The sequence below is a fragment of the Protopterus annectens genome, chromosome 11.part0, assembly GCF_019279795.1.
Source record: "Protopterus annectens isolate FY-2018-M chromosome 11.part0, PAN1.0, whole genome shotgun sequence".
Taxonomy (NCBI): Eukaryota; Metazoa; Chordata; order Ceratodontiformes; family Protopteridae; genus Protopterus; species Protopterus annectens.
This window is the reverse complement of record NC_056745.1, coordinates 6787517-6931695: the sequence shown is the minus strand read 5'-3', so window position 1 is coordinate 6931695 and position 144179 is coordinate 6787517. Positions and strand designations below refer to the sequence as shown.

Below are 144179 nucleotides of genomic sequence, written 5' to 3'. Positions count from 1 at the left end.
CTGAGGGATGCCCGTGGGACAGACAGAAACAGAGTGTAGTCAGGGAGTTTTAGAAAGGGACACTCAGTAAGTGCACACTACTGAGGGATGTCCGTGGGACAGACAGAAACAGAGTGTAGTCAGGGAGTTTTAGAAAGGGACATGCAGTAAGTGCACACTACTGAGGGATGCCCGTGGGACACACAGAAACAGAGTGTAGTGAGGGGGTTTTAGAAAGGGACATGCAGTAAGTGCACACTACTTACGGATGCCTGTGGGACAGACAGAAACAGAGTGTAATCAGGGGGTTTTAGAAAGGGGCATGCAGAAAGTGCCCACTACTGAGGGATGCCCGTGGGACCCACAGAAACAGAGTGTAGTCGTATAGTCAGGGGGTTTTAGAAAGGGACATGCAGTAAGCGCACACTACTGAGGGATGCCCGTGGGACAGACAGAAACAGTGTGTAGTCAAGGGTTTTAGAAAGGGACATGCAGTAAGTGCACACTACTGAGGGATACCCATTGGACAGACAGAAACATATTGCAGTCAGGGAGTTTTAGAAAGGGACATGCAGTAAGTGCACACTACTTACGGATGCCTGTGGGACAGACAGAAACAGAGTGTAATCAGGGGGTTTTAGAAAGGGGCATGCAGAAAGTGCCCACTACTGAGGGATGCCCGTGGGACCCACAGAAACAGAGTGTAGTCGTATAGTCAGGGGGTTTTAGAAAGGGACATGCAGTAAGCGCACACTACTGATGGATGCCCGTGGGACAGACAGAAACAGTGTGTAGTCAAGGGTTTTAGAAAGGGACATGCAGTAAGTGCACACTACTGAGGGATGCCCGTGGGATAGACAGAAACAGAGTGTAGTCAAGGGTTTTAGAAAGGGACATGCAGTAAGTGGACACTACTGAGGGATGCCCGTGGGCCGACAGAAACAGGGTGTAGTCAGGGGGTTTTAGAAAGGGACATGCAGTAAGTGCACACTACTGAGGGATGTCCATGGGGCAGACAGAAACAGAGTGTATTCAGGGGGTTTTAGAAAGGGGCATGCAGTAAGTTCACAGTACTGAGGGATGCCCGTGGGCAGACAGAAACAGGGTGTAGTCATGGTGTTTTAGAAAGGGGCATGCAGTAAGTGCACACTACTGAGTGATGCCCGTGGGACAGACAGAAACAGAGTGTAGTCAGGGGGTTTTAGAAAGGGACATGCAGTAAGTGCACACTACTGAGGGATTCCCGTGGGATAGACAGAAACAGTGTGTAGTCAAGGGTTTTAGAAAGGGACATGCAGTAAGTGCACACTACTGAGGGATGCCCATGGGACAGAGTGTAGTCAGGGGGTTTTATAAAGGGACATGCAGTAAGTGCACACTACTGAGGAATGCCCGTGGGACAGACAGAAACAGAGTGTAGTCAGAAACTAAGTGTAGTCAGGCAGAGGTTTTTAGTATTTAAAGATGGTGCCACAACTCAGGGGAGGAATCAGTAAACTCTCAAGAGGAAGCGGGAGGGAAAATATAGGGTTGACAGGGCTGGGAGGCTTACAATACGATTATGTTAGGAGAACAAGAAAAAGGGGGGAGGCTATGGACCAGGACTTGGAGAAAGCTGTGAGAAGAGAAAAACCCATCAACCGGCCTCCCCAGGTCTCTACCTAAAGGTGTCTGTTTATCTGTGTGAATTCAAAAGCAGATTTAGTAGAGCATCGGGGAAGTAGAATATAAAATAAATGTAAAGCTTTGGGAAATTGTACATATTTGTTACAATAAACGGGAGAATACAATATAAGAATATAATAGAAATGTGATATACAAGATAAATAAAATATAAGAATATAAAAGAAATGTAATGTACAAGATAAATAAAATAGAAGAATACAAAATAAATGTGAAGCTTTGCAAAAATGTATATATTTGTTACAGTAAATGCGAGGAAAAAGGGGGGGGTCCAGTAGTGAGCACAGCAGAAGAATCAGTAGGAGTATTACAGAGAGAAGATTATAATAGACCTGCACTGCGTACAGTCTGTTGATAAAAGTAGAACTTGCAGTGGCTTTTACTGTTTTTACGGGATTCTGCTCTCCATGTTCTTGTATGCAGGCAGTTGCTTCAGGTTTATTATTTTTTTCTTTTCATTTAATTCTTGCATGTTGAGTGGCTGTGGATAATTTATTTGTGAATATGGAGAATAGTAGTGGACCAAGTATTCACCCTTGGGGTTCGGCGACTGAGACAGTTAGCAGAAACGCAAGCAACCTCCATCCCCCAACACAACCCATATGACATATAGCCTACAGACTCAGTGTGCCACTCAACCACAGCCAATAAGGCAAAACAACGTACCCAACACACTAGTCACAGGTGACTCTATGGTCAGGCACACTGATGTCCCACTCACCAGGCTAGACAAGGAGAAGGTTACTGTCATCTGCCTGTTGGGTGCCAGGATCCGCCACATAACTCACACACTCAGGTCACTCCACACCAAGTACAAATATGACTCTGTCATTGTCCATGTTGGTGAGAATGACCTGAGACATACCTCCCTGGACTACATGAAAAGAGACATGGAAGAGCTCTCCGATCTTGTAGCCCAGGCAGGTATGACCCTAGCCCTGAGTAGCATTCTGCCATCACCCAGAATGATACCGCAGTACAAGGACAAAATGATTGACTTCAACAATTGGTTAAGCTTCTGGTGTCATTCTAATGGGATCCAGTATCTGTCTGCTTGGGATGACATGGTCGACAGACTACGATGCTTTGCTACAGATGGCCTGCACCTGTCACCCCTGGGATTCCGGATACTGGCTAAGTCTGTTGCTGCCCCTATAGTGTCTTTTTTAGGCAGGGTTCAAATAACAAATTCACCATCATAACAGGAACAGGCAAAAAAAAAAACTGAAGGTAGTGCTACTCAATGCTAGAAGTCTAAATCTCAAAATGCACTCACTCGAGGCACTCCTTAAAATGGAGAACATCGATATCTGTGCAGTGACTGAGACCTGGTTCAAGGCTCCAGAGAGCACCCCTGCACTACCAGGCTATAACTCATACCACAGTTTTCGGCCATGTAACCTGGACCGAAACACCAAAGGCAGAGGAGTGTCCATATTCATTAAGGATATCCACACCTCCAGGCTAGTTGCTCAGCATAATGCATCCGAGGTTATCCAAGTGCAACTAACTCTGGGCAAAACTGCAATCCAAATTGTAGCTTGCTACAGATCCCCCACCATGCCCCAGAATTTTCACTTCTCTTTTCTTGATGTACTGGAATATATTAGGGTTCAACCAAACACCCTAATAATGGGCAACTTCAACTACCCCACCATTAACTGGGAAAACTACTCGTGTACCAACTCCTTAGCTCAACACTTTCTGGAATTCACAAACTCCAATGCCTTAGATCAACTTATCCACAACCCTACCAGGGGCAACAGTATCCTAGACCTAGTCATTACCAACATGAGTGACCTGTGTTCCACACCTGAAGTCAACTCCTCGTTGGTCCAATCCGACCATAAGCTTATCACCCTTGATATCCACATCCCACCCCCACCCCCCATTAAGGAAACCACAGCAAAAGATTTCTCCAAAGCCAACTTCATGCTTCTTAAGACAGAAGTGGTGAACTTCATGACACCCATGCAGATGGACAATACAGTTACAACTGCTGAATTCTACACAAATGCACTCTATAAGTACTTACACGAGTGCATGGATCGTGCTATCCCAAAAGAAGGAAGCCAATCTGGTGGTCCCCTGCCATAAACAAACTCTACAACAGAAGGAAGAAACTGTTGCAAAAGAGAGTAAAATCCCATGAGTGGAGGAGCTCCCTGGTCAGCCTCAGTAAGAAGCTGAGATCCCTTATAAGATCCTCCAAAGCTAGCTATGAAAACAAAATCACCACTAAATCCAAGGACAACCACAAGTAATTCTATAGCTATGTCAAGAGTCTAGATGGCAACACCCAGATCTGCTCTGAGTTACAGCACAAAGGCATGAAAATTACAGAACCAACTGATATTGCCAACATCCTGGCAGATCGGTTCAGTGCTAACTTTACCCCCCTCTCACCCCCAAAAGGGCCCATATCTATACAGGAAGAATGCAGAGTCCCTGTAATCACAACTACGCAGGTAAAAGCTGCACTCTGTAAAGCCAAAAACACAGCATCCATTGGACCGGACAACATCCCAGGCTGCGTTTTACACAAACTTCAGAACAATCTGGCTCCCCACTTAAGCACCATGTTCAATAATAACCTCACATTAGGCTTTGTGCCCTCTGAATGGTGCGCAGCAACAGTTATCCCACTCCACAAAGGGGGTGCCACCACTGATCCCGGGAACTATTGACCTATTAGCCTGACTAGCCTGGTCTGCAAGGCCATGGAATGTAAAATCATGGAACTCATAAACAAAGACATTGGTAACCTCCAAACTCTGGATCCCACTCAGTTCGGGTTTGTGAAAGGCAGATCATGCCTCCTGAACCTGATCGACTTCTTTGAGGCAGTCACCAAAGCCTTGGATGAGGGTAAGGAGGTTCACACAGCCTTTCTTGACCTCGCCAAGGCTTTCGACACCATCCCCTATTCTGGAATTATAGCTAAACTCACTAAACTAGGTATAAATCCCTACATCACAAGATGGGTTGCCAACTGGCTCACTGACAGAACCCACACTGTAAAAGTTGCAGACTCCAAATTTGACCTCAAGGCAGTGACAAGTGGAGTGCCACAGGGTTTTGTCCTGGGACCTCTCCTGTTTGGTATCTACTTCTCTGAAGTACAGGCTAACACAGAAGGCCTCTGGCTGATGAAGTTCGCAGATGACTGCAAACTAGGAGCCATTGTCAAGTCCCCAAATGACGTGGACATCCTACAGAAGGGCCTCACTGAGACAGATGCCTGGTGTCAGAGCCATGACTTCAAGCTCAATGCCAAAAAGGGCAGTGTCATCCCCTTTGTTAAAAACTCTGTACCCATGAACTACCACATAGGCAGCAATCTACTTAACACCAAATGCGTGATAAGAGACCTTGGGACCTAGGTGGACAGTAATCTCTCCTTTGATAGTCACATTACCACAGTAGTCAGGAAGTCCTTCTACATGGCACACCTCATCATAAAAGGGTTCTCATCCAGGAAAAAAGAGGTCATTATTCCCCTCTACTCATCACTCATTAGACCCATTATAGAGTACAACGCCCCTTTTGGAATGTACCTCACAAGACATCTGCAGCAGCTGGAAAGGCCAAACAAATACCTCACAAAGAGGATTACTGGCCTCAAACAAATGCCCTACACTGACCGCCTCAAAAAACTCCAGCTTTACTCCGTAGCATTTCGCCTACTCCGAGGTAATCTCTGCCTAACATATAAAGCTATGTCAAACCCAGAGCTGTTGGACATGCTACATCTAAAGAAATCCCAATCCCTCCAAGCGACACTCTCTAGGGACCTAAACCTTGTCACCATAATAAACAGGACCCACTGGAGGGATAGATTCCTGTCCCAGAGACTTCCTATACTCTGGAACAAGCTACCCATCTATGTCAAGCAAAGTTCTTCATTAGCACTCTTCAAGAAAAATCTTGATGAGTGGATGGGAAATAGGAAATACACCCGGGGATCACTTCTGTGTCTCTGCTGGACAGTGGCACAGGAAAATAACTTTCTTGGGTGGTGTAAGCTATGGTACCTTGCTGGCTAGGCTTACGTAGACCCTTGGGCCGACAGCCTAGTACCTACCTATGAACCTATGGTTCATTATTCCATTTGACTACTTGTTGGTAGTCTGATAAATAGTTAAGGAACTATAACAGGGTGGAGTTATATAGATTTAGGGAGGCTAGTTTATTGAGAAGTGTCTTGTGGGAAACTGTGTCAAAATCTTTTCACATATCCAAAAAGATAGAGGAGACATGGTGACCATTGTTTCTGAGCTGGTTAATTGAATTAATGAAGTTAACAAGGGCTGTAGTGGTGCTGTGTTTAGGCCTAAACCCTTGTTGGGAAGGGGATAGTAGGTTATTATATAGGATTTAAAGGATCTTAGCAAAAGGAGTGAGAACAGCTATGGGCCTATAGTTGCTGAGTTCAGTGGATGTCCCACCTTTGTGTGGTGGGATTATATGACAGGTTTTCCAGAGTTTTAGGATGTATTGTTCTTTAATGGACTGGTTAATAAGGATAGAAACTGGGAAGGAAGTCATGTCTGATGTAATTTTTAGATAGTCACAGGGAAGCTGATCTGCAGCGAGGGGTGTGAGTTTAAGTTTAGAAAGTTTTTTTTATGGTGCTGGCTTGTATGGGTTTAATTGAGAAGCTGTTGAGCGAATCTAAAGTGTGAATATGTAATAATAGAGGGGTATTAATGTTGTTTTTTACGAGTGATAGGACAGAGTTGATAAAGTAGGAGTTGATCTGTGAAATAATATTATCAGTGGTATTGGTAGAGGTTGGAGAAGGAGTTGTGGTGTGTCTAAGCTTCAGTAGGCCAGACAGTTAATGGCATGCCAGAATTTCTGTGGGTTATTCTGATGTTTAATTGGAGTGGTAGTGTAGTATACTTGTTGTCATGTTTAATTTGTGTTTTATTTAGATTACAGAGCTGTCAGTAGTTGTGCAGTGACGTTTCATTTATCATTGTAAAGATACCAGGCTGGACTCTTTGTTTAAGGAATGTTTTGGTTTCTTTTGTGAACCAAGGAGTAGGTTTAGATTTAATATGAATGTTTTCTAAGGGGTGCTAGGTAATTTAGGATACTGATAAATGTATCAGTAAAATATTGGACAGCCATGTCAAGATGGGGGTGTTTGAGTGGAGACCAGTCACATGTTTGCAAAAGGGTTTTAAATGTTTCTGTGAAGAAACTACTGCCACATTAGAGCGATGTGTTCACAAGCTGATGAGAAGAAGGATCATGAGTGATGATGGAGACATTTTCAAACATCACAGTTTCTCCCTTGGCACTGATGATGGTAGTTTTACAATCATAGGTGCAGTAGGACTGGGAGGAGGTAGAGGCAGATGGGGGGGGTGGAGGGTGAAAGAAGTGGCGTCAGTCCCTCCAGCACTGGGAAGCCCCGATGAAAAAAAGGTGACGTGCTTTTTATGTAAGAAACTTGGACATGTCAAGGAAGAGTATCCTCGTTATAAGAAATGGAAAAATAAAGAGACAGAGAAGGAACTACATGCTAAGGAAGCAGAGAATAAAAAATGGAACAGGAAAGCAAAAGTCACAAGATGATGGTAGTGAGAATCCAACATTTTTCAATAAGGCAAGGAGAAATTATAAAAAACAACAATATGATAATGAAGGTCATGTATACGCAGTGGAATATGGGGAAAATCCTCTGCATAATCCAGACCACAAGAAAAGACAGGCTGTGTCTCAGGAATAACAACATCCTTTGTATGCAGTGGATGAGGATGATACCTGTCAGGAGCAAAAACACAATATTTATATCATTAGAGATGCCCCTAGAAATATAGGGAATGTTGAAGATTCACAATAGGGGTGTGCTCTCTGTCCAAATAGTTCATTTAATGTCTTTTATGTTGTTTGGGCGGAGGGGATGTTGTGGAAAAATGTCCTAATAGACACAGGATCAGTGGTCTGTGTTACAAACAGAAGGTTAAGGATGGATCTGAGAAAGAAAACTTTAATTTTGGGTTTTAGTGGTAGTGCATGTATTGCAGTAGGCAGTGAACCTGTACAAATTAAATTTGATCAGGACAAGGATCCCGTAACGGGAACATTTTTGATGTATCCCAGTTGTGGGACCACCATAATAGGGATGGATATTATGAACAAGTTCGGAATAGTAATAGATTTCTCTAACTGCATTTTGTGGAAGACAAAAGATGAAGTGGGCAGTGACTGTAAGTCTATGACAGTACAAGTTAACTTGATAAAGAGTAAATGAAAGAGGGCAGTGCCCCTGACAGATGAACAGAAGGACATACGGGACACCATAGAAGAAGAAGAATTTCAGACCCTATGGGCAAAATCAAAAACAGGTTGTAGAAAATTAGAAGTACCAGTCATGGTAGGAAGCTCAAAAGACTTCATCCGTCCTTTCCAAAAACAGTATCCAATTCTGTCTGTAGTGGCAGCTGATATGAATAAATGCATTTTAGAATGGGAACAGGCAGGCATAATTCAAAAGGGACATAGTCCAAGAAATTCACCAATTTGGTCAGGTACAAAGAAAGATGGAAGTTATCATTTGGTAATAGATCCCCAAAAGGTGAATCAGTACACACAACCAAGAGCACATCTAATACTGGGAGTTCCGGAATTAGCAGCTCGGACAAAACCAGAGAGGTAGTGCTTTACTGTGATAGACCTGGCAAATTAATTTGCCTTTACCTTTGAAAATCAGCAGTATGTTATGAATAGATTACCACAGGGTTTTCAAAACAGTCCTGTCATTTTCCATCAGATAGCGGGGACAGTCAAACTACACATACAACAGTTAAAAAAGGTTCTACATGTACTTCAAGATGCAAGGTTTAAAGTAAACAAAGACAAAATTCAGTTCATGTCACAAAAAGTTAAATTTCTAGGTCCTATTATCAGACCACCAGGGAGGGCTCCCTGTAAAGAAATGGTGAGAGGAATTCTGGAGCTGCCAAAACCTTTGACAATTCCAGACTTGCACAAATTCATGGGAATGATGAACTACAACAGAGAAGTTATAGAGGATCATACAACAGCTGCAACTCACTTCTATAAAATGTCCGAACAAAAAGATGATTCTAAAGTGGAGTCGCACTAAAGTAGAGGCACTAAAGATGTTGAAGCAGAAGTTAGCAGAGACAAGAGACCCGATAGCTGCCACCAATAAACTACCTTTTATTTTACAAGCAGCAGCAGGAAAAGAGACACTGTTAGTAGTGCTATTACAATCAAGGCCTCGTCAGATATATCCAGGAATGGAGACACAGCAGCAGGAAAAGAGACACTGTTAGTAGTGCTATTACAATCAAGGCCTCGTCAGATATATCCAGGAATGGAGACGCAGCAGCAGGAAAAGAGACACTGTTAGTAGTGCTATTACAATCAAGGCCTCGTCAGATATATCCAGGAATGGAGACACAGCAGGAAAAGAGACACTGTTAGTAGTGCTATTACAATCAAGGCCTCGTCAGATATATCCAGGAATGGAGACACAGCAGGAAAAGAGACACTGTTAGTAGTGCTATTACAATCAAGGCCTCATGAGATATATCCACGAATGGAGACGCAGCAGCAGGAAAAGAGAAACTGTTAGTAGTGCTATTACAATCAAGGCCTCATCAGATATATCCAGGAATGGAGACGCAGCAGCAGGAAAAGAGACACTGTTAGTAGTGCTATTACAATCAAGGCCTCGTCAGATATATCCAGGAATGGAGACACAGCAGCAGGAAAAGAGACACTGTTAGTAGTGCTATTACAATCAAGGCCTCATCAGATATATCCAGGAATGGAGACACAGCAGCAGGAAAAGAGACACTGTTAGTAGTGCTATTACAATCAAGGCCTCGTCAGATATATCCAGGAATGGAGACGCAGCAGGAAAAGAGACACTGTTAGTAGTGCTATTACAATCAAGGCCTCGTCAGATATATCCAGGAATGGAGACGTAGCAGCAGGAAAAGATACACTGTTAGTAGTGCTATTACAGTCAAGGCCCGTCAGATATATCCAGGAATGGAGACACAGCAGGAAAAGAGACACTGTTAGTAGTGCTATTACAATCAAGGCCTCGTCAGATATATCCAGGAATGGAGACGCAGCAGCAGGAAAAGAGACACTGTTAGTAGTGCTATTACAATCAAGGCCTCATGAGATATATCCAGGAATGGAGACGCAGCAGCAGGAAAAGAGACACTGTTAGTAGTGCTATTACAATCAAGGCCTCGTCAGATATATCCAGGAATGGAGACACAGCAGGAAAAGAGACACTGTTAGTAGTGTTATTACAATCAAGGCCTCGTCAGATATATCCAGGAATGGAGACGCAGCAGCAGGAAAAGAGACACTGTTAGTAGTGCTATTACAATCAAGGCCTCGTCAGATATATCCAGGAATGGAGACGCAGCAGCAGGAAAAGAGACACTGTTAGTAGTGCTATTACAATCAAGGCCTCGTCAGATATATCCAGGAATGGAGACACAGCAAGAAAAGAGACACTGTTAGTAGTGCTATTACAATCAAGGCCTCGTCAGATATATCCAGGAATGGAGACACAGCAGCAGGAAAAGAGACACTGTAAGTAGTGCTATTACAATCAAGGCCTCGTCAGATATATCCAGGAATGGAGACACAGCAGGAAAAGAGACACTGTTAGTAGTGCTATTACAATCAAGGCCTCGTCAGATATATCAAGGAATGGAGACGCAGCAGCAGGAAAAGAGACACTGTTAGTAGTGCTATTACAATCAAGGCCTCGTCAGATATATCCGGGAATGGAGACGCAGCAGCAGGAAAAGAGACACTGTTAGTAGTGCTATTACAATCAAGGCCTCATCAGATATATCCAGGAATGGAGACACAGCAGCAGGAAAAGAGACACTGTTAGTAGTGCTATTACAATCAAGGCCTTGTCAGATATATCAAGGAATGGAGACGCAGCAGCAGAAAAAGAGACACTGTTAGTAGTGCTATTACAATCAAGGCCTCGTCAGATATATCCAGGAATGGAGACACAGCAGCAGGAAAAGAGACACTGTTAGTAGTGCTATTACAATCAAGGCCTCGTCAGATATATCCAGGAATGGAGACACAGCAGGAAAAGAGACACTGTTAGTAGTGCTATTACAATCAAGGCCTCGTCAGATATATCCAGGAATGGAGACACAGCAGGAAAAGAGACACTGTTAGTAGTGCTATTACAATCAAGGCCTCGTCAGATATATCCAGGAATGGAGACGCAGCAGGAAAAGAGACACTGTTAGTAGTGCTATTACAATCAAGGCCTCGTCAGATATATCCAGGAATGGAGACACAGCAGCAGGAAAAGAGACACTGTTAGTAGTGCTATTACAATCAAGGCCTCGTCAGATATATCCAGGAATGGAAACACAGCAGGAAAAGAGACACTGTTAGTAGTGCTATTACAATCAAGGCCTCGTCAGATATATCCAGGAATGGAGACACAGCAGCAGGAAAAGAGACACTGTTAGTAGTGCTATTACAATCAAGGCCTCGTCAGATATATCCAGGAATGGAGACACAGCAGCAGGAAAAGAGACACTGTTAGTAGTGCTATTACAATCAAGGCCTCGTCAGATATATCCAGGAATGGAGACGCAGCAGCAGGAAAAGAGACACTGTTAGTAGTGCTATTACAATCAAGGCCTCGTCAGATATATCCAGGAATGGAGACACAGCAGCAGGAAAAGAGACACTGTTAGTAGTGCTATTACAATCAAGGCCTCGTCAGATATATCCAGGAATGGAGACACAGCAGCAGGAAAAGAGACACTGTTAGTAGTGCTATTACAATCAAGGCCTCGTCAGATATATCCAGGAATGGAGATGCAGCAGCAGGAAAAGAGACACTGTTAGTAGTGCTATTACAATCAAGGCCTCGTCAGATATATCCAGGAATGGAGATGCAGCAGCAGGAAAAGAGACACTGTTAGTAGTGCTATTACAATCAAGGCCTCGTCAGATATATCCAGGAATGGAGACACAGCAGCAGGAAAAGAGACACTGTTAGTAGTGCTATTACAATCAAGGCCTCGTCAGATATATCCAGGAATGGAGACACAGCAGCAGGAAAAGAGACACTGTTAGTAGTGCTATTACAATCAAGGCCTCGTCAGATATATCCAGGAATGGAGACACAGCAGCAGGAAAAGAGACACTGTTAGTGGTGCTATTACAATCAAGGCCTCGTCAGATATATCCAGGAATGGAGACACAGCAGCAGGAAAAGAGACACTGTTAGTAGTGCTATTACAATCAAGGCCTCGTCAGATATATCCAGGAATGGAGACACAGCAGCAGGAAAAGAGACACTGTTAGTAGTGCTATTACAATCAAGGCCTCGTCAGATATATCCAGGAATGGAGACACAGCAGCAGGAAAAGAGACACTGTTAGTAGTGCTATTACAATCAAGGCCTCGTCAGATATATCCAGGAATGGAGACACAGCAGCAGGAAAAGAGACACTGTTAGTAGTGCTATTACAATCAAGGCCTCGTCAGATATATCCAGGAATGGAGACACAGCAGCAGGAAAAGAGACACTGTTAGTAGTGCTATTACAATCAAGGCCTCGTCAGATATATCCAGGAATGGAGACACAGCAGGAAAAGAGACACTGTTAGTAGTGCTATTACAATCAAGGCCTCATCAGATATATCCAGGAATGGAGACACAGCAGCAGGAAAAGAGACACTGTTAGTAGTGCTATTACAATCAAGGCCTCATCAGATATATCCAGGAATGGAGACACAGCAGCAGGAAAAGAGACACTGTTAGTAGTGCTATTACAATCAAGGCCTCATCAGATATATCCAGGAATGGAGACGCAGCAGGAAAAGAGACACTGTTAGTAGTGCTATTACAATCAAGGCCTCGTCAGATATATCCAGGAATGGAGACGCAGCAGGAAAAGAGACACTGTTAGTAGTGCTATTACAATCAAGGCCTCGTCAGATATATCCAGGAATGGAGATGCAGCAGGAAAAGAGACACTGTTAGTAGTGCTATTACAATCAAGGCCTCGTCAGATATATCCAGGAATGGAGATGCAGCAGGAAAAGAGACACTGTTAGTAGTGCTATTACAATCAAGGCCTCGTCAGATATATCCAGGAATGGAGACACAGCAGCAGGAAAAGAGACACTGTTAGTAGTGCTATTACAATCAAGGCCTCGTCAGATATATCCAGGAATGGAGACACAGCAGCAGGAAAAGAGACACTGTTAGTAGTGCTATTACAATCAAGGCCTCGTCAGATATATCCAGGAATGGAGACACAGCAGCAGGAAAAGAGACACTGTTAGTAGTGCTATTACAATCAAGGCCTCGTCAGATATATCCAGGAATGGAGACAGCAGCAGGAAAAGAGACACTGTTAGTAGTGCTATTACAATCAAGGCCACGTCAGATATATCCAGGAATGGAGACAGCAGCAGGAAAAGAGACACTGTTAGTAGTGCTATTACAATCAAGGCCTCGTCAGATATATCCAGGAATGGAGACACAGCAGCAGGAAAAGAGACACTGTTAGTAGTGCTATTACAATCAAGGCCTCGTCAGATATATCCAGGAATGGAGACACAGCAGCAGGAAAAGAGACACTGTTAGTAGTGCTATTACAATCAAGGCCTCGTCAGATATATCCAGGAATGGAGACACAGCAGGAAAAGAGACACTGTTAGTAGTGCTATTACAATCAAGGCCTCGTCAGATATATCCAGGAATGGAGACACAGCAGGAAAAGAGACACTGTTAGTAGTGCTATTACAATCAAGGCCTCGTCAGATATATCCAGGAATGGAGACACAGCAGCAGGAAAAGAGACACTGTTAGTAGTGCTATTACAATCAAGGCCTCGTCAGATATATCCAGGAATGGAGACGCAGCAGCAGGAAAAGAGACACTGTTAGTAGTGCTATTACAATCAAGGCCTCATCAGATATATCCAGGAATGGAGACGCAGCAGGAAAAGAGACACTGTTAGTAGTGCTATTACATTCAAGGCCTCATCAGATATATCCAGGAATGGAGACACAGCAGGAAAAGAGACACTGTTAGTAGTGCTATTACAATCAAGGCCTCATCAGATATATCCAGGAATGGAGACACAGCAGCAGGAAAAGAGACACTGTTAGTAGTGCTATTACAATCAAGGCCTCATCAGATATATCCAGGAATGGAGACGCAGCAGCAGGAAAAGAGACACTGTTAGTAGTGCTATTACAATCAAGGCCTCATCAGATATATCCAGGAATGGAGACGCAGCAGCAGGAAAAGAGACACTGTTAGTAGTGCTATTACAATCAAGGCCTCGTCAGATATATCCAGGAATGGAGATGCAGCAGCAAGAAAAGAGACACTGTTAGTAGTGCTATTACAATCAAGGCCTCGTCAGATATATCCAGGAATGGAGACGCAGCAGGAAAAGAGACACTGTTAGTAGTGCTATTACAATCAAGGCCTCGTCAGATATATCCAGGAATGGAGACACAGCAGGAAAAGAGACACTGTTAGTAGTGCTATTACAATCAAGGCCTCGTCAGATATATCCAGGAATGGAGATGCAGCAGCAGGAAAAGAGACACTGTTAGTAGTGCTATTACAATCAAGGCCTCATCAGATATATCCAGGAATGGAGACACAGCAGCAGGAAAAGAGACACTGTTAGTAGTGCTATTACAATCAAGGCCTCGTCAGATATATCCAGGAATGGAGACACAGCAGGAAAAGAGACACTGTTAGTAGTGCTATTACAATCAAGGCCTCGTCAGATATATCCAGGAATGGAGACACAGCAGGAAAAGAGACACTGTTAGTAGTGCTATTACAATCAAGGCCTCGTCAGATATATCCAGGAATGGAGACGCAGCAGGAAAAGAGACACTGTTAGTAGTGCTATTACAATCAAGGCCTCATCAGATATATCCAGGAATGGAGACACAGCAGCAGGAAAAGAGACACTGTTAGTAGTGCTATTACAATCAAGGCCTCGTCAGATATATCCAGGAATGGAGACACAGCAGGAAAAGAGACACTGTTAGTAGTGCTATTACAATCAAGGCCTCGTCAGATATATCCAGGAATGGAGACAGAGCAGGAAAAGAGACACTGTTAGTAGTGCTATTACAATCAAGGCCTCGTCAGATATATCCAGGAATGGAGACACAGCAGCAGGAAAAGAGACACTGTTAGTAGTGCTATTACAATCAAGGCCTCGTCAGATATATCCAGGAATGGAGACACAGCAGCAGGAAAAGAGACACTGTTAGTAGTGCTATTACAATCAAGGCCTCGTCAGATATATCCAGGAATGGAGACACAGCAGCAGGAAAAGAGACACTGTTAGTAGTGCTATTACAATCAAGGCCTCGTCAGATATATCCAGGAATGGAGACACAGCAGCAGGAAAAGAGACACTGTTAGTAGTGCTATTACAATCAAGGCCTCGTCAGATATATCCAGGAATGGAGACACAGCAGCAGGAAAAGAGACACTGTTAGTAGTGCTATTACAATCAAGGCCTCGTCAGATATATCCAGGAATGGAGACAGCAGCAGGAAAAGAGACACTGTTAGTAGTGCTATTACAATCAAGGCCTCGTCAGATATATCCAGGAATGGAGACACAGCAGGAAAAGAGACACTGTTAGTAGTGCTATTACAATCAAGGCCTCGTCAGATATATCCAGGAATGGAGACACAGCAGCAGGAAAAGAGACACTGTTAGTAGTGCTATTACAATCAAGGCCTCGTCAGATATATCCAGGAATGGAGACACAGCAGGAAAAGAGACACTGTTAGTAGTGCTATTACAATCAAGGCCTCGTCAGATATATCCAGGAATGGAGACACAGCAGCAGGAAAAGAGACACTGTTAGTAGTGCTATTACAATCAAGGCCTCGTCAGATATATCCAGGAATGGAGACACAGCAGGAAAAGAGACACTGTTAGTAGTGCTATTACAATCAAGGCCTCGTCAGATATATCCAGGAATGGAGACGCAGCAGGAAAAGAGACACTGTTAGTAGTGCTATTACAATCAAGGCCTCGTCAGATATATCCAGGAATGGAGACACAGCAGGAAAAGAGACACTGTTAGTAGTGCTATTACAATCAAGGCCTCGTCAGATATATCCAGGAATGGAGACAGAGCAGCAGGAAAAGAGACACTGTTAGTAGTGCTATTACAATCAAGGCCTCGTCAGATATATCCAGGAATGGAGACGCAGCAGCAGGAAAAGAGACACTGTTAGTAGTGCTATTACAATCAAGGCCTCGTCAGATATATCCAGGAATGGAGACACAGCAGGAAAAGAGACACTGTTAGTAGTGCTATTACAATCAAGGCCTCGTCAGATATATCCAGGAATGGAGACGCAGCAGGAAAAGAGACACTGTTAGTAGTGCTATTACAATCAAGGCCTCGTCAGATATATCCAGGAATGGAGACACAGCAGCAGGAAAAGAGACACTGTTAGTAGTGCTATTACAATCAAGGCCTCGTCAGATATATCCAGGAATGGAGATGCAGCAGCAGGAAAAGAGACACTGTTAGTAGTGCTATTACAATCAAGGCCTCATCAGATATATCCAGGAATGGAGATGCAGCAGGAAAAGAGACACTGTTAGTAGTGCTATTACAATCAAGGCCTCATCAGATATATCCAGGAATGGAGACGCAGCAGCAGGAAAACAGACACTTTTTGTAGTGCTATTACAATCAAGGCCTCGTCAGATATATCCAGGAATGGAGACACAGCAGCAGGAAAAGAGACACTGTTAGTAGTGCTATTACAATCAAGGCCTCGTCAGATATATCCAGGAATGGAGACGCAGCAGGAAAAGAGACACTGTTAGTAGTGCTATTACAATCAAGGCCTCGTCAGATATATCCAGGAATGGAGACACAGCAGGAAAAGAGACACTGTTAGTAGTGCTATTACAATCAAGGCCTCGTCAGATATATCCAGGAATGGAGACACAGCAGCAGGAAAAGAGACACTGTTAGTAGTGCTATTACAATCAAGGCCTCGTCAGATATATCCAGGAATGGAGACGCAGCAGGAAAAGAGACACTGTTAGTAGTGCTATTACAATCAAGGCCTCGTCAGATATATCCAGGAATGGAGATGCAGCAGGAAAAGAGACACTGTTAGTAGTGCTATTACAATCAAGGCCTCATCAGATATATCCAGGAATGGAGACACAGCAGCAGGAAAAGAGACACTGTTAGTAGTGCTATTACAATCAAGGCCTCATCAGATATATCCAGGAATGGAGACGCAGCAGGAAAAGAGACACTGTTAGTAGTGCTATTACAATCAAGGCCTCGTCAGATATATCCAGGAATGGAGACACAGCAGCAGGAAAAGAGACACTGTTAGTAGTGCTATTACAATCAAGGCCTCGTCAGATATATCCAGGAATGGAGATGCAGCAGCAGGAAAAGAGACACTGTTAGTAGTGCTATTACAATCAAGGCCTCGTCAGATATATCCAGGAATGGAGACGCAGCAGGAAAAGAGACACTGTTAGTAGTGCTATTACAATCAAGGCCTCGTCAGATATATCCAGGAATGGAGACACAGCAGCAGGAAAAGAGACACTGCTAGTAGTGCTATTACAATCAAGGCCTCGTCAGATATATCCAGGAATGGAGACGCAGCAGCAGGAAAAGAGACACTGTTAGTAGTGCTATTACAATCAAGGCCTCGTCAGATATATCCAGGAATGGAGACACAGCAGGAAAAGAGACACTGTTAGTAGTGCTATTACAATCAAGGCCTCGTCAGATATATCCAGGAATGGAGACACAGCAGGAAAAGAGACACTGTTAGTAGTGGTATTACAATCAAGGCCTCGTCAGATATATCCAGGAATGGAGACGCAGCAGCAGGAAAAGAGACACTGTTAGTAGTGCTATTACAATCAAGGCCTCGTCAGATATATCCAGGAATGGAGACACAGCAGCAGGAAAAGAGACACTGTTAGTAGTGCTATTACAATCAAGGCCTCGTCAGATATATCCAGGAATGGAGATGCAGCAGCAGGAAAAGAGACACTGTTAGTAGTGCTATTACAATCAAGGCCTCGTCAGATATATCCGGGAATGGAGATGCAGCAGCAGGAAAATAGACACTGTTAGTAGTGCTATTACAATCAAGGCCTCGTCAGATATATCCAGGAATGGAGACACAGCAGGAAAAGAGACACTGTTAGTAGTGCTATTACAATCAAGGCCTCGTCAGATATATCCAGGAATGGAGACACAGCAGGAAAAGACACTGTTAGTAGTGCTATTACAATCAAGGCCTCGTCAGATATATCCAGGAATGGAGACACAGCAGCAGGAAAAGAGACACTGTTAGTAGTGCTATTACAATCAAGGCCTCGTCAGATATATCCAGGAATGGAGACACAGCAGCAGGAAAAGAGACACTGTTAGTAGTGCTATTACAATCAAGGCCTCGTCAGATATATCCAGGAATGGAGACGCAGCAGCAGGAAAAGAGGCACTGTTAGTAGTGCTATTACAATCAAGGCCTCGTCAGATATATCCAGGAATGGAGACGCAGCAGCAGGAAAAGAGACACTGTTAGTAGTGCTATTACAATCAAGGCCTCGTCAGATATATCCAGGAATGGAGAGGCAGCAGCAGGAAAAGAGACACTGTTAGTAGTGCTATTACAATCAAGGCCTCGTCAGATATATCCAGGAATGGAGACACAGCAGCAGGAAAAGAGGCACTGTTAGTAGTGCTATTACAATCAAGGCCTCATCAGATATTTCCAGGAATGGAGATGCAGCAGGAAAAGAGACACTGTTAGTAGTGCTATTACAATCAAGGCCTCGTCAGATATATCCAGGAATGGAGACGCAGCAGGAAAAGAGACACTGTTAGTAGTGCTATTACAATCAAGGCCTCGTCAGATATATCCAGGAATGGAGACGCAGCAGCAGGAAAAGAGACACTGTTAGTAATGCTATTACAATCAAGGCCTCATCAGATATATCCAGGAATGGAGACACAGCAGCAGGAAAAGAGACACTGTTAGTAGTGCTATTACAATCAAGGCCTCGTCAGATATATCCAGGAATGGAGATGCAGCAGCAGGAAAAGAGACACTGTTAGTAGTGCTATTACAATCAAGGCCTCGTCACATATATATCCAGGAATGGAGACACAGCAGCAGGAAAAGATACACTGTTAGTAGTGCTATTACAATCAAGGCCTTGTCAGATATATCCAGGAATGGAGATGCAGCAGCAGGAAAAGAGACACTGTTAGTAGTGCTATTACAATCAAGGCCTCGTCAGATATATCCAGGAATGGAGACACAGCAGCAGGAAAAGATACACTGTTAGTAGTGCTATTACAATCAAGGCCTTGTCAGATATATCCAGGAATGGAGAGGCAGTTTGGACCAATCACCTTTTGCAGTAAAAAAAATGACTCCAGTGGAAAAAGGCCATTATACCTGCATTCAGTAGCTTTTGGGCCATTTATTGGGGAATAAAACAGACAGAATACTTAGCAATGTTTTCAGGGGCCATCGTACAAACTCTGCATCAAACAATAAAAACTCTAAGTAACAGTGAGATGAACAAAATCACTGAGATGGTTAGTCAATCTGTCTTTTTGAAATGACTGGTACATTCAGTACAAAAGATGTATACGGAGAGACAGGGGACAAGTATTACCCATCCAGTTTTACTGACTATGAAGGAAAGCCACATGATTGCATGGCAGATCTGGAAAAGCCAGATAGGACACCATTAAAAGCAGATCATGACCACCACATTCCGACTGTTATGTGGATGGAGCCCAGTTCTGGAAATATGGGACATATTACATTGGATTTACAATAGTGACACTAAAAGAAGGAAAGAAACCAATTCTGATCAAACTACCAGCACAGAGGGCAGAATTGGAAGAATTGGAAATATGTTTTGCAGCATTTCCATTTGATAAAGACGTACAATAACCATGCCTATGTGGTAAATTCATTAAGACTACATATGGCAACATGGGCATGGAGAGGGTTTGTTGATACTGCAGGAAAGTCTTTAAAGCATGCTCCCATCTTACAGGACATATGGAAAGTGATGCAAAAGTATCAGATGTGGGGGCAATTCTGTATTTTAAAATCTAGACCCCACCAAAAGACAACCAACAAAGATGCAAGACGAATTGCTTTAGCTGATGCCAAAGCAAAGGAAGCCACTAAAAAGGACAGCCTTTATACCCTGAAGAAACTGACAGGGAATTCCAGGTCTCCAAAGTACAGTCACTAGAGGTGGGGAAACAAATAGGTACAGATTTGGAAAAGCTCCAGAAGGAGAAGGGAATACCGGGATGATTGGAACGATGTGAGTTAGACGGCAATGGGGTGGACTGGCAGTTTTACATTTTTCATATACAAAAAGGGCTACACTTACCATACATTCCATATCAACTAGAAAAACACTAGTGAGATTTAACCACCAAATTTTGGGACATATAGGGATGGAAAACTTATGGTCAGTTGTTGTTGTTGTTGGTCTTTCGGCTTTTCCCAGTTAGGGGTCGCCACAGCGGAACTCCGGTCCGCTAATGATTGGCAGTTAGTTTTTATGGTGTCGAGTTGCTAGCCCAACACCCAACCTTCAACGAAGGAACGCCCATTCAACGCATGTCTTTTGAACACCCACTCGACCGCAGGGAGGACATACAGACTCCACACAGAAGACACTCCCAACCCAAGCCGAGAATCGAACGGGAGAACCTCTTGCTGTGAGGCAACAATGTTACCACTGCACCACCATGGAAGGATAGTAATAACAGAAAAGCATTGGAATCCAAGTCTGAATAAAATGTATAAAGTAGTGCAGGATGAATGTCTGACATGTCTTCAGACAAATGCTAAATGTAAAAAGCTGCAGTTGCACAGGGGACCTGTGGTGGATGGGGCATGGTATGCTGTACAAACTGACTAAGCAGCTCCACTGCCTCCGGCAAAAGGTGGACATTGCTATTTGCTGGTAGCAGTAGATGTATTTTCAAAACGTGACATGTTAGGAATTCAAGAAAGATTCCATATAGTGCAATCTTACATCATAAGACTATGATTTCCTTAGAGAAATTTAAATTCCTAGCCTTTTCAATAAACCCGAAAAATTTAACTAATCTTACAAATAAAACAAAAAGAATCAACAAACATAATCATATTAAAGAAATATATTTGTCAAGAAAAAAGAAACGTTTATAATATACATGACATAACTGATGAATTTAGCATCATTTTCACATGATAAATCAAACATCTCAGATCATTCAACCATTAGATAAGATAAAACAATACATTAAATAAAACCCTGTATGTCACACAACAAACAACAGTCAGAAATCATAGATAAACAGATATCTTTACCAGACATACAAACTCAAATTAACAAACTTAAACAGAACAAAGCACCAGGTAATGATGGCATCATACCTGAATTGGATAAAATCATGCCTAAAACAGCTATTTCTTTACTACATAATGTATTCCATAAAGCCCAGAATTACATTATTTTGCCCCCATCATGGAAATATACTTTTATTTTGCCCATTCTTAAATCTAGTAAGCACCCTAAATTATGTACGTCGTATAGGCCCATAACTCTTTTAAATATTGATTACAAAATGTTTATGAATGTCTATGCTGATAGACTAAAAAAATTCTACCCCATTTAATTAATGATGACCAAACAGGTTTTGTAACTAATAGAAGTACATGAGATAACATCAAACAGTCTCTTATTTTAATTGATCATTCACAGAAAGAAAAAAAAAAAAAAAATGGTCTCTGGTTAGTCTTGACATTAACTCAGCATTCGATTCAATACATTGGTATTATCTATTCACATTATTACAATGTTTAAACTTTTCAGATAATTTTATTAATTTACTATTACACCTTTATAAAGGCACTCTGGCTTATATCAAAATTGCATCATACACATCGACTCAAATACCCATCACTAAAGGAACAAAACAAGGCTGTCCCTTACCTGCCTTATTGTTTATTCTCATAGTAGAACCATGGGCTAACGATATACAAGGAAATAAAAACATAGAAGGTTTGGAAATTAGTGACAAAATAACTTGTAAAATTCAGTTATTTGCTGCTGATGTGCTCATCACTACTAAGGGAGATACTTCCTCCATAACAGCCTTATTTGAAACTGTTAACACATTTCAATTTATATCTGGACTGGCATTCAATGATAATAAAACTAAGATCCTCCCTATTTAAACAATAAGAGAAACTAACAAATGTATCACAGATCAAATTACATATTTAGGCATCATTCTTGCTAAAGATATTAAATTAATCACAAAACTAAATTATAATAGATGTTATGTAAATATTCAAACTTTGTTAACAAAATGGAATACAATTATAATTATAACTGAGGAAAGGTTAACTATCATTAAAATGATAATCCTTCCTAAAATTCTCTATATTATACAATCTATTTTAATACTTCCCAGTAAAGTTTTCATTAATAAGATCAATTCTCTGTTACTAAAGTTTTTTTGGTTTCCCAGGAAACCTAGAATAGCACTCAAACATCACCTTCATAGTTGGAACAAAGGGGGCATAGCCTTTCCTGATTTGAACCTTTATTCTAATCCAGTTATTATTAGATCCATAGCACAACTTTTAGATACATCATATCAGGCCAAATGGAAAATATTCTGGGAATCCTCAGCTATGCTATTAATATCAAAACCACAGCCATACAAATTAGAATTAATAAATAACCCAATATTATGGCTACTTAAAGGTTACTTCATGTCACACAGCATACCCAAACATTCATTTAGCTACTTACACAACATAATAATACATTTTAGAAACTTTATATTTAAACACACTAAGTACAAGGAACATTTTTTTACAATTTTCCTGATAGCCTTTACTCAAGAATCCTCAGATATAGATAAAATTACCTTGCGTAAACAAAAAGGTCTTTTGTATTGGTTTCAACTTATTACAGATGACAGAGTGAAGGATGTAGATCAGATAATAAGTTAATTTCAGTTAGACAACTCCCTATGGCTTAACATACAATACCTCAGACTATTCTTACAAAATAAGATGAACCTGATCACTTCTGCTAATAAACAGGCCACTAGTATACTGATAGATTTCTTTAATTCATGTATTCAACATAAACAAACTTATTCAGACAACATGGCATTTATATACAGACTTATCAGAGAAGAAACATATTGTTGTCCTGCTAATTTCTGGAACCATTGTTATACAGTTAATAACACACTTCCAAGGGCTCTAGATAAAACAAATATATTAGAATCTGCAGGGAAAACAACACTTTCACTTAAATGGAAACTATATTCCTGGAGATTTTTATATAGATCTTTCTACAGTCCTCAACTAATGTACAAAATTAATGGTAAACTAAATATTTGCAACAGATGTAAGTCTGACACAAACATTGACTGGAACCATATGTTTTATGTCTGCCCTGCTTTACGTCTATTGTGGGAAAACATTAAAGAACTCCTACAAGCAATACTCACAGATAATTTTATTTTGACCAGTTCATTAGTACTCTTCAATACACCCATGCCTGGTTGTGTAAAACAGTTAAACATTCCTTACTTTGGGAATATTCACAGATAATTTTATTTTGACCAGTTCATTAGTACTCTTCAATACACCCATGCCTGGTTGTGTAAAACAGTTAAACATTCCTTACTTTGGGAATATTCACAGATAATTTTATTTTGACCAGTTCATTAGTACTCTTCAATACACCCATGCCTGGTTGTGTAAAACAGTTAAACATTCCTTACTTTGGGAATATTCACAGATAATTTTATTTTGACCAGTTCATTAGTACTCTTCAATACACCCATGCCTGGTTGTGTAAAACAGTTAAACATTCCTTACTTTGGGAATATTCACAGATAATTTTATTTTGACCAGTTCATTAGTACTCTTCAATACACCCATGCCTGGTTGTGTAAAACAGTTAAACATTCCTTACTTTGGGAATATTCACAGATAATTTTATTTTGACCAGTTCATTAGTACTCTTCAATACACCCATGCCTGGTTGTGTAAAACAGTTAAACATTCCTTACTTTGGGAATATTCACAGATAATTTTATTTTGACCAGTTCATTAGTACTCTTCAATACACCCATGCCTGGTTGTGTAAAACAGTTAAACATTCCTTACTTTGGGAATATTCACAGATAATTTTATTTTGACCAGTTCATTAGTACTCTTCAATACACCCATGCCTGGTTGTGTAAAACAGTTAAACATTCCTTACTTTGGGAATATTCACAGATAATTTTATTTTGACCAGTTCATTAGTACTCTTCAATACACCCATACCTGGTTGTGTAAAAAAAGTTAAACATTCCTTACTTTGGGCAATACTGGCAGGAGCCAGGAAAACTATAACAAGAAACTGGACATCTGAATCCCCTCCTTCCTATAATGATTTTAAGAAAATTCTAATGGAAGTTTGTCAATTGCAGATTGCAACTATGACATCTAGAACATCTAGAAAAACTTATAATTATCATATATGGGTTAATCTACAGAATTTTTTGAAACGAGATTGACAATATCATCATATAAATCAAATTTCAACCTCTCTACGTGTTATATATATGGAATAACCAAATGCTAGGCAACGTAATGATATTCAACGGATATCTTTGTATATAGTTTTAGTAATTTCACTTTATTTGTTAAACATTGTTATGTGAATGCTTATGTGAACACTTTTTGAATTGTAAATATCCTTATGTTAAAAGAACATGTAATTGTTTATATTTACTTCTTTAAAATCAATAAAATTGTTTAAAAAAAAAAGAAAGATTCCATATACCATGTGACAAAAGGAAATGTTGCCAGCACAGCTATTTGGAATTGCATAAATAATTATGTCATTTGTGAATATTAACATGATTTATATAAGATGCTTGTGGTACAACTGTATCAGAACTGTAGGTCATGTGTATATCAAACTGGTTTGTACAGATGTGTGTTAAAAACGTATTTTATAAAGTATTTGTGTTTGAAATGCATTTGCAGTGTGCTCTACTGGACAAAAATGTAAATGCACAATTGTAACTTTAAATGTATATGTTAACAAAGGAAACCAGAGGGTTAACCTCATTCCAGCAAACTTCAGAAAATATCTAAAATTGAATTACTTTATAGGCTAGGCCAGAGACTTAAAGTCTGTACTTGGGAGCTTTCTGCATTGTCTTTAGGGTGGACTAATTACTAGTCTTGAAATGTGGAGGAATGTAATTGTTTTATGATTTCCAGCATCTGACAAAGATCTAAGCAGAGCGCTTATCTATGTATTTTTACAGGCAGATGCTGAATGCTACCATCTGCCATCAATGGTTGGTTTGGCCTTGGGAACTAGAAGTCAGATGACAAGAAATGATGTCATTCTGAAAGCTTTCCCAGCAGTAATATTTGAGCTATTAATTTGAGAAGTCTCTTAGTGAAACAGAACATTCTACATTCTGTCTTGGACCTGACAACAAGAAGATCCATTCACTACATCTGCCTTGCTCTATTAGTAAGTTCTTAGGTTATAGTAATTCTCTTAGATTGAGTCAGGAATATAGTGAAGCTTAGTTTAAAAATGTTTCTTTATTTATTTGAGACTATCCTGCAATGTTGTTTTAAATATTTCCTATGGTTTTGAACTCTGATGTCACTGTGACTATATATTTAGTATTGTTTTGTTCTTTTATTATTTATTATTAAATATATTTAAACCTTTCATTGTGGCTGATCTATGTAGAGGTATTTACGTTTTGAGAGTACTTCCTTATTTATTTGGTGACACTGTGTGTACCACTCCTAATAGCTTTGCTCTTGGTCAAACTACCATTTGTATTAGTATTAATGTTACATGGTAAGATTGGACACCCTTTGTTAAGGGCCTTAAAGTAGATAAGGAGTGACTGGTGGCAGTGAAAACTAACCTTATAATTTGGGCAGAAGGGAGCATAGCTACCAAACCTGTGCCAGCCTTTCCCAGGTGTGTGTGTGTGTGTGTGTGTGTGTGTGTGTGTGTGTGTGTGTGTGTGTGTGTGTGTGTGTATAACTCAAACCTCAAAGAGTGAGTGTATCAGCTACTTGGGTAGGGACACGAAGCACAGGTTGGACAGAGATGGTGCTGGAGGTCTTAGCTTTGTCACTCAGCTGAGATCTCAACTCTATACCTGTGCCAGTGGGGAGTCTTATTGGGAATCTGAAGGAAGAGTTTGAAACCAGTCCCAGACTGACTGTGGTCTCTGTGTGCTCTTAAGGGAAATTGTACTTGATGCAGAGAGCTGCATCTGGAAATACTGTGTGTGTACTTGTCATCCTCTCAGTGAATGTCCCCCACTTGTGCCAGTGGTGAGGAATGAGGCACCTTGATTACTGGTCCAGTGATGGGATGTCACATACCATTACATCCACAATCAAATGGGGTAGTGGAAAGAATGAACAGAACTTTAAATGACTGGATAAAAAATATGCATTGAAAAAGGAAATGATTGGGTAAAACATTTACCTAACATTCTGATGGAAATCAGATCAACACCCATTAGTATAATGGGCAGAAAAATCCTCCTACAGTTTCCTTTTGATCCAAAGATCCACAGTGAGAGGCCACTGTTGGAGTCAGCAACAGTGGCAGCAAAACATCAACAATGGACGAAAGACCTGCAAGAAATATGCCAAGGCATAGCTGGAGAGCAAGGATTACATTTATGGAAAAAGGTTCCAGTATTGTCAGAAAAAGAAAACATTCAAATTGGAAGTAAAGATATGGTAAAAAAAAATCAGTAAAACTGGTCCATGGAACAGTAACTGGCAAGGACCTTTTGAAGTAAAGAAGATAACTGGGCCTTTGGTACCAAAAGTAAAACATGTAAAAAAAGCCTAAGAAAACCATGTTGGTACATAAGGATCAATGAAAATAATACGACAGGGAAAGGCAGACAAATGAGTTCTTATCTGTTTTTCATAGGTTCATAGGTAGGTACTAGGCTATCAGCCCTGGGGCCTATACAAGCCCAGCCAAAAAGGTACCCTGGCTTTTGCCACCCAAGAAAATTATTTTCCTGTGCCACTGTCGAGCAAAGCCACAGAGGTGATCCCCGGGGTGAGATTCCTATTTCTCATCCAATCATCAAGATTTTTCTTGAAGAGTGCTAATGAGGAGCTCTGTGTGACATAGATAGGTAGTCTGTTCCAGAGTATGGGAAGTCTCTGGGACAGGAATCTATCCCCCCAGCATGTTCTGTTTATTGTGGTGACAAGGTTTAGGTCCCTAGAGCATGTAGCTCGGAGGGATTGGGATTTCTTTAAGTGGAGCATGTCCAACAGCTCTGGGTTTGACATAGCTTTGTATGTTAGGCAGAGATCGCCTCTGAGTAGGCGATTTTAGGGGTCTATATTATAAGACTGAAAGTGCATTTGTGCGACTACATAAAAGTCGACAGATAATGCACAAAACCTGAAAATAGCGAACGGCCACATAAGCAAATTTTTCCCTAGGGAAAAAACTTATGCGGCCGTTCATTAAAAATAAATAATTTAACATCATAAACAGGTGGGGGGCTTCAGCCCCCATGCCCCCCTAACTAAATATACCAACTCTGAGATCGCATTATAGGGAAGAAAAGGCCAACTCCGTGAAGTTGGCCAACTATCTCCTTGCCCTATGACATATTCATCGAATCACTTAAATGCGATTCGATAAATATGTGTCGCTGTTTCCGTATTCACTTAGAAGCATTTTTGTGCATCTAATATAGACCCGTTTTTCATTTGCAAAACACAGGAAAGATGGAATAAGAGGAGAAATGTTTAAAAAAATGAGTTTTTTGTTTTTGATGTTAATAATATATGTGCAAACAAGTGATGCATTTCTGGTGAGGAAAACAGTTTTCATTATAAATAAATGGACATTGGACTTTAACGTTTTTACAACAATGCAAAATAGTGTATGCAGCTTCTTTTAATAAGACAAATTGTTGGGTATGTGAAATAATACCTATGTCAGGTGATGAGACAGGGTTCATTGTAGAACCATTAACAGAAAATGAGACAATGCAAATTTTAAACAGAACTAAACCATGTAAAGTAGTTAAGAAACAGGTAGAAAGCAAAAACAGTAGTATTGGTAGAAAGCAAAAACAGTAGTATTTGTTTAAGCCGTACGGGGTCAGTCCCAGTAGGAAATAGCAGATGTAGCATTACATTGGTGAAACAATGCAGGACATGGAATATTACAGCATGAAAATTATGGGGAGAAAGTTAAAAGAAAATGCCAGCAAAGTAGGCAACCATACATTGGCAAATTAAATTCTAAACAGAATGCAAATAACACAGATTGGTTTAAGTGTAATGAAAAGTTTGACAAGAAGATGGAGACATGATACATTACGTTTAAAGTAATAGGAGAGGCATGGGGAAAGATAAACCTTACAGGGCATTTTGCAAATAACATCACTGATAAGACAAGCAACCCTTAGACACACTATGTGAAGGTGAATATTACATATGTGGGAGAAATGCGAACAAGTGGTGAACATAGAGCTGGACAGGAACATGTTATGCAGGGTATGTACTACCATTAATGAAGATCACTGAGACATTGCCAAAAAGTCTAGTAAGAAATTATAGGAAGAAGTGAAGTCAAAATTTAGATTTCGAGGGATTACATCTATGGGAGTGATAACAGGGGCAGATATCTTCCCTTAGTATGCAGCACCTAAAGCAATATGGGAATTAAGAAACTAGCTAAGTTGTTAGAAAATCTGGCTAATGCCACTTATGGGGCAATAACTAACAATACGGAAGAAATTATGGCAATGTGAACAGTCGTGTTGCAGAATTGAATGGCACTTGATTTTGTGCTTGCGTCATGGGGGAGGGTGTATGTGCCCTGGTAGAAGCTGAATGCTGTACATATATTCCAGATAAGTCAGAAGCCATACAGGAACATTTAAAATCAAATCCAGGAAGACCTGGAACAGTGACTGGAGTGATTGGTTAAATGGATTATTTTCTGGATGGTGGGGACCATCATCATAGTCTTAATAGCAATTATAGCAATTATTTTTTCTGCTTATAATAACATGTATGTGCATTAAAATCTGTACCAATAAAACTCTTTATCAGGTTTCTACTACAAGTAACGCAACTGGTGAGGAAATCCGCATAAAGAATGTAGAAATGCTTTTGTTTGAAGAAATGCTTTGAATGCTTTTGTTGTAAAAATTTTAATTTTTGATTTTTTAAATAAAAAGAGGGAAATTATAGATATTATAGGAAAATAAAGTTGTCTTCCCTCATAGTAACAGTGTGATATTGTTAGAAATAGTATGTGCTACTAAGCCAGCTAAGTATGCAAAAAGAAACACATACCAAACAAATGTGACCATCCTAGAAAATGTGTTTGCATGACAGCAAAGATCTGCTGTAGGCTTAGAAAATATTGGTAACAGCTGGTTATGGTAATAGAGGCTTGCTGAAATACCAAGAGAAGCTAAATACATACAAAGATTCAATTGTCAGAACTTATCTAACCAAGAGAAATGGCTGATAGTGCAAAAAAAGAAATGGCTATAATGTCACAAGACTTCGCCCTGGTCTTTAGAAACTGATAAGGAATCAGAAAAAACTGGTGAGGACCACAACATTCTTAGCTGGTATGGTCTACACTAAAGCCACAGATATGTCAAAAATGTTTCAGGAGGATTTATCATAAGAAGCAAACCATAAACATAGACAATATAAAAACAACTGTTTAACTGGACACTTGACTGTGAACTGACAGATGTTTGTGGAAGTGCAGTGAATCTGTCAGTAATCCATGTTATAATGAAAATGTTACTATCTCAGCAGTAGTGTTTGGTTGGTTATTTTAATAAATATCACACCAAGTATGAATATGTTGTACAGTGTTGTAGTCTGTTTGCTATTTAACACCTTTTAACTTCTTTGCTCAAGAATATTGTGAAAGCCAAAAATTATGAGGGGAGAAGGGGACAAATCTATTTTCCTTCATCTATTTTATAACCAGGTAAACTCACTACATAAAGTATCCCATTTTAGGGATGAACTAGGAATATTGTCTGAGCGATTTGCTCAGAGGCATATGACAGACAAATGGAAATGGAAGGATTCATATCTTGTACCTATGATTACAGCATGCAGTTTTTAATAGCTCAGAGCCTTAAGAGTCTGACAGCTCTAATTAACTTGATATGCATTTTCTGAACAACAATAATAAAACTCTAATGACCAGCATTATTTACTGATTATTATCCTCTGTGATTTATCAGAAAATTAAGAGGTTAAAGAAGGTCTTGTAGTCAGTGCAGTGGTTTAAGGTTTTAAGCTTTTAATAAGTTGCTTTCTGTAGTAAAGGGTACAGGGTTTGACACTTTCTAGCTTAATTTGCCTACTGTGTGACTCTGAGCAAATCACTTAAGATTAGGTTCATAGGTTGGTACTAGGCTATCGGCCCTAGGGCCTATACAAGCCTAGCCATAACAATTCCCTGGCTATTTCTTCCCACAGTATTTACTTCCCCTGGTCTCCTGTCTAGCAGGTGACTGATGTGATCCCCAAGGTGAATTTCCTATCTCCCATCCAATCATCAAGGTTCCTTTTGAAGAGGGCCAAGGAGGCACTCTACTTCACATGTATGGGCAGTCTATTCCAGAGTCTGGGGAGTCTTTGGATCAGGAACCTATCCCTCCAACATGTTTTGCTCATTGTGATGACAAGGTTTAGATCCCTGGAGTGTGTGGCTCTGAGGGATTGGGATTTCTTTAAGTGGAGCATGTCCAACAGCTCTGGGTTTGACATGGCCTTGTATGTTAAGCAGAGATCGCCTCTGAGTAGGCGATATGTGACGGAGTATCGCTGGAGTGAGAGCATATGATAAGCATGACAATTTAACGACTGCTATTATTGACTAATTGTAATTTCCAAAATAGTGTTTTCATTATTTTGCAGGCAGAATTTTTGGATGGACAAGTCCTGGAGCATATCCTTGGATGGCTGGGATGAGGGGGGCAGACGTGGAACATAATCCATATTATCCATCCTAGATTATAATGCAACCATTCTCTCCTGGAGTGCATCTTCACACACCCACACAATATCCATCACAGAGTTTAATGCATAATCCATTTTATGCTGGAGTGCAGCTACACACACACACACACACACACACACACACACACACACACACACACACACACACACATACAGACAATTAGAAAATCTCTCCCACTGAAAAAAAAAATCACACACGAGTTCTGAATGAAGCAATCAAATCTCTCCCTCGAGTCCCATGAATCTCCTGCTGAAACAAATCTGCTGCATCCACAAAGGTAAGTCACACAGGGTTTATGGTGAAATTCATGAGGGACAGGTGAAAATCTGCACTGTAGAGCAGCAAAAAGCTAAAATAGATGAAATGCTGAAAGAAATCTCCAGAGCCTACAAAAAGCAAGCCATTTAGTCCTGATGAAACTCCTGTGAAACATAGTTATAGGTTGCTCTGCACAGCACTGGGCTGGATAGAGTGTTTTTTTTTAACCAAGTAATCAAATCAATCAGCAATCAAATTTCTCTTTCAAGTTCCAAAAATCTCTCCCTTTGAAATATATTTCCCACACCTATGAAAGCAAACAAAAGCAAGTCAGTCAGTGTTGATGCAGAAACTTCCACAAGGCAGAGTGGAAGGTTGTTTTACAAGACATGTAATCATATTTTTTTCTTTAAGACCAAGCAAGACCTCCACCCCTCCTGGCAGCTCTGGGCCCTATGTAGCTACCTAGGTCCCCATGCACTAGATAGTACAGTTGTGTACCTACCATAAATGTAGATGTTCGAGTGTATTCACTGTTGCAGTCATTACACTAGGGTTATCCTACTGGCAGGCTACCCGCAGTCGGCCTGCATTCCAAAGTCTTGGTCCAGCATCGGTTGCTGTTGCCTCTTCCCTGACGTCAGTGCGCCAGGGGTATAAAAGATGCAGCCAATGCCATTTTCTTCAGTTTTTCTTGCCCCAGATGTCAGGTGTCCCCAAAAGGGTAAGCTAAAAAACATTGCTAATAAATGCATGCACTAAAATAATACCTTCATCTACAAGCAAATACACCACATAGGTTGTATAGGTTAGAGAAGTACAGATAAGTCCCAGCAAAGAAAGGGGGATGGTGGGTGGGTAACCTGGACTGCAACAGTGAATACACTCGAACATCTACATTTATGGCAGGTACACAACTGTACTATGTTAATCATGTTTCACTGTTTCAGTCATTACACTTGGGTTGAATCCCAAAGCTGAGGTTGGGCGGCTGGGTCTAAATAGAATTAGGTGTGGCTATAAGGCCCTGCAAGACTGCATGGTAAAGCCTGCTCTGGATTTAGAGTAAAGAGGCAAGTGGTAGTGCTTAGTAAAAGTGTGCACTGAAGTCCAAGTTGCAGCCTCCAAAATATCCTTGGTTGGTACTCCTCTGAGGAAGGCTGCTGAGGTGGCTGCTACCCTGGTAGAATGTGGTCTAATGCCCTTAGGCACTGATTTACCATGTTGTGAATAGCAGAAATGAATGCAGTGTCCTATCCATTTTGAAATAGTCTGCTTTGAGATAGCCTTTCCTTGTGATCCTGCAGCATATGCCACTAAAAGTTGTTCAGTCTTTTCTGAAAGCTTTAGTTTTGTCCAAGTAGAAGCATAGCTGTCTGTGTATGTCCAAAGAATGCAGAAGTCTCTCCCCTTTATTCTGCGAGTTTGGGTAAAAAGTAGGCAAATTAATGGTTTGGTTAAGAGCCACACTGGACACTACCTTAGGCATAAATGTTGGGTTTGTCCTTAGAGAAACCCTGTCCGGATGGAAGATAATAAAAGGTTCCACAGCTATTAATGCCTGTAACTCTGGGACTCCTTGCTGAAGTTATTGCTAGGAGCAGAGCTGTTTTCCATGATAAGAATTTTATCTCAGCTGTATTGGCTGGCTCAAAAGGAGGCAGTGTGAGTTTTTCCAAGACAAAATTGAGGTCCCATGCAGATATTGGTGCTCTCCTTGGAGGTCTTATGTTTGTGGCCCCCCTGAGGAACTGCCTAAGCAATGGATATGAAAAAATAGGCGGGTCTGTATTGTAATGAGCTGAAATGGCAGAGGCATGGATCTTAATTGATGAGAAGGATAGGCCTTTGTCCAGCATCTCAGTTAGATATTGTAAAATCTGAGGAATATTTGGAACAAGCATGTCAATTCCTTGTGCCTGGTGCCAAGCACAGAATCTCTTCCATTTTTCTGCATAAGATTTTTTGGTGCTGGGCCTCCTGGCCTCCAAAATGACATCCATAACTGCTTTAGAGAGAGGTGTATTCTGAATGGTTACAGTATCCGCCATGCAGCTAGATTTAGAGTTCTGAGTTGGCTGTGCAGGTTCTCATTGTTTTGTTGGGTCAGTAAATGAGGAATTTGAGGCAATGTCCAGGTTGGGCCTTGAGACAAGCTCCTTAGGATTGGGTACCAGTGTTGGCGTGGCCAATCCTGGGCATTCAGAATCATTTGTGGCTTCTCTTGTCTGACCTTTAGGAGTACCTTGGGGAGGAGAGGCAGTGGAGGAGAGGCATATACTGTAAGGTTGTTCCAACTGAATGACAGGGCATCCACTTTCCATGCTTGTTTGTGAGAAGTCCTTGTGCAGAATCTCTGAAGTTGGCAGCTGTGAGGGGACGCAAAAAGATCTATGTCTGGGCATCCCCATTTCCTTGTTATCATGCTGAGGATTTGTGGATCTAGTTTCCACTTGTGAGGATCCATGAAGTTTCTGCTTAGTTCGTCTGCCAGGGCATCTGTTTTTCCTTGCAGGAATTGTACTTGCAGGTGTACTTGGTAAGTCAGTGCTGTGTTCCACAAAATCATGGCTTGCCTGCAGAGGGGGTAGGAATGTGTGCCCCCCTGCTTGTTTATGTACCACATGACTGTGGTGTTGTCCGTCTTTATCAGCAGCTGTCCTGGATGAAGTAGGTCCTTGAAGGCTGTCAGGGCATTTTGTACAGCTAGCATCTCTGTGGCCCCCCCAGGCATAATCTGATGCATCTGTTGTTAGTGTTTGCCTGGCTGTGGGTAAAGTGAATGTCTGTCCCTTTTTGTGGTGACAGGCCTGTGCCCACCATCAAAACTCCTGTTGCAGGCAGGGAATGAGTGAAATTAATGATTCCAGGCTGTGGCAATGTTGAGTCCAAACACTTTTTAGGTACCATTGTAGTTTCCTCATATGCAGTCTTGCATATGGAATTAGCAGAATGCAGGAGGCCATGTAGCCCAGGGCCTGCAGATTTTTTCTTGCAGATAACTGGGTCTTTGTTGCCATATTTTTGAAGTAAGAAGTCAGTTGCCTTTGTTTGTCTGGCGTGAGATAAGCCATCTGGGCAGTTGTATTTAAGCTTGCACTCAGGAATATTATCTCTTGAGAGGGTACTAATTTTGATTTCTTTTAGTTTACTGTGTACCCTAGGCAAATTAGTAATCTTTTTACAAACGCCAGATGCTTTAGTAGAATGTCTTTGGCCTCTGCTTGAATAAGGCAGTCATCCAAGTAGGGATATATTTGAATTCCTCTGTCTGCAAAATGCAATTACTGGTGCCAGGCATTTTGTGAAGACCCTGGGCGCAGTAGATAAGCCAAAGGGCAGTGCAGAAAATTGGTAGTGCATTGAGCCAACTATGAATCTGAGGTATCTTCTGCAGGATTGCCTGATTGGGACATGCAGGTATGCCTCTTTGAGGTCCAAAGTTACAAGCCAAGCCTTTTTGCCCAGCATGGGCAGAAGCTGCTGCAGAGTCAACATTTTGAATTTCGGAACGTCCAGAAAAGTATTTAGAATAGACAGGTCCAGAATCGGTCTCCGTGCTTTGTCCTTTCTTGGTACTAAGAAAAGTCTTGAGTAAAATCCTTGTCCCTGCTCTTGTCGTGGCACTGGCTGAATAGCCCTCATGTCCATGAGAGATGAAACTTGGTTTTGTGCCTCTGCCCATTGATTGTGTGGCAGGTCTGGCATACCTTTTGCCTTTGGAAGGGTGTGAAAGTGGAACCTGTAGCCCTGAGAGACTATATTTAAGACCCATTTGTCCTGGCTAATCATGTGCCAATTTTGTGATAAAAGTGCTAGCTTTCCCCTCAAGGATGCTGCCAAAAGATAAATGCTTGGCATTGGCAGAGGGAAGTCATTGAGACTATTTCCTATATGGCTGTGTTTTGTCTTCTCCGCTTTTGGAGGTAGAAGCACCCCACTGTTTGGGCCTGTATGAGCCGTGGGGCTGTTGTCTGCCTCTAGGGCATCTGTATCTGCCTCTTTGTGGCCTGTCTGACACGGGAAAGGACCAATTTTTAGAAGGCCAGTTCCTGCTAAATCTGGGTGGCTGCACCTGTCAGAAATCCTCCACTCTCTGCATAGATTTAGCTTTATCCTCCATTTTCTTTAACACCTCTTCTGCCTTAACACCAAACAAAGTATGATGCTGTAAGGGAGCATCCAATAATTTTGCTTTAACATGATCAGGCAGAGTCTGTTCCTTTAACCAAGCATGCCTTCTAATGACAGAGTGTGTTACAGCGGCCCTGCAAGAGGCCTCCAGTGAATCATAACCACATTGCAAAGTGTGTTTTCCTACTTGTTCAGCTGCATGCAATAAATCCTGAAATTCCTTGTTCTCAGCACATTCAGAATTTGTCAGCATTTTCTGTTTTCAAACAAACAGCAAAGAACCAAACCAGGAAGTAAGTACACACACAGCCAGGAAATGGAACAGCTCCTTGTAAGTTCACCAAAGCAGATTCAGTAAATCCAGGTAGGCACCAAACGAATTCAAATAATTCCTTTATTCAGAACCACAGAATGATAACACACAAGCGCTTTCGCTCAGTGGAATTCTGAGCTTTATCATACACCATGCTGTTAAATCAGGTGTCTTATATACCTTGAAAATCCTAGATTAATTAGAAAGCACTGCCAATTAACAATTTAAAGAAGCTATGTGCTTTTCCACATGCTTAAAAATTCCATTAAAACAAAATGTATAAAAAAGTAGTGATAGAGTATGCTTAAAATAATGCATTAATGCATCTGTTACTACTAAAAATGTTGATAACATAAAAATAAACAAAACATTATACACTATTTCCCTAATATTTAACTTTATAATAAAACTTGCTGTGTGCAAAAATCTGCACTTCTTTTGAAAATTGAAATAAGATGGAATGACTTGACATACCAACTGTTGTTCGTGTAATTGTAATATAAGGCTGATGCCTAATGTGGGTATGACAATATTTTCTTTTCTTGGCCTTGTTGACAGCTCTGCTGGAAAAAGAGAACACTATATCTTAAGTAAACTAAACTGTGCTATACAATAGGCCATTCCTTAACATAGACCTTGTGTAGTGTAACTTTAAGTAAAAAACATGTCCATGGGGTGCTTGTCATAAATAATTGTATTGGGAATATCAAACTAAAGTCTTGCCCTTCTTAGTTTCAATAGTGGCTTGATACTCTTGATATGCTTGATTTTCTGTTTTAACAGAGGCATTAAATATTGCTGATATTTAAGCATATGAAATTGACAATTTAAAGCCCTTACAGCCAAGGTAGCAGAAGTGTAAACTTTTTTCCCCCATCTGTCCAGTGCCCTAGAATCTCTATCTGAGGGGACAGGGTTTTTTTGCAGTAGCAGCCTTGACCCCTTTGGGACCCTGTGAAATAGTTTCTGGGTCAGCTGCAGGGTTTTTATATAGAAATTTATGAGAATCTGGAACCCTGTAGTATCTGTCTGGCTTAACAGGTGCAGGAGGTAAAGAGTCCGGAGACAGGTCGGACTCTGAAAAGACATCATCTACAATGTCTACAAGAGGAGGAATAGCTAGAGGTCTGTGCTGAGGAAGTAAAAGAAAGTCTCTGAGCCTTTTCTTAGATTCTGAGTAATCTTGGCTCTCCCAGTGGAAATGGTCCCTCATGGTATGCAGGGTTTCCCCAAATGAGTAATCCTCAGGAGGAGAAGCTGAAGGGATAGATTCTTCAGCATCAGAATCCTCACAGGGAGGAATAGAGTATTCCTGTTCTGAAGAGGAGTCGAAGGAAATGGAAACCTGATCAGAGGAATCATATTCAGTATCTTGCCTAGGCCTCTTATCAGGAGGGGGATGGGAACCCCTGATCAAAGTAATTAGGTCTTCGGACATTTTGAGCATCTGTTTCTTAGGCATGGAAGTCTGTCCTGAATGCTGTACTTGTTTCCTTGTCTTTAAAACTGTTTTAGTCTTTGCTTTGATGCTGAAGTTGGCTTGATATAAAGCTGTGTAGGTCTGAAAACACCCTCAGAAGCTGATGCCTGCTCAGCGGCTCCTGACCCATCTGAGGGATTAGTTTCTGAAGGCCCAATACCTTGAGTATCCAGAGGCCTAGCTGTCTCCACGTGGGAGTCAGAGGCGGCCTGTGGCTCTGAGGTAGCAGGTGTCAGGGGCTGCGAAAGCGCTCACTGAGAACCGGCGACTGGCCTAGAAGAGGTTTCATCGTCGGTTTTGGACCTCGGATGCCTGTCCTTTTCTTTTTCCTTGCACTTTTTATGAACTCCGGTCATCACCTGTTCTGACGGCATTATGTAGTTAAACCTTCAGCCAAAGTAATGAAAGCAAAATGACGCTTAATAGTGCGTTGGTTAAATCTAGCACAAAACCGACAACTAGCAACGTCGTGGTCAGGGCCTAGGCAAGGAATACAGTAAGAATGGAAGTCCTTTTGAGGTATTTGCTTCCCACAAGAAACACAATTGTTAACTTTTTCTGACATCGGTCTGGAGCAAGAAAAAGGTTTCCCCAATGGGGTACTTAGCTTTATAGAAGACTTTGGATCTGAAATTCAATTTCGAAAGTCTCAGGAGTCGGCCGACCGGCACTTGCGAACTGCTTTTGCTTCGGGCACCGCGTGGCAAGAAAGACTGAAGAAAATGGCGTCGGCTGCATCTTTTATACCCCTGGCGCACTGACGTCAGGGAAGAGGCGACAGCAACTGACGCCGGACCAAGACTCTGGAATTCAGGCCGACTGCAGGGTAGCCTGCCAGCAGGATAAACCTAGTGTAATGATTGCAACAGTGAAACACGATGAACATCTGCCCTGATTGCATGTAAGTAATGGAAAATGAATCCAAGTACCTAGGTCTGGGAATAGAACCCACAGCCTTCTGATTTTGCAACATCAAAAGGAAGCATATCTTTCAATTGCCCAGATTTTTGCAGACTGTCCAGATTTTTGCCTCATATTTTTGGTCTGTTCCTCATAACATTTATGATTTTCTAGCAAATTACTAGGATGATCTGAGGACTGAAGTTCCTAAATAATGATATACATTTGTGTTTCAGAATTCATACAATCAGAAAAATGCATGCTAAGGCAAATCCTGTTATTCTAACAACTTTCTGAGTTTATAAGAGCAATATTTAAATCTGTCCCTATTTTTGAGCCTTTGTCCCCCATTCTCTTAGGCTTTGTCCAGATTTTTTGCACTAAGAGTTTGAGCGGTATGAATGGAAGTGCACTACTCTTGACCCATATAATTATCTATAACGTTTGTCCATTGTACAGATTATAGTACTGTAATCAACTGAAATGATTCAACTTTTCTCTATTAGACATGAAATGGTAAATAAATGCAAGTTGGCAGCCTTTTCATCCAAGTAAATGTGCTTAGTTATTTCTTCCTTAAACATTTACACTTCAAGAGCAAGTTTACGTTGGATAGCACTTTCATTTTGTTGGTGGTGTAATCTGCTCTTACTTTAGAACTGCATTCTGAAGACTTAATAAATAACAAATTTTGTTTTTGTTTTAGCAGATTATTTATTCACTGCTTCCAATTTCTGTTTTAGGTAAGAGTATTTTTTATGAGCAAAATTTAGGAGCACCTTTTTGTTCAAAGTTTTTTATTTAAAACAATTAAATGATTCTCACTGTATTTTCCCTTTAAACTTGCAAGACAGACGGGAATCTTAAAAAGAACTTTACAATTATTGTCTTTATTTAATGTATCTTTACTTTATTTCACATCTCAGTTATTTACTGCAGTAAAAATCTCTTTAAATCTATGACTTTTGCTCCATACAGTGTTTGCCTACGTATGTTTAGCATTACAGCTCCTTATAACCATCTATTAGGGAATCACACTATTTGTTGATAGTTTAGTGACGAGAGTGCTTACTGGCTTTAAAGTGGAAAAAAGCAACTTTTGGGAGCAAAGATCATGTTTATATAGTGAGTAAAAAACAGTGTTGAAACAGCCGAGCTTAAAACAGTACAATAGTGCTATTTGTTTGAGACGAATTTGCCTGAACAAGTAATCATCAATTCTGTAATAAAACAAGTTTCATGTTACTTGACTTCCACTGTGTTCTTCCCCACATGGAGGACCATCCTATTTCATGCATATTAAACAGCAGATTTGCATGGTGTAGTTGGGGACACAGTTTAGTGACGGACAGGATATGAGAGTGAAGTTACAAAGTTAATGTTATTACAGGAAGTCCCTGAAATACTTTTATCTGAATGCTGCTTTAAATTGCTGGATCTGTTTCTTGGAGCAGTATATCTGTTTGTGTTTATGAAGTATGCAATCTGCAGTCTAGGACGAAGTCTGAAGTAGAAGCATGAAGCTGGAGGTTAGTAATGTTTAGCACACACCACACATGCTTTCTTTGTATACCCTGGGTTCTTAATTTAAAGAAAAACAGCAGCTTGCATTCCTGTATAAGTTTTACCCTTAGGCTTGCTAGGAAGAGTAGTGCTGACAGACGAGTTGATTTATTGGTACATTTGTTAAACAGGTATGTAAACTGACTGCTTTGAAGACCCTGTTCTGACACAAATAAATAACTTTTCTGTGATCATAGTCTTAAAATGACATGGAAGTGTGTATGTGTATGTGTATGTGTGTGTGCGTGTGTGTGTGTTGTAACTAGGCAGTAAATTAAACTTACAAAGAGACTCCAAACAAAGCAGAGTGGGCAACGGTGAGATGGAAAATGTCTGTAAAATATTACTGTGCAGTGTATGGATTCTAAAATGTGGTGTAGTGGGACACGCTGATGGAGGAAGAAATGGTGGATGTTGCTGGTATCACAGAAATATGGGCCAGTGACAAGAAATAGTGTAGCATGGGGTGCTTTGGTGTAGGGTTTTCAACTTAGCTGTGATTTAGATGTACTGTTTTGTGCTGTGATAATTGCTGTATCTAAAACTGGTCTACTTTGTCACCTTGGGAGAGACAAGGGGGCCACTGCTGTCATTTCTGTGTCTGAGTTTCTGTTGGTACTGTTGACTTTAATTGGACTGTGTGCCTTTTTTGTCTGCTTTAATCTTAAGGTCTGTTATCTTGAATTGCAGCACAACAGATTTGCCTTGAAGCCTTGCTACTGGAACAGTCACACACCATCTAAGAAGTGCTGTGCTTCATTCAGCAAGTGTCTATTCAGCAAGTGTCTAGCTGACTATCCTAGTAGTACAAATGTGTACAGACCCTGAACTCCTACACCCTTCTGCTCACCTGTGCCTGGCTGTTCTTAGATGCATGTACCAATATTTTTTGCGTGTACCAATATTTTTGTAGTACTGTCTCTCAGCTAGTAAAGCTAGAGTAAGCATAATTATAACTGTTGTACCCTCTTGTATTGGGCTAACACACCCTAGTGCTTGCTTGCATCTGGCTGGATGTGCTGACAGTTTGTGGCACTGTCTGTCCACTAGGGACATTGGATTTACCATTGTTGTTATTGTTGCACCCTGGATTTACCGTTGTTGTTATTGTTGCACCCTGGATTTACCGTTGTTGTTATTGTTGCACCCTGGATTTACCGTTGTTGTTATTGTTGCACCCTGGATTTACCGTTGTTGTTATTGTTGCACCCTGGATTTACCGTTGTTGTTATTGTTGCACCCTGGATTTACCGTTGTTGTTATTGTTGCACTCTGGATTTACCGTTGTTGTTATTGTTGCACCCTGGTTGATTCCTATTACTACTCTATCTTATTTTTTGTGCGATAGTTATTCTCTCCTGTGTCATTTCTATCTACTCATATTGTACTTCAAAGTCTATTGCATTTAACTGTCTCTTTCATGCATAAATTGCTGCATTATGTGTTCTCTCATGCACTGAATTTAGTACTGTAATAGCCATACCTGCTGTTGATGGCTTAACTACTGTGTTGCAGCATCTGTACCTGTTGTACCAAAATTTTGGTTGCAGCATTGTACATGTTATTAATTGTCTCTTTGAATCTGGCGTCACCTGTTATCTACGACTCTTGAAATAGTGTGCTTCAACATCCGATACAGACTATACTGGTGAACTTTCCTGATCCGTTCGGTATCCATGGAAGTACAAAGAGCTGATGCACCATTCCATAACTTGGATATAACCACTGTTGCTTCTTCTGAACCAAAGACTTAATCTGTCTTATTGGGCAGTACACTAAAATCTGCTCTGGACTTTATTCATTATCATTTCTCAAGGACAGTTTGTGTAAAAGAAGCAACACGGCAGGACTTTGAACCTGCCCGCCATTGAGATAGATGATCTGGTAAACATGAGAACTTTTGGTTCACGGAAAATGATTACTAGGAAGATTAGTGGATGTGACTGGTGTTTTATGCTTTTGATCTGTGTAAAGGAAGAAATTATTTAAAAACAAAACTTGACTTCCCTATTCTGCAATGTAAATAATGACTCTGTACATCTCTGGAAGGTTGGTGAGACACAACACCAGACAATCTGAGGACTCCAGAGGACTGGAGTATTCCATCTGTGACCATGGGTATTGACAAAAAGCCAATTGTTATGGTCATGGTTAACCTTCACAGTCCCCTATATAGAATATAGTGAACAGAACCGTGATGGAAATGTGGACTCAGGCTGGTGTACCTTGTCTCGCTTCTGGCTGTGAAACTGGGGGAGGGTCTTCTAGTACTTGGCTCAATATACTGAGTATGCCTGACTACAACCTTGAACTGCAGAATTAACCTTGAACTGCAGAATTGCTGCTGTTGGTTGAAATAAAGAATATCTGTTTTTATTTATTGTCACCTATCCTCTAGTTTCTGTGATTTGCACTGTTTCTGATATACTGATGCATGGTTTATAATTCATTTTATTTCTTTTTACAATTTGGTGTTTATATATGTTAACTGCATAACTAAAATGAAATTATTGTCTTGGCACGTATAAAGAAACCTTGTTGATGTTACTACTGAAGGTGCCCTTACAGGATATGCAACTAAACTTGTCTTTATTCCTTTTACCACATATCATATCTTCATAGGCAGAGCTGGATCATGGTCAAATGGGGCCCTAGGCAGAGAAATGGACCAGCCCCCCCAGCAGCATTTCTTGTGTCCCATTACTTGTCACTTTCCCTCCAGATACTATAAACACTGCTCAAAACTGTCAGCGTGCATACTATTTTCTTCTTTACGTTTGAAATGATGGCAAAGATATTAATTTCAAACTTTTAATTTAATATCCTTTGTTGACAGCGTTAGTCTCACTAGGTAGTAGTGTCTTTTCAGGGGAGACCTTTGGTGTTATTTACACTACTAGAGTAAATTTGGAAAGGGCATTGGGGAGCTTCCCTCATACTCTTTATGATAACTCAGTTGGATGTAAAAGATCTCACAGCAAGTACCATTAACACAGACAGATGGGGCCTTTGTTTAACATCTCATCCAAAGGATGACACACTCCTGTCCCATGTTGTTAATTCACACACTGATCACAGATGGATGCAGAGTACCTATATCATACGAAAGATGCATGCAGACTGAGCTCTGGTTTATGGAACTTCTTTTACATTTGGGAAATCAAATCCTCCACGCTGCAATGCACCCATAGACGGATGCAGAGTGCATGCATTGTATGAAAGACACATACAGAGTGCATCCTTAAAGAAGAAATTTATTTTTTCTTAATTGTTTAATTAAAATTAAATGTTGTGGCAGCCCCCCCCAGTCTGAGGTAGTTAGGCGACTGCCTAGGTTGCCTAGTGCTGGATCCGTCTCGGTTTATAAGCACTTACTAGGCACATATATGGTCCAGGACACCATTGAGGAATCTAGCCAAATTTCCCAATTACCCCAGTGCACAGTCTAGTTTGGAGTAATACTGTAGGCAAGACTACAGGAAGCAACTTGTTAACCGCTCATAGCCTCGATCCATTACACTTATTTCCAAGTTTAATATCCTTGTTGCTGTTTGCTTTGTTCAGTTTGCACTCAATTTCTCAAGCGGCATATAGCAACCACCTTTTCCCCTGTTTGATGTGTTATTTGTCCTGTGATAGCCCAACTGGATTCCACAAGTGCAACCAGTTTCAGTGTCTGCAGGGGGTCACTCCTTCTCACTGCAGCTGTATAGCTACTGTGTACTTAATTACAGTTATGTTGGAGCTTCTGTAAGGACGATAGCATCCTTAACAGCAGTACCACAAATGTGACTTGTGGCTTCTGCAAGGACCATGGCATCCTTAGCAGCAGTACCACAAATGTGACTATGAAAAATGTGCCCCAAGTCTGAAGCAGCTGTACCTCAAGAGTAGTCATCTTTCTCTGGTGTCTGTGATGGAGACCCTTGTGTTGGCCACTTTTTTCAATGGCAGGTTGTGACTTATTTTGTTCAGTATGTCTAGATCTGTTAACATTAATGTAGATACTTGCCTCTTCCTGTGCACTTTCATAATTCTCAGCATGATGTGGCATTTGTGTAAATTGGTAGAAATTACTCTGGAACATTCTGACATTAGTAATTCATCTCCTCTTGTCATAGAAACTAGTAGTGAAACAGTATGTCGGTTGCTTTCTATGCAGGCAGAAATATAAAGAAAAGTAGTCCCCTATTTGTACCACAGAGGTGGAACTCGTAGCTGCAGTAACGTTACAGTACCATGTGGGAGCTGACTACTATGGGGAACGCTGAGTAGTGAGTAACAGTGTCGTTTGGTATTCTGGTATTGCAGTTATGCACAGTCCACTGCTCCTCTTCATAGGTCATTACTAGGCTAATGACCACTAGGGCTCTTACAAGCCTAGCCACGTGCCCCAAACCATTTGGGTCCCAAATATCATGGGGAGGGAGAGGCATGTTAGTAGGCAGGTAGCTAAGCATTTATAGGGGGTGTTAGGATAATACTTTTCTTGTTCACTTAATTGCTGATCTGCTTTTGTTGTGTCAGCTTAGCCTTTAAATGTCTCACATCTGCATATTTTCTTTTGATAGTGTTAGAAAAATATGTATTAGTAATATGCATGCTTAGTGCATTCGAGGTTTAAAAGGGTTAATATATTTATTCAGTTCACACTGCATGAATCTGCACAGCTATTAGAAACATAATAGGGAGCATTTGATTTCTGCTAATGTCATGAAAATAATAAGAAGTATTTTATTTCTACTAGTGTCATGAGACTTAACAAAGAGTTATTGATTTTCTGCTTATGCCATGAGAAAGTACACAGCTGCTAGAAGCTTTGATAAAGAAAACAATGGATGCTTGAAAGTTTAAACTGTAGTCAGCATTACTTGTACTTAAGCTAGAAATGTAACTTGAATCTAGGCAAAATGTAACACATATATTAGAACTGCACAATTGAAGAATAGAAAGTGTGGTGGGCTAAAATAAGCCCCAAGGCCAGGTTGTTTTTCTCAAATGTTTTGCGAATCAGCAGATATTCTAACTAGTCAGCAATGAGTCTAGTAACATTTTCTGTAGAACAATACGTCAGCAATTGAATAGTAACATTTCTGTGTGACATGGAAAGAACTGTATAAGAATAACATACTAATCACTAATAGTCCAGACAAACCATTGTGCCTACATGCTTTGTCTCCTTGTTGCCAGTTAATAAAGGGTGCCTTGCTTGAACCTAACATGAATTGGTCTTTAAAGTTTTTTCCTTTGACAGATTGGTCCTTCGGACCGGAACCCTCTCTTCACCTCGGATCAGATGGGCCAGGTGGTTGAAACCGTACGGGGAAGAAACCAAATTGGTTCTTCTTATTTGAAAAGCCCTCCGACTAAATTGTCGTTCAAAAGAGGCCAGCCACTTTCTGATCTGCGACTGAAGGACGGGTCTCTGTGACTCGGTGATGAATCACGTAGGCTCAGGTAAGGTGAATCTACTTTTTTCTGTTTTAGATCAAGGACTAGATGTGTATTGTTTTTGTCAAGACTGTATTTTTGCTTACAAGTCAGGAACAGAAAAGATTACTGTCTTGTCATAGATCAGGAGAAACAGAATAAGTAGGCAGTCATTCTGAAGAGACTATAACAAAATCCGTGGTACCACATTAAAAATAAGAGAAGTTATGTAACAATAAAAGGGTAGAACAAAATGGGTAATAATTGCACAAAAAGACCCCAAAATCCGCCGTTAACAGAAGACGCAAAATACATGCAATCGCAGCACGCCGACAATATTAAATATTATTCAAAATGGGTTAATAAGTATGAATTTGACGGAAAATTAGAAAAATCCTCACTTATCAAACTTGTCAAACAGCTCAAAACTGATTCCAAAGGTCGGGTAAAAAAGCAGCGCCAGTTAGGAATTCCTCAGGCACACAAGTGGATTGAGGAAGTAAACCGCAGGGAACAAAAGAACAACAATTCAAAAACAATGTTTTTAGATAAGGAGGACAATAACTTAGTAATAGCATCGACCCCTCCGCCTCCCTTACCAGAATATGAAGCAAGTGAACAGGTTAGTCCACCCCCACGATATCCTGTGGTCACTGAAGATAGGACATTATGAAAATAAAACCGTTTAAAATTAGAGATCCCATCGGGACCAGGTCCCGAACAAAGGCAAGTAACTCAGATAAAGGCATCGAGTTATGGCAAATGGTTAAGAATTCATGATCTATGAGTGAAGAAGAAATACGCCCACTTATAGAAGTGCCTAATCCTCAGGCAGGTCAAGATAATCAGGACCCAACTATTTTAGTGTATAGACCTTGGACTCCAGAAGATATCCGGAAAGCCACTGAGAGAATTCCCCATCCAAAAGTTAATTTTAGAAAATTCTCAGAAGATTTACAAGGAATGAGGTTAAGTTATAACCTAAATGGAGAAGAAGTAGAAAAGGTGGTTAGACAAATTTTGGGGCCAGATTGGTACATGATTAGTGACAACTGGAATCCCCATGACAATGCACAAAGACCCCTCCCACATAGCAGCACAGAATTAGACACCAGAGTAAAAGGTCTTACAGACCGCATCTCTGAAAAATGGAAACCTAGGGCAGACTGGACTTGCATTAATCAATGCATCCAACAAGAAGGTGAAACAATTGACCGGTACTGTGCCAGATTGTTAGAATGTTTTAATAACCACTGTGGAATGCAGGTTCCTGAAGATCAAACACAAGATTCCCCATATGAACAGCAGTTAAAGAATGCATTTTTAAAAGGCAGTAGCACGCCTATAAGCAGTTTTATTACAAAACACATGGTAGATAATCGTACAAGCAGGTTACAGTCATTACTTGAATATGCTAGGCATGCCGAAAGGCATTTTAATAGCAAAAAGAAAAAGAAAGCTCAAGTATTTTCTGTAGAAGATGGAGCAGAGGTTTATGTAGTACAGTCCGGGAAAAAGGGCAAGAAAAATGTACAGGGAAACAAACAATCTGATCAGCGATCAGAGAACTTTGAAGGGCGAAAGAAAAGGGGAGAATGTTTCAAATGCAGTAAAAAGGGACATTTGGCAAGGGATTGCAAGAAAAATAAGAAGGCAACCACGGAAGACAAGGAGGGTGAGGACTGACTATATGGTAGTCAGGAATCACTAGAAGGGGCTAGCGAAGAAAGGACAAATGAGAATGTGACGGAGGGAGTAGAGGAAGTGTAGGAAGTTAGTGACAATGAAGAAGATGAAATATTAGACCTAGCTTTATTGAGCTTGAAGCTCTATTTAGCAGACATGAAACCAGAAGTTACACTCTTGGAGAAGGGAGGGAAGTCAAATTCTTGTGTGACTCAGGGGCATCACGAACCCTGATACATCCCTCCAAACTGCCAGAAAACATGGAGTCACCTGATTACATACTGGTAAAAGCAGCTAATGGACAGCTGTATCGGGAGCCTCTCTCCCGTAACATTGCAATAACTGATCCAGTTTCAGGATTGACTCAGAAAAGCAAAATTGTTGTTTCTGCAAAATGCCCAGTAAACCTCTTGGGCAGAGACCTTATGCAACTATTCGGTATAGCAGTAGTCCCAACCATGCAGGGTATGGAAGCACAGCGACAAATTGATACCTTTGCAGTGCAATTGGAGGGTGAAATGTTTTATTGGTACAGCCAAGACTTGGTTACGACTGGTCCAGGGACTGTAACCGAAGAGTTAATGAATGTAGTCATCAGCAAGTTCCCCTCCCTTGACATTGATAAGCAACACTTGTTGCACTGTACCCTGTATTACTGTAATACACCAGGACCGGATAAGTAATATGAGCAAGAATTGTTTAAAAATCATGCAAACAGATTGATATTACGTAATCTGTACTGGGACACAGAAGGGAACAGTGTAGCCAGCTGTTCATTGCCCCAGGAGTTATTTGCACTTTATAAATCTAATCGATTACCACATGTTAGCTTAACAAAAAACAGAAATATAGAATGGGCTGACCTAGGAGAAAAAGTCACGAGATGGGAGAAACAGACAGAAATGGAACTGTCAGAACAGGGAATACAAATACAGAAGTTAAATTGCATAACTCGGACCCACCCAGCTGTGCACTTACAGTCTGGTGAGGACAGCTGATTGACACTCATAGGTTCATAGGTTCATAGGTAGGTACTAGGCTATTAGCTCTAGGGCCTATATAAGCATAGCCAAAGGTACCCTGGCTTTCTCCACCCAAGAAAATGATTTTCCTGTGCCACTGTTGAGCAGAGCCACAGAAGTGCTCCTGCTAAAGGAGGAAGAAACTGCCTTACAAAATATACCAGAGACTCTCTGGTCAACAGGGAAATCAGATGTAGGACTTATTCGTACAGCGGGACCAGTTACTATCATGCCAAAGTCAGCATTCAGACCACAAAAAAGACAGTATACCTTAAGAAAAGATGCAGAGGCAGGGATAAAGCCTATTATAGCAGCCTTACTTAAAGGAGGAATACTAGTAGAATCTCCCGATTCACCATGTAACACGCCCTTATTTCCAGTTAAAAAGGCCAATGGAGAATGGCATATGGTCCAAGATTTACAAGCTGTAAATGACGCAGTAATACCAAGGGCGCCCACGGTACCAGACCCACACACCCTGTTGAATGATTTAAAACCTCAACAAAAGTATTTTTCTGTGGTAGATATCAGCAATGCATTCTTTTCGATACCTAAACACCCTGATAGCCAGTATTGGTTTGCATTCACATTTCAGGGGAAAAGGTATACATATACGCGACTACCACAGGGATATTGTGAAAGTCCAACAATATTCTCACAAGAAATGGCAAGCAACTTGGCAGAATTTACCCCACCAATAGGCAGTCAGATTTTACTTTATGTTGATGTCTTCCTGGCACCCCCCACCCAGCAGGATTGTAGAGAAGATACGATAGCACTATTACAATTTTTAGCCGCTGAAGGACATAAGGTAAATAAGAATAAACTGCAGCTTTGGAAAAAAAACAAATCAAATACCTGGGATATGTAATATCCAAGGAAGGTAGAACATTAGATGAGGACAGAAAAGTAGCAATTTTGCAAGCACCAAAACCCACTACCAAGAAGGAAATGATGTCCTTCCTGGGTACAACTAATTTTTGCCGGAGCTGGATTCTAAACTATGCCTTGGAATCTGCACCTCTGACTGACTATATAAGAAGCTCAGGATTTGTTACAATGGACACCAGAGGCAGAATCTGCCTTCTGTAAACTAAAGCAGTTAATAGCATCCTCATTAGTTCTGGGATTACCAAACTACCATAAACGTTTTTTCCAAACTGTAGATTGTAAGCAGGGTTACATGACATCAGTACTAACACAGCAACATGGGGATAAGCAACGCCCCATTGCTTACTATTCATCACAACTAGACCCAGTGGCATGGTCCTTACCCCACTGTGTACAGGCAGTAGTTGCAGCTGCAATGGCAGTGCAGGCTTCAGCCTCAGTAGTTTTATTCCACCCTCTCACTTTGAGAGTACCTCATGGAGTCGTGATTATTTTACTGCAAGAAAAGGTAGCATATCTTTCCCCTGCTAGGCATCTTTCCTGTATGACCATATTGTTGAGCCAACCTCATATGACAGTTGAGCGATGCATGACTTTGAACCCTTCTACTCTGCTCCCGACCCCTGCAGATGGCACACCATACCACTGCCTGCAGGTAATTGAGCAAAAGACACTACCTAGAAAAGATCTCACGGATGTCCCCTTGGATGATGCCAAGGTGACATACTATGTGGATGGCTCGTGCAAAAGGGGTCCTGCAGGACAGAACCTAGTAGGATATGCATTAGTCTCTAATACTGAGATTGTAGAAGCAAAACCTTTACCACACGACTTATCTGCGCAGGCAGCAGAATTGATTGCCCTGACACGGGCATGTACCTTAGCAAAGGGTAAATGTGTAAACATTTTTATTGACAGCCAGTACGCTTTTTCTACTGTACATGTTTTTGCGCAACACTGGAAAAACTGGGGAATGATAACATCTACTGGCAAACCTATAAATCATGCACAGTTTATTTTAGATCTTTTAGAATCTATTCAGTTACCTCAGAAAGTAGCTATTTGTAAATGCACAGCTCACACCAAGCAACAAGATAGAAACTCAAAAGGTAATGCAAGAGCTGATATAGCTGCAAAACAAGCAGCTTCTGAAGTATTTCTTTTAAATGAGGAATTACAACCCTCTGAAACTTTAGATTTAGACATGTCAAAAACAATGCAGACTCTTACTAGACAAGCTGAAAAACAACGATGGATAAAACGAAGAGCAATCCTCGAGAATGGGCTGTACATCTCTAAAGAGGGAAAACTGATATTACCCTCTAATTTGTTTCAATATGCAGCTTTGTTGAGCCATGGGCAGTGCTATGTCTCAAAAGGGGGGATGGTACAGCTAGTAAACCAAACGTACGGATTTACAAACTACTCTAAAAAATTCTGTTTGATGTGTCAAATTTGTAACAAACATCATGCTCAGGGGGCAATAAAGCCCAAGCAAGGGAATTTCCCTACACCACCATATCCGTTTTGCACTATCTGTATGGATTTCATAGAACTGAACAAATATGAAAATAAGAAGTATTGTCTTGTCATTGTAGATATGTTTTCCAGATGGGTGGAAGCTTTTCCAACCAAAAATCCAGATGCAGCTACGGTGGCAAAAGTACTTGTCAAAGAAATCATTCCTAGATTTGGAATTCCGGAAAGGATGTACAGTGACAACGGTACACACTTTGTAAACCAAACCATACAGCAGTTAAGTAAGCATTTTGGTATTTCTTTAAAAAATCATTGTGCATACCATCCACAATCTGCAGGGCTAGTTGAAAGGCATAATGGTATAGTAAAGAATAAATTAAGAAAGTTAATAGCTGAGACAGGAAAAAATTGGCTGTATTGTTTGCCCCTGGCACTGTTGAGCATGAGAACTGTTCTGACTGCAAAAGGATTGACTCCTTTTGAAAAGTTATCTGGAAGGGCTTATTATACACCCCAGTGGAAACTTCTCATGTCCTCAGACCAGGAAGCTGATTTTACACTAGCTGAATATATGAGGAAATTAATGAATTCTAAACATCTGTTGCAGTCAAATTCTATTTCAGATAGAAAACAAACCGAGACATCAGAAGTGGCAGTGACACCCGGAGACTGAGTGTGGATAAAAGTTATAAAGTAGAAGAGTTGGTCATCCCCAAGGTGGGAAGGTCCCTACCAGGTGCTTCTTTTGACACCCACTGCAGTCAAGATAGCAGAGCGAGCTTCATGGATCCATCTGACGCACTGCAAACTAGTTAAGAACTTTGAACTGGACAAAAATCTTACCTCTCCATCGGGGCCCTCAGCACAAAGCCTGGCTACAAAGGGGGGTCAGATCAATAGGACTGATCCATCTCAACCCCAGTGAAGAAACCATCAGTGCTGAAGATCCTATTAGGGCAGAGAGTAAGAACACATGTCTGAAATAAAGGTGACAGAATCCAGTAAGATCCAAATGCACCTATTCGGAAGAGTCGGAGAAAACAGAAATGCAGAACAACCGTTTCCTCAGAAGTATTGCATAACCATCTTGTTGACTGTACTAGTGACAATAATCTTTTTGTTGTGGCCATTCCTTTTCTCAGCCACACAAACTGGACTGAACAAGCATGCAGAGTTACATGCAGAGTGGCACCCAAACTTCAACGCTTACCAGGCAATCAAATATGTGTATGCTGAGAACTTCAATGTTTCGAATTGCTGGATTTGCACAGCTTTGCCAACAGCATACGGGGGGTTATTGTTAACTTCAGTCCCCCTAGGAGCCAACAAGACCTGGGAAAACTTAGTCTATGATACATCAGATGTCACATCACAAGATAAAGTAGCATTGCACTTGTCGGTTCGACAGAAGGGGACTGTGTGTTTTTACAAAAATGATGCAGTTCAGGTGGGTTGGAGCAATTGCAATGTGACTGTTCCCTATAGATGCTACAATAAAACTGATAACACAGGATCCTATTGCAACACGAGCTATGATTCATTTGTTGAACTGATGCATAGGACAACTGATGAAGTAAAACATAATGCTGACCTTTATAGACAACTGTCTATGATAGACAAAAAATGTTTCATCCAGAGCCAGGACATAGTAAAATTACCACCAAAATAGAAGATTGCTACTTTGTATGTGGTAGGAAAGCATATAAGTGGTTAGCTGAGAATTGGTCCGGCAGTTGTTATTTGGGGTACCTGGTTCCGGCCATACGACACACAGCAGTTTTACCTCAGGGGAAAGTTCGGAATATTCGACGAGAAATCAAGAAGCCTGTCAATCCAGTGGGGCAAATCAATGCGGGCTGGAAAAACCATCATGCTGTGGGCTTAGGGAAAAATGGACTGTCACATATGGACTTGAGTGATACCATCATCTCATGGGAAGGTGTACTGCCAGCATATGGAGCAACAAAATCAATCTGGGAACTGAGAAAATTGTCTAAACTTCTCGAAATAATGAGCAATGCAACCTTTTCTGCCCTAGAATTGGTGACTGATGAACTGACTGCCATGAGAACTGTAGTGCTTCAAAACCGCATGGGTCTTGACTTCACCCTAGCGGCGAGAGGAGGTATGTGCGCTTTAATCCAGGAGGAGTGCTGTTCGTATGTTCCTGATCACAAACACGAGATAGACAATCATCTTGAGGTAATTCAGCAGGTGTCAGCTATGACCAAACCAGGACCAAATCCATTGACAGACTTTTTCCAGAGATTGTTTGGGGGGTGGGGCAGTATCCTAATGAACATCCTGATTGCCATCTGTGTAGGAATGATCCTACTGGTGGTATGTGTGTGCTGCTGCATCCCCTGCATGAAAAGACTGATTAAAGACTTTATAGACATGTCAGTTTCAGAAACCTTATACCAAGGAGCTGAACTTGAAGAATTGCTAAAAAACTGAAAATGCTTTCATAAGTTTAAACTGAATAACTATCTTAACTGCAAATCCTGAGTAGGAAAAGGTTAGGGGAAGAAAAAACTGTTTATGCTTATTTTGAAAGTAGAATAAAAGTATTAAAAGGGGGAAATGTTAGACAAATATGTATTAGTAATATGCATGCTTTGTGCATTTGAGGTTTAAAAGGGTTAATACATTTATTCTGTTCACACTGCATGAATCTGCACAGCTATTAGAAACTTAACAAGGAGCATTTGATTTCTGCTAATGTCATGAAAATAATAAGAAGCATTCTATTTCTGCTAATGTCATGAAAATAACAAGAGACAATTCATTTCTGCTAATGTCATGAAACTTAACAAAGAGTTATTGATTTTTTGCTTATGCCATGAGAAAGTACACAGCTGCTAGAAGCTTTGATAAAGAAAACAATGGATGCTTGAAAGTTTAAACCATAGTCAGCATTACTTGTACCTAAGCTAGAAATGTACCTTGAATCTAGGCAAAATGTAACACGTATTAGAACTGCACAACTGAAGAATTGAAAGTTTGTGGTGGGCTAAAATAAGCCCCAAGGCCAGGTTGTTTTTCTCAAATGTTTTGCAAATCAGCAGATATTCTAACTAGTTAGCAATGTCTAGTAACATTTTCTGTAGAACAATACAGAAAGCTGTGTCTAACTACGTCAGTTAATAAAGGGTGCCTTGCTTGAACCTAATGTGAATTGGTCTTTGAAGTTTTTTTCCTTTGATAGATAGCATGAAACAGACAAATGTTATGTGTTGATCATATGCTTCTGCTCTCTTCTTTACATGCAGTGTACATCCACAGCCAGGGTTTGGGATTACAGGGCTCTGCATGTGTGCCTCTTAACACTCACTTGGATCAGGTGACACGATTTTGTCATGTTGTTGTGTGACCATGTTGTCTATTACAGAATGTAGGTCATCTACGTGGCTGCAGTTTTGTGTTTTCACAAATGTATTTGCCTAGCTCTGTTCAGACTGTGTGCTATACACTGGGATTTTTTTCTGTACTTCTCTGCAGAGGTTCAATTCTGATGTTAGGCTACTGGTGGGAATCCCTCTGGTTAGCCTGCTGATGTTACAGTCTTGCTTGGTAATTCCCAGTGTGCCTTTAGGCATTCCTGGTAACTGTATTACTGTTCACAAAGTACTGTCCTTCCTGGTTGTACTGTTTGAGGTTTGACAGTTCTAGTATTGTAACGATGCAGCGTTACATTTGCAGTTGGCATGGGCTAGAGTAGGGTCTGCCTTTGCCTTATGGTGGAGGGCAGGGCAGGACCTCATTTTGGCTGGTCAAGCAGGCTGTTTTGAAACTATTCCATCCTTATCTGCATGTCTTTCCCCTTTTGTCTTTTTGTTTGACAGGCTTCACTGTCTACTATAGCATTATTGGGCACAGTGGTATGGGAGATCATCCAATGGCTACTTCATTCCTTCCTAGTGGCTACGCCTTCCTTGAGTGTCCTTCTCAGGCTTGCAGGACAGTGGATATTCTTTCCCTGCACCTTTTGAGGACTGACCCCTTTTTCTGTTTCTTTTGAGAAAGTGGTTTGTGTTTCTGGACAGAACATATCTACTTCTGTTTCCTTGTGGGGGGACTGAGAGTGGCCTTTCTCTTTTGAGACTAGTGCAGTCTTGTACTAGGAGCTGTCCAGAGTGGATGTACTCTGGTTTAGTGGGACAGTTGATTAATTTCCACTGCTCTGGGTGTGGATTGCCTTGTCTCCATTGTAGGGTGGGCATTTGGGTTCCTTCTAGAAGGGGGCTTTCTAACATGTAGCTATAGTTGCTGTTTTGTTTGCTGTTGTGTAGGCCTAGCTACCTTTGTGTTTTGCTTAATCTGTCCTTGTCTGGCTTTTTTCCCATGCTCTCATTTCCAGGTAGCACTGTACCCATAACTGCGGGGTTAGACCTTTCTTAGTAGGTGATCCCCAATATTCTATCCACTTGTTGGCCCTGCAGTTCTCTACACTCTGGTGGTTTTACTGCTTGGGACTCAACCAATGCATAGGACCTGGCAAGGAGGATTGTCTGTGTTTAGCTGTATTGGATGAAGAGCTACTTGCTTCATTCTCCCTGCAAGATGGCTGTCCCACCAACTAGCCTTAGCATTCGCAGAGCTGCATCGGGCAGTGCCGGTTAGCTGGGGTATGCTATTCCTGGCCCCACAAAGTCTGTGCTGTAAATTTTCCCTTAGAACTAGGCAAGTCTCAACTCAAGTGCTTCAGATCAGCTGCTCTTATTGCAGCACTTGCAAAACAGAAATCAGCACTTGTCCTAATCTCCTAGACAGCACTATTATTCTCCAAATTTCCTAGACAGCACTATTATAATATAGCATAAGACCCTCGATCGTCCGCAGGACTTAAGTTCAATTTACTCTTCAAAGCATGTCCAGAGGTCAGCTTCAGGTGTACTTTCCAGTTCATCTGGTGGAATTGGGCATCCTGAGGCAATGTCACAACTGCCTCATGTATACAGACAACCCTCTCCTCTTACCTCTAGACACAAACACTTGTGAGAGATGCAAATACACAGCCAGACTGGAGGCTAAGCGCTCTCAACCCATGACTGTAACAGACAGTCAAGAGTTTAAGGGACACACTTGCATCACACCACCTGTCACACATGAATCTACAAAACAAGCACCGGCAAAACATACGCATAAATACACAAAAACATATTCGGAGGCACTAGGTACCAATCTGAAAAAGAAACAGTGCCCTCCAAAGCAGACAAGCAAGCAACCTGCACCCCCAAACACAAGCCAGAAAACACATAATTCACCTCAGCAGTGTGCCTCACAACAGTCCTTAAGGCAAAACACCATACCTAACACGCTAGTAATAGGAGACTCTATAGTAAGGCACACGGATGTTCCACTCACCAGGCCGAACAAGGAGAAGGTTACTGTCAGCTGCCTGTTGGGTGCTCGGATCCGCCACATAACACAGGCACTTAGGTCACTCCAGAACAAGTACAAGTATGACACTGTCATTGTACATGTTGGTGTGAGTGATCTAAGACGTACCTCCCTGGACTGCATGAAAAGAGACATTGAGGAGCTCTCTGATCATGTAGCCCAAGCTGGTATGACCCTGACCTTGAGTAGCATACTACCTTCACCTAGAATGATACCACAATACAAAGACAAAATGATCAATTTCAACAACTGGCTGAGCTTCTGGTGTCATTCTAAGGGGATCCAGTGTCTGTCTGCCTGGGATGACATGATAGACAAGCCTCACTGTTTCGCCAGAGATGGGCTGCACCTGTCACCCCTAGGTTTTCGAATACTGGCCAAGGCTCTTGCCGTCCCCATAGTGCCTTTTTTAGGCAAGGCTCAAAGGATAAACCAACCACCGTAACCAGCACAGGTAACCAAAACCTAAGGGTAATGCTACTCAACGCCAGAAGTCTCAACCTCAAAATGCACACATTCAAGGCTGTCCTCAGCATGGAGAAAATTGATGTTTGTGCAGTGATGGAAACCAGGTTTAAGGCTCAAGAGAGCACCTCAGCACTGCCAGATTACAATTCATATCATACCTTCCGGCCTCAGTTACCAGATCGCAGTACAAAGTGCGGAGGTGTATCCATATTCATCAAGGATATCCATATCTCCAGGTTAGTAGCGTAGCATGATGCCCCAGAGATCATCCATGTGCAACTATCAGCAGGCAAAACCACATTTCAAGTCGTAGCTGGTTATAGATCGCCCACCATGTTCCAAGATGCTCACTCTGCATTCCTTGAGACATTGGAAAATAAAAAGGTCCTACCCAACACCATAATCTTGGGTGATTTCAACTACCCTGGTATAGACTGGGCGAACTACCAATGTTCCAACCCCTATGCTCAGCGATTCATAGAATTTATAAATTCAAATGCCCTTGAACAACTAGTATGTTCCCCCACTAGAGGGGACAGCATATTGGCTTTAATCATCACAAATATGGGCGCCCATTGTACCACACCTGTTATCACTCCCTTCTTGGTCAGATCTGACCACAAACTGATAACCCTGGACATCCTCACCCCTCCACCTCCCCCAGTTAAGGAAACTATAGTCAAAAACCTTTCCAAAGCAAACTTCAAACTACTTGCATCAGAAGTGGAAAGCTTCACTATTCCCTTGCAGAAGGATAATGATATCCAGGATGCGGAATCCTACACCAAGGCACTCTATATGCATCTTCAGGATTGCATGGACCGTGCTATCCCAAATAAAACCAAGATTCCTTCCTCAAGCAAGAAGAAACCAGTCTGGTGGACCCTGGCCATAAGCAAACTTTACAATAAAAGGAGGAGACATACAAAAAAAGGCCAAATCTCAAGTAGAAAAATCATCCCTGATCAGCATTAGTAAGAAATTGAGGGCCCTCATCAAGTCAACTAAAGCTAATTTTGAAAAGAAAGTTGCCAAGGATAACCATAAGGCCTTCTATGGCTACATCAAAAACCTAAATGGCAATGCTCAGGTCTGTTCTGAGCTAGTACAAAATGGAACAAAATACACTGACCCTTCTGACATTGCCAACATCTTGCTGACAGGTTCAGTGCAAACCCCCCCCCCCCCACCACCTACAGGGCCTATTACCATTCCAGGGGATTGTGTAAGTCCAATTATTACTGATACGTTGGTTAACAAGGCTCTATCTAAAGCTAAAAATACTGCCTCCATGGGACCAGATGGTGTCCCAGGCTGTGTCATACGCGAGCTCCAAAATGAATTAACCCCGCATCTTAATGCTCTGTTCAGTCTCAGCCTCTCCACAGGATATGTGCCCATAGAATGGTGCACAGCAGTGGTGGACCCACTACACAAGGGTGGGGCCACAGCTGACCCTGGGAACTACCGACCAATAAGCCTGACCAGTCTGATCTGTAAGGCTATGGAGCCAATCATTATGCAACTCATAAATGGAGAGATTGGGAACCTCCAGTTGCTGGACCCCACACAGTACGGCTTCGTCAAGGGTAGATCATGCTTCCTGAAACTGGTGGATTTCCTTGAGACAGTTACTCAGGCTATAGATAAGGGAAAGGAGGTACACACGGCTTACCTTGACCTTGCTAAAGCATTTGACACCATTCCCCATTCAGGTGTTATTGATAAGCTCACTAGCCTGGGCATAAACCCTTACGTCACAAGATGGATCGCAAACTGGCTCTCAGACAGATCCCATAAAGTAAGAGTAGCGGGATCTATGTCCGAATCCAGACCAGTAACGAGTGGTGTGCCTCAGGGCTCTGTCCTGGGGCCCCTCCTGTTTGGCATATACTTCTCAGAAGTACAGGCAAACACGGAAGAGCTGTGGCTGACTAAGTTTGCGGACGACTGCAAACTGGGTGCTATAATAGAGTCTCCGGCCGACATGGAGATCCTCCAGAAGGGCCTAAATGAGACTGATGCATGGTGTCAAAGCCATGGTCTCAAGCTAAATGCAAAAAATGTGTAGTAATCCCCTTTGGAAAAAACAGAGTACCCACAAACTACAACATAGGAGGTAATCCCCTGAAATCTGAAGAAGAAATAAGGGATCTAAGGACCCAAGTAGATAGTCAGCTTTCCTTTGATAACCATGTTGCCAAAGTGGTTAGAAAATCCTTCTATGTGACCCATCTGATCATGAAAGGGTTTGCATCAAGATCTAAGGATGTAATGGTGCCCCTCTACTCTTCCCTCATCAGACCCATTATTGAGTACAATGCACCAATTGGAATGTACCTGGCTAAACATCTCCAGCAGCCGGAGAGACCACAGAGGTACCTAACAAAGAGGATTACTGGCCTCAAACAGTTGCCCTATGCAGCATGATTGAAAAAGCTAAGACTGTTCTCTGTTGCATACCGCTTTCTCAGAGGTGATCTCTGTCTAACGTACAGAGCCATGTCCAACCCAGAATTGTTGAACATGCCTCATCTTAGCAAAACCAAATCTATTCGAGCTACACGCTTTAGGGATATAAACCTCAACACAACAATGAATAGAACATGCTGGAGGGATAGATTCCCTTCGCAGAGACTTCCCTTACTATGGAACAGGGTCCCGATCTACATAAGACAGAGCCCCTCACTATCACTCTTCAAGAGGAACCTTGATGAGTGAATGGGTAACAGAAAGTTCACACCGGGGATCACACCAACAGCACTACTAGATAGGGGCCAAGGGTACTAGCTGCTAGTACAAGGATTTAGGGAACTACTAAAGGGGCAGTGAATATCGCACAATGTGACTGGGCTAATATATTTCTTCGGGCAGATAGCCCAGTATCTACCTATGAACCTATGAACCTATGAACCTATTTAAATTTTCCTGCAAATCATGCAAGTATGTCCTGTATCACTTGTCTGTAATGGGTGCCAACAATTTACTGCTGTTTTTCATTTACAGGAGGATGCTGTTATCAGTAAAGGGACAACTGTCATGAGGGATGCTTACATATGTAGTCAGTGGATAAAATCATGACGTGTATCAAAAAAGGTGCATGTCGATCATTCCTCAAATGAGGGAACATGCAGAAAACAGATCCTACTTGAGTACTGGTGGAGGGATAAGCCAAGTCATAGGACCTACCAAGAAGGGCCCTGTCTGTATTTAACTTGAAATAAGAATGTAGCCATTACCTACTTTGATACGCTTACCGGTGTCCAATATAACTGCTTTAGTGCCAGAATGTTATTTTAGTCCACATTCCCTTATTGTCTGCATTTTTGTTATAATTTGTGTCAAACATAACATGCATTTAATTTGCAGTGCAGGGGTGATATGTCTCATAGTACATTATTTGCAGTGCTTTGTACAATTTCTGTACTACAGTCCATAGCTTCCCATGGCATGATGTGCCTCATATATATGATCCTGCTTGTAATGGCACTGTCTGAGCCAGCTAGACATACTGCTTACATCACAATCGGGCGAGTTGTACTGCCTTGACAATAATCTTTGCTGCTTGAGATCTTCACAGAGTGCGCACACATAGGTACTTGCCAGCTTTGTTGTGTAGAGTAAGTCAGTTTTTGTTGTCATTCTGCAGAATAGTATTCTCTGCTGAACTGTACACAGCAGGGTATCTTCTGATATATCTGCCCTGTTAGTATGGACCATGCACTGTCTTTTTTATTTTACAGGGGTACATCTATAATCCAGTAAAGGTTTAAGATTTCTGCACAGCATGAAAACAAGGCTGTTTTTCTACTTTTTTTACATTTCTGCCCACATCTCTTCCCATGATTTTGCTAATGATGAGTGGCATTTGTATTTTGCACACCACAGTGTGAACACAGAATGCATTTGGCATTTCACCATGCAGCTACACACATACATGTCACTATGTGCTATGATATTCACATGTTGTCTTCTTCACATGTTTACCCATGTGGTTTTACATAGGCACAGCACTATCATACACAATAATATTAATTGTATTGTACTGTCTGCATTCTTATCTTAGGACTCTGGGATTCTGTTCCTGTTAAGATTTACAGCTCCCTGTCCAAACTAAATGGCATATAGGAAACTCTTCTATTACTTGTCTGATATGTATGTTGTTATTGTTGGGGTGTAAAAGAATGTTGTGAAAGTCAATAGTGTAGCCACTCTGAATTAACTCCCTCTCACACCAGCAAACAAAGTTTCTTCAATAGAATGAACAAGAGGGAGAAACACAAGTTTCTCCCTCTTGTTCATTTTATTGAAGAAACTGTGTAAAAGAATGTTGTTGTTGGGAAAAACAAAACTAAATTTATGCACTTTTTTAACTATATGTTAACATTCTGTTTTAACTTGTTAGAAACTTTCAAATTGACCTATACAGTGATAACAAAAAGTAATAAATAAATCTCTTGTTCTTTCAGCTGCCTGAAACCTTTGATGATGTTGCTGTGGATTTTTCAAGGGAAGAGTGGAAGATGTTGAACAAAGAAGAGAAGGAACTGCACAGGCTGGTGATGGTGCAGAACTATGAGCACATGGTGTCAGTAGGTAAGGAAAATGGTGTCATAGCCACACATGGCGATACCGGTACCAAACCAGGCGCACATAGTGCCAGAACGTAACCACGAGAAGTGACAGAATACAACTGCAGTTACAGAAGACCTTACGTTAGGGAAATTGTCTGGAACTATAAGCACATTGCATCAGTAGGTAAGAAAGATGGTCACAGAGGTACATAGGTGGTGATGTGCAGATGTGCGGCCATGTGGTGCCAGTAGGTGAGGGGATCAAACTAGAATTGCATAATGAGGTGTAGAACTCCAGGCACATGTTATCAGACTGTAAGTTAGATGGTCATAGAGGTACACAGGAAGGTGATGGTGCAGATGTGTGAAAATGTGGCATCAGTACGGAAGGGGATAAAACTGGATTTACACAGTGAGGTGATGACGTACAACCAGGAGTCAGTTGTACCAAAGCTACACAGTGAGGTGCAAAGCAGAACCAGGAGTTGATGGTACTGAAGCTACATGGTCACTAAAGGAATTGAAAGAAAATAGCCAAACTGGAAATGCTGCAGGGATAGTCATTTGAGGGCTTGGAACCCTAAATGAGACAGTAATTGAGAGGGGTAAGCTTACTAAGAATCTAGAGTGGTTGAACTGTAGCCTCCAGGCTATGGGCTGAGATGGATGGCATGTACCATTTTAGTAATAATATAAAAATATACAGAGTAGTGATGGATGGCATGTACCATTTTAGTAATAATATAAAAATATACAGAGTAGTGATGGATGGCATGTACCATTTTAGTAGTAATATAAAAATATACAGAGTAGTGATGGATGGCATGTAGCATTTTAGTAGTAATATAAAAATATACAGAGTAATGATGGATGGCATGTACCATTTTAGTAATAATATAAAAATATCAGAGTAGTGATGGATGGCATGTACCATTTTAGTAATAATATAAAAATATACAGAGTAGTGATGGATGGCATGTACCATTTTAGTAATAATACAAAAATATACAGAGTAGTGGTAGAAATTTAATACATCAGTTCTTTATGGCCACTCAGGAAATAGATAGAAGGCCCAATAGACAATATAGGCATTGTATATGAATGTGCAGAGCTGAGAAAATGAAAAAAAAAACTTAAAAAAAGGAATAAACAATAGGGATATGCTCTTGCATACAACAGTAATCGGGATAACATGATGTAAGTCCTATGCACTGTGATAGCAGAATTAATATGTATACCTCACAGGTATGGTGCCTCTCTTGTAATATTACAGGTTCTCATAAACATTGCAGGAACCAGATTTGCTGGCAGAACTAGCTGAATGTTAACTAAAGGAGGGATGTTGAAATATGCCATGTATACCACTATCGGTCATCTGATGTGCTCCTTGCTAGTACTGTCATTCATGTGCTATAGCAGATGCCCAGGGCAGAGATTATATGCCGTACAGCATGCTCAAGACCACCAGTCTTGTGTTGTGCTGCATACTGAAGACCACCACTCATTTGATGTACATTATCCACTGGGAGCCACAAGACGTGCCATACAGAGTGCCCAAGAGAATCAGTTAGGTATTATACAGCATGAAGCCAATGCTGGCTGAAAGACCAGCTCTGTGCTGGAAACAGGCACTGTTCTCAGCTCAGAAACAGCATTGTTGCTTGGAGCTAAGCACTCTAAAGGTACATCTCCAAGATTGTACCTTTCACTAAGATGGAGGGGGGGTGGGAATGTCAAAGGTGCAGAAGAGAGGGGATGCAGTGTACAAGCAGAAAGGATGCACTGGTTTGTACCCCTGCTAGTCTGTGTAACTTGTTGCATAGCAGGATAGCATTATGATGCAGTGCAATGAGTCTAGGTAAGAAGATGGGGACCTGCAGGCAGTGATACAGGAGTGGAGGGTGGACATTACTTAGTGTTGCAGTATAACAATGCAATATAAGGAGTCTGTGTAGGGATGTGGGGAACTGCAGGCAGTGATGCAGGATGAGAGGGCGGGCATTACTTAGTTTTACAATGTAACAATGTAACATAAGGAGTCTGTGTAGGGAGATGGGGACTTACAGGCAGGGATACAGGAGGGGAGGGTGGACATTACTTAGTGTTACAATGTAACAGTGTAATATAAGGAGTCTTTGTAGGGAGATGCAGTCCTGCAGACAGTGATATAATAGGGGAGGGTGAGGGACATTACTTAGTTTAACAATGTAATATAAGGAGTCTGTTTAGGAAGATGCAGACCTACAGACAGTGATACAGGAGGGGAGGGTGAACATTACTTAGTATTACAATGTAACAACGTAATGTAAGGAGTCTGTACAGACAGTGATACAGAAGGGGAGGGTGAACATTACTTAGTACTACAATGTAACAATGTAATATAAGGAGTGTGTATAGGAAGATGCAGACCTACAGACAGTGATACAGGAGGGGAGGGTGAACATGACTTAGTATTATAATGTAACAATGTAATATAAGGAGTCTATTTAGGGAGACGGGGACTTGCAGGCAGGGATACAGGAGGGCGGAGAGTGGGCATTACTTAGTGTTACAATATAACAATGTAATATACAGACTTTGTATAGGGAGATGGGGACCTGTAGGCAGTGACAGGAGTGAAGGGTGGACATTACTTAGTATTACAATGTAATACAAGGAGTCTGTGTAGGGTGATGGGATCCTTCAGGCAGTGATACAGGAGGGGAGGGTGGTCATTACTTAAATAACTATTTATTTAACATTTGTTTACTGGGAAAGTCCGACTTGGAATGAGTCAATTTTCAATGGAGGCTGGGGAGAAATTCTCCAGATGCATGTCTTTACAATGTGGGAGGAAACCGGAGCACTTGGAGGAAACCCACACAAACACAGGGAGGACATGCAGAATCTGCACAGAAGGCACTACAACTATTAATCAAACTGGGCAACCTCTTGCTGTGAGGCGACAATGTTAACTGCTGCACCGCTGCGCTGTCCAATGTAATATAAGAATTGTGTGTGGGGAGCCTGTGTATGGAGATGGGGACCAGCAGGTAGTGATCAGGAGGGAAGGGTAAGCATTGCTGTTATGATAGAAACATAGGTAAGTGATATGACAGGGGTGGACATTGGCCTGGGTTTAGGATTTTTGGGGATGACAGAAAAGGAATGACTAAAGGTGCACTAGTGACCTGCGTATTTGAAGCTTCAAATGTGACATCGGAGAGGAGGAGAAATGCCACCCCATGAAGGAGGCAATGGAGCAGGGATTGTCAGAGCCTAGGATAAATGTCTTGGTATTTAAGGTGGAGGAAAGGGGATTCTGGTAGGTAAGTAGAATGTACTGCTTCCAGACCTGTCATGGCAGAAGGATAAGAGACTGGATGGGAGAACAAAGGGGTGACATTGGAGGAAGATGGGCATACTCATGGCGAAAGAGAATCTGCCAAGAGCAGACTAGGAGATTCTAAGCACAAAATGGGAGGGGGAGCAAGACTTGACTGAGAGTTTGAACAGTAAAGGGTTTAGCTAACAGGTGCAGGACTGTACCAAAAAGGGCAACATTCTGGATGTGTCCCTGACCAAAGTGGAAGCAGTTAGGGATGTGCAGGTGATGATGCCATTTGCCATCAGTGATCAATCTAATGTGTGGTTTAGATAGAAGATTGTCAACAACAAGGACAAAGATGGATGATGGTGTAGTATTTCAGAGTATTTGTTTATGATGATCTGAGGAGCTGGTCAAAGCCAAGTTAGGTAAATGAAGGCAAACTGAGGGACTAAGCAAGATGTAGGAATGGGCTTTGAGGAATGGGAAAAATAGAAGTCTACACAGGAAGGGGAGACCAGCAATTAGTGTAAAAGATTGGGCATTCTAAAAGTTAGAGGTAGTCAATGACAAGAAATCGGAAGACAACAAAGGCACAGTCTGAGAGAGACCTCCCCGGCAGGGTCAACTAAGGGAAAATGACTTCTATAAAGATATTGCTAAAAAGGGAAGAGAGGGACAGACCTGTCCAGAAAGAGAAAAGAAGAGAGGGAGATCACAGAAAAGTTGGAAAATTAAGATATTGAATATCTACTTCACTTAACCTTTTCCAAAGGAAACTGAGGAGAGACTGCCATGTTTTGAGGATGTAGTGCAGAGTGAGAAGATCAGTGGACAGAACCAAGATAGAGACGAAAAAAGGCTGACGGGGAACTTGCCTTCCGAAGGGAGCATAAAGCACAGATACTAGATGAACTATGTTCCAGGGTGCCCATGAATCTGACCATTATGTTACTAGACCTGATGCTGATTTTCTGTAGGTAACTGGGTACTACCAGCTTTGTTGATGAAGAAGGCAAAAGCTCTGAATATGGCTGAGGTGACCTGGGTTTGATTAGCCAATCAGGCATCTAGAGAAGCAGACATAGGGAGGACAGGAATGATGGTGCTTTGCCTGCTGCCCTCTCTTTAGTTGAGGACTAGGATCTGTTTGTCTGGGCACGTTTTCAGTGTCAGAATCTTTGATAGAGACTGGAATCCCACTGAAGGTGTTGTCTTTAAGGGTGCAGGGTCTATTAGTTCTTCACACGTGGAAGCATGGATGGACCAACTTGGTGTCTCTTACAGAGTCTGTCCTTAGTTGCTACTGGAATGCTTACATGGAACATGGGATCTAAGTAAAACAAAGAACATGATCCCTTAGTGTGGATGACATGGCACTCTGGCATGTTTGACTCCTCCCATTAAGACGTTATGGGACAACTGTTTTAGAATACTCGTCTACTAAAACAGGCAGATCTGTTATACTAGCAGAAGGAAGGCTTGATTGTCTGCTGGAGAACAGCTGTCAAAATGTCTTTAGCTCACTGACTCCTTGAAGAGTGTTATCATCGGGAAAGCAGAGTTCCTGTGCATCTTGTAAGAGTGGGCCTGTCTTTACAGCAGACTTCCCAGTACTGAAACGAGTACACTCATCACTGTTTTCAAATAATTTCTTTTTTTTTTTAAGTTTTTATTGGATTTTCAATTTGTAAAATAATCACAACAGTATTTACAGTTAGAGATTTGTGAATATAACAAATGAAGAAAAAATTCAACTAAATCTCACACACAAAAGAAAAAACTGTTTACAGGAGTGTCTATTAACCAACAAGTCCGTTATTATACACTACATTAAATCTTAAAATGCAGTTCTTTTTGCTTGTCAAGCAGATCTCTAAGTTTTGTGCAGGCATTGTAGCAAGAGGTAACCCTGGTTGTTCTTGACTTTAATTGTAATGATTTCCAGGTGACTTCAGTTACAATATTTATAAATTCTTTGAAGGAGGGTGTAGAGTCATTCTTCCAATTCTGAGTTGTAACCTTTCTTGGTATAGAAATGTGATATTTCATTTTTTAACACATATAGGAATAGGAGTGTTAAAAAGGATTAGTGATTTAGATAAAACAAATTTATCCCCCCAAAAAATTCTATAAAAATAATTCTGAAGTCCTGCTAAAAAGTACATAAATAAACTTAAGGCAGCAAGACGGCATCTACAAGTTGACATGATTTGCTAACGTGACTGTGAAATGGTCAGCATGGGATAGGCGTAGCTAATGTTATGAGGGAGTGCTTGCAAAAAGCTATGAAAAATATGATATATTTCCATTTCTACATTTATAATACACAAATTGTGTGATATTGTCATGTGTGGCAGTGTTTCTTCTTTTTTCTCTTCTAAATGTAGCCAAACAGTTGAAGGTTTTTGTTATTTTATTTTGTTATATTTATTGTAAAATATGTCATAGAATTTGTTTTTCAGTGATTTACCTTAGCGAAAGTAAAACCCCTGAAAGAAAACAAAAAGACCATTTGAATCAGATGATAAAATTCGGTTGAAACATACAGTCAGCGAATGGGATTAACTAGAGAATCTGTAAGATTGTAAGTTCTATAAAGAATCGTACCTTTCAGCTGTCCATATTTTTCAGTTGTGTCCATATTTTGTCTCATATTTTTATGGTTTGTTCCTCATAAAATTTGTGGTTTTCTGGCAAATCGCCGTGGGCAGATGTCACTAAATAATGACACACATTTGAGTTTCTGAATTCTTGTTCTTCAGAAAATGCATGCTATCATAAATCCTTTTATTTTAGAAACTTTCTAAGTTTATAAAAGCTGTAGTTAAAATCTGTCCCTATTTTGGACCTTTGTCCCCCCCCCCACCATTATTTTATGCTTTGTTCATATTTCTTGCACTAAGAGGCTAAGAGGTATGAGACAGTGCCTTAGAGGTATTCAATTCTAGATTGAGAGAATGTCTAGGTTTTCATTTGTAGTATCAGATAGTGCTTTAGAGGTTTTTGATCATAGGGTAACATTTCATAAGAGTACTCAAGTCTGTTAAAGATGTTAAAGGCAAGTGATGACAAATTACAGGAGGGTTTCATACCTTAAGTGTAGTGTTAAGAATATTAAAGGAGCTAGATCAGGGATTCACTACTGTGGTTTGCAGAAGCACACATCATCCTATAAGAGAGGGCAATTTGTGCTTCTCTCATTTAATATCATTCATTGACATGCATAAACTGCATGTCACTGCATTGCACACGACTATAAATTACATATCATTCATTGACTTGCATGTCACTGCATTGCACATGACTATGAATTGCATATCATTCATTGACGTGCATAAACTGCATGTCACTGCATTGCACACGACTATGAACTGCATATTCAAACAAATGAAACAACCTCTAAGCACCATCCCTTTTTATGGTGGTAAATAGCATGTTATGTAGCAGATGACACAGACTCGCACATGAATAAACACACACACAATTTGCCTACGTTACTCACCCCAGCAGCTATTGGACAGGAGACGCTAAGTAGAGCATGGTTGCAATAGTTTGCATCTCCCCTCTACTCAGGCTTCTCTTTTTGATAGTAGAGACCCTACAGGGACACACAGTCATAAAAACCTACAGAGACAGACCACACACACACACACACACACACACACACACACACACACACACACACACACACACACACACACACACACACACACACACACACATTCCATTATATATAGAGAACATACACGTACACATCAGTGCTGAATTCACAATCTGCCTCTCCATAAGCAGTCACAGGTATTGTAAGGCAACAGTCACCCAATGCACATAAACACCTGCACTTGTACCCTGGCAGTAAGTATTATGTACATGCACTGAAATACCCCACTCAGTCACGCTTGTGCACTGTTCCTGTACAGAACACAGACAGACAACCACATGCACATATGTACACACACACGCATGCACATACACACGCACATACACACACATGCACATAGACACATGCATACATGCATACCCTCATGCACTCCCACTTTAAGACTTACCTGGAATGATGACCTGTGCAGGTGACGCTGCCCCACTTCACCTTGTGCAGATTCTTCCTCACTGAAATGCATAAATGTGCATGCCTAAACTGTTGCACAGACTTATGCATTTTGTGCTAAACCACCACATAAACATATGCATTTTTTTGTAAACTGCTGCACAAACATATGCATTTTGTGCTAAACTGCCACACAGACATATGTATTTTGTGCACTGTTCTGCTGGATACTGTGTGGGAAGGACATCTGTTCTTCTTTGATTTTATTTGGAATGGACATTTGTTCTGCTTGAATTTTGTATGGGAAGGATATCTCTTTTGCTTGGATATTGTGTGGGATGGATGCCTGCTTTGCTTGGATATTGTGTGGCATGAACGTCTGTTTTGCTTGGATATTGTGTGGGATGAATGTCTGTTTTGCTTGGATATTATGTGAGATGAACGTCTGTTTTGCTTGAATATCGTGTGGCATAAATGTCTGTTTTACTTGGATATAGTGTGGGATGAATGTCTGTTCTGTTAGGATATTGTGCGGATGGTTGTCTGTCTAGTATATTGTGGGGATAGACATCTGGTCTGCTTGGATTTTGTGTGGGATGGATGTCTGTTCTGCTATGATATTGTAGGGGTAGATGTCTGTCTAGGATATTGTGGGGATAGACGTCTGGTCTGCTTTGATATTGTGGAGATGGATGTCTGTTCTGTTTGATATTGTGTGGGAAAGACATCTGATGTCTTTCCAAGATCACAGCTGTAGTATTCCTTACAAGACTGATATTCAGCCAAGGGTAGCCATAAGTCTAGCCAGCATACAAAAGCCTAGGTCCTTCCAAGCACCGTACATCTGATGTATGACTTAAGTCTGAGGATAAAAGATACATAAGGGACAGACATACCCTAAAACCTCAGAACGTCTTTGCCACCAGTTTGAACACCATATTTAGTTTTCGGTCTGTTTATTGTTTGTGTTTGAGGTGATTAACAAACCATGGGGCACATAAGTACCCCAGTGAGGATCCTTCCTTTTTCTTTGATGTACTACTTTGTTGTTAACTGCATGTCCTTCAGATGTCCACCAGAACAGGAAAATGTGATTGGGCGACAGTTTCCCCTTAAGGACTGACACAGTAAGTGTTTGTATATTTGGGTGCAGGACATAACCATTTGCGAGTTCTTCATTCCTAAGACCTTGCCCAGCCATTTGTCCTCTCTTCTGGTGTAGCTTGAGAACCAGTGTCCAGCTTATAGCTCAAGGCACGATGCCAGTTGAGTTTTCCCACCCTGAAGTTGAAATCTCAGAATGCACTTGCTCAAAGTACTCCTTAAAATGGAGAACATCGACATTTGTGCTGTAACAGAGACCTGGTTCAAGGCAGCAGAAAGTACCCCTGCACTACCAGGCTATAACTCATGCCACACCTTTTGGCCACAGAACTTGGACCGAAGCTCCAAAGGTGGTGGTGTTTCCATATTCATAAAGGATGCACACACCTCCAGACTGGTAGCCCAACATAAAGCATCAGAGATACTTCAGGTGCAGCTAACATTGGGTAAGATAGCGATTCAGGTCGTAGCCTGCTGTAGGTCCCCAATCATGTCCCAAGACTCACACACCACGTTCTTAAGCACCTGGAGAATATTAGGGTCCACCCTAACACTCGCATACTGGGGGACTTCAACTTCCTCTCCATTAACTGGGAAAACTACTCATGTACCAATACACTTGCCCAGCGTTTTCTGGAATTCATTAATTCCAATGCCCTGGACCAGCTCGTTCTTACCCCCACTAGAGGTAGCAACATCCTTGACCAGGTCATTACTAACATGGGCGACCGTTGCTCTACACCAATAGTCAACTCCTCCCTGCTTAGATCCGACCACAAAATAATCACCTTGGAAATCCACATCCCTCCCACCCCCCTGCGAAGGTAACCACCATGAAAAATGTCTCCAAAGCTAACTTTGGGCTCCTAAAAACAGAGGTGGCTAACTTCACGGCACCCACGCAAATGGAGAATAGTTGATGACTGCTGAGTCATACACCAGTGCACTGTACGAACACGTACACAAATGCATGGATTTTGCCATACCCAATAGAACCGAGACGCTCTCCTCCAAAATAAGGAAGCCAGTCTGGTGGTCCCCTACCATAAACAAACTCTATAACAGAAGGAGGAAACTGATGCGGAATAAGTTGAAGTCCCAAGACTGGAAAAATTACCTTATCAGCCTCAACAAAAAGTTGAGATCCCTCATCAAATCCTCTAAAGCTAGCTATGAAAACAGAATTGCAGCAGATAGTAAAGACAACCACAAGGCCTTCTATAGTTATGTAAAGAATCTCCACGGCAATACCCAGATTTGCTCTGAGCTACTGCACAATGGTACCTCCTATACCAAGCCAACAGATATTGCCAGTATACTGGCCGACAGATTCAGTGCCAACTTTACCACCCCAAAGAACCAATCACAATACCAGTAGATTGCCAGGCACCCAGTATTACTGCTGCACAGGTTAAAACAGCACTGTCCAATGCCAAGAATACAGCTTTTATGGGACCTGACAATATCCCTGGCTGTGTACTACATGAACTACAGAGTGAACTGGCACCTTACCTGTGTGCCCTGTTCAATCACAGTCTCACCTCAGGCTTTGTCCCTACCAAATGGTGCACTGCTACAGTCCTCCCTCTCCACAAAGGAGGAATGACTACAGACCCTGGGAACTATTGCCCCATTAGCCTGACAAGTCTGGAATGCATCATTATGGACCTAATAAACAAGGATATAGGGAATCTGCAGACTTTGGATCCCACACTGTTTGGTTTTGTGAAGGGTAGATCATGCATGCTCAAATTGGTCAACTTTTTTGAGTCAGTCACCAGAGCTGTGGATGAAGGCAATGTGGTTCATACAGCCTACCTTGATCTGGCCAAGGCCTTTGATACCATTCATCACTCCGGAATCATAGAAAAACTTACTAAGCTATGCATCAATCCCTATATCACTAGGTGGGTTGCAAACTGGCTCACAGAACCCACAGTGTAAAAGTAGCTAACCCCAAGTCAGACTGCCGACCAGTCACGAGTGGAGTTCTACAGGGATCGGGCCTGGATCCTCTCCTGTTTGGTATCTACTTCTCAGAAGTGCAGGCCAACATGAAGGGACTCTGGCTGACAAAGTTCACAGACGATTGCAAATTGGGAGCCATTATTAACTCCCCATGTGATGTTGACATACTACAGAAAGGCCTCACTAAGACCAATGACTGGTGTCAGAATCATGGCATTAAGCTCAATGCCAAAAAATGTGTCGTCATCCCCTTTGGGAAAAACCCTGTTCCCATGAATTACTACATCGATGGTCGTCCACTAAACATGGAAGGCATTATCAGAGATCTGGGAACACAGGTTGACATCAACTTTGCTTTTGACCACCACATTGCCACTGTGGTCAGAAAGTCCTTCTGTGTGGCACATCTCATTACTAAGGGTTTTGCATCCAGGAAGAAAGAAGTCATTGTCTCCCTCTACTCTTCCCTCATTAGGCCAGTCATAGAGTACAATGCCCCATTTGGCGTGTACCTCACTAGACACCTGCAACAACTGGAGAGGCTGCAAAAGTACCTCACAAAAGGGATCCAAGGCCTTACACACTTGTCGTATGTGGACAGACTCAAACTCCAACTGTGCTCTGTCTCATATCACCTACTTAGAGGCAATTGCTGCTTGATTTACAAAGCCATGTCTGACCCAGATCTATTAGAAATACTACATCTAAAGAAATCCCAGTACCTCCACACCACACGCTCCAGGGACCTCAACCTCATTACCACAATAACCCAGAGACTGCCCATGCTGTGAAATAGACTTCCCATACATGTCAAACAGAGCAACTCACTGGCCCTCTTGAAGAGGAATCTTGATGAGTGGATGGGAAATAGAAAATTCACCCCGGGGATCACTGCAGTGGCTCTACTCAACAGAGGCACTGAGAACTAAGGTCAGGTGTCACGATGCCAGGCTAATCCTATGAGCTAGACTTGTAAAGGCTCCAGGGCTATTAGCCTCATGCACACCTATGATGTCCAGCCTCTGTTAAAGAAGTCTAATAAATTGAAGGCAGAGACTTTTGATGTCCAGCCCCTACCAAACGTCTCTGCTGTGTGAGATATTGAGATCGGACCACCCAGTTATACTGCCAGTTCCCACTATCATGACCCTATCGGAGGCTGATATGGAGCGGGCCAGTTGCATGTCTTCTGGGGCCAAACTGACTTCCATTACAAATGAGAAGGGAGAACCAATGCTAGTTATTTCCAAAGGGATGGGAGGGGTTCCTCAGATTCTTGATTGTGTGGAAGTACCTGGTTCTCTTACTGAGGTACGTCAGGGTTCTGACCATCTGAGATTTCTGAGGGCTGATATCCCAAGAAAAAAGAAGCAAAAAAACAAGTATGTTTCTCCTGTTGGTATAGAGCCTCAAAAGAAATGGCAGGACTTTACACGGGGTCTTTTCAAGGCTGTTATGTCTTTAAAGTCCCCCCTTAGTGTTTTCCAGTGCTTTTTGCTGTTGGGATCCCATTTACCTGTACTTCTGTGAAGAGACATAGGGTATCTTCTTTGGAAGATGAGGAATCTGTTGCTTATTCTTCTCAGAGTTATTCTCCATTAGCCATGGCTTCTGATGAGGAAGACGCCATATCCCTGAATCTCTGACACGGAAACTTTCATTTGGGGATTCTGTAGTCAGAACAATGTAACACTTCTAGTGGGAGGGTGCCAAACTGTGTGATGTTCAGCAAAGGTAATATACCTTGCTTCAGATGGAGACCCCCAAGCCGTCTGCTATTCCTCTAGCTCTGGAACCTTTAATGGATACCTTTTGTTGCTGCATCTCAACTCCCTGATTCTCAGCCTCTTGTCCTTAAAAATACTGGTAGGTTTTATAAGATTCTATAGAAAACACAAATCCACCATCAAAAACAGACTGTAATACAGCAAAGCTTTCAGTTAAACAACTTTTCTCAATGCTAAAACAGTATATATATTACAACAAATTTAAATTAGAGCCAAAAGGTAACATGACCACAGCCAACTGTTACTGTTTTAGCATTGAGAAAGGTTGTTTAACCAAAAGCTTTGCTGTATTAAAGTCTACTTTTTGATGGTGGATTCGTGTTTTCTATAGTACTTCTCTCCAGTTTTCAGTGTACCAGTTGGTTGGCTCTAACTGAGGTTTTATAAGATAGTCAGAAGTTTGTTTAAAAGAATCCCACATCTGATCCTTCTGTTATTTCTCTTTCTGATGATAAACCAACTAAGCTGATTCCTTCTCCTAAAGTATTGCCTGCAGATCAGGACAGCAGAGCTATAGTTAAATTTTGAAAGAAGGTTTGTACTTCTGCTACCAGATACACACAACAAGGTATGTTTTATCTCTTCTTCCGCAGCTGAGTGAAGTCCTCAGTGATATGCCTGGTTCTGATCAACAGTCCCTGGCCTTAAGCCTGCTTGGTCCTGCCTCTTGAGAAGCTAGAGACACTTAGTACGGCTATGATGTCACTTAGTGCAGCTATGATATCACTTAGTACGGCTATGATGGCGCTGATGCTTCTTCAAGGACAGCTGCGTCCATTTTAGTTATTCAGAGCTATTCTTGGCTTAGGCTTTAGTCTCTTCATGAAGATGTTAAGGCCAAGTTATTGGATTCTGCTTTGGATACTCAAAATCTGTTTAGTTCAGCAGCTGCAGACCTGTTTAACATTTTACAAGACAAGGGTAAGCTTATGCAAGACTTAAAACAAATTTTCCTTGAGGAATTATCCTTCTAAAACAGGTCCTTCCCTCAGGAGACAACAATTATCAACCTGTTAAAGGTAAACATCTGTCTAAAGGTAGATTTCCTGACAAACTAGGCAAGGATCCTAAAACCCAGAAGCTTTCCTTTCCAGACAAATCTACTTCCTTGTGACCATCTTCCACTCTTTTTCCCTTTGGACAGATTCCTCTTTCTCAAAGATTGTCCCTGTCTTTTCCAGTTTGCCAGCAGATCACCACAGATGAGTGGGTTCTCAGATCACCACAGATGAGTGGGTTCTCAGATCACCACAGATGAGTGGGTTCTCAGATCACCACAGATGAGTGGGTTCTCAGATCACCACAGATGAGTGGGTTCTCAGATGACCGCAGATGAGTGGGTTCTCAGATCACCGCAGATGAGCGGGTTCGCTGATCACCGCAGATGAGCGGGTTTGCCAATCACCGCAGATGAGTGGGTTCGCTGATCATCGCAGATGAGCGGGTTCGCATGGCTGCAGGGTGTCTTGGAAGTTTATTACTACTTTTTCCTCAGTCCTTTAGGACCTTTTGGATCCGGGCACTATTCAACTAGTTACTCCCTCTCAAAGGGGCAGAGGTTTCTGTGAGGTTTCTATTCACAAATGTTCCCATTTCTCAGGAAAGGGGGCTTCTGGAGACTTAGCCTAGGTCTTTCTTTTCTCAACACCTTTCTTCTTGTGCCCAGTTTCAAAATGTTGACTATGCACTCTGTTTCTGATGGTTTTTTTGCAGTTTTTTCTGGTACCCTTGGATTTGAATCTCCACATTCCTATTCATCCTTTTTTCAAAATGTTTTTGAGATTCTCTGGCTCTTCCTCCTGTTACAGTTCTCCAGTTTACCTTTTAGTTTTTCTGCAGCTCTGAGAGTATTTACCAAGTACCTAGCTGTTGTGATAGCATGTTGCAGACTTCATGGCATTCAGATTTTTCCTTATCTGGGCAACTTGTTAATTCAGGCTCCCATTCCTTCTCCACTTGTAAAAGACTTTTTGAGTTCACTATGGGTTTCCTTCACAGTCCTGGATTCATTTCCTACTCAAAAGTCAATTCAAACCCTTCTCAACATCAGATTCCCTTGAGCTGCAGAATTCACACTCATTCTTGGACTGCTTTCCTTCCTATGGTCACAGTTTTGTCTCACAGAATTATTTAAAAACTTTCTTCTATTAACTTATTCATTCCAGCGAGGCTGTGGAAGTTTGTACTCTTAACTCCCAGTGATTGCAATCTGAACATTTTGACAAAATGAAATTATGACCTCCTATTTCCAACAAATGTTTATATCTCTGAAGCCGTATGAGTTACTAAATAAATGTAGATTGCTAACTGCTCAGCTCAAACAACTCTCTACTGTCGTATTCTTCATTAGAGTCTATATTAGATTTTATAAGTTATAATAAACACTGTCAATTTTAAGTTTGCAATACTTTGTAACAATATCTCAGTAACCACTTAAGCTATACACTCAGTCTCAGCAACATTTTATTCATCTATCTGTGAGCTTTCGTATCAGGCTAAGCAATTATATTTGTTACCTGGTGATTGAGATATTTTAGAAAAATATGAAAATGCTAACAGAGTAAACAAATAGTGTATGAACAATTAATATTGCTTAAATAGCACTAGACAGATGTCAAATATCGGTGCAGATATGGTGCCCATCATGTAAGCTTTAGGGTGAAATCTTTCAATAGCTTGTATGTAGTATGGTCTTGGAGTTAATATAAATGTGAAGAGAATGTATCAGACACCTAGAGGCATCAGGAGGATGGAACTGCAGAAACACCTGGAGGCTTCACTAGGCTGTAACAAGATAAAATGGCCTCTGCAAGAGAGATTTTAAGAACCCTGGGGTTCATTGCATCCTTTTGTTTCTGTATGCCAGACTCCATATGAGGCGCTACCAGGGTACCGCAAGGTGGTTCATTTCCAACATTGCTATTCCTTAGATTTCCGGAGTCCTCTCTTGCCTTGCCTAAGGAAGGATTTTGTATGGAGGATCAATCATGTTTCTCTCAATACAGGAATGCCTTTTCTGATTCCTCCCCTCTCTCAAGATCTTTTTATTGATGCCTCAGCAAAGCCTGGGGGGCTTGTTTCAACAATATTAGAGATGTGGTCTCTTTGAGAGATGATGAATCATGTCAGCTTCAAGGGACGAGAGATTTGATTCTGGCTTTTCAGATCTTGCACAATCTCTCATCTCCAGATCTCCTCCAAGAATTTACAGACACCGTAGTCATGTGGTACATCAGTTAGCAGGGAGGAACAAAGTCCTGTAATCTTTCCCATTTCACCCTGATGACGTGAGATGTTGCTGTCCAGTGTAGTTTGATTCTTCAGGCAGTTTGTACTCGCTCAGAAACATTGTGGTCGACACTTTGAGCAGATCCTCACAAGTGGATGTTATACAGAGAGGTCTTCTAGGACATTGTTCATCAGTGGGGTATTTCCTAGATGGAAATAGTTGCCTCCCTCCAGAACAGACAACTCCATCTGCTCTGTTCTGGGGTGCCAAGGCCATTGGCATGGAAAATGGGCACCGTGTCCTTCTTTTGGATGGGGATGTTTCTTTATGCACTTCCCCCTCTTCCTTCCTCTTCTGCCAATGGTCCAAATAAAGATTTTGTTTGACAGGCCAGAAATCTTGTTGATCTTCTTTTGGCCTAGAAAGCCCTGGTTTCCCCTTCTTTTCACCTACAAAAGGCAAACTTCACACGTGGTAAGGGCTCGCTCGTTCAGAAACTGTCATCTTTTTTCACTCTGCAGGTGACTCTTTGTGTGATAGTGTTTTAGTTACTTTTAGGCACTGTTTTCCTGAGGACATGCTGCAGGTCTTACAAGAGGCTAGAAAACAGAATACAAGAAAATCTTGTGTCTAAATGGAAAAGATTTTCTCTCTGGTAACACAAACAAGACCAGAACTCCTTTGCTGTAGGTATTCCTCTGGTTCTTTCATATGTCTGTGAGTTGATCAACTCTGGTTTGGCTTACCCTTCGGTTAGAGACAATTTGTCAGCCATTTTAGCTTGTCTACCCTTAGATGTATCACTATCTTCTCAGATTCAGGTCAAGCAATTTTTAAGATGCATCCATTTTGTGCTTGAAAAATTAACTCGGCCACCTTTTGAATCTACAGTTAGTTCTTACTTGAAATTTTGTAGTTGGAAACTGTTTTTCTGATGGCACTCACTTCTGCCAAGAGTGTTTCGGTCATGTGGTGGTTCCTGTCTTTTTAGCTTTTCATAAAGATGGTGTTTCTATTTGGCTTAATTCTTCCTTTATGCTAAGGTGGTCAGTAACCTGTCTTTGAAACAGTCTGTTAATCTTCAGTCCTCATTTCCTTCCCCACAGAATGGTGGGGAGAAGATTCTTCATTCTTTGAATTTACACAGACAATATAGATTTTATCTTGACAAAACTAAAGCTATTAGATATTCTGAGCAACTTTTATACATTTTCTTGATGAAACTGGACTGGTCAGTTTCCATTTCAGGCCATTTTTCTTTTTGTTATTATTATCATGTGAAACAGTTCCCTTCTTCTGTTCGAGCCCACTGTACTAGAGCAGTTGCTTTCTCTCGACCTTCTTGAAGGGCTTACATTCTAAGTCCATTCTTGAAACAGCCACAGTTTCTCTCTGGCTAAAGTGTATTCTTTCTTTTCTGTTTTATTGGGTGGACATTTAGTAATGCATGTAGTTACCCCTCGACTTGTATTGCTTTTGCTTTCCTGGGGCAAGTAAGTTCTGAGGTTTTTAGCATATGTACATAGATACACACATCCCATGTGTCCCTTATGTCCTTTAACTTGGGTCATAGGTGAGATATACGGCACTTGGAAGGTCCTAGGTCTGGTATGCTGGCTGGATTGTGGCTATCCCTCGCAGGATAACCCTCTTATAAGGAATACCGCATTAGGATACATACTGTTATGTTACGTTCTTACACAGCTGTACTTTCTGCCTGGAATTTGTGTAGGAAGGACGTCTGTTGTGCCCTACCTGCAGGTTGATAACAGATTTGCATGCAGCTCCCAAAGCTCTTACTGAACAGGACTGTGAATCGTGACAATCTTGTGTAGTACACAACCTGTCTTGCACTTCTATGGATAGTGACAACCTTGTGTAGTACACAACCTGTCTTGCACTTCTATGGATAGTGACAACCTTGTGTAGTACGCATCCTGTCTTGCATTTCTTTGCATACTGTTCTGTGACTCCCAACTATTATTTAGTTCAGATCTGTCATGCACCATACTTTTGTCATGTGTAATATCCTATTTTCTGCCCTCATGGGTCATAGTTATCCATAACGGTTATGAAGAATATCCAATTCTAGACCTACTTTATTGGTGCAGAGCCATTGTAGATGTGCTTCTACTTCACATGATTCAGATTTGATTCCTTAAAAATTATTTACTGAATATTGTACTGTTTAGTTTCATTGGTTCATGGGTAGTTACTAGGCATGCAGTTCAGGAAACCATTAAGGAGCCTAACTTAAATTCCCTCATGTCCCAAATTAGAGTTGGTTAAGTGACGTGCTGAAGATCACATGGTATGCAGATGAAGGTGGAAAAATTCAAACCCTGTACCCCCGGTGCTGGAGCCAGCTCATTAACAAGTTAGAGCTTTATTCTTCTGCACTAGAACCATCTCATTAACAAGTTAGAGCTTTAGTCGTCTGCACTAGAACCAGCTCATTAACAAGTTAGAGCTTTAGTCATCTACACTAGAACAAGCTCATTAACAAGTTAGAGCTTTAGTCGTCTGCACTAGAACCAGCTCATTAACAAGTTAGAGCTTTAGTCATCTGCACTAGAACCAGCTCATTAACAAGTTAGAGCTTTAGTCATCTGCACTAGAACCAGCTCATTAACAAGTTAGAGCTTTAGTCGTCTGCTCTAGAACCAGCTCATTAACAAGTTAGAGCTTTAGTTGTCTGCACTAGAACCAGCTCATTAACAAGTTAGAGCTTTAGTCGTCTGCACTAGAACCATCTCATTAACAAGTTAGAGCTTTAGTCGTCTGCACTAGAACAAGCTCATTAACAAGTTAGAGCTTTAGTCATCTACACTAGAACCAGCTCATTAACAAGTTAGAGCTTTAGTTGTCTGCACTAGAACCAGCTCATTAACAAGTTAGAGCTTTAGTCGTCTGCACTAGAACCAGCTCATTAATAAGTTAGAGCTTTAGTCATCTACACTAGAACCAGCTCATTAACAAGTTAGAGCTTTAGTTGTCTGCACTAGAACCAGCTCATTAACAAGTTAGAGCTTTAGTCGTCTGCACTAGAACCAGCTCATTAACAAGTTAGAGCTTTAGTCATCTGCACTAGAACCAGCTCATTAACAAGTTAGAGCTTTAGTCGTCTGCACTAGAACCAGCTCATTAACAAGTTAGAGCTTTAGTCATCTACACTAGAACCAGCTCATTAACAAGTTAGAGCTTTAGTTGTCTGCACTAGAACCAGCTCATTAACAAGTTAGAGCTTTAGTCGTCTGCACTAGAACCAGCTCATTAACAAGTTAGAGCTTTAGTCATCTGCACTAGAACCAGCTCATTAACAAGTTAGAGCTTTAGTCGTCTGCACTAGAACCAGCTCATTAACAAGTTAGAGCTTTAGTCATCTACACTAGAACCATCTCATTAACAAGTTAGAGCTTTAGTCGTCTGCACTAGAACCAGCTCATTAACAAGTTAGAGCTTTAGTCGTTTGTACTAACTTAACTGTTAGTCAGTTTTAGGGTATTTGGATCATCTGTCGTGTTTTCATGTTGAAATGATGGACTCAGCATTACAGCACAAGTCATGTGATTTTTTTTAAATATAATAACATAACTTATCTTTTCCCTCTGCAGGGTACAATGTCCCAAAAGAACATTTATTCTTACTGCTTGAAAAACATGCGGACATCCTACCAAAATCTGTAGAAGGAGAAGTAACCCCTCATCAGCTGAACTTTTCAGATGATCCCCACAACAGTAAGTATAAGGTTGGTTTGTGATTTCTCCTGTTTTTCCTGTTAATGCTAAAACCAATTTAAGGTGAGAGACAGTGTGAGGTTATATATTAATGAAGATCATGTTCAAAGAAAGAAGGGAAATGTTGTTTGTTAATGGAGTTGCTAGCTGTTACAGTGAATGTCTGGTTAAATGTAGACAAAGTAATTATAGACCTTCTAATCTCACTCCAATCCCAGAAAAGGTTCCATGGAGCATTTTTGGGTAGGCTTGAACATTTCCTGGCAAGTAATTCTCTTACAGGTGACAAGCTGTGTGGCTTCACTCAGACGAGATCCTGCCCATTGAACATGTTCCAGTTCTTTAATGGCTAGACACCGAGCTGGATAAGGAGAAAGTATTGCTTGTGGAGTACCTTGAACTATAGTAAATCGTTTCATATGGTTAGGGGGGAAATCTAAATCCAATGGTATGAATCTGGGATTTAAAGTGGTCAGTCTAGAAAGTGACTGAAAGCAGATATGGCGGTTTAAGGTCTATATGTGGAAAACCATGTGATCAGAAAAAACGGAACAAGGTTTTGTGCTTTGACTGTTGTGGTTTAATATGCCATTTGTTAGATATCATCCTGAGGTAGGAAACTGTGATTAGCTCATTTGCTGATGTCAGTAAGACTAGTGTGCTGGTAATGGATAGAGGAGGTAGACATTAGAAGCATTTATTAACTGGCAGGATGGTTAGAGAGGTGGCATATGACATTTATGTTAAAAAAGCTAAATGTTATGTACTTTGGGGGAATAATACAAGAAAGTATACATTTATGGAAGGCAGGCTCCCTGTATTCACTGGAAAAGTTTTACAGTGGAGGGGGTGCTTAGCTATGCCTTGATGAGCCAGCTGAATACTGAGGTGCATTGCTTAATGTGCAGATTCCCAAATTACTGATGTCAACCTGTCATTGTACAGATGAAGTTCACTGATCAATTCTACTGGCTATACAAGCAAATACAGTCAAGAAAGAGAGCAGAGACATTGATGAAAAGGATAATTCTGTTTAATTAATGAATTCATTATAAGTAAAATTAACTTGGCATCATCCTAAGCTCCAACTCTCATGTGACTCTAGACAGCATTTCTGTCTGTAAGTATCCTGGCTTGGACACCAAGTAGGGCATATTTGGATGTGGCACAGTGGGTCAGTACACGTCTTCTGACTTGTGCAATCTGACAGTTTTACTAGGCCAGATGACCAAGACGGAGGAGAGGCCACTCAGGCTGGAAGGTAGCGAAGCAGTACTCTTTATTTTTTGTTGACTTTTGAGCTACCATTCAAGTAGAACAGTGGGGCTTGAGAAACATCAAGAAACTTATTCACATAACTTGCAATGATAAGGATAGACTAGTTCCCCCTGAACAGGGTCATTAGCATTAATGCCAGGCTACCCATCCAGTTACGGTGGGATAAGGATAGACCAGTCCCTCTGAACGGGGGTCATTAGCATTAATGCCAGGCTACCCATCCACTTACTGTGGTTTGCTGTAAAGATTTCTAGTCTCCTAATGGTTTGATGTGTAGAGAGAGAGTCTATACCAATGGTGGAGGGTGCATTGGGTATGAAATCTGACATGCCAGCAAGTATTGGTGGTCTTAGAGTGGAGGTTTATGTCTTTGGATTGAAGAGTAGATGAGCTGTTTGATCTAGTAGGTTACAAATGTAAGTGGACTTTCACACTAGGCAAAAATCACCTCTTAGGCACTTATAAGAGACTGAGTAGAGAAACAGAAATATTAATTTTTAAGGCTAGTTTACATAGCTTAAACCAAAAAAAAAAAAACCATAACAAATAGGAGTCTTTTGTAGTAAGTTGCACAATGTGTTAAAAGAGGAATGTTCCTAAAGGGACATGGTATTTGATAATCATCATTTTGAAGGAAGACAAGGATATCCTTGAATCTACAAGATATGCCATGACAGATTAGCTAACTGACACAGAAGGACTTTTTGACTGTACCCAGGACATGGCAGTTGAAAGAGAGCTCTTTGCTGGGGGGGTTACCCTGGCTATCAGTAATTGGGTCTGCTTTACAAAGAAGGTCAGTGATATGGTAACACAAAGGGATGTGGATATTACTGATGGTAACTGTGCTATGTTTCTTAGGATTTGGGGAAAGGCCATGATTAGCATACCAGTTGTAGTTCTGATCTAGGTCTTTGGCTGCTATGGTAAGGATTGACAGCTGCACCCAGTGTGCATTTGTCTGCAGATGTGGTTCTCCCCAGACCTTTGATGTCCAGTTTTAGCTCTGAAAAGTAAATACTAAATTGTAGAGGATACAGTATTAAACCCTGGTTGGTGCCTCTAATAGCATTTCCACAGCTAAAAGAGATACTCATCTATTTACACTGTGTTAGTCCTGGTAGACAATTGTCTCTCTAGAGGACAATGTAAGGCAAATGTTGAAACTAGAGTGCATGCTTATGATGTTTGCATGGAAATTGCTGTAAGGGTCAAGGCAGTATGGACAGCCTGTTCTTTGTCTAAAGTGTTTGACTTTTCAAAATGAAAAAAAAATCATCCAGGTTGTGCTGACATGAATTACACTTAAAAACATCCAGATTGACTGGGGTCAAGGGTATGGAGGTCTTATTTTATTTTTATTTATATAGACAAAAAGGAGTGAACAGAAATGGAAAGGTAATGAGATATAAGTGATTTGATGAGAGTGATAGCACCGAAATGAAGTTTGTGTAAAAGGGTTCACTTCTAAACTCTGTGCATGTGTCTGTGTGGGGGGAGTTGTGGTTGTCAGAGTTTAGGGGCTAGTGTGGGGAAAAAGATGATTTGGCAGTAATAGTTTAGTCACTGGTGTCCATATTTGAGTGGGAGATCTGTATCAATTTGTTAACTGCACAAACAGTCTTCAAATTAAAGAATGAAACTCTGAAATATTAAACAACATAAAAAAATGCTAATTATATGTACTAACTTCAAAACTGGACTACAGCTGTGAAAGGGCAAGATCCCAGTCCCTACTGCACCATGATCTCAAACAAACAGTTGCTTCCACATTTCGACGTGCCAGACCTTTTGATGTTTTCAGTCTGTGTGGTGAACTGTTAAGATAGACCTAAGTAGGAGTGGATTGTGAGACATGTATTAGGTTGTATGATGAGGTTTTAGGAAAGACTTTGTATAGTAAAGATGAGAATGAGTTAAGAGTAAGGCTTTTGTTTGGAAGAAAGAGGCCTACAGAAGGTGAGATCTTTGTTTGATAGGGAACCGTCAGGCTTTACAAGGTTGTGCAGTGATATTCTTGAAGGGATGAGTTTGAAATGAAATGGTTCATTTTATTGGAGATGATAGTTATATATTTTTTTGATGATGTGGCAATGATGTGTAGTTTGTTCTGTAGGTGGACAAGTACAGTTCCTTGCATGTTATTTCATTGTGGTTCTGCAAGTAAAAAAGTTGAGTCAAGTCAGATTCCCAGCTATTTAAATTACTTTATTTCTATGGGTGAATTATTTCTATCTGCGATGTGAAGTGTGCAGGGGAGTTTGCCACTTATATTGTTAATCAGTTCGGTGGTAATGTGTTCAATAGCTTTACAGGTAATGCTAGTGGGACTGCTAGGCCTGCAGTTACTGGAGGGGGGGGGTCAACTGTGGGGCTGTCCTTGTGGAGGGAGACTGTTCAGACCATTTTCCATGTTTCAGTTCGTAGTCTATGGAAAGGCTAAGTTTAAATAGCTTTAGGTGAGGCTGGGATATGTGATGTTTGATATGTGCAAGCAGTCAGCCTGAAATTTTTTCAGGACCCTTAGAGCTAGTGATATATATATATATATATATATATATATATATATATATATATTGTAAAGAGCAGAAGCCCTTCTGTGGGGATGTATTGTGTGGGACATGTGAAGTCGGAGCTAAATTTATTGGCAAAGATATTAGCTTTAATTTTTGGGTCACAGTGTGATACACCACTGGAGGCAAGTTTGGAGAATAACTGGGTGCTGGTTCTAAGTTTTCTGATGTAGCTGAAGAAGGTCCTGTTATTCTTTCAGAAGCGATTGTAAATAAATAATTGGGTTTGCATGCTTTAACTGTATGACTAAGGCCTGTGTTTAATACATTTATGTTGCTTTTATAATAGGGGATAGTGATTTTTTTACAAAGCATCAGGAGCTTTTTATTTTTCTTGTAGAGGTATACAGTGTTTTACCTCGCTGACTTGTTTTTTTTTAATTTATTACTGTTCTTGTGGTAGATAGGAGTTACCTTTTCTGTTCATCTATTTTAAGGGACTAGCATACTGATGTGTGTGCTGAGGCAAAAGTGGAATCCAAAATAACTGAATTTATTGGAATAAGCTAGTTGTAGAAGTCCAGGATATCTGTAAATAATAATTAGGTGGATATATCCCAAAGTACTGTGTTTTTTATGGGGGGACGGGCTGAAAGCAGAAGCTAGCTGATCAGATTTTGCCATGGAAGTGCAGGTAAGGTGGGAACAGTTTGTAAGAACAAGGTCGAGAAGGTTAACACTGCTGATGAGGGTGCGATTCGCAAAGCCAATAAATGCCTGCATATATTTATTGGAGGTTATATAAGTTTGATACCCCTGGCAGAGGGGTTCAGGTAATCTGTGTGCTCTGTAGAGAACATGGTGGAAGACCTGTAGCTAACAGTGATGTGATAGGTAGTATCTACTATGAGACAATGGGATGAGTAATATAGAGGATTATGACTGGGTCTCCAATCATAACTGGCTTATTATGTGTTTGAGACATAGACACCAATAAATTCAGTGTGAGAGCAAAGCTTGATAGGTGAACAATGGCATCCATGTTGAGTGCACATAATTAAGGGTTATGACCAGATACATGATCATAACTACTTCTAGTGTTTGGAGTTTTATCTGCTTCACATACTACTGGCTACAGAAAAACAAAAGCACTAAGTGTTTTGCCAACTTTCAAAGCCATAAAGCACTCAGCAAGTGGTATCAGAAGAACAGTGTAATTCAGACGCTGATGTTCGCACATACGTTCTAGACCTCTCAATTGTCCAGATTTTCACCTCATATTTTTGGTCTGTTTCTCATAAAATCTGTGCTTTTCTGACAAATAATTGAGTATTGAAGTCACTAAATAATGACATACATTTCAGTTTCAGACTTGATATCCTTCAGAACAAGCAGGTGGGCACAAATCCTGATATTCTAGCAACTTTCTAAGTTTAGAAGAGGAAGTCAGGGACCCATTACTGGCACAGACAGCGGAGAGAAACAATTTGTTGCTGCTGTTTGCTGGTCAGTACTGCAGGTTTGACTGCCCAGTCCGACCTTCAGAAGTTAAGCATGGGGTGCTTAATGTTTAAGATTAAGTCACACACTATAGCACTGCTTAACTAATTTGTCTTTTTCTGGACATCAGAGTGTAATCACCATGTTCCTTGCACTACAAGTGTGTGTACTCCTTTGTAGTTTCCTAAATTTCCTGAACATGTGGTAGGCACAATACACAGTCAAGGAGAGATTGCTGCCATTGCTCTGAAACTGAGTTGCAGTAATTAACACAAGTATGGATTCTGTCAAGGTTGAAGTAATCTTGAAGCTCTGACATTTGCTGTTTAAGCTTTTAGCTTTAAGGAGAACAACTGTGGCATTTTTCGAACTGAAGTTATGTTGGTGTGCTGTTGAATTTAGCATTGTTTAAAATGGTACTGCAGGAATGGCTAACTGAAAGCAGCAGTATTTTAGAGCTCCATATAACTAGTTAAATAAGACAGGAAAAAATATTCTTTTTTTTTTCTTCTTCAAAGTATACAATCTTATAAATAAAGGACTAATTAAGAAACTTTGGTGATGTTTTACACATAATTTCCTGTCAAAAAGCTTGGAGATGCTCATTTTAACAAGTGAGTACAACTCCAGGAATTCACACCAGGATGCTGCCTTAAAGAAGGAACTACAATAGATGGCATCTACCCTGCAGGAGTTGTCTTTGAAGATGGATGATTTTAAAGAGAACCTATAAAATCTTAAATCAAACAGTCAAAAACAGGCTGACACCCTCAAGGAAATGCTACAACAACACCAGACAAGGATAACAGAAACAGAGGTTTCACTAAATGACTTAGAAAGCAGACTTAAGGAAGAGGAAACATAGAATGAACTGCTTCTTAAACAAAACACTTGGTTTGTTAATAAAGTAGATGACTTGGAAAATAGGGAGAGGAGAGAAATCACATCAGGATTTTCAGATTACCTGAAAACACAGAAGGTGAGGATATTGTTTCCTTTTTATCAAGCTGGATCCCTGACTTTTTAAATTTAAAAGAAGGACTTTCCTTTGGCACAGAGCTCTTGTGACACCTGTCACTAACTCAAACGCTCCTCCCAGGTCAATAATTATCAAATTTCTTTCATACTTGGACAAGGAGCTGATTTTACGATCTGCTTGGAGGAAGGCACCTCTAAAATATAAACAGAGCCTGATAAGATTTGGTAACGACTATTCATCTAGAATAATGGAACAAAGGAAAAAAGTGTGGCCAGTGATAACGTTTCTGAAACAAAATAACATCAAGGCACAACTTGCATATCCAGCTAAGATAAGAATACTGTATGCCAACGAGATGAGGACTTTTATTGACTTAGAGGAAGCCTCTTCATTTATTAAAACTAATAATGTGATTACTTTACCAGAAGACATGGATTGGATGTCACCTTCTCTCAAGAGAACAAAAGAAACAAATGTCTGGACAGACGTCAAAAAGAAGAAGCATAAGACTGACACTGTTACAACCAAATCTCTCAAAGCACCTACTATGGTATGAATTGTTTTAACATTACTTTAAAGGAGCAATTTTACTGTTTGGAAGTTTAAAACAAAGGTAACTAACTACTGGGATCTTTATCTATATTCTTTGAAAATAGATGACACATGAGAGTTTTCACATTACCTCAGGTATGTAAAACAGGGTGCTTTTCTTTCACAGAAGGAGGGTTATACAACACATAAAATATTTATACTGTAAATTAACATACATAGTAAATGTGTATTTTCTCTTAATTTTATCTTTTCTTTCTCTCTCATCTCTCTTTTCTCATTATTAATTTTAACTGCATCTTGTCTCGCTTTCTAAATTCTCTGCTATTTACTATACTAATATAGTCTGTATATATTTAATAACTCATCACCTATACATAGATAAATAATAGTCTAAAATAATCTAGTTTTAAGTTAGACTAATTGGAAAAGTGAACATAATTAAAGTGTTATTACAGTATTTATTAGATGAATGACAGACACTGTTATGCTTATTGGGTCTGGAGACATGTTCGTGATTGCTTCTGAAATGTTCCGTTTATGTACAAATATCCTTTGAATTATTTCCTTTTGGACTGCAGTGGTGGTGCTGCGGTAGCATTGTCGCCTCACAGTAAGACGTTGTCCTGTTCGATTCTCAGCTAGAGCGTCTTCTGTGTGGAGACATGCGTGAATGGGCGTATCTTCATTGAAGGCTGTGCATCAGGGCCGGCAACTCGGCACACAAAAATCTACTGCTAATCATTAGCGGACTGGAGTTCCGCTGTAGTGACCCCTAACCGGGAAAAGCCGAAAGACACAACAACAACATTAACAAATATATTTAAAAAAAAAAAAAAAAAAAAAAAAAAGGAGGGAAAAAGGTACTGTTGGTTAAGAGAAGTGACGCTTTCTTTACATTCTATTTGCCTCGTGAACTATTTCAGTTTTTTTTTAACACACTGCTCAGAAACCACTATGTTTGCATTGCCATGGCAACAGTAAACAATTTCAACAGTTTCTAAAGACACTGTGAACCTGCGAAGTGAAATTAGCCTTGCAGATAACAAAACAAAAAACAAGAAAAAGTAATGTTTAGTTACTAAAATGAAATACAACCTAAACAAGGTAAAATAAATACATAACAGGACTATTTGTAAATATTTTACGTTTTACCCACATCGGATTACACATTTCTGAAAGCATAACTGAAATGTCCCCAAACTACATGTGCACTTAATTAAAAAGTATTGGCCACGGTGGCGCAGCAGTTAGTGTTGTCGCCTCACAGCAAGAGGTTCTCCCATTTGATTCTCGGCTGGAGTGCCTTCTTTGAGGAGTCTGCATGTCCTCCCCATGGTCGAGTGACATTTAAAGACATGTAGGTAGGTGCGTGCGTGAATGGGTGTGCCTTCTTTGAAGGTGGGGCATCAGGCTGGCAACTCGGCACCATAAAAATCCACTGCCAATCATTAGCGGACCGGAGTTCCGGTGTGGCGGCCCCTAACCGGGAAAAGCTGAAAGACTCAATTTAACATGCTGACTCTACAAGCTGTCTGCACTGTAAAAAGTTACATTTTATATGTTACTTGAACTTGACAGTCTCTAGAGCACATGAAAAGATAAGTATTACTTTTTGCAACATGTTAACTTTGCAGTTACGTCACACTCTGTACATTCTCACTTGGCAACTGATAGCTATTCATTTAAAATATCAAGTTAAATATTAAATGTGCCCTTGAATTGCTATTGACATTTTGACGAAATATAATCTGAACTGAAAAATGAATGACTTGAAAGAAGTGATGTAATGCATAGATTTCAAAGACAGTTCTTGACACTATAGTATAAGTAGAATTGTATATATACAGTGAAGAATTGAAATGTTTTAGTCTTTCAGTTAAAATAACTTACTGTCAACATTTTGCTATATCAGAAAGATTAAAGAGCTAGGAAATTACTATTATTTATCTTTGTAATGTTTATTAGACAGATGTTAAGACTCTGCTTTGTTTAATGAATTGTGACTCATGTTTATGAGGAAACGTGGACTCAATCAGATGGTATTACAATAGTTATTAGCTTGATGGTGGACACTGTTATGCTTAATGGGTTACGGGACATGTTGGCGATTAACTCTGAAATGTTTAGTTTATTTACATGCTGCCAGTTGAATTATTTCCTTTAGTATTAAAAAAAAACCATAAAAGGTGGGAAAAATGTACTGCTGCTTGTGTGAAGTGAAACATTTTTTTCCATTCTATTAACCTAGTGAACTGTCTCAGTTTTTTTAACACGCCTTGAGTAGGAACCACTATATTTGTGTTCTCATGGTAACAGAAAACAAGTGCGGCAGATTTTATGGGCTCTATGAATCTGTGAAGTACATTTAGTTTCGCAAATAGCAAACAACAAAAAAGCAATGTTGCTTAACTATTAAATTGAATTATAACCTGAGGAAGGGTAAATTAGATAACTTAATAGAACAACTTGTAAATACTTTATAAATTACCCACATTGGAATACACATTCCTGGAAACTCAACTGAAATGTCCCCAAATTACTTGTGAACTTAAATGAAACTGCCTGATTAAAAAGCATAAGTTAGTTTAACAACCTGAGTCCATAAGGTATCTGCAGTCTAAATGCTACATTTTATATGTTACTTACAAATGACAGTCTCTAGAGCACACAAAAAGATACATGTTACTTTTTGCAACATGTTATATTTGCACTAACCATACACGCTATACTAATTCATTTGGCAACTGACAAGTTATTCATTTGAAATATCAGTCTAAATATTAATTGTGCCCTTGAACTATTGTTGCTGTTTTGATAAAATATAATCTGAACTGAAAAAGGAATGATTTGAAGAAGTAAGTGTTGTACAGACTTCAAAGATACTTATTGACACTACAGTACAAGTAGAAATGTATACATGCAAGGAAGAATTGAAATGCTTTACTCTTCTAGTTAAAATAGCTTATTGTTAACATTTTGCTTTATCAGAAAATTTAAAGAGCTAGGAAATTATTTTTAATTTGTCTTTATAATCTCTACTAGTGTGATGCTAGTCACTGATTTGTTTAATGGATTGCGAGTCACGTCCATGGCAGACTAATGAATGTTATTTCTGTTTACCTATGTTTGCTGAATTAATTTTATTAGTACTGATTTAAAGCAAAAAAAATTGGGGAAACCTCTGTTTTTGGTTAAAAGAGAAGAGGCTTAAGAGTATTCTAACTGCCCTGAGAACTCTGAAAGAAGCTCTAAACACTATTTGTTTAACACTTACCTAAGGCAAATCTTGATTACCACATGGATACCTACACATTCATCCTAGACCTGATGTGATTACCCATTCTGGAAGCAGGGGGTGTCTTATGTAGGGTGGGAATGGTCAGGGTGATCATAGTTTATTGATAGACTCTGCTTTGTAAATCTATAAATATGTAAAAACACTGGAATGTAGGGTGCCTCTGCTCAGAGTCAGGGTATCACTGATAAGCCATGTCTTTTCATAAGTTTTAAGTTGAAGTTGATGAGTTGAAAAGAAAAATAAAGGAGGGAAGTACACCTACAGTTAATTTATACTTAATTGGTAATCACCCATAATCTCCTACCAAGTCTTTTTTACTCAAACTATTCTAGTAATAATCCATTCGTTGTTGGATTACTATTCTAGTAATAATCCATTCGTTGTTGGATTACTTGGTGTATGTTCCTATGTTGTGTTTAATTTACCCAAAATGACATATCTGTCATGTTTGGGATCTCTTAAGGGTAACTATATATTGGATATTTTCTAAGTCAACAAAATAATTCTTCACACTATGAACATTCCATCCTGAAGTATAAAATAATATAGAATAACAAGAGAATAATATAGAATTTCATATCTCGTTTAAGAAAATTCTCCATACATTAATTTAACATATGGAGCTCAGTTGATATTGTTGGTTTGAGTGATAATCCAATAGATCTACCTTTATCTATTGGATTAGGAATGACTTTCATTCCATGTTTAATGGGAAATTCATATTTACTTGTATTTGATCCTTTAGAATTAATGTTTTATAAAAGTACTTTTTTAAAGCCTGACCAGAATTCTTCCCTACTTATATTTAAAGAAGAAAGAACATTAAATAGCACTCCCAAGTTCACACACATAAAAATAACATTCAATGTTATCAGAGAATATGGTATAACTACTATAATCAAAATTAAAAAAAAGAAAGAAACAAAAACCTTCTTCCAACAATAACTTGAAATGGATTTAACATTCTTATCCCTAAATACTAATGGCTTAAATAATGCAAATAAAAGATCAAACTTACTAAAAATATTTAAATCTAAATAAGGCACAAGTAGTATTTCTCCAGGAAACGCATTTTAAGACTAATGATAGTTTTATTTGGAACCCTAAGGACTATACAGTCTCAGCTCAATCCTCCTATAGAGCAAAGACAAAAGGAGTATCAATTCTCTGGAAGAAAAACATAATCACTCCAAAAGTTATTTATAAATATGAAGACAAAAAAGGTCTACTAGCATTTGTTATAGTTAAATTTAATAACAGAATATGGACTTTAGCCAATCTATATTGGTTCCCAGGAATTGGAGCAGGAACAGTTAAAAACACCTAGATTTTATTTCCAACAATTATAAAGGAAATCTTATACTGGGAGAAGACTTTAACTGTACCTTAGAAGCTTCTGAAACCACCAAGAAGTCTTTTCTAATAGCAACTATTTCAGAATCCTTAAAAAGATGGATTGATTCATTTCATTTAATAGACACTTTTTTTAAGTAAAAGATGATAAATCCGTATTATATTGCCATAAAGATCATGGATTTGAAAAAGACACCAGAATAGACAAATTATTCGTAATTCAAGATTTACAAACAAAAATCCTCAACTTATCAATAGTTCCATGCCCCTTCTCAGATCATGACTCATTGATAATGAAACTCCAAATAGAGTTTATACCAGTAGCGGCTGGTGACTTCAAATCAAAGGGGGGCTGCAGGAGACAGCTGAATGGGTGGGGCCAATGGGAAGGGGTGTGGCCAACTAGAAAGGGAAGGAAGTACCTCACAAAGAGGATCCTAGGCCTGACACACTTGTCCTATATGGACAGACTAAAAAAACTCCAACTATTCTCTGTCTCATATTGCCTACTTAGAGTATAGCATGGTCCCCTACACATTGCAGTTTGCTCTTCCTGTCAATTGGACAGCTTTAAGATTCTAACCTAGCTCTGCCATGTACCCTGTCCATGGTCTCTCTAACATTTGTATTTCTCTCCAAGACATGAGTAAGCTGCAACAACATATAGTGTAGGCAGCTGGTATATGGAAATTTATTTATTTATTGCATTTGATTACTGGGAAAATCTGGCTGAGCAATAAAACCCCTTTTTAGCAAGGCCCAGGGAGAAGAGATCCATCTAAAAAAGATATATATACATAAGATACTGAGATAACAAACATCTCTGCTAAGGTAAAATGAGTAAAATAAAATCCACATTGCCATACATTTACTTACAATGTACACATATGCTTTCACACTGCAGTCTACAGTACACAAAGTTTTATTCTGTAGGTTTGCATGTATACCTAGCCCAGTTGCACCTTCTGTGTATTTCAAGCGGCATTAGCCAGCATAAAACATCCCTCAGGCTTGTGCGCATTTTTGCGTGTCATATATTCATGGCTAAGGATCTTTAAACTGAAAGATACAATGGTGTGTCAAAATTGCTGCACTGTGGATTATGCAAAGGCTACAGTTTAGAAGTAGCTGAGAAGCACTGGCTATATGAACCACAAAACATTACACAGAATGATGAAGTGTATATCGCATGGGAATAGCTATTACCAGAAGTTCAAAAATAAATGCAAAAAATATCGTAATTCAGGAAAAAAAGACTAAAGAAGCAGTGATCACTGAAATTACTAGAGCCAGCTATTACAATGTCTCAAGTGGCAAAAGACACAAAGTCATAAATACCAGGATTTGAAAGCAGAAACAAGAGAAAGGTGAAAGAAAATACCCAGACTGTCCCAACAGTAATGGGACTGATAGGAGTAAAAAGTACAATCCGTCTTAAATATGCTACCAATACACTGAACTGCAAGAGCAGGCAGTTCTAGGTGCTGAGAAGAGCACTCTTGGCTAACAAAGAGTGAAACAATACTGACTGCATGAACTTTAGTACTGCCTGACTTAGGAATGAGGTCCATTTCCATCATGGTGTTAGAAAAACAAACCACTTGGAGAAATTAAAATTGATTTCACATGCTTGTTTAAAAGGAAACAAACTGATGATTGTGCAGAAAATGAACTTCATCCATTGCAGTAACTGAAAAACACTTCATATGTCTTGCAAACAGTCCATCCCAGTTCCATAGTTTAGTCCTTGTTCAGTCACAATCACAATGAAGATTACCAGTCTAAGTTCTCTATTCATTGGTCACAAAGCATCATGATTATTCCATTCCAGCTCTCAAGCAACAACTTCTACAAAATACCCCAATTCCACCACGCATCCCATTTCTTCCACTCACCAAACACTTATGCTTTTGTATATCAAAAAAGGGTTTAATAAACATTTCTTTACAATTTAGCAGTCAAGTTTGATGTTAACTGAGTGACCTGAAGAGACCAACTGACTTTATTAAGTACACATCTAACCCAATTGTTTTTAACATGGTTTTTAATGACCACTGCTTCAATTCATTCAATCATAGATGATTCCGCATTAATGTATTCTGATAAAAATAAATCACCTGAAATCTGAAAAAAATCTTCTAAAACATTCAAAGGATGGTTGCCCATGTCTGGGGTATTCCTACATGAGAATATAGCCAAATCTTGTTATTTAGCTTACAACGCATAACAATTTTTCCTCTGCTCCCAGGATCTCGCCCAGCTGCTCATCTACCTGCACCACTCAGCCCATTCATTCCATGGTTATCATTTCCAGGCTGGCCAAGGGCCCTACTGCCAATCTGCTCTTACCTACAAATTCACAATTAATCCTCTGTTTCCAGATAGCAACAGTTGGGTATAAGAAACAGGCCAGCTTTCTGGTCCTTTGCCTGCCCTTTCATTTTCCCCTCTGGACATTTCTACTCCACCTTCAACAGCTCTTCCAGGCTATGGTATAGCTGTCCTCTGAGGGGCTGTGCACCTCTGCATGCAAAATTCCTCTCAGCTTTCAGTGCTAATATACCTGGTAGGGTGTACTCAGTAGGCTCAAACTCCACAGGGTATGGTGCTCACACATGGTGTCACCCACTTGGAAAGCGACAGTTGCCCCCCAGGATGGCCAAGTAAGCAGCAGCACCTCATTCTTACCCTCTCCGACCCGCTAATACATGTAACCTAGCCACAAATCAAACTCTGGTTGCATGTCCCATAGTCAGGGCTTTATTCCTCTACACCACAGAACTACATAATATCTAACAATTTTGTACTCTTTTAACGTCTGGAACAAAAACATTACTGAAAAAATACCAACTTGTGTGTATTGTTGATAAAAAATGAAATTTGATTAGCATGTTATTAAACTATCAAAAATCAAAAGCTTGTTAAGTTGTACAGAATAAAACTGCACCTGGCAGAATATGCTTACATTACCCATAGCTCACACTTCTGTTCCTAGTCTCCTATATGCAGTGTCATTATTTAATAACCTAACCATGGAGTAGATACGCAAGCCTACAAGATCTGCAGTTAATCCGAATGTAATGCGTAACTCTTAAGTACACATGCTACAACAGATCTACGTTTTTACCACTGAAAAAAATAAAAATGACCCACCAAAATCTTATATTCTCCCTAAACATTTCTAGCCATCCAATGAACAAATGTAAAAAAAAAACTTCAGTTTGAATTAGAATTTATCAAACCCCCTTTAATCTAAGACGTATTTAGGCGATTCTCTCCATTGCATATCGCCAAGCTTTGTAAAAAAAAAATCTTTTTACCAAAGTAGAAAGACTTCCTGGCCTCATAACTTAATTTCTCAATTAATAGTTAAATAATTAAAATTAGGGCTTCTTTACACTTCTACCTCTTTTCCTGTCCTCATTCAACCTCTAATAATCTTAAGTGACTGACTGTCCGTCTCTGTCACGATCACGAACAACAAAGAAATGAAGTAGCTACGGATTCAGGAATCAATTCTAAAAAAGCTGTTTGCAATGGTAGCACCACCACCATAGAGTAATGAAAAAATGCTGTGCACTGCCTGTACTGATTGGTTTGAGAACCAATCAGTAGCCATCCTGCTGTCCACATCACGTACGTAACTGTGGACATGGCAGTCCGTCCCCCTTCCACTTTACTGTATGGTTAAACTGCACAGGACTTCTGTGCATCACACACTGATGCAGTACTCTCCATAATCTGGACTGCTGTTACAGCAGTCCGAGTACAGATTTACAGAAACAAACAAAAAAAACCCGGAACTCACCGAGCATACTCAGTTCGAGTTCCAGGACTTTGTGAGTCAGTTGGACTTGCTTAGAGCACTAACCAGCCATTTTAATTTATATTTTTTATTTTACAAAATGAAATGCATGTTCTTTTCTTTTCTTCACACAGCTGGGGTGGGGGGGGGACTGCAGTCCAATGCCACGAGCCATCACTGGTTTAAACCATTAATCTTCTCAACTAGAATTCCATCATATATCACAAAAATTAAAGAATTCCGACCTGGATGTTGTCAGAACTGCAATTATTTCTTGAAATTAATAATACAACAGAAATCAGTAGAGTCATGGTATGGGACTCATTAAAAGCGTATTTATTTGGTAAGACCCTTAGCTGGTACAAAAACAAAGTTAGAGAGTGGGAATCTGAATCATTAGACTTGCAAACCAGACTTTTGATAGCAAAATCAAAAAAAAAAAAAAAAAAATCGAATTGTCCAGAAGTCAAAAAGGAAATACTTCTCTTCTGCAGTCATCTCCCCCCTCTCTATGAAATGTGCTCGCTCTGTTTAAACGTCTTGGGCTGCAGGTGCACCCCCCCCCCCACACTCTCCAGAGCTGAAAAGTACTATTGCTGAAGTGCAATTCCAGTGAAAATATTACAAAGGCTTCTCTGCAAGTACGGCTCTTCTTCAAATTAAACACAATGTATGTCTTAACTTTTAACATAAAGACTTAATGTTAATGCCTTTATATACTGAGGTTTTTTGTTTGTCTTTTGCACAGGCCTGTCTAACTAGCCCAGTTTTCCTAACTCTAATCCTGTAAGACCCCATTTCAGACTCTAGTTGATGACACACTGCTGGGTTCTGTACCTCTCTCTGAGTAGCAAGGCAACATTTTAAATTTGTATCTCTGGCTTTTACATCCAACTGTGCTTTCCCCCCCCAGCTTCATCTGTGACCAGTCAATATTAGACTATTTTTGTATGGCAGTAGCTACCCACTTCCAAACTAAACTTCACTGTCCCAAAATTAGTAACACCAGAAATAATGAACTTGTGCTAGTTTAGTTCCCCCCTTGAACTGTACTGCCATTTACTTACCTGCAGTTCATCTAGTCTCTTGGTACTCTCTCCATATCACTTACCTACAGTTTGAGTCAATTGTTTGTTTTTGTTTGAATTGCCCATCTTCTAGAATCTGGTTGAGAGACCTGTCAATCACTCCCACAGGACACCTCCTGCAGTTAGTCCCTACCCTTCTCCCCCACTAGGAATGCTTAGGACAGAAGTTATATAAGGGCCTGTATTCTCTGTTACCTGATTGTTTTCCAGCCCACAACCCCTCCTAAGAGCAGCTAACAGGTCTCTGCCTGATTTGCTCCCCACCCTGCCCCCAATTCCCACCCATCCCCGGTGGTCCTACCTTTGTTAGAACAAACCCCTCCCATCATTTTTACCACCAACCACAACACTACTCCAAACTCTAAATCCACCATCTTCCCACTACTACCCCTCCTCTTCTGCTAACATGAATAAGAATTCCATACTTATACTCTTTGCATACCCTCTCCTTGCATATCTTACATCTTACCAAAACTCCATTATACCCCCACTCAACCAATTCCACTGTACAACTATTCACACCATTACTCATGACTCACCCTCACTCTGCTCCTCTCCCTCCAACTCAAGAACCATCCCTATGCATCCCCCACATATTCTATCAACTAAAATACTCAAACTAAATGCATCCCTACAAGTTAATAAAATAACCCTCCCACCACATCTGTTACCGACTGCACCCAATCATAAAGTTTCCCTAAAATGCAAACTCTTTCACAAACTGGTAAAACTAATAACCTCATGCATATCAAAACTTGTCATCAGTGGAGACATCCACTCCAACCCTGACCCCTCCATCCCCAACCCCACTTCCAATAATCAGACTAACAACCACAGCATCTCCCAAATCCCAGCCAGTAGAAAACCAAATGACCTCCTTCTGCTAAGCTTAAATATCAGAAGTATAACCAACAAAGTCCACAAATTCCATGCCACCATAGACGTGTACTCCCCAGATGTAGTCATCCTGACAGAAACCTGGCTAAAACCTCACATTACCAGTGAGCAAATCCTCCCCAATGGTTACAACATACTAAGACTAGACTGTCTAAACAAGAAAGGAGGTGGTATAGCTATAATATTTAAACCTCTAAACATCTAGATTCTAAACTCATCAGCTCCCCAAAATTGCCAGTGAAGAAATAATATATATCAACCTGAAAATAAACCAAAATAAAACCATCAACATAATAGGATGCTACGTCCCACCTGGCCAAAATATCACTCCACTAGAAAACCTCCTCAGTTGGACTACCCACCATCTCCCCCAAGAGACCATAATTTTAGGTGACTTCAATATTGATTGGCAATCCTGTTGCAGCAACCATCCAACCCAGCATCTAAACCTTCATGGCTTCACCCAACTAGTCCAGTCACCAACCATTGGTTTATAGGTAGGTACTAGGCTATCGGCCCTGGGGCCTGTGCAAGCCCAGCCCAAAAGGTACCCTGGCTTTTGCCACCCAAGAAAATTATTTTCCTGTGCCACTGTCGAGCAGAGCCACAGAAGTGATCCCCGGGGTGAATTTCCTATTTCCCATCCAATCATCAAGATTTTTCTTGAAGAGTGCTAATGAGGAGTTTTGATATAGATAGGTAGTTTATTCCAGAGTATGGGAAGTCTCTGGGACAGGAATCTATCCTTCTGGCATGTTCTGTTTATTGTGGTGACAAGGTTTAGGTCCCTACAGCGTGCAGCTCGGAGGGATTGGGATTTCTTTAAATGGGAGGAGTTGAGGGCAGACTGATAGTATTGGATTTTGTTTCCTTTATTAGCTTTTTGACTCTACTGCGTAGAACTAGAATAAATAAAAAACTCCAACAAGCACACTACCCTGGATTGGATACTAGTCAGTAAGAGCCCCCAGTCCTATATAGCAGGCTGCCTATCAGACAGCCTCAGTGATCATTCCCCAACATTCCTACTCAAAAAACACCTGTACCAAGTTAAAGCTGTCATCTACCGTCAAATATGTAAAAAACTACACTTTAGCCCAATCACATTCATCTCATCCCTCAAAGAATGTAACTAGCACCCTCTAAATTACCTCAGCCTAGATGAAGCAGTCCAGTTTTTCAATACTACCTTCCTAAGCATCCTAAATAACCATGTCCCCATAAGACTTACCAGAACCAAAGCCAGCCCTCCCCATGGCTACAGAAAACCATTAGGTCAGAAATAAAAAAAAATAGATAAAGCCTGGGAACACTGGCGCAAAACCAAAACCCACTCAGCTAGACAGAAATTCCTAGAACTACTCAATAGAGTCAAAAAGCTAATAAAGGAGGATAAAATCCAATACTACCAGTCTGCCCTCAACTCCTCCCAACACAACCCCAAACAATTCTGGACCTTCATAAACTCCATCCTCCACTCAGGTAAAATCAATGCCCCTCCACCTAACATTCCTCACTCCTCAGAAAATATTGCTACCTCATCCAACACACACTTCACACAAACCGTACTATCACTAGCTAGACAGCACAATCGCCCTCCCCTACACCCCACACCTTCACCCAGTAATCCCCCCAGACAACACAACCCCCACCCCTACACCCCACATCTTCGCCCAGTAATCCCCCCAGACAACACAACCCCCTGCCCTACACCCCACACCTTCACCCAGTAATCCCCCCACACTCTTCTCATTTTCTCCCATTCCTACCTCCAACATAAGAAAACTCTTAACTAAACTTAAACTCACAAAATTAGCAGTAGACAACCTCCCAAGTGAATTCCTACAAATTGCAGCTGACGCCCTAGCCTACCCAGTATCCATCCTGATTAACTGATCTCTGTCAGAATGCTACGTCCCTACACTATGGAAAATATCACACATCATTCCCATTCACAAAGGCAGCCCCTCCACAGAACTAACCAACTACTGCCCCATAGCGATTCTATCTCTACTCTCAAAAATATTGGAGAAATGCATTCACTCTAAAATCTTTGACTACCTCCTTACTAACAACCTCCTTTCTAATACTCAGCATGGTTTCCGACCAAACCATAACACCACCACTGCCTTACTCTCTTTTACTAACACTATCCTTCACCATAAAAACAATGGCCATCTCTCCTCTGCTACTTTCCTAGACCTATCTAAAATATTTGACATGGTCCCGCACAAACAACTCCTCTCTCTACTCAATGACCTATCCTTTTCCCAATCAGTCAACGACTGGTTTCAAAGTTACCTGTCTGACCACCAGCAATCTGTTGTATGGCAAAATGACATATCTCCCCAACTACCTGTCTCTGTTGGTTTTCCCCAAGGATCCATCCTTAGACCCCTACTCTTCTCTGTTTTCACCAATAATCTAGCCTCTGCCACCAAACATGGCACACTCATACAATATGCAGATGACTCAACCATCTGCCCAGTCCCTACCCGAACTTCAAAAGGTCACACACGATGCCTTTTCCAAACATACTCAAAACAAATCTCACTTTAACATCACAGTAAAAGACAACACCACTATCAACCCAACAGATCACACCAAATTGCTAAGAGTTGAAATAGACAACAATCTCAAATTTGACATTCACATATCCATGACCATAAACAAAGCCCACAAAAAACTAGAAGCCTTATACAGAAATAAGCAACTCCTCACCAAAGCAGCTAGGATTTCAGTTGCAAATTTGCACCTTATCTCCACCCTACTTTATGCCTCTCCAATATATACTAACCTAAGGCAATGTGATCTAAACAAGCTAGTGACCTGCTACAACAAAATCTCCAAATTCGCCACTGGGGCATCCTACCGCAGTCACCACTGTCTCTCACTTACTGAACTAGGCTGGCTAGAACTCCCTCACCTCCTTCAATGGGTATCAACTCGCACTCACTCACAAACTGGTAAACCATCCTCTAAAGGTCCCATCCCTCCAGTATCTACTGCAACCCTATCTCACCACCAGACCACTATGATCCAGCAACAAAAATCAATTACAGGTTACTAGAGCCAATAACACTGCTGGAGAAGCACTATTCTCCAGCGCTATAGCCAAATTATGGAACCCCCCCCCCCACAATAACCTCTCTACCATCATGCACCCACTTCAAAGCATTACTTAAAGCGCAACTAAAAACATGCTGGCTATGCCATTGTAACTTTCCCCTCTAAGTTCTCCCACTCCATCTACCTCTCTTCCACCCCACAAACTACCTTTGATTACAGCAAGCTCTGATACTTCCATGCCTATCTACTTATTATATGGCAGTAACTTCTTATTGTAACAATTGTTAATATCTTCCTTGACTTCGTGGATAGAACAGATGCTAGTTATCTACTGAATGTACTATGTTCTTCATCTGTAACTATGTAATATTTTAATTGCTAGGATTCTTCATCTGTAACTATGTCTGTAATATTTTAATTTGCGGAGCTTTTTTCCCCGGGCCTCTGCTGAAAATGGACCTGTGTCCAGTCGGACATTTCTGGTCAACAAATGTAAATAAATAAATGAAATAAATAATTAAAAAAATATATAATTAAATTCTAACACACAAAACTTGTCTAGCCTTGGAAAAATTAGAAGTAAATGCATTAGCCACCTCCCCCAGATATTTACATAACTTCTCTACAAGAATTAAAATGCAATCTAAAGCAAATTGCATTAGTAGTATATATAATGAAAAGAATGGGAAAAAAGTATCAGATATAGGAGACATCCTTGAAGCATTTTGGTTCCATTATATGGAACACTTCAAAAAAGAAGATTTAGATACCAACCAAATAAACTTAGATACACACCTTATCGATATAAAAAAAACTCCAGAAAACTTAAAACTAGACCTACAAAAACCTATATCCTACAAAGAAATTGTTGACAAGATAAAAGAAAGTAAATCTAACAAAGCTCCAGGGATAGATGGTATAATTATGGAAATTTACAAACTCTTCCCTTCAACAGTAATCTCTCTTTTTCATAAAATTTTGCTAGAAGTCCAGTCAGAAGCAAAAATACCACCCTCATGGAAATATTCTCTCATAACACCAATTCTAAAAGATAATAAACCATCGGACCGCTGCACCTCATACAGACCTATATCATTACTGAATAATGATTACAAAATATTTATGTCAATCCTATCCAACAGATTGAAAATCCCACTTTCAAAGACAATTAGTAGTGCTCAAACTGGATTTTTATATAACAGGCACACACATGATAATATTAAAGGGATATTTACTCTTATAGATTATGTGAATAAAGAAGATAGAGAAACATTTGTAATCGGATTAGACATAGAAAAAGCCTTTGATTCCCTCAACTGGGAATATCTATTTAAAACTTTAACATTATTTGAATTTCCTCCTCCCTTCATCTTATTACTAAAAAACATATATATTAATAACTTATCCTACATTAAATTAAGTCATTTCACCTCAGAATCTATCCATATAATGAAAGGTACTAAACTAAAAACATATGTATTAATAACTTAGCCTACATTAAATTAGGTCCTTTCACCTCAGAGTCTATCTATATAACAAAAGGTACTAAACAAGGATGCCCCTTTCTCCTATTTTATTTGCTTTGGCTATAGAAATACTTGCAGAAATAATATGTAGTAATCCAAGAATAAAAGGAATAGAAGTCTCTGACCAGTACATATCTAAAATAATGCTTTTTGCTAATCATATTTTATTAACCCTATCAAACACCAGAGTGTCATTAGGAGAGCTAGAAGAAGTAATGGAGAAATTCTATAAGATTTCAGGTCTACACTTTAATAGATCAAAATCAAAATTTCTACTTTTAAATAAGAAAAAAGAACTACAAGTTATAGATAAGTCCATCATAGGAAAACAAGAACGTATGCTAAATTATTTAGGAATAGTGTTATGCAAAAATCTAAATGAAACAGTATTAATAAATTTATAAAAACATTATTGAAACAATAAAAATATATATAGAAAAGTGGAACAAAATAATAACTTTTGCAGACAGACCGCAATTAATAAAAATGGTCTTATTGCCAAAAATACTATATGTAGCATTAGCAATACAGTTAATTTCAAAAACATGCATTCTTAAATTTTTTATGGCATCCCAAAAAGAATAGAGTAGCTCTAACTCATCACATTAGACCCTGGAAACAAGGATGATTGTACTTCCCAGAAGTAGAAACTTATATAAAAGCATCTGTGCTTAAAACTACAATAGACTGGATGAACCCAAATTATTTTGCCAACTGGAAAGAATTAACAACGGCGATATTAACAAATGAATTTAATCTATTAAAAAAAAATTAGTATTAGACAAATTTAACAAATCCTGGTACATACTATGCATTAGTATACAATATAATATAGCAAAACCTTCTAAAACATTTCTGATTAATCATTACATCAGTTCCTTTAGGAAACTTATCAATGCAAACATAGATCTAAAACTTTGGCTTGACCTTTAAACCCCGTTTACCATCACTTAAGAACTTTCCTCACAAAATATATAGGGAAACAATAACCTCCTGGGAACAAAATGGATTCTTATGCTGGTTTCAATGTGTAAAAAAAAAATAAATGTTTTAGATATACATATGATAAAAACTGCTTACAATATTCCAACAAAAGACTGGTTAACCTTACGAAGCATTCTAATGTACACTCAAGATTTATGCAGATTAATTAATAACTCCTCATTTAAAGATATTCTAAATTATGAATTTATATATAATAGTTATGAAAAGAAAAATTCCATTTCAAATCCATACAAAGAGTTAATAACATATAAAACAATCCCCAAACCATCATACTGGCAGTTCTTAACAAAAGGTCAGTCATTACAATTAACAGAAGAAATTAAATCTAACATCTTACTATCAGTTAAACACACCTCTAACACACAGTACTGGATAGAATTAAGAAGATCAGTTCTACTACAAATGCTGGTGGTGTGAAAAGCCAAATAAAGCAGACTGGATTCATATTTTTTATGAATGTAATAAAATTAAATCGTATTTGAATGCGATTAATCATTTTTTTTTTTACAAGTGTTGTTTTGAATCCTGTACCTTAACTAAAGCATTGATTATACTAAATGTAAATGAAGGTCCCTACCTGAATAATACAAATATGTATTTGTTATATATCTAGGAAATGCATAACCAGAAGGTGGAATTCAAATACATCACCGACCTTGGAAGAATTGTACACTTTACTGAAGACAACTGCATTGATGGAAATAAAAATCAAAGAATTACGAATCTGTCCCAGGCCATTGGTAAATAATCCTTGGAAGAAACAATGTGGCAATTTTCTAAGTTCCAGTGCACTTTTAATTGAACAGTAGTAGTTTAGTCCAGGCTTCCAAAAACAGTTCAGCTTTAATTGCCACATGAGTTCATGTTTCTCCAGAATATGTTCTGACAGATGACATGAAATCCTACACTAGAGTTTATTTACAGTCTTGCCCACATAGAATGCATCAAAATTACTTTTGTAGTGTTACAGTTCATAGGTTCATAGGTTCATACTAGGCTATCTGCCCACCATCCCTTAGGATGAGAATACTATACCCATTAGTTTGCTGTGCCTCTGTCCAGCAGTGATACAGAGATGATTCCGGTAAACCTACGATCTCCCATCCACTGTCAAGATTTCTCTTGAACAGAGTCAGTGAGGGCTCTGCCTCACATGGACTGGGATTCTGTTCCATAGTGTAGAGTCTCTGGGTGATGAATCTGTCCCCCCAACGTCTTATTCTTATATATATGTGAGGGTTTAAGTCTCTTTGCTCTCGTGGCTCTGGTGGATTTGGATTTTTGAGGTGGAGCATGTCCATTAATTCGGGTTGGACATGGCCTTGTAATCACCTCTGAGCAGACGGTATGCGACTGAATAGAGCTGGAGTTTCTTCAGTCGGGCATCGTATGACATATGTTTGAGCCTTTATCCTTTTGGTGAGGAACTTTTGGGGTCTTTCCAACTGCTGCAGGTGTCGGGTAAGGTACATTCGAATGGGCGTTGTACTCAATCATTGGTCTGATAAGTGAAGAGTACAGGGTACAATGACCTCTCCTGATCTGGATGTGAATCCCTTCATGATCAGGTGGGCAATGTAGAAGGTCTTCCTAACCACTTTAGCAATGTGAGTGTCAAAAGAGAGGTTACTGTCAACTTGGGTCCCCAGGTCCCTGATAACTTCTTCCGTGTTTAATGGATTACCACCTATGTGGTAATTAGGGGTTACCTTGTTTTTCCCAAAGGGTATGACTATACATTTTTTGGCATTTAGCTTAAGGCCATGGCTCTGGCACCAGTTATCCATTTCTATGAGACCTTTCTGGAGGATGTCTGTGTCTGATGGAGTGTCAGTTATGGTGCCCAGTTTGCAGTCATCTGCAAATTTTGTCAGCCACAATCCCCCTATGTTTGCCTGCACTTCAGAAAAATAAATGCCGAACAAGAGGGGGCCCAGTCACCCCCTGCACTGGTTTTAATGATCTTCTTTAAATAAGGGCAATAAAAACTATCACCTTGCTGTATAAATATACAAAATGTACAATTAGTTTCATATCTTTTAGTGCTTTTCTCACATGGTCTAGGTTTAAATTCAACAAAACTTCTAATATTCCTGGCCTTCCTATAAACAAATGATGGGGCTTCACCTAAGATGTTTATCAGAAAAGGGTTTCCTGTGACAGTGTCCCAGTTTTCTTCAATAATATTTTTGATACTGTGATAATCCAAAGTTACATGACTAATTGTATTTTATTTTATTTTATTCTGCAAATTGGTTTCAAATACCATTTTAAATCAGTTGAAATTTAAGTGTATATTTTGTTTCCATCATCATACATACATTTTTTCTTATTTTTATTTATTTTTTGGTTATTTTTTCCACTTTATTCAAAATTATGTGTAATAACAATACTAACAAATTATACAATTATATATATTTTTATAGATTTTTTTAGGGTTCTTGTACACAGACCTGAAGAAGTCTAGAAGGACGAAAGCGATCTTTGTTAACAATAGGTTATGAAAATAGAAATTGATTTTTACATGCAAAATGTATATGTATATATTTATATATATTTTTTGATTACCAAATGAACTAAGGTTGATATTTTCCAGTCATGTGGTATATTGTCTTGGATAAAATCGCAGACTTAATAATCTACTTAATGAGCTGCTTAAATAAGAGGTACCACGTCATTATACATTTTATTTAAAGTACATCTGGAGCATTTCTCCCCGGGCCTCCGCTGAAAACAGGCTCTGTGGAGCCTAGTCAGACATTCCCGGTCAACAAATGTTAAATAAAAAATAAATAAATAAATAAGGGTTGTATATTATTATGACAGCTACTAAGTAGGGCAGGACCAGCTCGAATGTCACACTGATGGGGGAAGGGATGTGAATTTAACATGAATACCAATAAGACTTTGTTTTACAGCACAATAAACCACTCCCATGCCTGATAAAAAGTATATATATATATATTTAGAAAGCTTGTGAGGAAATTATTACTCTTTTTGTTTTACTTGGATCGCTTGTTTGTGTACTTAATAAAGAATTTTCGACTGGAAACAAGACTGCCTGCCTTACTTGGATTACTTTCGAATACTTAGTAATGCTGTACAATTAAATATTTTCTATTATTATTTTTTGTTTTGTTTTGACTTAAGACTAGTTTAAGTTCGCTACTTCTACTACTATTGTCTGATCTGGTTAATATATAGTGATTAACTAGAAATATATGGACCGAAAATCTTCCACACAGAGAAGTTTCTTACACTGTTTTGTTTTTGGACCCACTACACTTTAGTGGGTTGTTTTGAGACTTCGGGGATACCACGGAGATTACTTGTTTTTAATTCTATATTTACTAACATACAGTGTATATCGTTGAAAGTCAGGCTATTGTAAATATTGTATATAGTTTAAAATGATATTTAAAAATATGATGTAAATGTTATTTTTAATTGAAAATAAAATTATTTGAGTAAAATGGTACTGCAGAGGAAGCAGAGTTTGTAGGCAGTATGCAAAAGCCATGAGCCAAGAAGTGCAGGCACTCCTGCCAAAACAGACTGGTCCCAGGCAGACACTTGCTGGAGCCCTGTAGAATGACAACAGTTAACAAAAGAATAGTAGCCAATTATTTTTACTTTAACTTTGGGAACTATTTTTTGGTACAGAAGATGACTGCTGAACACTGGTGGTTTATCCTTTTTATAGACATAGGTGGTCAGCTAACTTCTCATTTCATCTTCCTTAGAATAGACTGCATAGGGTCATTCCATTCCCACATACGCGACAACAAGATTATACTCTTATTTAGATTGGTGAAGGGCCCTGAGGGCCCTTGCAGAGTCCCATATACTAGTCTCACAGAGACAATTGAAATAAGCACTGTCCTTATGTGGTCAGGTAAGTGCTGTGTCATTATTGCTTACAATGGAATCGGTTATAACAGACATTAGTGTTACAAGCAGGCCTATATGACTGTAGATGTTCAAGCTAGCAGTCATGATGTTTCTGTGTAGAATGTGTGAGGGTGTAGGTGTGCCTTTGCATGGCTGAGTTATTTTACCTGGTTGTCTAGGAGGCTTACCAAGGATGTATTACCTTCCTAAGGGATGGTAGTTGTAGTGGTGTGAGAGTGTTTATCTGCAGTGATGATGGGTGTGAGAATGTTTATCGGTGGTGATGATGGGAGTGAGAGTGTTTGCCAGTGGTGCTGATGGGTGTGAGAGTGTTTACCAGTGGTGATGGGAGTGAGAGTGTTTGCCAGTGGTGATGGGAGTGAGAGTGTTTAACGGCAGTGATGATGGGAGTGAGAGTGTTTACCAGCGGTGATGGGAGTGAGAGTGTTTGCCAGCGGTGATGGGTGTGAGAGTGTTTAACGGCGGTGATGATGGGAGTGAGAGTGTTTGCCAGTGGTGCGGATGGGAGTGAAAGTGTTTACCAGTGGTGATGGGTGTGAGAGTGTTTACCAGCGGTGATGGGAGTGAGAGTGTTTGCCAGCGGTGATGGGAGTGAGAGTGTTTACCAGCGGTGATGAGAGTGAGAGTGTTTGCCAGCGGTGATGGGAGTGACAGTGTTTGCCAGCGGTGATGGGAGTGAGAGTGTTTAATGGAGCTGATGGGAGTGAGAGTGTTTGCCAGTGGTGCTGATGGGAGTGAGAGTGTTTACCAGTGGTGCTGATGGGAGTGAGAGTGTTTACCAGCGGTGCTGATGGGAGTGAGAGTGTTTACTGGCGGTGCTGATGGGAGTGAGAGTGTTTACCAGCAGTGCTGATGGGAGTGAGAGTGTTTACCGGCGGTGCTGATGGGAGTGAGAGTGTTTACCAGTGGTGATAGGTGTGAGTGTTTACCAGTGGTGGTGATGGGAGTGACAGTGTTTATCAGCAGTGATGATAGGAGTGCTAGTGTTTACCAGCGGTGATGGGAGTGAGAGTGTTTACCAGCGGTGATGGGAGTGAGAGTGTTTACCAGCGGTGATGGGAGTGGGTGTTTACCAGCGGTGATGGGAGTGAGAGTGTTTACCAGCGGTGATGGGAGTGAGAGTGCTTAATGGCGGTGATGATGGGAGTGAGAGCGTTTACTGGCGGTGATGGCAGTAGAAGGGAGGTGTCTGCAGATCAGTAGCTGCATCTTCCCAAGGTTCTTTCCGTACATAAAGACAGGCCACTGTCACCAATGTGTTCCCCTTCTTTCATACCGTATGATTACCCTTGTGTGTTTCACTCTACTCGTTCTCCACCTTTGCTACATTACTTTGTACTCCATTTTCTTGCAGCAGTACTGCCATATTAGCCTTTATTGTAAAAACAACAAACAGTAATAATTAAGCTTTCTTCTACTATGTGGACTTCATCAAAATAAAGAACACTATAACATAAGCATTTAAAAAGTTTGACTAAACTCCACCCAAAGAATTCTATTGGATAATTACTTTCTACTGGATAGTTAGTTATTTCCAGTAATGCAACATGATTAAGAAGTATCTTTTTATAGTAACTCAACAAGTATCAAATTATTCATGTATACATTGATGTGAATGTTCTTTTGAGTGTGAAAAAAATGTAAATAAAACAGGGTCAAAATATATACACTCCATACAAATACTTGGAGACTTAGGCACACTTTTAAAAAATAAAAACTTTTGGTTTATCCATAAAAAATATATAGCTATATCCAGATATACTCAAATACACACACACACATATACATAAATGCCATTATTAAATGTAAGATATGAAAAAAGATATAAAAAAAACTTTTTATAAAATCTATTTACAGGTATAAGGAAGCTTTCAAACATAATACCCTTGAAATAGAGACCATATCGTTCAGATCCCAGGTATTATTAGAGTTACATTTCAACTAACATCTTAATTCTTTTCATTCCAAAATATTCTTTCATGGGCCTTCCCTAACTTTATTTTCAATATTATCTAATGTATAAAATGTAAAATTATGAGTACTATTCATTTTAATATGTTTGTATATAGCATGGCATTTGTCTACCTTACCAATATCATAAACATTGATAAATTCTTGTCTGTCTGGGTTTCACTGGTCCATCAACAAGCAACTGCGCATTTCTGGGTCCAAGTTAATTAAATATCGGAAGGTTCTAGTTGAAGTAAATTATTTTAAAGACTACATTCAGGTGAACAGAGTCCCAAAGGGTGTGAATTAGTGGAAGTATCCAGTGGACATGGTGGAAGGCTCTTTGCTGCACAATGAACTGGTTTTACAATTCAACTACCAGGAATGCAAAGTGATGGAAATTTTAATCAAAAACCATTTAAAGGACATGGATAAATTGTTAGGTGAGGTAAATGTTATTAATGACAGCTTAACTTCTGATTTATTATTTTCTGAAAAGTATGCTGAGTTTGATAATATTTTTAATAAAGCTGGATGTTTATCATGTTACCCTGCTGCAGTCATCACACTTGGGTTATCCTGCCATCAGGCGGTCCCGCAGTCGGCCTGAATTCCAAAGTCTTGGTCCGGCGTCAGTTGCTGTCGCTTCTTCCCTGACATCAGTGCACCAGGGGTATATAAGAGGCATCCAACACCATTTTCTCCAGTCTTTCTTGCCATGCGGTGCCTGAAGCAGAAGCAGTTCGCAAGTGCCGGTCGGCCGACACCTAAGATTTTTGATTCGAATTTCAGTCCGAAGTCTTCAGTAAAGCTAAGTACCCCATTGGGGAACCTTTTCTTGCCTCAGTCCAATGTCAGAAAAAGTTAACAATTGCATTTCTTGTGGGAAGCAAATACCTCATAAGGACTTCCATTCCTATTGTATTCCTTGCCTAGGCCCAGACCACGACGTCACAGGTTGTCGGTTTTGTGCTAGGTTTAATAAACGAACTATCAAATGCCGTTTTGACTTCGCACAACATTACTTTGGTAGGAAATTTAATTATATCATGCCATCGGAGCAGCCAACAACTGGCATGCATAAAAAACGCAAGGATAAGGACAGGCAGCCTAGGAACAAGCCAGACTCCGAGGCCTCGGCTGGGCATGTCACCGGTTCTCCGGTTTTCAGTGAGGTGCCTACAAAGCCCCTGACGACCGCAGAACTGGAACCCCAGACAGCTGCGGATTCTCAAGCGGAGTCTACTAGGCCGATGCAGCCATCTTCATTAGGCCCTTCCGACTCTGGAGTAGAAGTAGACCCCGGTGCAGTGGAAACACCTTCGGTTGCAGAAGGTGTTTTCAGACCGACTACACTCAACCATTAAATCTTACTCTAAACTTAAAACTCCTTTAAATCCAAAAAAGACTGTACATCACTCTACAGTACTAGGCCCCATGCCTAAGAATCAGATGCTTAAGATGGCTGAAGATTTGATTACCCTAATCAGGGGTCCCCATCCCCCTCCTGATAAAAGACCGAGACAAGAGGAAGACTCTGCTTCCTCTGACCAGGTTTCAATTTCCTCAGATTCTTCTGGGGAACAGGATTACATTTTTCCACCTTATGAAGACTCTGATGCTGAAGACTGTATTCCCTCAGCATCTCCCCTTGAAGACTACTCCTTTGAGGAAACTTTACATACCACGAGGGAACATTTCCACTGGGAAGGCCAGGACTACTCTGATTCTAAGAAAAGGCTTCAAGAGTTCCTTTTATTACCCCAGCACAGACCTCTTGCTATCCCTCCAGTTTTAGATATTGTGGATGATGTTTACTTGGAGTCTAGACTCTCTACCTCCTGCTCCAGCCAAACCAGAGAGATACTACAGAGTACCTGATTCACACAAATTCCTTTATAAAATCCCTGTGGCTGACCCAGAAACAATTTCCCAGGATCCTAAGGGAGCTAAAGCTTCTATGGCTAAAAATCCTGTGCCCTCTGAAAGGGATTCCAGAGCCCTAGATAGATGGGGAAAGAAAATATACACCTCAGCAACTCTGGCTATGAGAGCATTAAATTGTCAGTTTCACATGCTGAAATACCAGCAATTCCTAATGTCTCAATTAAAACAAAAAATGAGCACACATTCTGAACAGTCTGAATTCAAGGAAATGCAGGATCTGTTGCATGCAGCTGAACAGGTGGACAAACATACTTTACAATGAGGATTTGATTTATTGGAAGCTTCCTGTAGAGCAGCTGTTACTGGCTCTGTCATACGTAGACATGCTTGGTTAAAAGAGCAGACCCTTCCTGATCATGTTAAAGCAAAATTATTGGATGCACCTTTACAGCAGGATGTATTATTTGGTGCCAAAGCAGAAGAGGTTTTAAAAAAAATGGAGGATAAGGCAAAGTCTATGCAAACGGTCAAGGAATTTTTGCAGGTACAACCACCTTGTTTCAGCAGAGATTGGCCAACAAAAAACTGGACCTTCCCAGCTTCTGACAGATCACAGAGGGGCAAATACAGACGCCCAAGGGCAGAGGTCAGTCACAAGGCCCTTACAAACCTCGCCAATGGGGTACTGCTACCCAGAAAGGAGGAGAAAACAGGCCCCAAGCTAGCAGAAGACAAACACAATGACTCAGTCCTCAAACTACCAAGCAAATCTCTCCTGGCAGCTCCCCTGGGAGGAAAATTAACATTTTTTGCAGACAACTGGCACATCATCACAAAAGACAAATGGGTACTAAACATTGTCTCTCAAGGATACAGATTCCACTTTCATACCTTGCCAAGGATAAAAGGAATGCCAAACCTGCCACCAAATCAATGGGCAGAGGCACAAAAACAAATTACAGCTCTCATGGACATGAGAGCCATTCAACAGGTACCTACACAGGAGCAAGGACAAGGATTTTACTCGACTCTTTCTAGTCCCAAGAAAGGACGAAGCATGGAGACCCATTCTGGATCTTTCAATTCTGAACACCTATCTGCAAGTACCAAAATTCAAGATGCTAACACTACAGCAGCTTCTTCCCATGCTGGGCAAGAATGCTTGGCTAGTAACGTTGGACCTCAAGGAGGCATACCTGCATGTCCCTATCAGACAAAATTGCAGAAGATACCCCCCCCCCCTCATTGCAGGTTCAACGCATTATCAATTCTCTGCACTGCCTTTGGCTTATCTACTGCGCCCAGGGTCTTCACAAAATGCCTGGCACCGGTAATTGCATACTGCAGACAAAGTGGAATTCAAATATACCCATACCTGGACAACTGCCTTATTCAAGCAGAAAGCAAGGACATTCTTTTAAAGCATCTGGCATTTGTCAAACACCTTCCAAGTTGCCTAGGGTACACAGTAAACAAAAAGAAATCAAAACTAGTGCCCTCACAAAACATAATATTCCTGGGTGCCAGCTTGAATACAATGGCCCAAATGGCTTATCTCACGCCAGACAAGCAACAGCAGCTGACTCAATACTTCAAAATAATGGCAACAAAGACCCAACTCCCTGCAAGAAAAATTCTGCAGGCCTTGGGATTCATGGCATCTTGCATACTACTAATACCATTTGCAAAACTGCATATGAGGAAATTACAATGGTAACTGAAAAGCGTATGGACTCAGCACAACCACAGCTTGGAAACAATGATACCACTCATTCCCTGCCTTCAACAGGAGTTTCTATGGTGGGCACAGGCATGTCACCTCAACAAGGGTCAGCCTTTCACCTTACCCACAGCCAGGCAAACTATGACAACAGATGCATCGGACTATGCCTGGGGAGCACACATGGCAGGACAGTGCATTCAGGGCAAATGGACTACAGATCAGAGGCATCTGCATATCAATCAAAAAGAAATGCTAGCAGTACAGAATGCCCTAACAGCTTTCAAGGACCTCTTACACCCAGGACAACTAATAATAAAGACGGACAATACCACAGTAATGTGGTACATAAACAAGCAAGGGGGCACACATTCCTACCCTCTATGCCGGCAAGCAATGACCTTGTGGAACACTGCACTGTCTTACCAGGTTCAATTACAAGCACAATTCCTGCCAGGAAAGAAAAACACATTGGCAGACGACCTAAGCAAAAACATCAGGGATCCACACGAGTGGAAACTAGATCCACAAGTATTTGCAATGATAGCTCAAAAATGGGGACGCCCAGACATAGATCTGTTTGCAAGCCCCCAAAACTACCAACTTCAAAAATTTTGCACAAGGACATTCCATCCACAAGCTTGGAGAGTGGACGCCCTCTCATTCAGTTGGAAAAAATTTACAGTGTATGCCTTTCCTCCACTGCCTCTTCTAGCAAAGGTACTGCTGAAAGCCAGATTAGAGAGGCCACAAATGATACTCATTGCACCAGACTGGCCACGCCAGCATTGGTATCCAATTCTAAGGAACATGGCCCACGGCCCACCATGGATTTTACCACAGATTCCTCACCTGCTCAAGCAGCGAGACAATCAGATTCTACACAGCCAGCTCAAGACTTTAGACCTAGCTGCATGGCAAATTACCTAAACAACCAGCCACCACCTCTATCCAAAGCTGTTATGGATGTCATTCTGGAGGCTAGAAGGCCCAGCACCAGGAAAACCTATTCAGACAAATGGAAAAGATGTTGCGCCTGGAACCAGGCTGAAGGCCAAAATCCCCTTGATCCAAACATTCCTCAGATTCTACAATATTTAACTGAGATGCTGCACAAGGGACTTTCCTTTTCATCTATTAAGATCCACGCCTCAGCAATTTCAGCTCATTACAACACGGATCCTCCTTTATTCTCACATCCACTCCTAAGACAGTACCTCAGAGGGGCTAAGAACATAAGACCGCCCAGGAGAGCACCAACACCTACTTGGGATCTCAACTTTGTTCTGGAAAAGCTTACACTGCCGCCCTTTGAACCAGCTTTTTCAGCTGATTTAAAATTTCTTTCATGGAAAACTGCCCTGCTACTAGCAATAACCTCAGTTAGAAGAGTCTCAGAGCTACAGGCCCTAATGGCAGTGGAGCCTTTCCTCATTTTTCTTCAAGACAGAGTCTCTCTACGAACTAACCTTTCCTTTATGACAAAGGTGGTATCCAGTGTGGCCCTAAACCAAACCATTAATTTGCCCACCTTTTTCCCAAATCCCCAGAACAAAGGAGAAAGACTCCTGCACTCTTTGGACATTCACAGGCAATTACGTTACTACTTGGATAAAACTAATACTTTCAGAAAATCTGACCAGCTCTTTGTAGCCTATGCTGCAGGATCACAAGGAAAAGCTATTTCAAAACAGATTATTTCTAAATGGATAGGGCATTGCATACATTTCTGCTACACACATCATGGGAAACCGGTACCTGCTAACATTAGGTCCCACTCCACCAGGGCTACAGCTACATCAGCAGCCTTTCTCAGGTGGGTGCCAACCAAGGATATTCTGGAAGCTGCAACTTGGAGTTCAGTGCACACCTTCACCAAACACTATCACTTACCTATATTCTAACACTAGAGCTGGTTTTGCCACTGCAGTTATGCAGGACCTACTAGCTTCTTCTAACCCTGTTTAACTCCACCTCCCATCCTTAGCTTTGGGATTCAACCCAAGTGTGATGACTGCAGCAGGGTAACACGATGAACATAGTACAGTTTTGTACCTACCATAAATGTAGATGTTCAAGTGTTCACCCTGCTGCAGTCCAGGTTACCCTCCCAACATCCCCTCTGAACTAGCTGAACTTATCTCTACCACTCTATCCTATACTACCACCTCTGTGGTGTATTTGCTTGTGCCTAAAGGTATAGTTTTATTTTTATCTAGCTATTCATATATATATTTTGCCTACCTACTGGGGGCACCTGACATCTGGGGCAAGAAAAACTGAAGAAAATGGCGTTGGATGCCTCTTATATACCCCTGGTGCACTGACGTCAGGGAAGAAGTGACAGCAACCGACACCGGACCAAGACTTTGGAATTCAGGCCGACTGCGGGACCTCCTGACGGCAGGATAACCCAAGTGTGATGATTGCAGCAGGGTGAACACTCGAACATCTACATTTATGGTAGGTACAAAACTGTACTTTCTCTGATTTTAGGTGTAAAAAGAAAAGAAATTTGTGAGAGATAAGATGGACTATGCAAATTGGACATCATGCCCCCCCCCCCGCAACAAAATTAAGAAAGGCTTTGGAACTTGCTTGAATGAGGATAGGGGTTATTGATCACATGTAGTGAATGGCCCCAGTGTTGGTTATTTAATAATGAAGTCCAAGTACAAAACAATGAAGAATTCCCTTTAGATATTCTGGGGCCAAGAAGATTGGAAAGAATAAAGAACAAACATCAGCAGGGGAATGGAATAAGAGTTACAACAAGAGGGGGATGAACAACAGCAGGAGGGCGTATTACATGAGATGAGTAACCCTGACATCATTTACAAAGTAAGTGGGGATTTTAAAAGTTTTTACTTATAGCGAGGTTATTATTGATTAGAAACGGGTTCATTTGGGGGCATGGCCAAGATGGCTAACTCTTAGCAGCACAAAAACTCTGCTCTGCTTAATTCAGTTATTCCTGACTGGTGGAACTGACAAAATAATCCTACATCTATAAAAAACTCAGAAATAAAGAACTGGAGACATTGAGGACATTTGTAATGGTGCAGCGGTAGCATTGTCACCTCACAGCAAGAGGAGCTCCAGTTCGATTCTCAGCTGGATTGCCTTCTGTGTGGAGTCTGCATGTCCTCCCTGTGTTTGTGTGGGTTTCCTCTGGATGCTCCGGTTTCCTCCCACATTTCTAAGACATGCGTCTGGAGTGTTTCTCCCTGGTTCTCTGCTGAAAATTGGCTTTGTTCCAAGTCAGACTTTCCCGGTAAACAAATGTTAAATAAAATAAATAAATTAATTAATTTTGTTGCAAAAAAAACAAGAAATAGTTTGTATATATATATATATATATATATATATATATATATATATATATATATATATTCCTGTCAAATTTCAAGAGAAAAGAGTAAAGGTTGAAAACCTCTCAAGAAAAAAAAATGTCATTCTAAATCTGGTCAACAAGGAAACGCAATGAAAAAAGAGCTGCAGTCAGTCCTCTCTAACATCCAAGACCTGGCTTTTAAAATAGACAAAGTGGATTAAAAAGTGGATAAAATAGAAGAAGACTGCACCAAACTGAATTATTAAATGATGTCATCAAACAGCAGAAAGTCCAGTTTGCAGCTATAGAAGATTCTGTCTCAGATATTGACTGCAGGTTATTGGAGGGAGAACACAATATTGAATTCCTTTTACAACAAAATAAATTTATGGAGAAAATAGACGATCTGGAAATACAGCCAGGAGCAATATCTAAATCTGTGGAGTTCACAAACAAATGGTAGGCAAAAAATACGGAGAATTTTCTATCATCCTGGATACCAAAACTATTGAACTTGCCAGAAGCCCTGGAACAGAAAGAGCTCACAGATCTCTGGGCACAATACCTTCAAAAAAAAAAAAACTTGCACGTCCAAGGTCCATTGTAGCAAAATTCTTTTCTAGTCAAGACAAAGATCTTGTACTGAAAACTGCATGGTTCCTCTCACCACTGAAAATAGGAGACTCACCAATCAGATTTTGATAGACTATTCTTCTAATGTGGTCTCAAAAAAGGAAAGTTTCCCTATCCCTATTAAAATCTCAGAAAAAAGCTGACATCCAAACTCACTCGATCTTCCCAGCAAAATTAAGAGCCTTTCTACCTAAGGGAAAAAAATTCAAAACCTTGGAGGAAACTGTCACTTTTATGCAGGGAAAAGCTTGTTAAACTCAGTTGAAGAAATGGACACCAGCACAGCCTTAAAGAGACAAGCAACAAAACATGACTGGTCAACTAAAGTAAAAAGAAAGCTTAGAGACAAGTAAACTGTCTGTCTTTCTCTTTTAAAATCACTTTAAACTGTCTTGTTGTCTCTGGATGAAACACAGCCAAAGGTAATATTTATTTTCCTTTGAGTTAAATAAATGTATAATAACCAGCTTCTTGGATATATCATAATAAAATGTATAGGGGAAGCTATCTGTAATATAAATTCTAGTAGTACTTGCTGCTTATTGACTTAAAAATAGTAACATAATACAATTGTATTATTCACACAGTCATTCCTTAACCTCCACCCTTTTACTGCAATAGAATTATAAATTATGATAAAACAGAATGATACATGAATACACGGCTGTGTGTGCTTGTGAGCAGTAAAGTTATTTCATTAGTTACTATTCTCAATTACATCAATATCAAAATTTTATTATGGAAGATTATAATAGTTGATGGGAATGTAATGCTGATATATTTTTTAGAACGTTATAGCTTATGCTGTATGTGATATCAAACAATTTTAAAGGTTTTCATAACTTTGAAGGTGAAAAAGGGAAAAATGGCTTTTCAGTCAAATCATGGCTTGTAAAGTACATCGTTGAGCTATTTAAGTGAAAAGCTTTCATCACATAGGTTAGATTCCCACTGGCTTACTTTTTGTAGCTCTGATGAAGTTTTTGTAAGCAGCTTGAGCTTCTGAGTGGTTCTGTGACTTCAAATCTTCATGAGTAACCGTCTGTGACTGAAACAAGGAAGTGAAACATGATTTTTGAACTCTCTATACCAGGATATAAACAGGAGATCAAATTGGACCTTAAAACAGACTTTCTAATGACGTTAAAGAATATTAATCACTGTTTAATGAAAATAAAATTAAGTAAGCTATTGTTTACCAAGAAATCGTTATAGTTTTATATAAAATGCTTTGAGGTGCTTGTTAAAGTTGAACTTCATAAAGCAGCAGAGAGGGAAGGGTTTGAATGTTACACAAACACATTTTACAGCAATAAAGCAGCAAAGAGGGAAGGGTTTGAATGTTACACAAACACATTTTACAGTAGGACCAAAAACAGCTTGTCAGAAACTTAATGTAAGCGTGCAGCAATGGCACATTTATTTATACAGAAGTACAGTATTCTTCAGGTTAAAGAAAATAACTTAGTTACATACAGGTTATCATTTAGAAAATGATTTAAAACAGAAACAAAGGTGAACTTTTTATTAAGTTAAATAGTGAACCAGAGATCCTCAGATGTTATACTAAAAGCAGTAACAAGAATGCGGCCATCAGGTGTCATGAGCTGGTTAGTTAGAGGTTTGTATGGGCTGCCATTCAGACCTGGAAAATGTTTTCCATGCTGAAGGCTAAGAGCATGTTTGTTTTTATTGTTCCAGTATTAAGTTTTTTAATCTTGTCCATAACAAATACCATTATGATTTTCTTAGAGTCTGTCTCTATCTTAACAATATTCTAATGTGAATTCAAAACAAATTACACTGAATAATGCCAGTATACAAGTGTCTCTCATTAAATGTAAACTGGTTAAATAACCCTATAAAGAGAAGTAAGATCACTGAATACCTATCCTTACATAAAGCTGACATTATGTTTCTACAAGAAACGTATTGTCAGAAGACTTAAATAGAGTATTGTTAAAGGATTATTCAGTCCTGATTAGCTCACAGTTTAAACAAAGAAGAAGAGGTATCCTTATTGTATGAAAACAATAGGGTTACCAAAGACTGTGAACTCATGCAGAGACAAAATTGGTATGCTGAGGTTAGCAGTAGTAAAAATGGGGAAAAGGTTTTATACCCATAAATACATACTGGATATCTAGCATTGGTACAAACACAGTAAATAGTTACTTAAATATAACATTGCACTTTAGAGGGGAAATATTATTAGCAGGTGATTTTAATTGCATATTATCCAACAAAGACACCAAGAACACTAAAACAAATTTTATTCAACAGAACAACACTTAAACTACAGAAATATAATGAATTTAAAAGATGTATCTGAACTAAAATTATCATCTTCCCTAAAATTCATTGACTACTCTTGTAGATTTTTAACTCCGGCAAATATTTTGGTAGCTAGCTCGTTATACTGAAAAATAGATGATGTATTGATTGTTTCATGTCCCTTATCAGATCACAATGCCATCACATTTAACTTGCAGCCCTAACTCCCTAAACTTCTGTCAAAGAATCCTGGCGTACATAAGTAAAACAAAAGGCTTTCAATAATGGCTTTTTATGGAAATTAACCCAATTCATAGAATGTAATAATAATGTTGAGGTATCAGATACAATACTTTGGGATACATTTAAGGTTGTTATATATGGCAAAATAAAAATTGGTACATATCTAAAAGAAAAGAATAGGACAAGAAGCTAACAGATAATCATCCAGAAATTGATGCATTAAAACAAAATCTCCCACCTAATTATACAACAGCAAGCATTAAGATAAAAAATTAAAAAAAATCAAGATGTCATTAAACATAAAATATCTATTAATTTAGAAAAAAAAAATCAAACTACAATCATATTCAATAAACCCTAAACATTTACATAAACTAGCAATCAGATCAAAGAAAATGAATAAAATAAATCGCATAAAAAAAATCTAAAAACTAACAAAGCACCAGGTGACAAAATTCCAAAAATCTTACTAAACATGTTCAAAGAAGTTAAAAGCACCTCTGATAAACCTGGCAATGATTCAACTTCATGCTAATCTTCTAGACCAGTATCTCACTTAAACATAGATTATAAGATTTTTATGTCCATTCTGGCAAAAAAAGACTAAATGCCATACTCACTGACCTCATAAATGTCGACCAAATAGGATTCATAATCAATAAGAATGTGCAGGACAACATAATAAGGCTTTTTTTTCCTAATAGAGATAGCAAATAAAAAGAATAATGAATTAACAATAATTAGTATAAACAAAGCTTTTGATTCCTTAAACTGGTCATTTTTATTTAGAGCTCTGCGTGAATGCAGTTTTTCCACTGATTTTACAGAATTAATCAGAAAAACTCTTTGAAAATTCTATTTCTTTTGTAAGGATAGGTTCTTTCATCTCTAGCCCTTTTAATGTTTTAAAAGGCACTAAACAAGAATGCCCCTTGTCCTCCTCATTATTTGCACTTGCCATAGAACCATTTGCTAACCTAACAAGAAATAATGTAAACATAAAAGGATACAACTTAAATGATAATCTTTCACCCAAAATCCAACTCTTTGCAAACCATATATTAATAACAAGTGGTGATACTGAAACATCGATAGAGTATTTAGTTAACCCCATAGATATATTTGAGAAAGTATCAGGACTAAAATTCAACCACAACAAAACTAAAATGCAACTGATAAACAAACAACCTTATACTCTTATAAAAACTTTAATGGGCAAAACTCGCAGCTAAAATATTTAGGGGTTATACTTCAATCTAATTATACAAAAAATAGTCAATTATCAGAACTTAATAGATATAACAACACTAACAGAAAACTGGAATAAACTATTTTTTTTACTTTTGAAGACAGATTATTACTAATTAAAATGAGCATGCTTACAAAAATATATTCATCAATCAGTCAATAATTCTTCCTCCACTTAAAGGAATCATAAAACAAATACCATCTTATTAAAATGCTTATGGTATCCTAAAGAAAAAAAAAGAATTTTCCTACACTGGCATTCAAACAACTGGTAGGAAGGTGGCATAGGCTTTCCCAATATAGACCTTTACATAAATCAGCTATTATTAATGTAATTCTTATGTGGCTTAATCCATCTTACTCTTCCTGCTGGAAATCTATCCATGAGAATCCCATAAAAGATTACAACAAAGCTCTGATTGAACCCCTCATAAATATAGAAAGAAACATCTTCATTTGGACCTTAAAAATACACTTTAAATGATAAGCAGAAGTTTGCCTTCTTTACACTTCTCAAAATCAAATATTATTAATTTTGAAAAGATTTATGCAGTTGAATCATTTAACTAACAACTTATTAATAATTTCCCCAATAGCTTTCACTAGTGAATGTCTAATTTAATTTAACTTAAGTAAAATGTTAGACCTAAAGAACAGCAATCTAATATATTGAAATAAATTTATGTCTGGAAATAAAATACATTCAATAGATTATTTGATAGCTTGATATAGTTTACAGAATAGCAATTGGCTTGACATATAAAACTGTAAAGAATTAATTCAAAATAAAATTATGTTAACATTATACATACACAATAAAACCCTACCAAAAATCTTGGATATCCTTACCAATATTAGTAATGGTTCATATTTGAGAACTTCACTCATATCAATCATATAGAAAGTGAAGTGAATTTGTCTCACCAGACTTATCCTTTTGGAACTATTCAACACATATAAACAAAGAGGAGTTTACAGCAATTAACAAAAAAAAAAACTTTCTTTGAAATCAGTAGGAAATTCAACATCTTCCCCATATTGTTGAATATTTACATGGAAATTCCTACATAGGAGTTTTTTAACACCACATAAAGCTGTAGTAATTTATAAAATAGAATGCTGATTGGCTCCAGATGATTATGTAATGCAACATAGTAAGTAACATAATTTTGGACAGACTTTAGATAATTTTTAAAGCGTTATGGTCAGATAACTGCACTATTATAGATGTTCTTATATTATTCATTGCAGCAATCCCAGAAGTCATACCAAAATATCAAATACCTCTTCTTTGGTCAATCTTATTTGTAGCAAGGAAAATCATAATGAAAAATTGGAAAAGAAAGCCTACTATATTATTTAACAGTGAATTAATTCATTTAACTAGATCAGTTTGTAATAATGAACTTTCTACCATAAGAATGAGAACAAGAAATACAACACACTAATTAATTGCCTGGCAGAAACTGTATAAATTACTAGAAAAATATTAATAGTTTGTATATGTATACTTTATTAACATTGTATATAGTTCATTTTAGTTGTATTTGTAAATAGTTTGAATGGTTATTGAATTGTAAAATCAAATAAAAAATTTTGAAAAAAAAAAGAAATGAGCTCAATTATTTGAAAAGGGGCTCACTTATGTACTTTCGAGAAGAGCCGAGCTGATGATACATTGATTAACTTAAAATTATTTACACAAAAACATACTTTTAGTTTACATTTTTCACAACAGGGCCACGGATGTCTAAATGCTTCTAAATTGTGTACTAGACCCAGTACTTTTAATCCCGCATTACAATCTATATTTGCACTATTTGAGAAGATATGTGCAGTTGATATTATGGAGCCATTAAAGAACAAAAAATAATGTGTTACTACAGCCTTACAAAAGATAAAGAAAGTTTAACACATTACTTGACAACAGCCACATTCAGTAAACCAGACAAAGGAGGCGGCATAGTCATCATGAATACTAATGACTATGTCAACAAAATGTTTGATTTATTATATGCAGATACTTACAATGAAGTATCTGTTAGTCAAAGGAATGTGGCATATTGTAAGATGGATGTTTTTTTTAAATGATTGCTTAACACAAGGGCTTATGACATTGAAACAATATGATTTTTTTAAAAAGTAACAGATCCAAAAATACCCAAACCATTTTTAGAATCCCAGAAGTCCTCAAAATTTGATAGACCCACCTTTCTGACTGATAGTTGATGCAGAATATTCAAAAACATTTACTATACATGTTAAAACAATTTTCAGCTTAAAGAGGTGGACGCAGCTATAGCACACTTGTATAAAGATTCACCGGATTTCTGTAAAATAGTGGAAAAGGGCTTGTATGATGATGAGTTAATATTTGTTACTATTGATGTCATTGATTTTTTTTTCTGTCATCCCACGTAACCCAGGATTAGGATGGTTTTGTGATTACCTATATAGGGAAAGTAGTATCAATCACACTAAGATTAAGTTTCTTACTGAGCTGATGGAAGTTGTGTTGGAAAACAATTTTATTTATTTTTTTGATGGACGTTTATGTAAGCAAAGCACTGGGTTGCTCTGGGGGCTTCTTGTGCCCCAGTATTTGCAGATTTGGTTATGGCTGAATGGGAACACGGTTATGTACTACATCCTTCTTATTGCAACACTTGGTCCATTTCTGTATGGTACTTGATGATGTCATAATCCTTTGGACTGGGAGTATAGGAGAGCTTAATGAGTTTTGCAAATATTTTAACAGTACAACCACATTTCTTACATTGACTATGAATTATGTTCATGATTACATCAATTTTTAGATGCTACTGTTACAAAAACAAGAGAAAAGTGATGTTTTGAGTTTTATATATTTTATATATATATATATATATATATATATATATATATATATATATATATATATATATATATAGGAAGCCATCCTACTCCAATACATTATTGGACTTCAGTAGTTGGCATCCAATTCATCAGGAAAAAAAGCATTGGTAAAAGGACAAATAGTTAGATTGGCTAGGATGGTCTCACCACATGAGACCTTCATATAAGTGACTGGCAAGTGTGAGACAATGTTAGAAAACCGGGGGTGCCCATCCAACTTTATTAGAGCAGTAGCCAATGAAGTTCTTAAAAAATGTAACCAATTATTATTTTATGAACCCATTTTAGGGAAGGGGTGTTTTAATTAATATTGAACTCATACAAACTGGGCCCGTTAGAAATTTCACTAGGGATATGGTGTTAACCTATACTTTAGATTTTAATGATATTAAATCTGTTTTTTTTTTAAATTGGAAAATATTAGAATTGGCAGGTGAACAGTTTGGCAGTTTAGGTCCATGCCTGTTGTTTGTCTATAGGAAAGACATTTCATTTAAATCTTTGAGTGCGACAGTGAATACCAGATGAGATGATAGTAAAATGAAAACAATGAGGGCCTTGTAACCCCTATAGTTATGTTATGGAAGGCCTTTTCTCTTATTGCTGGTTTTGGGGTGGTGGTTGTAACCCCTGCAGTTATGTTATGGAGGGCCTTTTCTCTTATTGCTGGTTTTGGGGAGGTGGTTGCAACCCTTGCAGTTATGTTATGGAGGGCCTTTTCTCTTATTGCTGGTTTTGGGGAGGTGGTTGTAACCAATGCAGTTATGTTATGGATGACCTTTTTTCTTATTGCTGGTTTTGGGGAGGTGGTTGTAACCCATGCAGTTATGTTATGGAGGGACTTTTCTCTTATTGCTGGTTTTGGGGAGGTGGTTGTAACCAATGCAGTTATGTTATGGAGGGCCTTTTTTCTTATTGCTGGTTTTGGGGAGGTGGTTGTAACCCATGCAGTTATGTTATGGAGGGCCTTTTCTCTTATTGCTGGTTTTGGGGAGGTGGTTGTAACCAATGCAGTTATGTTATGGAGGGCCTTTTTCCTTATTGCTGGTTTTGGGGAGGTGGTTGTAACCCATGCAGTTATGTTATGGAGGGCCTTTTCTCTTATTGTTGGTTTTGAGGAGGTGGTTGTAACCAATGCAGTTATGTTATGGAGGGCCTTTTTCCTTATTGCTGGTTTTGGGGAGGTGGTTGTAACCCCTGCAGTTTTGTTATGGAGGGCCTTTTCTCTTATTGCTGGTTTTTGGGGAGGACAATGCAGTTATGTTATGGAGGGCCTTTTTTCTTATTGCTGGTTTTGGGGAGGTGGTTGTAACCAATGCAGTTATGTTATGGAGGGCCTTTTTTCTTATTGCTGGTTTTAGGGAGGTGGTTGTAACCCATGCATTTATGTTATGGAGGGCCTTTTCTCTTATTGCTGGTTTTGGGGAGGTGGTTGTAACCCATGCAGTTATGTTAAGTAGGGCTTTTTTTCTTATTGCTGGTTTTGGGGAGGTGGTTGTAACCCATGCAGTTATGTTATGGAGGGCCTTTTTTCTTATTGCTGGTTTTGGGGAGGTGGTTGTAACCCATGCAGTTATGTTATGGAGGGCCTTTTCTCTTATTGCTGGTTTTGGGGAGGTGGTTGTAACCAATGCAGTTATGTTATGGAGGGCCTTTTCTCTTATTGCTGGTTTTGGGGAGGTGGTTGTAACCAATGCAGTTATGTTATGGAGGGCCTTTTTCCTTATTGCTGGTTTTGGGGAGGTGGTTGTAACCAATGCAGTTATGTTATGGAGGGCCTTTTCTCTTATTGCTGGTTTTGGGGAGGTGGTTGTAACCCATGCAGTTATGTTATGGAGGGACTTTTCTCATCGCTGGTTTTGGGGAGGTGGTTGTAACACATGCAGTTATGTTATGGAGGGCCTTTTCTCTTATCGCTGGTTTTGGGGAGGTGGTTGTAGCCCATGCAGTTATGTTATGGATGGCCTTTTCTCTTATCGCTGGTTTTAGGGAGGTGGTTGTAACCCATGCAGTTATGTTATGGAGGGCCTTTTTCCTTATTGCTGGTTTTGGGGAGGTGGTTGTAACCAATGCAGTTATGTTATGGAGGACCTTTTTTCTTATTGCTGGTTTTGGGGAGGTGGTTGTAGCCCATGCAGTTTTGTTATGGAGGGCCTTTTCTCTTATCGCTGGTTTTGGGGAGGTGGTTGTAACCAATGCAGTTATGTTATGGAGGGCCTTTTTCCTTATTGCTGGTTTTGGGGAGGTGGTTGTAACCCATGCAGTTATGTTATGGAGGGCCTTTTCTCTTATCGCTGGTTTTGGGGAGGTGGTTGTAACCCATGCAGTTATGTTACAGAGGGCCTTTTTCTTTATTGCTGGTTTTGGGGAGGTGGTTGTAACCAATACAGTTATGTTATGGAGGGCCTTTTTCCTTATTGCTGGTTTTGGGGAGGTGGTTTTAAAACAGAAATGATGTTGTTTTAGCTTGGGAGTTGTGTATGTGGCCCACTGTCAGACATGCCCTGTTTTTGTAAAGGAAAGACTGAGAAACAGCTAAGGACAAGAATTTAGCAATGTGTTTATGATGTTAGCAAGGAGCATGAATGCAGGGTTTCATATAAACATATTAAAATAAATAGCACTTATAATTTTATATATTAGATAATATCTAATACAGCTAGGGTAGGCCCATGGAAGGATGGAAAGAGTTAAGATGGCAGTTGAAATGTAACTCTACTAATGGTTATAGTCTGAATGATATGGTCTCTGTTTTAAGTGTATTACGTATGAAAGCCTACTTATACCTGTAAATAGATTTTATAAAACGTTTCTTTTCATCTCTTTCATATTTTACATTTAATAATGGTCTCATTATACGAGGCAATATAAAACCAAACTAGGAGGGAGGCTATGCCCCCCCAACTACATATACAAACTCCAGGATCGCCCTACAGTGGGAAAAAAGGCATATACCTTTTACTTACCTTACAGTACTGTATACACTGCCACTACTGCCAGGAGTGCACAAAACCTCTCCCATATTACTTTAGATACTTCCTTAAAAATGTAAAGCGACATACCCTTATTTAGAAACACTACAAAACTACCTTCAATGCTGTCGGTACTCTGACAGTCAGCACTTTACATTACAGTAATGTTTGTTTTTTATCACAAGCAAGTCACAGGAGAAGAGAAACAAACAGCATATCTATGGCTTAAAATTCAGTATTTTGAAATTCAGCATTGTAAGCTTTCAGTATAATGAGATTCAGTCAAATGAGTTTTTAGTATTTTGAAAATTAGGTACTGTGGTCTCAGTCAAATGAAATTCAGTATTTTCAGTTTTTAGTCATGTGAAGTAGATCTATCTATCTATCTATCTATATATATATATATATATATATATATATATATATATATATATATAAATAAAATAATTATTTAATTATTTATTTTATGGAGAAACCAAAAGTTTTTATATTAAAAGTGTGCTAAAGTCTCCGAGTATCTGTATGGACTGTATATATTTTGCTCCTGTTTTATTTACATTTTCATTTTTTTTATATAGTCATTTTTTTTATATTTATTATAGGTTCATAGGTTCATAGATTAGTACTAGGCTAACTGCCCTTGTGGGCCATTTTAAGCCTAGCTAATAACCCCACGGGAGAATCAAACCCTGAACTTTGTGTCTGTAAGGTAAATACCCTAACCATTATGCCAACCTCAGATGCTTCTTAATCATGTTGCTTTGCTGGAATTAAGTAATTACCTAGTAGAAAGTAGTTATCCAATAGAATCCTTTGGGGGATGTTTAGTCAACCTTTGTAAATTATTTCTGTTACATTGTTCTTTCTTCTGATGAAGTCCATATAGTGAACAGAAGTGCTTAATTGTCACTATTTATTTATTTTTATTTATTTTATTTTTATTTATTTTACATTTGTTGACTGGGATAGTCCGACTGGATGTATGTCCATTTTCAGTGGAGGCCCAGGGAGAAAAGCTCCACATTAAGACAATTTACAAGACAGAAATCTTGACCATATACAATACAGATAATGTCAGACAGGTAAAACATTTCAAATACAGGAACATTTATATAGTACTGTTACAGTAACATACCAACATACCAGAATAAATAAGTTAAAAATTTTGAGTAAAAGGATTAATAAAACATTTTTTTTTTTGAGGGTAGCATTGTTTATAAAGTTTACCAAACCTTAGGAGGTGAGCTACTACAGTAGGCATTCATAGAGCATATCAGAGCACCTGAAATAGCATGTTAAAGATAGATGGTAAAGAATGGTCCTGCTAGGGGAGAAAGTGTCAGTCAGAATTTGTGCATGGGCATAGCCATTGGGCTTTAAGGAAGATTCTTAATTGCTTCTTGAAAAGTGGGGTAGAAGAAAGGGCTGTTAGTTCAGTTGGAAGAGTGTTCCAAGAGTTACCAATAGAGTTTGAGAACAAGCTATCTCCAGATTCGTTGTTGGACTTTGGGGTATCTACTAGCACCTTATTGGCTGATTGAAGGGTTGTTAGATTTTTATATGGGCAGATAAGGGTAGAGGGTATGGGTGTATCTGTGGGATGGTGTAAGATCTTGTGTATAGTAGTAAGTTGCTGGAAAAGAATCTGGCTTTGCAGTTCCAGCCATCCTAGCAATTTAAGATTTTGGAAGTGGTGGGTTCGAAAAGGGGAACCAGTGGCAAATGTAGCTATGTTATTATAGGCTGTTTCCAACTTATGAAGATTATTTTTGGATAAGTTGGTATAGATTGGGGATGCATAGAGAAGGGTGGAGATTAAGTGAGTTCAGGCAATAGCAGTCCTAGCTAGAGGTGTGAGATAGGGTTTAAGTCTGTAGAGGAAACCAAGTTTTTTATTAACTGATTTAATGGTTAGGTTGATATGTGTGTCGAAGTTTAGATTATGATCAATTGTTACACCTAAAAGTTTGGTGGTTGGGTCGGGAGTTAATACAGTACCATTATTAGATGTAATTGTGAAGTTGATAGCAGGAGACTTCTAAGTGGGAAAGAATAGCATCAATTTATTTTTTTGGGGTTAAGGAGGAGACAGCGTTGATGGAACCAGTTTTCAACTAAGGTAAATACTGCTTGGGTACTCGAATGAAGTCCAGCAGGCTAGGAGGCTGAACATATTAATGTCGAGTTGTCGGCATATTGTATGCAGGTGGTTTGTGGAAGGGAGGTTTTCAGATCATTTATGGTTTATTTTTGTGGTTTTTCAGTAAAAGGGTAATAGGATGGTACTCCTGAGTTGACTATTCTGGTTGGAGCACTGGACATTTTGTTTTGTACTCCATTTTCTCCCTATTTACGTGATGAAAAACAATATGTCCTACATGGACTAACTCAAAGCTATGCCATTATATTATGTATCTTTCAGACTGTTAAGAGCTGACCCGTATCTGGCATACAAGGCATTCTCTGACCCAATACTGATGTATTTAGTGCACATCAGCAACTCAAATGGCATCAGGAGTACTTGGTCTAGAGATCTAAACCTCTTCTGCAGCATCAGCAGAAGAGTTTGAAGGGATAGGTATATCTCGCAGAGGACAACGCTGCTCTGGAACAGACTCCTCAGCCACACAAAACAAAGTTCATTCCTCTCCATATTCAAAGACAATTTGGATCTATGGATGGGAAACAGAATCTGTAGTCCAGGACTGCCCTGTGTACTACTAATGGACAGAGGCAGCTCCTGTAAGCTTTATCTCATGCTTGGTCCTCTCAAATTATCCGTGGTGCGATCCTAGTTATTTTCGCTGTGGGGTAATATATAATTATCGACCTTGGGATGGGTAACTCCAATCTGACATCAAATGGGATAGGTTAACTTAAGCACCAAAAGGGAAATTGTTTAGGGTTACAATGAACCACAAGGATAGCTAGCCTAGTACTTACCTATGGATGGGGTCAGCATTTTGATGTGCAGTCCCACATTTGTCAATCTGATGGCTACTGTGCTGCATTTCTTGTACCAGGCAAGGCACAATATGCATCTGTATTGTACTACACTGCACACATCTGCGTACATTCATGCAATCACAATAACCTGCCTTCATTTTGACATCCGTCATGGTAGTTGTGCACCATTCTATTATTGTGTTTGTCCAATTAATGCTGTACTTCTCTTTATTGTTTGGCCCTTTGGTTGTCTGCAGGTACCACTCCATGCCTAATACATTTGATTAGCTATAAAGATTGTTACACAATGATCTCTTTGAAAGCTGCAGTGCTTATCTATCTGTTCCAACCATTTTGTAACAATTATTAGTGTCTAGACATCCATAACTGATAGTTGACAAAAATGGAGATAGGAGAGCTCCAGGGGTGTGTCTGATGCAGCCATAGGACTTTGAAGAAAGCATAAACATTTTGGGAGAGGATTGCAGTGTAGCTCAGTAGGTTAGCAAAGCATATTTTTATGTTAAGTATTGCACAAATTATTGTGTCATTTGTTGAAGTACCTTAATAATAGTCATTGTGATGTACCACCGTATACAATTGACACCTAAACCTTTAAAGGGAAACAACATTCTTTGTTTATAATCATCATGTGTGTAAGAGATCATTCACTGTTTAATATCTGTTTAAGTCTGCAGGAACATGCATCGCTGTCAGAGTCCATGTCACATGACACTACAAAGGGAGCCTTTGAAGTCTGAACATGTACAGAGCCGCATCGATCAGATTTCGATTATACGATACGAGTCAAGTCAGGCTAGAAATGGACTTTTCAACTGTGTGTTGTGTAACAGGACTTTTAGCCAAGAGAATGAACTAAAAGTACATCTGCAAACTCATGAGGTGGATGAATTATGCAAATTCAATGACTATAAAAAGAGTTTAACACTTCCTGGTAAGGAGAGACATACAGAAAAGGACCATACCCACAACCTTGCAAAAAATCTCAGCACGTTTGAAGGAATTATTGAGGAACAGAAAAAGAAAGGTAGTCTGAAAATATGTGAAATAGTCTATTTAAAACTAAACCAGTACAAGTGTGCAACATGTGGCAAAATGTTTGGACTGAAGGCTGAGCCTGCTGTCCATGAGAAGATCCGAACTGGGAAGAAGTCACATATATGTGGAACATGTGTTAAGACTTTCAAATGGAAGAACTTATGTGCAATTCAAAAGAATTCTTTTGTTAAGGATAAACCTTCTAAACGTGCAACATGTAAGAGGGTTTTCAAAAAGAAGTCAAAAGTAGCATCCCATGTGCAAACCCATTCTCAAGAAAAGTCACATCAGTGTGAAAAATGTGGCAAGAGTTTTAAAAGGAAGAGTTCCTTAATGTACCATGCAAAACTGCATGCTGGGGAGAAGCCATACAAGTGTGCTATGTGTGCTAAGAGTTACGTACACAAGTGTTTTCTAGCATTGCATATGCAAACCCACACTGGTCATAGGCCATATAAATGTTCCACTTGTGGCAGGAATTTTATATGTAAGGGCCATCTGGCGTCCCATTTAAAAACCCACACTGCAGAGAGACCTCATAAATGTGTGACATGTAATGAGAGCTTTATATGGAAGTACCAGCTCTCGTATCATGAGCAAATCCACACCGGTGATAGGCCATTTAAATGTTCAACATGTGACAAGAGTTTTAGAACTAAGTGGTACCTCACATACCATGAGAAAACTCACAATGGTCAGGAGCCGCACAAGTGTTCAACATGTGGTAAGGGTTTTGTATGGAAAACTCAGCTTGCAGACCATGAGAAAATCCACAGCGGTGAAAGACCATATAAATGTTCAACGTGTAACAAGGATTTTAGGAAGAAGAGTAATCTCGTATATCATGAGAAATTACACACCGGTGACAAGCCATACAAATGTGCCACGTGTGGCAGGTGTTTCCTGTGGAACAGTCACCTGCGGCATCATGAGAAAATCCACTCTGATACACACAGAAGGAAAAGGAAGAGATCCAGCTTGGAGAAATAAAGATCCTCCGGAAACTAACAAAGATGCTGAATGGACAGAAGAAGTAAAGAAAGAATAAAAAGTTCGAATGTACAGGATATGAAACTGGATGAAACAGCAGCCAGAGAAACTGAAACAAGATTAAGAAAAGCTCCAAACTGGAAAACCCCCTGCCCAGATGCAGTCCTTAACTTCTGGGTAAGAGTATTAACATCTTTACATATTTAGCCCTGAGTAAGAACTGTTTATATGTGCACCCTGGACAGATGCAAGTCTGGTTAACTACAGGAAAAACTGTACTCTTCCTTAAACGTTAACCTGCTATATATCCTAAAAACTATAGACCAATAGTTTGCCTTCCAATGATGTATAAACTATGCACTGCAATTGATGCTGGTAGAGGTTATAGTCATTTAGAAGAAAACTCATTCACGACATTAGAACAACAGGGTAACAAAAGGAAGTCATATACAACAAAAGATCATTTGTTGCTAAATAAAGTCGTAATGCAGAACTGTAAAAAGGTGGAGAATCTATAAGTCTGATAAGGATAGACTACAAATAAACATTTGATAACATCCCATATTCATGGATGAAAGAGTGCTTACAAATGTATAAGATAACACCCTACATTGATCAGTTACATTTCAGTGAACATGAAACAGTAGCAAACCACTTTGCAGCTAAGCCATGATAAAGGACAAATTATTATCCTAGAGATAAAAATTGAAAGGGGGGATATTCCAGGGTGACTATTTGTCACCACGGCTCTTTTGCCTTGCCCTTAACCCATTAAGCTGACTACTTAACGGATTAGATCATAGCTACAGTTTGGCTCTCAGAAAATGACAACGTGTCAGGACGTCTCATTTATTTTTTGTGGACGACTTAAAACTGTTTTAGTTCATCAGATGAGGAACTGAAAGCACAATTGCAAGTGGTCAAAACTTTCTCAGATGATATAAGAATGTCATCTGGGCTTGATAAATTTACAAAAGCAACCTTTAAAGCAGGAAGGTTGCAGCACCAAGAAAATGTCAGTCTGAGACAGGAATGTGATATAAAAGAACTTGAACAAGAGGGAGTGTATAAGTATTTGGGAACTGATGAAGGATCAACAATAAAACATGAAAAAATGAGAATAAAACTGAGTAAGGAATATTTTAGAAGACTAAAATTAAAAGTGAAAACAACATTGACATCTAGGAACAAAATTCAAGCTATAAACCAGTTTTGTTCTTCCTGTTCTAACTTACAGTTTTGTGGTGATTGACTGACCCCAAAAGGTATTGGATCAGTTGGACAGGAAAACAAAAAAATGCTGCATGTAAAAATCCGTGCATACCAAGACTGTATAGACCCCGTTCTGGAGGAGGGATGGGTCGCCTTGAAACTGATTACATGTATAGATCTGCAATAGTGGGACTGCATACATATCTGCTGACCTCACAAGACGCAAACATAGTGAATGTTGAAACATGAAGAGAATAAGTCTAAGATGACTTCATTGCTGAGTTTAGCAGAAGCATATCAGTGTCACGCAGGAATGGAAATCAAACCAGAGGTCGATTAAAAATCAGGCAGCAAATGAATGTGCCAAAAAATAAAAGAAAGAATGTAAGTTGAAGGATCAGATAAACAAAGCAAGAAATGTAGAAAATGCATAAAGATAGCTGTAAGTACAGAAAGCTCCTGGAACAACCTCATGTAGATCAGGATCTAATGGGAGAATGGTTAAAGAGAGGTGAATTTAAAATTTAAAAGAAAAGATGAAAGGTTAATATTGGTAGCCCAGGTCAGGACAGTGTACTATGTACACGTTGGTTTACAAAGTCCATTGAACACATTTGAGACAAATGCAAGTTTTGTAAAACAGAACTGGAAACAGTCGCACATCTTGCTGCTGGGTGTGATACACTAACAGCAGAAGGACTGTATATTGAAAGGCATGATGATGTGGCAAGACTGTTGCACTGAGGATTGTGCCAACATTATGGTATTGAAGTGGCTGAAAAACACTGGAAACATGAGCCACAAAGCATCATAGAACATGATGAACTTTATACTACATGGGATCATCCATTACCAAGAGTTCAAAAGATAGATGCTGGAAAACCAGATATAATGGTCCAAGAAAAGAAGACAAAAGTAGCATTGATCATTGAAATTGCCACACCTAATGACTACAGTGTCTTGTGTACAGACATAAAGTCATAAAATACCAGGATTTGCAGGCAGAAGTGTGGGCAGTGTGGAAGAAGGATACCCAGACATTTCCAATAGTAGTAGGAGCAATGGGTCTTATAGGTTCATAGATGTTTGTGTGGAAGAAGGATACCCAGACATTTCCAATAGTAGTAGGAGCAACGGGTCTTATAGGTTCGTAGATGTTTACTAGGCTAACGAGCACAAGGGCCTTTTTAATTCCAGTCAAGCACCCCAAATCTCTGACAAGCTCTCATACCCTTGATAAGTGTAAGTAGGGGCCAATCATACTTAAATATGTTACCGCTACATGTAACTCCATATGAATTGTCGAAGGAGTCAGTACTGTGCACATTGCGGTTGCTGTAAACAGCACTTGTGATTAACATCAAAGATTGAAGCAAAACTAATTTCATGAACTTTAATCGTACTTTGACTTAGGAATGAGGTTTATTCCTGTCATGGTATTAGAATCCCAAAAGTCTTGGAGAAATTAAAAATCGGCATAAACAGCAGAAAGAGGCAGGCCTGGGTGCATAGCAAGTGCTGAGAACAGCACTCTTGGAAAACATCAAACACTGAGACTGGTGCTTAGGTTCATAGGTTGGTACTAGGCTATCGGCCCTAGGGCCTATACAAGACTAGCCATAATAATTCCCTGGCTATTTCTTCCAACACTATTTACTTCCCTGGACCCCTGTCTAGCAGGGTGACTGACGTGATCCCCGAGGTGAATTTCTTTTCTCCCATATCCCTTATCTAATAAAGTTTAATTATGTCCTGACTTAGGAATGGAATCCATTCCTGTCATGGTAGTGAAAACTCTAAACTTTTAGAGAAATTAAAAGAAAGTGAAAGGAGATATACAATATAACGGAGGATAACATAATGCATTATTGTGCAGCTAAACAAATAACAGAACAGACAAATAAACCTAAATAGAATGCCTCAATGAAAATGTCATTTAGAGGCAACAGCAAACCAGTTCAGAAAGAAGAATAGCTATTAGAGATACGCAGAAAAGTAAGCAAAAACGTTTAGTTGAGTGGACTAAAAGAAAAGAAAGATATAAACACTTAGAAGATGTGTATATATTCTTATAAAAACAAAGCAAAACATTTCTGCATAGGCTGAAAACGTAATGGATACAAGGAGATTAACACAAATGATACAAAACAAAAAATGTAAAGATGAACTGAAAAAAGCTGTGAAGAAGGGCAGTAATGAATGAAAAAAAGAAAATATTAAATTATTGGGAAATATTTTCAAAGGCTATGTTGATCACAAAAAGCAGGCTGGCTGAATAAAATATATAAAAGAAAAAATAATGTCTTCCAGTCTAGAGGACGTGAAGTGGAATGAAGTAACCAGCAGTGAGGCTGAGATAAGTTTAAGTAAGTCTTTCAGTTCACAGCTCCAGGTCCAGATGCTTTAGCCAATATCTGGCTAAAGGTATTAAAATCTTTGCTCCATGACTTAGTCTTAATTAAAAAAACAAATATCCATATGCACACCCTCAAAATGACACCACTCTGGCTAAAAGCTGTAAGCTGTACTCGGTACTTGTAGTTTAAAGTGAAGCTGCAAACACTGCTAAGAATTATCAACAAATAAGTTGTTTTACCACAACATATAATCCATGTACAGAAAATGATACAGGCAGTGTCGACAAACATTTAGATTAAGATTCAGATGCAGTGGTAGAGCTGAAAGGTGAAAGAAAAAAAAGAGAGAGAGAATCATATAGAAAGAAGGATTACCTTCTAATAAAGCTGTAATGGACACCTGTAAACCTCGGCATGGCAAGGTTAGACTGAAAAAATATCAACAGCATTCCATGCTCCTGGAATGTAAAATGCATACAAATGCATTCAATTTGCCACACATTATTAAAATATACTGCTGATATTATGAAAAAGTGATATACAACTCTACAACTGACCCATGAAAAAGGACAAATTACTATCCCAGGAGTAAGAACTGAATGAAGACCCTACAGAGAATTACAGAAGGAGGCATTCCTCTGTATGTTACCAATACTGAGTACACCAAACTTGGAAACTATCAGAGACAGACTCATTACTAATTTCCAAACTTTTAAATATGGTACTGACTTATGAGCATGGCTCATTTCTGCAAAAGCATTAACAGTTTTAAATATTTGGTGTAACTGGAACAAACTGTATAAAACTGCAACATGTGGCAAGATTTTTAAACAAAACATGGCTTGAAAAAAGTAAGAATGGTAATAAACCTTTAGTGAAACACGTGACATGAGTATCATTAGTGAAACACGTGACATGAGTATCATTAGTGAAACACATGACATGAGTATCATTAGTGAAACACATGACATTAGTATCATTAGTGAAACTCATGACATGAGTATCATTAGTGAAACACATGACATTAGTATCATTAGTGAAACACATGACATGAGTATCATTAGTGAAACACATGACATGAGTATCATTAGTGAAACACGTGACATGAGTATCTATTAGTGAAATACGTGATGGGTATCATTAGTGAAACGTGACATGAGTATCATTACTGAAACATGTGACATGAGTATCATTAGTGAAACATGTGAAATGAGTATCATTATTCAACCACGTGACATGAGTATCATTAGTGAAACATGTGACATGAGTAATATTAGTGAAACATGTGAAATGAGTATTATTACTGAACCACGTGACATGAGTATAATTAGTGAAACACGTGACATGAGTATCATTAGTGAAACACATGACATAAGTATCATTAGTGAAACATGGGAAATGAGTATCATTAGTGAATCACGTGACATGAGTATCATTAGTGAATTACGTGACATGAGTATCATTAGTGAAACACATGACATGAGTATCATTAGTGAAACATGGGAAATGAGTATCATTAGTGAATCACGTGACATGAGTATCATTAGTGAATTACGTGACATGAGTATCATTAGTGAAACACATGACATGAGTATCACTAGTGAAACACGTGACATGAGTATCATTAGTGAAACACCTGACATGAGTATCATTAGTGAAACATGTGAAATGAGTATCATTAGTGAAACACGTGACATGAGTATCATTAGTGAAATGTGACATGAGTATCATTAGTGAAACATGTGAAATGAGTATCATTAGTGAACCACGTGACATGAGTATCATTAGTGAAACACGTGACATCACAACTCTCAACTAAGCAGGAACAAATCTCAACAGAATCAGGGACAAATCCAGAAATAATCAGGGATGATCAGGGACACGTTTAAAATATTAGTAATATTAACCTAAAACATTGGCAGAATAATAGAATGTGAACAGATACACATTTTCTGAAGTAAAAGAAGTCTATAGATATAATTATTGTCATTTTTTTATTAAGTGTAACTTACCACATTTCTCCAAAAGTCATCAGTTTTAGGAGGGATTAAGAGAGACATAGCTAAAATCTGAGTCATAATCAGAGATGTCCCTGAAGATCAGGGACAGTTGAGAGGTATGCGTGACATGAGTACTATGTAGAAGGGCAGCTTTGCAATCCATGGAAAAACTCAAATGACAGTTGTAGTCTGAATGGATGAGATGGGAATAGTATGACATAAAAAAGGAGGTGCTACATTCATACTTGGGCATTAGGGTGGTAAATTTAAATGCTGAACACCATCTCTTTAAAACAAGGTAGTGATCGAATGTGTGTTTTTTTAACCTTTTTCTACCGTCTGCCTGCTTTCACCCTCCCAAGTGGTACACTGGTCCATTCATTCCTTGGATTCAGTGAGAGGTGTCCTCAAATATGCCAGTATGACAGGAAAGGAGGCTGTGCAGGGGGACTTCATCTGGGCAGGCCTTGAAAAAGATTGTTCTTGCTTGCATCTTTGCAATGAGAACAGTTTGTAGTTAAGGCCCTAACCTTTATCCTGGTGGTGACGTGTATACCTGCATCTCTGCAGGGACTCCTGATGCTGTCCCCATATTCATGCATGCATGCTTCTTCACGCGCAGGGCAGGAACTACAGTCACTGGCTTAGACAGCCACAGTATATGCCCCGTTCATTTGCCAGCTCCATCTTTCTATGCCCAGAGGCATCTTTCTATTGGTCCAGAGCAGCAGGCTTAACCAGCTGGGAGCCACCCTCCCGGATTGACACTGCTAATCATTCCTATCAGTACCTTCAGTCACCAGGCCTTTTAATCGAACCTGGGTTGTCTGAGCAGTAATGATGGCTTTAGCCCTTCATTCTGTGTTCTGGCTAAGTTTAAATTGAATTATAGTTTTATTGTATCATAAAAATGCAAATAAAAATCTGAACTTACTTTACACTTCTCATTATAAAAATGCTGTAGCCATGGCTTGGAAAAAAGGGTTGCAACCTTAACTTCAGAAAAAAGCCCCTGTTGTGTCAGTTCATTCCAAAAATGGTGCTATTAAAAAAATAATCTCCATGTGATATCTTCCTACAGTTCCAACTTGCTAACAGTAGAACCATTATTACTGTTAACATAGTCTAAAAACCGCATTAGAGTAGCAGAATAGCTTTATAGAAACCTCACTTATTTGTTGAAGGCATTCTACAGAAAATAGTAAAAAAAAAAAAATAGGCTTGTACTTTAAAGGGACAATCCCAGAGTCTAAAATTCTGACCTAAAGAAACTTTATCCTGATACCTCCCAGTTGTCACCACCCACTAACCACATCATCATCAACCCTACTCCTGGTTTAACTTTACTTTATGCAGCCCTGTCTTCATTCCCTCTGTTGAACAGAATTAACAATATTCAGTTCCTATCAAAGCTTTCAGTCCCTAATCACTGGGAAACAATTAGGTTATTACATTTTTATGCCCATTTTTGGTGGGGTTGGTTAGGCAAGACTCTCAGTGTTTACTTTTTAATGGTCTCTTTAAAAAGCTTATCTTAATTGTGCAGCTGTTTATTTTCTTTTATTTATTCTGCACAGCGTAACTGTGATCAGTTTAGTCAAAAGAATGCAGTTTAGCGAATTCATAATTACTTAGCAGTCTTTTGTCATATTCTCCTTACTGTGTAGTAAAGCAGTCTCAGAATTAGTATGGAAAAGTGTCACAGTTTGCTGTATTGTACAGCCCCCATTGTGACAGTAACTTTTGGACTTCACTGTTTAAAATGAATCCATTGCTTGCATCACATGTGTTTTTTTTTTTTTTTTTTAAGCAGGTCAGAAAACCATTACACTTGGCTAGTATTCAGAGATAAAAACAAACAAAAAAAAAATTATGTGAAGTTGTTCAATCTCGCAGTTCATTCATCACTGATGGGTTTGGAGCCGATCCTCAGCTCCGACACGGCCGACTAGCAAGCTCAAAGTTCTCCAGTAGTTCAAGACCCCACCCCTTATCCCATAATGCACTGCTGGAATTACCTCAGATCAAGTTTGCCACGGCACTGATCTCTTGGTTTCCAGCTTGGCTCGAGACGTTATTGCGAGTTTTTCAACTTTCAGCAAGTTCTAATTTTTCATTTGTTATCCTTGTTCTTTTCTTAATAGCAGATACTAGCTAGTAGATAGTAGTTTGTGTTCATACCCCTTCCCTCGGTATTATCCATCTTGCCTTCGGCCTTTTGGCCTTAGGATCCCTTCTTTAGTGAATAGCCAGTGTTCCCTTTTGGGACTATTGTTTTTGGATTTCTTATTAATGTTTATAATTATTTAGTTGTCAGTGCCCCTTTTGGACTGTGTGTGTGTTTGTGTGAGTTACTTAGTTAAAACAGCTGAGTTGTGTAATGTCTGAAAAAAAAGATAAACATCCAAAGTCTGGGTTTAAAAAATGCCCAGACTGCGGACAGAAAATGCCAGTCACAGATGCCCATGTGCAGTGTGTTTACTGCTTGGGTGATGTACATCTGCAAGAGTCTTGCAGTATATGTCACTCCTTTTCCACAAGAGTATTAGCAGAAAGGAAGAGGAAATTGATTGATAGGGGTATCATCAAATACCCCTTTTCTGAGGCATTGTCTGACCAGGATGGAGCCAGTAAATCATCTAAATCTTCTAAATCTTCCACTGGTTCTAGATCCAAAAAAGGAAAAAGGTCAGAGAGTGTGGTGACTTCGGCTCCACTGCCTTTGGAGCCAACAGTCTGCCTTTTTCAGAACTGGGACACTGCTTTGGAACCGGTTGCTGAAAAACCTCCATCCATATTGCTCCATTCGGCGCCATCTATCCACTCTTCCAGGTCCTCTGTCAGCCTGTGATCTGGATATGGACCGGCTGGGTCAGAAACTCTTAAAGGCACCAGGCCTAGTTAAATTGTTGTCGGCTCAGACACAACCGTTGGAGCCGAAGACCACTACATTTGAATTGTGTGCTCCTCCTCAGAGCCATATCAGACCTTCAGAGCTGGAGGAGGCTGACCTGATGATTGTGGATCCCTTGGAGCTGACACCTGCTCCAGTGTTGTCGGCTCCATCTGCTCAGATGTTCTCGGCACCGACCGGGGACTCTAGGAGCCGACACTCTCCGGTCGAGTCCGAGGAGGATAGTTGCACTGACTTGTCGGTGCCGACTCTTCCTCTCGGGGCCTCGGCTGAGCTTGGCTCCTACCTCGGGCTTGGAGCCCACGGCTTCGGTGCGGGAGGAGATCTCGGCTCCGTAGGAGACATCGACTCCTTCTCATCGGAGCTGAGGTGCATTCGATGCCATGAGGTGATTGCTGTCTCCCAAGACTTCCTCATCTCAAGGTCTGGCCTCTTCTTCCCCTAAAGTGCCTGTGTCAGTTTCTGTTTCCTCCGGTCATCCCAAGCGAAAAGACCCAGAGCCTCAGGTAGCCCCACCGGGCGATCCCTGCTCTTCTGAGAGCTGTCCAGAAGATCCCCCTGAAGAGGTTCTCAGGAACAGATTATGCAAGAGGAGGCATTTGGACTCCCCCCAGGAGTCTATCACATCGGACACCAACCTGGATGAATCAGAAGTGTCCCCCAGTTCCACCTCTGAGAACATCTCCTTTGCGGAGATTCTTGAAATTCTTAGGCAGAGGGGTGATTGGCAGTCCAAGAGCTCTGCTGAGGATGAGTCGGTTCTCCTGAAGGCATTCGGGTCTCTACCTTCCACCTCTTTGGTATCTCCGCCCTACAATGAGCTTATGAATCTGGTCTCTTGTAGGGCGTGAGAGTCTCCAGAATCTATGGAACCTGTTCCTAGGAGACCTAATAAGTTTATTTCAGCCCCTGTGGATAAGTCCTTTTTGACCAAGAGAGTCCCTGTTGATGCCATGGTGGTGGCGGCAGCCACCAAAAAGGAAATGTCTGAGACTTCCTCATCTATCCATCCTCCTAACAGAGAATCTAGGATCATGGATAGATATGGGAAATGCATGTTCAGTTCAGCGACTTTCTCACTCAGATCACTGAACTACTTGACACATTTTACCAGACTGTAGAGAGATTTCCTTAAGGAGTTGGGAGATACTCTTCAGGGTGCTGTAGCTTTGAGTGTATCCGATAAGATTGCCACTCAGCTCTCTACCCTCAATTCGATAGTCAACTCATCCATGCGTCTTGTATCATACGCAGCTGATGGTTCGAGTAGAGCCGCAGGTACAGGAATCTCTCTTCGTAGGCATGCCTGGATGTGAGTCTGTTCCTTCGTGGAACCCTTCAAGTCTTCTTTTACTAATACCCCATTTGACGGCTCATCATTGTTTGGGCCAAAGGTGAAGGAGACTTTGACCAGGTGTGAGCAAGGAAAGACTCTGTCTGCCGTCGGAGTCTGTTTTTCCACCCCCACTTGACCCTTTCCCCAAAGGTCAGAGGGGAGGAAAGATGTGGTTCCGGAAAGCCCAAGGAGCCTTTCAAGACACAAGTGGAGAGCCCCCCTCCAGTGGCAAAGGAGGCGGTTTCAATGGAAGACGCCGCCCTCATGGCAGAGGGGGTCCGCAACACCAGGGTGACAGAGATCACTTCTCTGGTCAATCCTCTCAGCGCTCCTGAAGGGAGGCCCGGCTGTCCTACTCTGGAGGCAGTCAGGGGTTGCTTATTATTGTACCCCAAAGCCTGGCTAAATATAACAAAGGGCAGTTGGGTACAAAGTATCACTTCCTCATACCGTTCTCCACCCATCCTCTTCCCATCAAAAAAATCTTGGACGTTCCACCCAGTCACATGGGGCAAGCAGCAATAGAGGTATGCCGATTGCTAGAAAAAAAGAGTCATTCAGCCAGTCCCAGCAGACCAGACAGGATTCAGAACTTACTCAAGGTTCTTTTTGGTTCCAAAGAAAACAGGGGACTGGAGACCCATTTTGGATCTCAGCAGACTCAACCAATTTGTGAAAAAAGAGAAGGTCCGAATGGTCACGCTGCTGTCCATACTCCCGTTCTTAGGGAAGGACAATTGGATGTGCTCGATCGAGCTCAAGGATGCATACTACCACATAAAGATGGTCAGACCATCCAGAGATCACCTGCGTTTCTGGCTGGGAGCCAAGCCAATCATTATCATTTCTGAGCTCTGCCCTTTGGTTTCACTACAGTCCCCAGAGTGTTCACCAAGTGCATGGCAGTAGTCACGGCTCACCTGAGGTGTCTAGGATTCCAGGTGTTTCCGTATCTAGATGATTGGCTCCTTACCTCCACCACCAGGCATCAACTTCTTCAAGCAAGAGAGGCTACTCTGACACTCTGCGATCAGCTAGGCATTACAGTCAACTTCGAAAAGTCTGCCTTGTCGCCATTGCAGCATACCGTTTTTATAGGGACAGAACTAGACACATCAACCACCACTCTCCTCCTTCCGCCAGAAAGAATTTCTATTCTTCGCCAACACATCATGGCTCTGATATCAAAGAACAGAGCACCAGCAGCAGAGGTATTAAAAGTTCTAGGATTGATGGCGGCAGCTATTTTAGCAATCCTGTTAGCAAGGATGCATATGGGAATCCTTCAATGGCTTCTATTCACACAGTGGTCTTACCAAGAACTTCCAATGAGCCACATGATCCTGATAACAAATTCCTGCAAGAAGGATCTTCAGTGGTGGTTGACATCTCTTCCTGTCACAATAGGACGTCCTTTCATGCTCCCCCCCCTCCAGTTGCCACTGTGACCACGGATGCTTCTCTGATAGGGTGGAGGGGGGCTTTTTCAGGGAAAGACTGCCCAAGGCACATGGACAGGTCAAGAATCACATTTGCATATCAATGTCCTGGAGATGAGAGCAGTACTTCTAGCATTGCAATACTTTCAGGACTCTCTTCCTCTAGGGCAATTGCAATACAGATGGACAACATGTCAGTGGTCTGGTATCTGAACAAACAAGGTGGGACCAGGTGTTATCCCCTTTGTCGAGAAGCCCTCAGAGTATGGCAGTGGGCACTGTCATCTCAGCGCTTTCTGTTGGCAATGCATATCCCGGGCAAATCCAACGTCATAGAGGACAGACTGAGCAGAGCAATCTTATTGCCCCACGGATGGTCCCTCAAACAAGAGATTGTGGACAGGATCTTCCGCAAATGGGGCCAGCCTTTCTGCGACCTGTTCGCCAGTCACATCAACAACAAATACCAAAGCTATTTTGCCCTGATTCCCACGCCAGGTCACTCCCTGAGGGATGCTCTTGTCCACAATTGGCCCCCGGGACTCCTCTACGCTTTTTCACCAATTCCGCTGATACCCAAATTCTTACAGAAAGCAAAGTCACTGGGATGGATGATCATCCTTATAGCCACTCATTGGCCTCAGCAGATTTGGTTCCCATTTCTTTACCATCATATTCTGGAAGATCCATGGATCCTGGACCCAATTCTGGACTTGTTGACACATCCATCAGGGGATCTTCACCCATCATTACAGACACTGAAACTAACCGCTTGGCTGCTCCAATTCCCCACATAGCCAGGCTCTATAATCTTTCCCATGACACCAGTCAGATTTTGTTGGCTTCCCATAAACCTTCCACCAGAAAATTGTATTGTAAGTGGAAGAGATTTTCCATTTGGGCTTCTTCCCACAACATTGACCCTTAACAAGTGCCATTGTCTTCTATCTTACAATTCTTGACAGAAATCTTCAACAAGGGAGCAGCGGTGGCTACAGTGCGAGTGCAATTAGCTGCTATATCTAATTTCCATTAAGGGATTGATGTTTTGAATATTATGGCTCACCAATTGTCTAAGGCTTTTCTAAAAGGTTCCTTTCACATGAGGCCTCCAGTGAAGACACCTTACTCCCCTGGAATTTGAATTTAATGTTATCTCATATCATTCTTCCCCCTTTTGAGCCTGCATCATCTTGTGAACTAAAATTTCGGTCGTGGAAAACTGTCTTCTTAATAGCCATCACTTCAGCCCGCAGAGTGTCAGAACTCCAAGCCTTATCCATCAAGCCCCCTTACATGGTCTTCCATACTGACAGAGTATCTCTCAGGACTAATCCATCTTTTCTGCCCAAAGTATGTTCTGAGGTTAACATTAATCAAGTCACTGAATTGCCTGTTTTCTCTGAGGTTAACATTAATCAAGTCATTGAATTACCTGTTTTCTCTGAGGTGAACATTAATCAAGTCATTGAGTTGCCCGTTTTCTCTGAGGTTAACATTAATCAAGTCATTGAGTTGCCCGTTTTCTCTGAGGTTAACATCAATCAAGTCTTTGAGTTGCCCGTTTTCTCTGAGGTTAACATCAATCAAGTCATTGAGTTGCCCGTTTTCTCTGAGGTTAACATTAATCAAGTCACTGAGTTGCCCATTTTCTCTGAGGTTAACATTAATCAAGTCATTGAGTTGCCCATTTTCTCTGAGGTTAACATTAATCAAGTCATTGAGTTGCCCGTTTTCTCTGAGGTTAACATTAATCAAGTCATTGAGTTGCCCCTTTTCTCTGAGGTTAACATTAATCAAGTCATTGAGTTGCCCGTTTTCTCTGAGGTTAACATTAATCAAGTCATTGAGTTGCCCCTTTTCTCTGAGGTTAACATTAATCAAGTCATTGAGTTGCCCGTATTCTCTGAGGTTAACATTAATCAAGTCATTGAGTTGCCCCTTTTCTCTGAGGTTAACTTTAATCAAGTCATTGAGTTGCCCATTTTCTCTGAGGTTAAAATTAATCAAGTCATTGAGTTGCCCGTTTTCTCTGAGGTTAACATTAATCAAGTCATTGAGTTGCCCGTTTTCTCTGAGGTTAACATTAATCAAGTCATTGAGTTGCCCGTTTTCTCTGAGGTTAACATTAATCAAGTCATTGAGTTGCCCGTTTTCTCTGAGGTTAACATTGATCAAGACATTGAGTTACCCGTTTTCTCTGAGGTTAAAATTAATCAAGTCATTGAGTTGTCTGTTTTCTCTGAGGTTAACATTGATCAAGACATTGAGTTACCCGTTTTCTCTGAGGTTAACATTAATCAAGTCATTGAGTTGCCCGTTTTCTCTGAGGTTAACATTAATC

General features: G+C 39.9%; 1 protein-coding gene across 1 annotated transcript; it reads left to right on the top strand.

Moving 5' to 3' along the window:
* The first annotated feature begins 39328 nt into the window (after positions 1 to 39328).
* LOC122815110 (gastrula zinc finger protein XlCGF57.1-like) lies at positions 39329 to 131201 on the top strand. The gene is made up of 4 exons (XM_044087353.1): positions 39329 to 39481; positions 60364 to 60490; positions 79529 to 79651; positions 129220 to 131201. Exons 1-4 carry the CDS (start codon positions 39470 to 39472, stop codon positions 130575 to 130577), a joined length of 1620 nt encoding a protein of 539 aa, XP_043943288.1. The 5' UTR covers positions 39329 to 39469; the 3' UTR covers positions 130578 to 131201.
* Positions 131202 to 144179: the final 12978 nt, after the last annotated feature.

Coding starts and splice junctions, on each gene's coding strand:
- LOC122815110 (XM_044087353.1), top strand. Junction 60,491..79,528: donor TGAGCACATGGTGTCAGTAG/GTAAGGAAAATG, acceptor TTCCCTCTGCAG/GGTACAATGTCCCAAAAGAA. Junction 79,652..129,219: donor TTCAGATGATCCCCACAACA/GTAAGTATAAGG, acceptor TATCTGTTTAAG/TCTGCAGGAACATGCATCGC.